Source organism: Mugil cephalus, chromosome 18 (assembly GCF_022458985.1).
Source record: "Mugil cephalus isolate CIBA_MC_2020 chromosome 18, CIBA_Mcephalus_1.1, whole genome shotgun sequence".
Classification (NCBI taxonomy): Eukaryota; Metazoa; Chordata; class Actinopteri; order Mugiliformes; family Mugilidae; genus Mugil; species Mugil cephalus.
In genome coordinates, this window is record NC_061787.1 from 23,130,906 (window position 1) to 23,275,084 (window position 144,179).

The window sequence follows — 144,179 nt, forward strand, 5'->3', positions numbered from 1 at the left end:
TAGGGGTGGCGTACCCTTAAGGCACGCCAACAGGGGGATTTGTTGGGTTTAAATGGTATAATAAGGCCTTCAGCCTGTGTATCAACTTGGGAAGAATCAAGTAGAATGTTACTTACGCTATCTCACCATATCAATCGTTGTGTTTAGCTTTGCTACAGCTTGCTCACAGACTAGGACACATTAAACCCAAATATCTCACATGCTGGAGACCAGATAAAGCCAATCGGCTACACATAGAAACTCACTGACACATGAGAGGCAGTACTCCTCCCCATTTTCATACGGGCGGGGTCTAGGTAGAATAAGATCACTGTACGTCCCTGAAGTGGGGCTTTTGGTTCTTTTTACCCCTAAGGTGAACTGACCGAAGCCTCAGCGCTGAATCAATATCTATTCTCTGTGTACCAAATAAATATCCAAAAACGTGAGAAATTGTCGCGTGATTTGTGCGTAGGTGAACTACCCTTTCCAAACGGTATAAAGATCCTGGGCTGAAGGAGAGGAAAAGATTCCTCCTTCACAAGCTGAAAGCGCCCATCCTGGGAAAACACAAGGACACAGCTCCCCCCTTGACAGGGAGGAACAACACAACAGAAAGAACTAAACTAAATGCAAATTATGACCACTACGGTAATAACAGTTGGCCAACACCTTTTTGAATGTGTTTACTGAGCCAAGCGACACCTGTATTGTGTGTCTGTTGCCGGAAGTAAAGAGTGTTCTGAAGCCATGCTCGGCCTGATTCTTGTTTCTCGCACAAAACACTACAAATGGCGATGAGGATTTTAAATGAAAAAGTGAAAAAGTCACTGTATACTGGTCATAGTTGAGGAAACTGAGTTATTTTTTCCCTCTCTGTTTTTTTTCTTTGCGGAGGAACCAGGCAGTTAGCATCGGAAAGATCCGCCATGGCTGTGCAAATCATGTAGGTGGTATGTTTGGAGCAGTGGATGTTGGCAAATGAAATCAAGGATGAAAAGAAGGTGTGCGTGTTTCTCTCTGTGATTGGGGCTGATGCTTATAAGCTGCTGAAGAATCTGGTGTCGCCGACAGTACCAAGCACTATGCAGTATCCTGATCTGGTGAGAGTACTGAGCACGCATTACAAGCCAGCACTGATCGTAATCGCAGAACGATTTCGTTTCCAGAAGCGTAACCAGAAAGAGGATGAAACTATCTCTGAGTATGTGGTCGCTTTGAGGCAGCTAGCAGCTGCCTGTGACTTTGGACAGTACCTGGATGATGCGCTGAGAGATAGCTTTGTGAGTGGACTACGCTCACATGCCGTGCAGCGCAGGTTGCTGTCAGAAAAGGATCTGACTTTTCCAAAGGCTTGTGAGGTGGCAGTAGAAATGGAACTAGCGTCAAAAAAATCAGTGGAGTTTTCTGGACACAGTGAGCCTGTCATCAGGTAAATGCCCTATCAAGCGCTAATACTTTTTCTGACAAGGAAGGAAAGTACAGTTTAGTAAAGAGAACAATAATAAAGCACAAAACAAAGGCCAAAATGGAGTAAAAAAACTACTTTGGGACACAACAGACATGCTACAGATGTGGGGGAAGAAACTCAGCATGTGACTGCAGATTTAAAAATGAAAAGTGTCATACATGCTCCAAAATTGGACACATAGCCCGTGCATGTAGAAAGGGAAAAGCCACTTCTCAAACTCAGTATACAGAGGCTGAAGGAAGTACACCCAGAAGAGATGAAGAAACTGAACTTTTTGGAGTGTATACAGTATACTCCACCTCAAGCTGTGAAAAGGGGTACACCATTGATGTCACACTGTGTGATAATAGCACAACAATGCTTCTGAACACAGGGTCAGCTGTGTCAGTGGTATCTGAGGATTATTACCAGAAAAATCTGAACAGTTTCCCTTTAAAACCAGCCCCCAAGCTAAAGCTGAAATCATATTCAGACCAAAGTATCGCTGTTCGAGGATACCTCATGATACCAGTACAGTACGAGACAGAGAAAGTCACTATACCTCTTGTCGTTGTGAAAGGAAGTAGACCAGCTCTGATTGGTCGGAACTGGCTAAAGGAACTACAACTGAACTGGAAACAGATTTTCACATGAACACAGGCAGAGTGGAACCCAAAAGTCACCAGGCAGTGTTCTCTAAGAACCAAGGCTGCATAGAGGGATTTAAAGCCGAAATCTGCATAAAACCAGGCACCACACCGATCCTCTGTAAAGCTCGCCCAGTTCCCGAAGCATTAAAGGAAGTGGTTGCAAAAGGAGCTGCACAAGTTGGAAAAAATTAAGGTGATTTCAAAGACCGAGAAAAGTGAGTGGGCCTCTCCAATAGTCACTGTGCCAAACGCAGACAAAACAATTAGGATTTGTGGCGACTACAAGGTCTGTATAAATCAGTGTATTGAAGAGCAGACACACCCATTACCTAACACAAAAGATTTGTTCGCTACCTTAGCAGGAGGAACATCATTCAGTAAGCTTGACCTCTCTCATGCCTACTAGCAGCTGCTTTTAGATGAAGAGTCAGAGAACTATTTGACGATCAACACTCACAAGGGCCTGTACAAATTTCATCGTCTCAGCTATGGGGTTTCCAGCGCACCTGCAATTTTTCAGTCTGTTGTGGACCAGATTCTACAAGGACTGGACCATGTGATATGTTTTTTGGATGATATTCTCATCACTGCATTATTGGAGGAGAAGCACTTAAAAACACTGGACAAAGTGCCCACACGCCTGGAGAAACATGGTGTCCGAGTAAAGCTGTCTAAATGTCAGTTTTTTCAGAGCAATGTGGAGTATCTGGGACATCGCATTGACCGGGATGGCCTGCATCCCACTGATGAAAAGGTTGCAGCCATAAACAAAGCGCCGGAGCCAACAAATGTCACAGAGCTGAAGTCTTTCTTAGGTCTTCTTAATTACCACAGCCGGTTCCTGCAAAACTCCTCCACCCTCCACCCTCTACGCAACCTGTAGAGAAAAGAGACTAAGTGGGTTTGGACTTCTGAGTGTGCTAAGGCATTTGAAGATGCAAAGCAGCTGTTAAGGCAGAATAAGGTGTTAGTGCATTACAACACACGGTTGCCACTCCGGATTGCATGCGATGCGTCACCTTATGGAGTAGGGGCTGTAATTTCTCATGTCATGGAAAATGGAGAGGAATGGCCTGTGGCTTTTGCATCGAGGATTTTAACTGAGGCTGAAAGAAAATACGCCCAAATCAAAAAGGAGGCACTCGCCATCATTGGAGTAAGTAAATTCCATTAGTATTTGTATGGGAGGAAATTCACACTCATCACAGATTATAAACCACTGTTAACTATCCTGGGACCAAAGTCAGCTGTTCCAACTATAGCAGCATTAAGGATGGAACACTGGGCTCTCATCCTCATGGCATACAGCTATGATATTGAGTACAGGAGATCAGCTGATCATGCAAACGTGGATGCTTTGTCTCACCTACCCAGAGCCTCAGTCGACAACCTAGGAGAAGAGGGAGGTATTTTTTACTTCTCGCACTTGGAGGAACTACCAGTGTGTGCAAAAGATATTGAGAGAGCCATGTTAAAAGACCCTATACTGAACAAAGTGTGGAGCTACACAATGAATGGATGGCCCAGTCAAGTGCGGGATGAAGCACTGCGGCCTTACTTCATATGGGGAACAAGGCTGCGTTCTTTGGGGCCAGCGAGTCATCATACCCCCAGGTTATCGACAAAGACTACTGGAAGACCTTCATCATGTGCACCCAGGTATCTGCTGCATGAAAGCTCTCACCCGCAGCTACATGTGGTGGCCTGGGTATGATGGGGACATTGTAGAGCTGGTGAAAGGTTGCTCTATCTGCCAAGCCGTCCAAAAAATGCCAGCAGTCGCACCGCTGCACCACTGGAGAAGGCCGGAAAGAGTGTGGCAGAGAATTCACATTGATTTTGCTGAGAAGGATAAACAGTATTTCCTGGTTTTTCCCATGTCTTTGACCACCTCTCACAACACCACTGAAGTGCTGCGAAGTCTGTTCTCTGTGTATGGACTGCCGGAATAGTGGTATCAGATAATGGTCTGCAGCTGGTGTCAAGAGAATTTACACAGTTCCTGGAGACCCTGTGTCAAATACACTGCTGTGCCTGCATACCATCCTGCGTCAAATGGGGCTGCAGAGAGATCAGTGCAAATTCTGAAACAAGCGCTGATGAAGGATGTGTTGGAGGCAAAGGCTTCACTCATTCACAAACTTGCAAATTTCCTGCTCATGTACCACAGTACACCCCATACCGTGACTGGACGGACACCGGCTGAGTTATTTCTGAAACGCCAGATCCGAACCCATTTCAGTTTACTTAAGCCAGAGCTTGCCAGACGGATTAAAGAGAAACAAGCCTCACAGAAACTTCATCATGACCATGGTGACTCATCGGTTCTTTCAGGAAGGAGATGCTGTCCATATCTGAAATTTCAAGGCAGGAATGGAGAGATGGATTCAGGCACTAGTACTTAAAAGACTGGGAACTGTCACATACCTGATACAAGAGGATCAGAGGCAGCGCATAATGCATTTTGACCACATATATATATTTTTTTATTTAACATTATGACATACATTCTGCATACAACTGAACATGAAATCACTTCAACCATGCATGCTAAATAACCTGCAATTTTGTGGAAAAAACTACAGATTTCTGTAATTTTATATACATTTCTATACAGTACAATTTCAATTTCAGTACAATTATTAGGAAAGATCTGTAAAATTACATCGAGTTTATGTAAAATTACATTTGAATATGAAAGAAACATGTTACATTTCCTTTAAAGACATAGTAATAATGTAAATTATATTATTGGTAATTACATGTAATTCTAAAGGTAAATATTTAAATTACTACTAGTATATGTTAATTTACAGTTATTACATTGTTTTATGGAAAATGGTGATAAACCTGTAAAAACATACAGAAAATTGTATGTAAAATTAGAGTTAAAGATGTACAAATACAAGAAATTAGCATTAAAAATATAATATTAATGTAATCTTACATTATGGTTTTTATTAACTGTAATTTTAAACATAAAACCTAAAATTACTAAACTACCTTACTACCTTTCACAAGTATCTGTAAATCTACTGGCATTTCGTTGTTTTATTGGAAAACAGGAAAAAAATGTTAAAGATTACAGAGTAATCTCCAGACTTTACTACTGCAACAGCATCCTCTATGGACTCAAACTTTAAATGAACTACAGTACATCCAAAACTCTTCTGCACATCTGTTCACCCACATCTGCACCCATGATCACATCACTCCTGTCCTCCAGAACCTCCACTGGCTCCCAGGTCCACAGCGTATTCAGTTCAAAATCCCCTTCCGTCTTCCTTACACACAAAGCCCTCTATAACCAGGCCCCTTCCTACCTCACTGACAGGCTCCATCACCACAAACCATCCCGCAGGCTCCATTCACCTGATGCAAACCTCCTTACTCCATCTCTCAGGACCAAGGACCGAACCTGGGGCACCAGAGCCGTCTCTGCAGCTGCCCCCTCTATCTGGAATTCTCTCTCCCCAAACATACACAGTCCGTGACTGTACTGACTTGCCCATCTTCAAATCTCTGACAAAAATACACTTCTTTAAAATTGCTTTTAATGTTTTGCTCAGCCTGTTGTGTTTTTAGTGTACTATTTTATATTGTCTTGTTGATTTGATGTTCTTTTTATGTAAAGTGTCTTTGAGTATTCAGAAAAGCGCTTTTAAATAAAATGTATTATTACTATTGTCCCAATTCAATAAACTAATAATAATAATAACAGGTCAGGTGAAGACTACCAGAGAGAACAAGGCTAACAGCTAGCAGCCTCTGGCAGTGCCCATACGTCCTTTTGGAGCAAGCCTCAAGTGGCCACTCTATGAACTGCAGTTTTTGCACTTCCGCATGGGCTTCATGTTCATGCAGCCCTGGAGGTTGCCGCCTGCTCAGACATGGAGGTTGCTGTTTTGTAGCAAACAAACCGTCCACGAAAGACGTGACCAGCTCAGAACCAATCAGTATAGTGGGATAGCTCCAATGGGCCATTCCTTAGTTGGCCTAACTCTCCCTCCCCAGACTATCAGCTCTGGATTCAGTCAGCGGCACTTAAGGTACACTGCAATGTTGGTGACAATGATAAAGATGATGACAATGATCATGATGAAGACACTATGCAGCATGCTGCATAAATGCTTGCACGTGTCATTATTAGAATGAGAAACGATTAATATCACAGTGAGGGGACTTTAAATACAACAATGAGCTAAGGTCACAGACAAACACATGGACCTTTAAACTATTGCAACATTTTTTTATTAGGATGACTCTAATGTTGTGTTTATATTATTTGCATAGAACATATCAATACACAAATGAGTGGGACTGCATTTCAGCCTCGTGCTTCTGTCTCGGGCATGCATAATTAAAATGTCACATTAGGCGACCGAGAAGCGTATGTGTGAGAGGTATTGCAATCATAGACATGGATACCTAGACGCCGCATTGAGCCCTGAATCATATGTCAATGTCGCCGCCACATCTTGGATGTGGCAAAGTGGAGCGATCGGAGAAGATTCTGCATTCATTTTCATGTGGAAGTGTACCAACTGGTTTAAAGTACAAACCAGATCTCACGGCATTACTTTTCACAGGTAAGAATGAAAAGGGAGTTTAATGGGTGGAACCGTTGGTAGCTGTAGTTGATGTTGTTTAAATATGCCAATTTGGGATTTTATGGGTTGTTGTTTGGACAGTTGCGCAAATCTAGCTAACGGCTCTTAATGTTGGCTGTCACTTGTTGCTAATATGTATGAATATTATCCGGGTAACTGTATATGTAAATGTGGAGTTTGTATGTGTTTTAGGGGGCTGGAATAATGCTCCTTCCGCCAGATAGTTCCAGGCCATCTTCCGCCATCTGATTGTGCAGTGTGGTGTGTCTCCAAGCACATCAGGAAATGCCTACTTTTGAGATGTCCTCTTCTCGAGGAACAGAACAAACTAAAATATAATATAATGTTCATCAATGCCACCCGTGTTGATACGTATGTATATGGGTCTTTCCTACCATTCGGTGCCAATTGAGTCCCCATGACGTACTATGGCATAGGGTATTAAAAACTTGGCTTATGTGGTTAACTGTTCTCTACCATCGAATATAATGATATGTATGCAGGACTAGTTGAAATTAAAATGATTTATTTTTTAATAATAATTTAAAAATAAATAATTAAATCAAATATAAATAATTGAATTACTATTTGTTTCCCAAATATATTAATGTGTGTGTAAATGGGTGAAAAAGAGGCATTAACTTGAAGCACTTTGTAGAAAGGCGCTTTATGAAGTTCCGTCCATTGGCTTTTATTAGTTTATGGGGCAGATTTGCCACATCCAATATGGCGGACGTGTTGACGTATCAACCAACCCGCTCAATGTGACGTCTAGGTATCCATGTCTATGATTGCAATGGCTGTTCTATTCAGCCATGATTGTAGTTCTCTCTAATGCTGCATTCACAGGATGCTCGTGGCCTCTGATGTTTACTTGTTGAGATTGTAAGAGGTTTTTGTTGTAAAGAAATATGCAAACTACACTTACCTGCCAAAGCATTGAGCTATTTAGTGAAAACAAATTTATTCTAATAAAACAGCCCTGCGCTAAATACCTGCTTATGATTTTTAAATAGAGATTATTGTTTTTCAGTTGATGTTTAAACAGTGTCAGAAAGGTGGCAATTCAAACAGAAGAACATTTTGGAGGATGCAGTTCGTTGTGCTGTTAAACTAGGTTGAATTGAACGCTGAAGTCTTTCTGTTATTTAGCTTATCCCGCTGACTACAATGTCAAAATAACAGGAACATGTGTCGGTACAATGCACACTTCAATAGTGCTACAAACTACAGCCTGCCGATGAAAACACAGTTCACTCAACAGCTCTCTCAGTTATTTGAAAATAATGTTGAATAACAGAACCATCCTGACAACAAACTACAAGTAAACTATCATATTAAGCGATGCTGCAGATGACAATTGGATTAAGATTCACATACGACATCAAATAGAACAAGGACATCGTGAACAGTTGTATATTTTATATTAATAGTGGTATAATAATTTCTTGCTTTGTTGTCTTCCTGTGGCGGATGTGACAAAATATTTCCGATAGACCCTGAAGGCAGCATGATTCAGTGGCTGCTGCTGATCTTTGTGCGAACGAAGCAGTAGATCGGTCGCAGTTAGTAACAGACAGCAACACATACAGTGACGCATAAGACGGCGGGAGAGACCGGTTTGGGATCCGAAAATTCGCCCATACACCGGCTATACAGTGACACCGACGGCCTTACAATGGTAAGAAGACAGTTCAGGATGGCTGGCGGCGCTCTTTTTCTTTACGAAAATCGGTGTAGCTAAGAGTTAGCAGGCTAATGCTAGACGGCTAGCGAACTGTTTTCCTGACTCATTATTGAGCTGCCCAACAAGCTAGGCTGCCATTTTACACCAGTCAAGTAGTCTCACGATTGGTTCGTCGAAGATAGCGTTTGTCCTAATTATATACCAAAATAACACGCCTGTATCCGAATCGTTAATAAATGTGAACCAAGTTGAAACTTTACTTAGATTTAAACCTCGTCCACCCCGCGGCTGGGCAGCAGAGCTAACGTTACCTACAAGCTAACAGGCTAATCGAGCTTGAGAATCTAATCAGGGCTAGCAGTGTTGCTAACAGTGTTGCGTAGCTCTCATTCGGAGCTCAGGAGAGGATAATCACCGCACATATTTTCAGAAGCGGGTTAACTACGTCTTGCCTTTTTGACGATTACAGCGTCCAGATTAAGATGTCTTTATTTGCCCTCAAACTGAGCGGATTGACTCCGTTATGGGTAGTGATTTGGATTTGACACCAGACTCTCTCACTCCTGGAATACTAGGAAAAGTCAAACTGTATTAAAATCGCTAATTTCAATCATTTATGATTAAAATGGTAATTTGTGTTACCTCACTTAAATGATATTAAACTGAAACATCTCAGGCATATCTGGTTGTTAAGATACATACATATTAATAATATTTCGTACTGTATTGGTGAGTATGGATTTGTGTGAATACTGAAGGGCCAATTTCTCAGTTGTAAAACCGTCCAGTATTCAACTACAGTATTATATCCTTTTTAGAGACTGAGATTGAGAAAATTACTTGTAAGTTTATTTAGCTACTATATTTTCCCCCATTTTTGTGAGTTGAAACCAAGTTGATATCGCATTTATTTTTAATATTGGCTTCTACAGATGACTAAATAGAAGATGATCTATGGAATATACCGTTTTAAATTTGGCATGTTTGAAACGGACTCATATAGTCACAGTCAGGAGTCACCTTTATTATTTGTTAGCCAAGTATGACAAAGAATTCAACTTTATTTTCACATAGACAAGTCCAATTTTTTTAAAGGTGTTATCAACATGAATTGTTCAAAGGACATAAATATCAAAAACACTCATTTGCCAGTACACTACGTACACTAGGGAATACATTGGTGTGCTTTCACATTGCCAGAAGTCGGAACTCCCGCTGTGAGAGCTGCGTACCTGTTTTTTTCCTCCGTCTCATACGTCATCGCGTTGACAACGTCATCATTACATTACATTTCAGTACACAAACAATGGACAGCGTGGTGTAATTTTTTTAACGCTTTCAGTTTGTTGATGACCTGAAGAATGGACCGGTCTAACAACCGCTCTTTCAAAAGGCTGCTAATATTTGAATAGATCGCTGTGTTCTGCACAGTGCCCGATATTTCCCGCAGAAATCTCCTCTTCTCTGCAGATGCAGAGCAGCTTGTGGATCTCACAGTCTTACCAGTGCGTTGCCTTGAGAAAGTGTGGGATATCGCTATACAAGCTGTATACAAACACAGTTGCCGTTGCAACTTCCCAAACATGATCAAGTGATCGTGTAACAACACATTTGATTTGTTTGATTGAAAATAAATGAACAAAAATCTCTGCTGTTCAGAGATTGATCTTTATGGGAGTAGACCAAAACTTAGCTCTGTTTTTGAGCTGGAGCTTCCAGAATGATACAGTCTGACAGGCCGTCCAGTGACAAAATCAGAATGCGACAGCAGATACATCGTCAGAGCGAAAAACTCGGGCTGAGACGTCATTCCTGTTCACATCGAAGCCGAGCCGATGAAATCCCGGGTCGATTGCCAGGTCAATCCTTTCACATCGAGCAAAAAACGATGACCTGGGTTTAGAAGAAGAGTGATGATGTTAATTTAGGCAGGGGGTACAGTCTATTGTTCATCCTTACAGGCTGAGGACAGAAGCTATTCAGGTTCTTGGATGTTCTACAGATGATGCTTGAGTATCTTCTCCCTGAGGGCAGTAAGGAGAAGATGGAGGGATGATGGGAGTCTCTAATGATAGACATGGCTTTATGGATTTGGCACTGCCTGTATAATTCCAACATTAGTTTCTTCACGATTTATTTGGTGTTTTATAAGCAAAGAGATTTCATATTTATAATGTACAAACTAGGGCTGGACCATTAATCAAATTTTTATTTCGAGTTGGCTTCTCACGATCATAAAAACACTGTAATTGAATAAAAATGATTAATGTGCCGCGTGGTGTGTATGCAAGTTCCTGTGCTGTAAAAGCACCATGAACGCACCTTTGTAGCGTGCAGCTGCAACAAGCGTGTGACGTGTGTGGATCGATTGTGGAATGAGCGATTGACAACATGGCAGAAAGCCAGCCTGAGCCTTTAGTTGAAAAGAAAGGTACAACTTCAGTCATTTGGAGACATTTTGGTTTCAAATTGTCGGACGTGGAGCAGAACGAGAGTGCAAAGTTTTTTGTTGTGTCTGCACCCCAAAGAAACACGACAAATTTATTTAATCATTTAAAGTTTTGCCATAAAGTGGTCTATTACCAGTATTGAAGGAGTAAAAGACCCCAAAAAGCGCGTCAACTTCAGCCACTGCCACTGCAACACAGTCCTCCATTGAGGACACACTTTACAACACCACTCCATATCCCCCCGGCTCCCGGCGACAGCAAGAGATAACGGAGGCTGGGCATTTATGCTATAAAAAGCAATATCGAAGTTGAGTTTTGGTAGTTCAATAAATACTTTTTTTGAAATCAATAAATAATTGTGTTTATTAATCGTGATTGCAATATCAATCAAAAAAATCGTGATTATTATTTTTGCTGTAATCGTCGAGCCCTAGTACAAACTTTGCATACTTGCCAAAACATCCTTTAGGTCAATCCTGCACTAAATCCTCCTTCATTACTGCTCTACTGTTCAGTTGAATACCATCAGGAAGGTTGATAACAGTATGATCATTTTGAGGGATGTACTTTGTGGTGCTTTTAAACTAGATTGAATTAAACACTAAAGGTTTTCTGTTATTTAGCCTATCCCAATTACTTAAACGAAAATGTAGGTACAATACACAATTCAGTGCACTACAAACCATAGTCTGTACAATGAAACTCAACAGCTCTTTCGGGTTATCTTAAAAACATGCTGAATACTAGAACATGAAGAGTAGATTTAGTGTAGAATCTTTTCACTACTGTATCTGGTGCACTGGCTAGTGAGTTTAACTTTACATGGAATGGAGTGAAAACATACAATGTATGCTTATATTCACAGATTTATACAGTATGTACTGTGTACTGCATTTAAGCTGTAATAATCTATAAGGGACATGAATGAAGAAATGCGCAACTAATCTGACCATTCACAGCTCTTGTGCTCTGCATCGATTCGACATGTAATTACATTTCTGGGTAGGTGAATGACATGGAACCAAGCATTTGGCTTTACTTGTTTTAAATAATCATTTGTTGATTTTCAGCATGGTGTTTGAGCTCAGTTTTGTTTAATCTTTTCATGTGACCTTTTATATTAGCAAAGTCAGAATGTGGGTGTTATGAGTAATGTTGATGTAGTCCTTTGCATATTTGTTGTTTACATGTTTCCATCCTGACAATCTACCAGTTTGAGTGGGGGGATGTGTTAGGGGTGGGCAGTATGACCAAAAATGTATATATCATGGTATTTTACAAAGAAATGGGAACAATTATGGTTTAATTTATTTTCACATATTCATATTTAAACATAACTAAACTGCTATGTCTGTAATGTCAATAGCAGTGTGACCGCCTACCGTAATACTTGTAGTCTGTGTGCAACATTTCAGCTATAGCTGTCCCCAGAAATTGGGGACGCGTGGTCGCCCTTGAAAAAAACACAAAACGACCGACACAGCACCCTTTTTTTTTGGCACAAGTCTTCTCGTTCTGCTGCTTCATGTTTCAGACCTTTCCATTTTCATCACGCCTCGCAGTGACGCAGTCGCAACATGTATGTTAAGAAGCACTACATTGAAAATCTGAAACAATGTCTCGCGGTGCAGCATTCTGAACACTGTAATCAAATACACTGCTAAACTGGTATATTAAAATTTTTTATTGTAATGGAAGAAAAATACCGGTATTCTGTACACATACATGGTTGTTCAGTGGAACATGCCTGGTGGCAAAAGGCAACAAAGGAAATACTCGTATCCTGTTTTATGTTGTAGAATCTATCAGTTTGAGGAGGAGCATATTTGTTTAGTACACCTCTTAAAGGGAACAGAAACACTAAATGTAGTTATGACAATTTAAAGGAGGTCTCTCATAAAAGGACCCTCAAAGATTATTCAAGATTTAACACTGTTTGTGGAAGGCTTATTGTTAAAACCATTACTATTATTCTTAAACTTTTGATCCGCTGACCAGCTGCCATGAATTATTGCTGACGCTCTTCTCCCTGCTGCTGAATATCCTTGAGTCTCCCAACCTTGTCATTGACTCAAATGGGTAGGCCACTGATAGATGGTTTATATAAAAATCACCCCTTCTGCCTTGTCCTCTGACATATTTTCTCCTTCTAGTATTTTTTTGACAGAATGATTAAATAATAATAAACAGGGATGGCTGGTATCAGTTTTTCCACTAGAAAAAATTGGCACCAGTCCACGTGACCAGTAGGTTTTCAATTTACTGGACAAGTGTTCCGGTCAATTATTATCTGAATTTATTGAGCTTAAAATGTTAATTGATCTGCATGGTTATAAAATAATTATATCAAAGCATGTCAATTAATAATTCTTTTTATTGAAATGTAGGTATAGGCTGTATCAAATGAAATGAATGCCGTCAATTGATATGTCAATTCTAAAATGAATATTGCAGAAGCCTGCACTCATAGCCTACATAAAAAACATAAAGAAACTGAAGGCCTTTTCTCAGATACAACAATTTGCAAACATAAAACATATCTGGACTGGCTCATTTCATTATAACGCACCGTGTTGGCAACTTAATATAATATATAAAAAGTCCGCTGTTTTGCAATAAAAACTCTACAAACTGGAAAAAATCTCTTGACACGTTCTCTTTTACTTTTTATGCATTTTCACGAGTGTGAAATGTGCTGCAGCTGTTTTAAAATCAAATGTGTGCAGTGTCTCTGCGCAGCTTGAAATGTGCATCAGTCGTGAGACTTTGCTCTCCCCAGGCAACTTCGCTGTGCTGTTTTGTTGCGATTCGGAGACATGGATCACGCAGTCTATCTTGGCCAGTTTAGCCCACTTGGGGTAGATGTCAGTAAGATCTCTGATGAGAAATTCGCAGGCTGTAGAGATGTTTAAGCCTCCGTAACTGCGGAGCACTGTCATTACAGCGATGGCGTCTAGCTGCACACCTGTGGCATCGATGAGCGGGGCAGCTGCAAGCGTCTCGTCCTCACTTGTAATTTCTCTGCCATAATGCCCAATGATGGTATGAGTGCGTATTTTTATTTTTTTTAATAAAACTCAATTGTACTCAAGACTTGGAGGGAATATTTTCACTGGACATTTTGATGGGCAGGGTTAAAAAATACTGGACTTTGGCAGATTTTACCGGTCAAAGTCTGGTAAATACCGGACAACCAAAACCCAGGATGTACTAAAGATGAGAAAATTATTTTTCAAATAACTTGCAACAGATTGTTTTAAGTTTTGGTGAAACCGAGGGTAGCAACAGCACCAAAAAGTCAGAAAAAAACATAGAATATCTCTAAATGGACTGATTTATTATAGCCCCAGCGCCCCCGGTCCGCTTTCATTTATTTAATTCTTGTAAGTGATTGACAGGTGTCATGTCATGCCCCTGTAATTCACTGATCATTTGGACTAGGCCTCAAGCCGCTGTCCATTGGTCAGAAGTGGTGCTGGTACCAGACTGAGAAGAGGGAGAAGAAGTTCAGCAATGGCGGTCCTTAGCATGAAGCGTTGGATTACTTGATTTCTGATCAATCTAATCTCCATTTTCCTCAATGTCTTAGGAGGAAATGTTGTTAGTTAAAATACTGGAATCATGCTGGCCAATTGATATTCAAATAACTCAAAGGGAAAAATGACAAAATTGTAAGTTTTATGTTTCTTGGTTTTAAAGAAATGACTGTCTTTTCTGTGCCTGCTGTTTGGATGAGATACGGCATGGACCCAACAAGGATTTGTGGATTTGAAACATTTGTCAGACAAAATTAAAAAACATGGAGGCAGCGCAGTCTCATCGGAAACTGCTTTATGCTGTCCATGTCACGAAAATGCTGATTCAACATTGTGAGACGTATGGTCGGATAGTCAGGGACATCAGGGTTCAAGTCACAGTGAAAACGGACTCAAAATGTTGTTTTTCTGAAGGGCAGTGTTGGTTATCATAGTTTCAGTAAGTGAAAATTCTCAGCTAACGCTACATAATTAAAATGATTTAATTTGTTGTTAATATTTCCCAGAAGTTGCACTTTATTTTTTCACATATTTAGTATGAAAACACAGAGTCTGTTAACAATGGCTGTTACTGAAATGTTGTGATTGTCATGTCAGCCTTATGATTAATGTTTGAATAGTTGACTGAATAGAACAATTTAGTTAAATTTTGTGTAGACGGGATTAGTTCCCTCTCTAGCATTGCCACTTGCTGGTCATTTTGGTTTATCATTAGATTTGGGTCAGGGCTTGTCATTAAGGGGTGATTAAGGGGTCCTGAAGCCAGAAGTTGAGAACCACTGATGTAGAGCACTAAAAAAGTATAGTATACTAGGGGTTGGTATTGAGTCACGATTTGATACATTATGATACACTGAGAAATTTGTAAATGCAGCTTAAAATACAAGTTGCATATTTGTACATCAGATGACAGTGATGATTCATTGGACAAACTGTGTCGAAAAAACAATATTAATTCAATTATAATATTAATATCATATATTTATTCACAGGTGTGATGTAAGAAGGGACAATATAGAATGAGCAAGTTGTTGAAATAACCCCGACAGGACAGACAGAGCATCGCAATGCATTGACTGACGTGATGAAACTAGCTGAAACCAGCACCATTCCTAGCAACGTACTGTTACACGGGAAACAAAACAGACCTTAGGCTGTGATTGATCCGCTAGAATACAGAGTTACAATAAAACTAATAACATTTAATGGTGGATCTATTTTTGTTGTAGACAATTCTTTATTCAATTTCTCAGTCTATGTTTGTCACGTTTTTAAGTATTACCAAAGACAATATTTTGAGGAGACAGTTGTAACTTGCAGTGAAACGAGAAAGTTTTCTAAAAATAGTGGTTTTGGTTTAGTAATGATCTATTTAAAGTCTTTATTTAAAGCATTATGTGTTTGGTACATTACTCGACAGGGCTCTGCCCTTCGAAGTTGGACACATGCGGCGGTGGTGTATTTGCTACAATTAAAAAACAAAAAAAAAAAAAATAGAGAAGAAATTTGAAGGAGCAGCAGCTAGGATTTAGGAATGGTGACCCGCCAATACAATACAGTCAAGCTGTCGAGTGCCAAAATCAGAATGTAACGGGCAGATACATCAACTTCAGAGCGAAAAACCTGTGTGGATGCGGCATTCCTGTTCACATCGAAGCCGAGCTGATAAAATCTTGGGTTGATTGCTGGGTCAGCACCGGGCGATTTAGAATCACCAATCAACGTCACCAGTCAACCTAACCAGCACGTCTTTGGACATTTGGAGGAAGCAGGAGTACCCAGAGAGAACCCACACAAATTTAGGGAGAACACTCCACACAGAAAGGCCACCACTGTGCATAATTATTTTATGTCCAAAAGTCTTTATTCATATTGAAGTGCACTATTTCTTTGTTACCAATTTGTAGGGTATTGTTTGTGTTTTTATTTTCAATAGAAACCACTACAGGTGAACAAGGTTGGTTAATTTCAAACTTAATTTATTTGTGAAGTGGTCTTGGGCATTTTTGAGATCAAGATATACACTAGTGTAGGTAGCGACTTTATTATGACTTTATTTTTTGAATATAAAATCTTAACAAACATCAAAGAGAGAAATTTACTTTTACCTCACACAATAGGGATAAATCAGTTGGCATACAGTTCTTCCTTTTAATCGTCTGCTCTCATAACTTTCACCGTTTTTTTGTACGTCCCCCATATTTTCCCGATCCTCTGCTACAACTATAGGTTGTGCACATTGGCTTATTTTAACCTTTAATCCAATTTTATTCTTTTTATTCTGTTATTGACATTTCTCTATGAGTGAGCCACTAGGTGGTCTAGGTGGCCTGTATGAGCCACCTAGTTCTGTCTGATTGTGCATGAGGCTGTGACAGGACACTGATTTTAAAGTCCATCTAAAGGGGCTGTGAGTCTGCTCAGATGCTTTTCCAAATGCTGCAGAAATCAAAAGCTGCTTTAGAATCACAGTCATACATATATACTAGCAGAGTTTGATGCTTTTATGTATTCAACTAGATCTCAGATTTAAGATTTAAGTTTTAATCTGTGATGTAGGAGTGGGAAAACGATGCTTCCCAGCGAGGAGGTCTGGGTTCGAGTTCAGCTCAGGTGACCCTAGTGAGAATAGGTGGTAGCAAGACGAGATGACTAACTTGCGAACTCATCTAATGAGACACCATAAGACGATCTGTCAAACTGCAGAGATCGTGGGATCGTCTAGGGCACATTCTATAAATTGCAGTTCTATGCTGATGCACCGACGCACCAGACGTATTACGTCGTCAACCTGACCGACCAATCGTAGCGAATTACAGGCAGTGACGCGCTTTCTTACCCGCCTCCTTGTTTATGTATGTAGTGGTAGCCACATGGAGAGCCATGGCTAAACGCCAAACGGAGTTGGTCACTAAAAAAAAAAAAATCCACTTCCATTATATGGAAAAGGTTTGGATCTTCCCCAACTGATGAAGCGCGGGCAAATGTTCTGTGCAAAGTTTGCACACAACAGGTTCGCACATCAGGTGGCAACACGACAAACCTGCTCAATCATTTGAAGAGGAAGCATCCCAAACAATTTGCTGAGAGCCAAACAGCGAGGGGTCCAGCGGCACTGGCACCGCAGGCGGAGGCAGCAGCTAGCATAAGACCGAAACAGTCAACATTAACACAAGCATTTAACAAAGGCACCCCGTATGACAAGTCAAGCAAGCGATGGAAAGAGGTAATAGAAGCAGTTACCTTTTAGACAGACTTGTTGTGTCTCTCACAATGTGCTCAGCAAAGCAGTAAGACGTACAGAATTTAAACTGCGAGCCTCTGTTCCCGATAAAGTAACTGTCTGCTCTCGATTCACTCCAATGCAAAGATATCAAAGTCTTCAGAAAGGTCTTACAACGTCCACGGTCTGCTTGTTTTTCTTATAGGAGCTACCGTTTTGTCACTGTAAGCCCGAATGTGAGACCAGCGAAAAGGCAGCAAATCTAGCTCTTTTCTGTGTCCCGTCTTCGCGCGCTTCCGTCGTCATTGATGACCACTGTGAGTTGCCACGAAAACCTCTGAGCCGCAGCTCTGGGCCACAGCTGAGACCAGTTCTTTAATCATGGACTCCTCAGATGTCTCTGCTGTTAATACAGCTGATCCCTGTGTCCCGCACATTTATGTTACAACAACAGACACCAACACACACACCTCCCCACCCACACAGGTAACTTTGTGATTACAGTTAGACACATATATGTGCGCCCTCCTTTACACAGGTAATTTTTTGAAAACAGTTACACATATGCGCACATGAAGCGCATACTCATCTCCCTTCCCATATCCACACACAAACACATGTAACTTTGTTATTAGAGCTACACACATGCACACACAAACACACAGGGACCTTTTTGTTATTACAATTACAGATACACTCAGGATAGGATGTACAAACATGCACGCAAAAGGCTAACTGTGCTAAACGTATGCTAAATGTGGGTTAAGTGTGCTAACTGTGAGACATGTGGGTCAAGTGTGCGACATGTGGGTTGACTGAACTAAATGTGGGCTAACTGTGCTAAATGTAGGCTAACTACGCTAACCATATGCTAACTGTGCTAAATGTGGGTTAAGTGTGCTAACTGTGCGACATGTGGGTTGACTGAACCAAATGTAGGCTAACTACGCTAACCGTACGCTAACTGTGCTAAATGTGAGTTAACTGTGCTAACATCAGGTTAACTGTGCTCACTGTAAGCTAACTGTGCTAACCATAAGGCAAAGTGTGCTTTTTCCCATGTTGACAGAGACAGAACCCACGGCATTATCTCCCGTAGCCCGTTTAAAATTTCCGAGAGGGAATTTTCTAGTCTCATTTACTCTGCTGACCTTTTTTTTCCCCATGAGCGTTGCTCTCCTTTTCTTCCTCTCTTTCTCCTCTGCATCCTTTCTTCAGCAAATCACTTCAGCAGGTACCATGTCATCACTTGGAAATCCTAATACATTTGTCTGTGACAAACTTGCCTCTGAGACATTTATTAGAAGATGATTTGATCTATCTATCTATCTATCTATCTATCTATCTATCTATCTATCTATCTATCTATCTATCTATCTATCTATCTATCTATCTATCTATCTATCTAATTTGAATTCCAGTTATCTATGTTGTCTCTTTGCAAAGCAGCACAAACACAGTTTGAGTGCAAATGCTCCACATGAAACAGACTTAGGAGGGTAATATCTGAATCGCAGGACGTCCCAGGTGAAACTAATACCACTTCACCATTTTGCTTGTTGGAGGTTGGCAGCCTGACTGACCTTGCTTACATAGTAACGGTTGCTAGGATGTATGATTGGACACTGACCACTTAGGGCGGGGTTTTGCGGAAAGTCAATTCCCCTGGTTGGGATCCTTTTTTGTTTTTGACCAAAATAAAAATGAATGGACTTCATCTTTGTAAATAACGTTCTGTCTTCTGCTGTCACATTACCATAAATGTCAGTGTCAGCACTTCATCTTCAATACTGGTGGTAATCACAACTTCCTGTATCCATTGTTTCAACTTAAAAACTCTCTAGCATTTCATATAGAACTTAACCAACTTATGGTCGTAATTTTACTCACACAACGTCAGCAGCTTGCCTTTGTCACAAGATGGCAAATTTTCATTGTGGGGATTGTTTTTGTCGGTATTCAAGATTAAAGAATCTTTAATTGTCATTCTGTGTGTACAAAATGAAATTTTAAATGGTAGCTCTTGGCTAAAGTAATACAAATATAAAAACAGTAGGAAGCACTATAAATAAAACTAAATAAAAAATAAATAGAGCTGTACAGATATATACATACAAGTCATCATTTCACATTTAAGTACACTAGGGCTGCAGCTATCGAATATTTTGTTAATCCAGTATTCTTTTGAATATTCCATCAATTAGGCGAGTAATTGGGTAAAACATACTTTTGCTTAATTATAGCACAATTTTAAATATTCAATAGAAAACAAGACAGTTCATTTAATAACAACCAATTTGTTTCTTTTTTAAGAAAAATTACATTTATTCACTATACATATTATGCAAAGTAGTAAACAGTTTCAGTCAAAATTCCCAATAAAAATAAATGGTTTCAAACTTAACATTTCCTGAGACACAAAATTAAATAAAAATAAATAAAATGACTTCAAACATAACGTTTCCTGAGACACAAAATTAAATAAAAATAAAATAGTTTCCCACTTCAAAAAAATACAGATTCCTAAACACTGCCTTTAAATTGTGCAACTTCACATTGAGAATCAGAACCAATACGTTTCAACAGAAATGCTTGGCTGTGGACTGTACCACGAGTCTTACACCCCCTTTACAGTCTCTCTTGACTTGTGTGTGCAAACCATTAGCATGTGGTTGCAGTGAGGGAAGGGGAAGGATCATATCTACATGCTCAGGGCTGAGGCTTGCCCTCTTCTTTGAAGCAATGTTACCTGCTGCTGAAAACAAATGCTCTGATGTGGTTGTGCCTGGAATACACAGCAAAGACTTTGCCAGCTTTGCCAGTGTTGGATAGTATGGTGCATTTGCTTTTTACCATGTCAGTGGATTATTCTTCTTGGTTGGGGGTTGTTCTCCAAAATACATCAAGACCTGTGGTATGGTTTGACAACAAAAAAAAAACTTTGTTAAAAAATGTGTTTTGTCTATTTATCTTTTGTAATTTGGATTTTATGTTTCAGTAATATGCTGATCCTCTGCTGTGCTGGATGCTCCATTTCCACTTGCAGCAAGTGCCATCATGGTTTGTACTGTGCTTTTGACCCGAATGCTTGGTCAGCAGGCAAGAACTTTAGTTTTCGAAACCTGGGATCCAGAGCAGCAGCAAGCAAGGTGATGTTTGGAGATTCAGGTTTGAACTCCATTAAGTCTTTAATTCTTTCTGTGACCTGTTCTTTCGCGTGAGCTTGGAATGACTTCACAGGTGGTGACTCAAAAACTGGATTCTGTAGTTTCTTCTTACTTTTGTGCACAATATGTATATGGAAATGCAGATAGTGTGACATATTGTTGTCCACCCATAAACACTGTGGCTGAGTTAAAGGGCTCAAGGACCTGGTTCAGCTCCTCAATCAGGCCAGACTGGTCAGTCTTGAGATCCAGGTAGTGTTTCTCTCTCTGGGTCACTGCTGGGTCAGACAGTGTAGCAGTCAGTGGCCATCTCTGTTCTTGCAGCCTGGAAAACATAGCATAGGTGCTGTTCCAGCGTGTGCAGACATCTGCACCAGCATGTCCTCCTTGGTACCCATTTGCTTCTGCTTGACCCTCAACTTTGTGCATGCCAATTTGCTTTTCGTAAAGTGTTCAATAAGGCTTCTTGTAGCAGCCACACGCTTAGAGATAGCCTTTTGACTTTCCAAAGAGCTTTGCACAACCAAATTGAGGGTGTGTCCTGCACATTTCAACGATGCCCATTCTTGCTTTTGCTACGACATTAGCACCGTTGTCATGTACGACAGCCTTTATTTTCTCTGGTGGAATGTTGAATTTGGCAATTACTTCCTCAGATTACCCTTCAGATAGTGGCATGGCACCCCCATATAAGCCTCTGCTCATCCAATCTGCAAAGTAACTACTAAGTTGTCAAGTAATTTTAGTGTAGTAAAAGTACAATATTTGTCTCTGAGATGTAGTGGAGTAGAAGTAAAAGTGTTAAAAATTAGAAATCCACAACTGCTTAATGTTAGTCATAATTAAAACCAACAATGTTCCTTGGACTAATGTGACGTTAGTAACTTGAGTTATTCAAGGACTCGTTGCAGCCTTAACGACAGCATATAAAAAGCCGCCATGCTGTCCTTTGTTTAAAGCTTTCAGTTTGTTGATGATCTGCTGAATGGACTGGTCTAATACTCGCTGTTTCAAAAGGCTGCTGATGTTCGAATAAATCACTGTCCTGCACCTGTGTGCTTCCATTACAAATAAAATCAAATGTGTATTAACACATACATCAACGTCATCATGTAAATTAGTGGGGCGATGCGGCATTCCTGTTTACATTGAAGCCGAGCAGCTAAAATCCTGGGTCCATTGCCGGGTCAAACCCGGGGTCGGATGCTTCAGTCTGCTGTTTGTGGTTCTGATGTTTCTGTATCTCTTCTGTGAAGGAAGAGATATGGACAGTTAATGGCCAGGGTGGATGGGATCTGCAACAATACTGCTCGCCCTGCTTCGGACCCGGTCAGTCCAAATCTAGAAGAGGTCCACCCACAATCCCCTGTGCAGTTCTTAACAACCATGCTAAGTCCTTCCTGTCCTGTGCCGTGCAGCATCCACACCATACTGTCACCGAGACAAGAAACTCTGTTGCCTTCTTCACTAGATGTGCAGAAAAGGTCAGGTCAGATGTAATGTGGATGCTGAGGAATTTGAAGTTGTTGACACGCTCTACTGCCTCCCCTTGTATGAGGACAGGAGTGTGCTCTGTCCTCTTGGACCTCCTGTAGTCCACAGTGACCTCTTTGGTCTTACTGGTGTTCAAAACAATTACCCATTACCTGTCTGTAATTGGTCTCATCATCGTCATCATCATCACAATAGAGACAGTTTGAAAATGCCCAGAAACTCCTGCCAGCTGGTCAGCACAAAGTTTCAGAATGCAACTTTCCACTTTATTAGGTCCTGCAGATTTGTTGAAGCTGCAAGACAAGAGGCTGATGTACTCCTCCATCTATGAGGGAGGCCTAGTTTCTTCAAAGCTAGTGTATCGAAGCGTAAAAAGACACTGTTCAGGGTGTTGGGGAGGGTGGGATCAAGACTGACCCGCTGTTTGCTGCACTTGAAGTCTGTTAATGTCTTGATGCCTCTCCACATGCTGTGTGTTATTATTTTCAAAGTGCTCTTCAGTGCGTTGCTTGTACCTGAGTTTAGGCAGTTCTTGATGGGGCCTGCTGTAAACCAGCCTGTCACGAGACCTGTAGGCAGTATCTTGGGCTTTGAGCAGCTGACGCACAGTGCTGTCCATGCATGACTTCTGATTTAGAAAAATCGTGATGGTAGGTAAAACAGCATCTGTGCAAAACTGCACATAATCCCGGACAGATCACGTATAAACCTCCAGGTCCAAGCTCTCTTTAAACACTCCACAGTCAGTGTGCTCAAAGGGGTCCTGTAGAGCTGAAGAAGCCTCCTCAGACCATACCTGCACTGTTCTGGTGGTTGGGTTAGTCCTGCAGATCAGAGGTTTAGAGATGAGTTCCCCAGAGATGTGGTCTGTAATGCCCATGTGTGGAGATTCCTGAGCAATCTGCCACAAACCCATACATTTTCTTTCTTGTTCTAAGTCCAAACATTCAGCATTTTGTTTTCCCATGACTGCTGATTTTTAGCTGCCATATCGCTGAAGTCACTCAGGCATCAAGTGTTCATTTGTTGTCTAGTGGTAGCGGCTAGAACAGGAAGTAAACAGAGCAGGCCTCTCTTCTTCCTCCCCACTTACACTAACAAACTATTGCAGATGTGTTATGTCCTGAGCCTCTGACCCCAATAGCTGTGAATGGCCATCGCTGCATTCCTTGTCCTTCAGCAGTGCTGTCTACATGTACACAGTAGTATCTAACCTTCTCTGTTTTCTGTTTGGCTCCACTCATTCAGAAACAAAATATTCTGGTTGGTTGTTTTTGTGACATTTATAAATCAGCCACTCTATGTAATTGTTCTAAGTAGGAAATGTTGTTCCTAAACCATCTATTAGTTTAACATTAACATTTAAGTTTTGTGTCTGAACTGTAGCTACATAAACAGAAGCAAGCGTTGGTCAGATGGAGTTGTTTTGTCCTTAAAATGTAAAGTATGTTATAAATAAAATATTATTATTATTATTATTATTATTATTATTATGTTATATATCCCTCACCAGACAAGGAAATACCATGCAATGACACAATTCATGCTAATCCTATTTTATTTGAATTTTCTTGTGTTATTTTTAGAGTGCTTACTTTTTATGTGCAACAAAGCTATAGTGACAAAGTAATTTCCCTCGTGGATCATTAAAGTCTAAGTTTAAGTCTAAGTGTTATTTAACACATACTCTTCCTGTAACTATATCGTGTTTTATTTTGATCATTATATCATAACCTCTGTTGTTGTTATTAAATATATCGCTATTTTTATTGTTTTGACAAATACCTACAAGCCTTTCAGTGGCATTGCACATTATCTGCATTTTTAATTTAACCACTCTATATTCTAAATATATGTATGGCATTTATAATAAACCAAACGGATTGAAAATCGGTTGATAATTCAGTGAGTTATTATGATTTTAATCGTTGATAGACCTCTGCCTCCGTTTACTAATACAGTAGACACGGCTTCCCCCTCCCCAAGATGGCGGCCGCGTTGATGCATCATTCCAATGGACAGAGATGACGGGGGCAGCATCTTGTCTTTATATCTATGAACTTTAGGCGTATGGTGAACGTGATGAAGCCCCGCTATCCTGTTCCTGTTGTTTGCTTGAATGTCCTTGCGCTGACTGCGTAAACATGAAGAGGAAGGCGTCTGCATGTGTGTAAAGACAGAATCTAGACGGGTAACTTGCTAGAAATGGTCTACAGCGACACTAGCGGCTGGATGACCTAATCGCTCTTCCTGCAAAGCAAACGGGGGGAAAATGGGAAGCAAGCGGAGTGCCAGGCGGAACATGGGGGATTTGAATGGGACTTAATGTATTGATACTCGCAGCTGAATAATCGATACTTTCTGGGAAAACAAAATATCGATATACAGTGGGTATGGAAAGTATACTCTTTGTTTCATTGCAGCCATTTTCTAAAATGAAAAAGTTCATTTTATTTCTCATTAATGTACACTCAGCACCCTATCTTGACAGTAAAAAAAACAGAAATGAAGACATTTTTTAGCAAAAAGAAAAACTAAAATATCACATGATCATAAGTATTCAGACCCTTTGCTCAGTATTGTGTAGAAGCACCATTTTGAGCTAGTACAGCCATGAGTCTTATTGGGAATGATGCCACAAGTTTTTCACACCTGGATTTGGGGATCCTCTGCCATTCTTCCTTGAAGATCCTCTCCAGTTCTGTCAGGTTGAATGGTGAACGTTGGTGGACATCCATTTTCATGTCTCTCCAGAGATGCTCAATTGGGTTTAGGTCAGGGCTCTGGCTAGGCCAGTCAAGAATGGTCACAGAGTTGTTCCAAAGCCACTCCTTTGTTATTTTAGCTGTGTGCTTAAGGTCATTGTCTTGTGGAAGGTTAACCTTCGGCCTAGTCTGAGGTCCTGAGCACTCTGGAAGAGGTTTTCTTCCAGGATATCTCGGTACTTGGCCACATTCATCTCTCCTTCAATTGCAACCAGTCGTCCTGTCCCTGCAGCTGAAAAACACCACCATGTTTCACTGTTGGGATTGTATTGGGCAGGTGATGAGCAGTGCCTGGTTTTCTCCACACATACCAGTTAGAATTAACGCCAGAAAGTTCAATCTTGGTCAAATCAGACCAGAGAATCCTATTTCTCATAGTCTGGTAGTTTGGTAGATATAGTTTAAATTTGTCGTAATCCTTTCTCTACCGCCACTACGGTGGCAAAGTTTGCACCCAGGCTCAGAACAATGAATTTTTCTGGGGTTTTTATAGAAGAGCTACAGAAGAACTGTAGAATGATTACTAGTGTGAACACAATTTTTTACTTGACCATTTATGAGTCAGTAAAAGGCTAATGATACCAAACCATCATCTTCATCAGGAGCCTCTTTCTTCATAGAGAAATATTTCATCTGAAAATGCAGTCAGCAGTTACATCTTGGCGTGTAGATATCAGCTTAACACTATCAATTATAGCCAACCACTTTCACGTCAAGCTTTTCAGACCTGGGTTGACTTGCCTTTGGTGCGCTTTCACATCACTAGAAGTCCCGGGTCGGACCTGCCACTGTGAGAGCTGCGTGCCTATTTTTTCCTCCCTCATACGTCATCGCGTACATTGCAGATAACATTGCAGTTTGTTGATAACCTGAAAAATGTACCGGTCAAAGCCCCGCTCTATCAAAAGACTGCTAATATTAGAATAAATCCCTGTGACCTGCACAGTGCCTGATATCTGCTGCCAAATCTCCTCTTTTTCTCGGATGCAGAACACTGCCGTGATTGTTACAAAATTGTGGAAGATCTCTATACAGGCTGTATATAAACACAGTCGGCGTTCACCTATGCACTTCCATTAATGATTGTGTAACAACACATTTGATTTGTTTGATTGAAACTAAATCCCATAAAATCCTGGGTTGGTTGCCGAGTTGCTGACCTGGGTCGACCCTTTTGAGTGAGGTTTTTCACTCGATGTAAAAGGGGCTTTAGTTTACTCACATTGGCAACATTGAACGACACTGATTTAATTACCTTAAGCTACCAATAAGTTACGTAACGTTAGCTGGCCATCAATATTTTGCGAATGTCTAGATATTTAACTCCTATTAAAATTCTGTTTAAAATCTATTACGAATTATCTTAAGCTAATACGTCTACTTTTTCCTTGGTAAGTCGCTGCCCTTTTCTTTTTTTGCAAGATCATACTCCTCTGATTTTCTGACCTGGTGCCTGGCTGCTTGACGTGATGTCACTTTCAAGGCCATGCCCTCGCTAGTAAATAAAGTGCTAATACCCCCAGACCCCACCGTGCCCTCCCAAAGAGTAGATACTGAGCAAGATAGTTATCTGTTGTTTACCTTAGTACCCGACCCAACGGGACTCTGCTGTGTAGGTGAACACATGCGGTGGTGGTGTATTTGTGACAACAACAAAAAAAAAGAAAGAAAATTTGAAGGCTTGCCACTCCTAAACAAATGTAGAGGTAACACTGTTATATCGTATATCGTTATTAAGCCTAAATATATTGGCATATGAGATATTAATAGAGCGAAAGAGCAAAAAAATAGTTTGGTTTTGGTCAGTGTTAATGCTGTAGATGGGGAGGCTGGGACCTCTGGTTTGAATGTACTGGTGGAGGAAATCAGGGAAGCATTAAAGTGGACTAATCTGTCATTATCTGTGTGATGTCAGGTCTGGTCAGCTTTGTGTCCCCATGGCTCAGGCCCTGGTGTCAGCACATATACCCATATAACCTACTAGCCTAAATACTTACACCATCATGAAAGCTGAAGCTATTCTGCTTGATTCTTGAATTTAAAATAACTAGTCCACCTTTAGATACAATGCAGCTAAATCAAAGATCATTATTTCAAAGTGTGTTTTATACTTATTTCATTTCCTTCACAGGTCATCTGAAGAGTGGGACTGCATTCCGTCTCTTGACTGACAACCAGCTTCCTAAGGCTCTGCTGCTGCTGCCAGATGGACTGCAAACTCTGAGGGTTGAGCGTGTAAGGACCAAAATCATCTGTGGAGAGCAGCTGGGGGGAGTTTGCTCATCGGAGCAGGCAAGGGAGGGCATTGGTAGGGAGAGGAGAAGACAAGGGCTGGCACAATGTCATCAAACAGGACCCAGAACCCCCATGGACTGAAACAAATAGGCCTCGACCAGATATGGGACGACCTGCGGGCTGGCATCCAGCAGGTATACACGCGACAAAGCATGGCCAAGTCGCGCTACATGGAACTCTACACGTATCCTGAGAAACCAAGGCAGATTTTATGCTCAAGGTTGTGTAGATTTTTACTCTTCTCTAGAGCCAATTAGTCCCTGAAGTATGAATCTCTTAACCATATAATCGACTAAGCTTTAAAAACAAAATATCTTTTTGCTAAATGTCTTCTAATTATATTTATAATTACTCTCCAATTTATTTCCCCAATGTCTGATTAGACCCCTCGTTGGTCTGAAATTATTGTGATTTCTCTCTAGCGACAAATTAAGTACAGTGAGGACGTACTGCTATCCAGCCTTTGTGTGTGTGTTGTATTTGTTTATGATAGGGATTAACCGATATGGATTTTTCAGGACCGATACCGATTATTAATAACCAAGCGAAACTGATAGCCAATATGTAGAACCGATATTCATTTGCAGTAAAAATTAAAATTGGTGTCAGAATTTAGAGTGACACACCTAGGATTAGAATGGATACAGTATACTGTTTGTTTGTTTTGTGTACACTGAAAAAATGGCTTTAACTTATTGGAAAATAACACAAAATCTTAATTAAAATGCCTTTAGGTTTAATTATTTTAAAACAAAAGTGCAGGGGCCTTCTGGCAGCATATTTATAATATTTAACATTTATTTTGTGTAGTTAAGTTGATCATAGTGTAGTGACGGCATGAGCGCTGAGGGAGAGGCGATTGTAAACAAACAAGCACACGTTAGTGTGTGGTGTTAAACATATAGGCTATAATCATCTCGGGTGTTGTTTATTATTAAACCGGGAGCCGCCCCACGGGCTGAGACAGGTTAGGAGATTAATTATTCCCACAAAGTAATGATAACCATAAGGGTCTATATTATTATTGTGCGTCTGGCCACAGTTATAAAGCGGTTACGGCAATTATAATGTAGTGGTGGGCCATCATGAAATAGCCTACGCCATGTTGAAGTTCTGAACAGTTTCATCTCCAGAGCCAAACAGCAGGTTTTCCTCCTTTCAACTTGCTACAGCCTACCTCTGTCATTATGTCTACTTTTTTTTTATTAAGCAAGGAGCTTCAGGTCATGTTCACTTGTTTACATCTTTATTTATTCATTTTTTGTCATGTGTGATGCTATTTATCTTGCAAAGTCGTATGCTTGATGAGATTCCACAAGTAGGTCGGTGAAATGTCGACTCTGGGCCTGCATGTTATCACTGAAATTGATCATAACGTTGTGGTGTTTTTTAAAACTTCAACCTAGAGGGTTTTGAAACTTCAACTGACTCTGCCTTACCTTCTGTGCTCGCTCACCAGAGCAGTCGTCCACTTCTCCTCCTTGTCTGTGGCAATGCATGTAGAGGCTTCAGTTTTGATTGACTGTCACTGACTCACTTGTGCCAAGTAGCTAATCAGTGAGGGCTGTGGGCGGGACATTGTTACACAGCCAAGAGAGTGGTGACTTCAGGCAGAGAGACAGCTGCATCAGAGCCAAAGGAGCGCGTTTTAAAATACATTAATCAATTTTATCGGTTATCGGTGAAAAAAAAAACGGCCGATGCCAATGATCGCAAAAATGCAGAATATCGGTCGATGTTATCGGCCAGGCCGATAATGGGCTGGTCCCTTCTTTGTGACACTGGATTATTACTTCTCTAAATCTGTTTTATAGTTGTCTCTCATGTTCTTGGGCTTGCTTTGCATTACGTTCACAATTCACATTTACTTCAGAATATTTTGCTTGTTAAAAAATTGTATCTATGGATATTTAAGATCTGGAAGATAAAGATTTAGGTATATATTGGTATGGGTTGATCAAAATGGCCACCTACAGGTATTTACATGTTCTTAATGTCCTCATAAATAAAATAAAGGTAAGGGTTTTCCCTCCCCTAGTAATTCTCCTTAAAATACACATTATGAAGGATGTGATTGTCAAGTACAAAAGTCACCTTACTTATGGCGCATTTTTCTTTTGGACAGCCTTTTTTCCTCTTACATGCTTCACTGACACTAAATATTGTCACTGTTTCCTTGAGGCACAAAATACCCCTAGCTAAATAATATCACAACTGTAACGCAACCCAGACAGAACTGCACTAACAGTATACTGGATGGACACTGTGCTGTCCTTGTCACTTTACCAGGTCCAGTACATAGGATGGAATATTTTTTTATACAGCAGAGTACATTCCTGAGGTACTTGCTCATGACATTACAAGTATCCACAACCGAGGAATGTAGAGTGTTATTACACTCTCAGTGGGCATACTGTAATCTGTGATGTATAGTGTCCCCATATTAGACCTTAACTCTTCCTTCAGACATGTATATAACTATTGTACCAGCGTCCACCAGTCCAGCCAGGGCAGGGGCTCTGTGCCTCCAGCGAAGCCCTCCAAAAAGTCCAATACTCCGGGTGGGGCTCAGTTTGTAGGCCTGGAGCTCTACAAGCGACTCAAAGAGTTTCTGAAGAACTATTTGACCAGCCTGCTTAAGGTGAGCCCTCAAAATCACATTTTGAGACCCTTACATCTCAGAACTTGTGCCACACACCCACCTTTTTATTTTTCTCCAGGATGGCGAGGATCTAATGGATGAATGTGTGTTGAAGTTTTACACCCAGCAGTGGGAGGACTATCGTTTTTCTAGCAAGGTCCTCAATGGGATCTGTGCCTACCTCAACCGTCACTGGGTCAGACGAGAGTGTGATGAGGGCCGCAAGGGTATCTATGAGATATACTCGGTAAGTCTGTATAGGCTTCTATTACGTCTTTATACGTTAGCAGTACTCAACAGATGTTTGTGTAGATGTTGATGATAAAATTGTGTTTAAATGTGTACACAGCATCTGATCTTTGTGTTTAAATCTTTTTTGTAAAGAAACAAAGCTCTATGGTTTATGTTGTTATCAAGGGAGACCGATGATTTAACAGGACACATCTGTGTTCATCATACGTTTAAGAGTCCTAATATAAACATTATGCTAAAGGATGCTCTGATCAAGCAGTGTTTTTTTTTTTTTTTTATTTAATCTTTTAGATTTTTAGATTTAGACTTAGTCTTTTGGACAAAAATTCAAATTAGTTTTAGTCGCATTTTAGTAATTTCTATATGTGATAATTTTAGTTAACATTTTAGTCGCTGAAAACTGAAAAAAAAAGTTTTACTTAGTTTAGTTTAGTAAAAACTCAAATGAATAAATTGATTTATTAATGACTTTGGAGACAAAAAAGACATTTGGGTCAAAAGGGCCCCCTTGAACAGCACTGGTAATTGGCTGCATTCACCATTCTCGCCTTTATGCAGGAAAACGCCTATTTAGTAAATTGAATGCTGCTCATGTACAATTTGGAGGTCTCGGTCTCTTTTGAAAGCTAAGACACGAAGTTTCTATCACAAAAGTCAAAATCACTCTAAAACCGGATTTCCATACATGGCCTACCTACATAAAGCCCCGCAACGCCCACTTTAAATCGCTATTTCCATTGTCAGAAGGTGGGCGGAACGAGGCCAATGGGATATTTTTCTGGGTACTTTTTAGTACCTCCTTTGTGGTCGGTCCGAAGTAGGTGAATTGGCGCCGAAAATGTGACGTAGAATGCAGCTTACTACTGATTGGTCAGAAAAAAATCAGATGATGTTTTGGTTTTGACTAGAAAGATGAGTGTTTTTGACTAGTAGTAAGCTGCTTACTTCCAACTTTCTGCTCTTGTGTTTTTACAAATTTTTAAATGATGACTGGAAAAGTCATGTCGTTCTGGACAAACCTGGAGGTGAGGACTTGTAAGGTGCTCCTAAGCAATGGAAAAGGTAGTTAAAAATAAGCTGGGGAGGTGTGGGGTGATGAGGAGTTGGGTGGTGTGGAGGTAGGGCATGTATGGAAATCCAGCTTAAGTGGTATTGTTCTTGAGGAATCAAAGTCTCACACAATTGAAAAATAAGAAGTTTTTGTGGGCTTCGCCGGAATTTTTTTTGCCATCTGATCCCTTCAGAGGAAACTGAGGACAGATCTCACCTCTATAACTCAAGATTATCAAAGCATAAAGTCTTTGTTTCTCATTTAAAAACTATGCACAGATGTCCAATACACACTGGTCTGTCTGCAAGGAAAACAAACTTTTCCGGGCATGTGGCATATCATTGTTTAGAGCAGCTCACTGGCTACACAAAACAACTGTCATCCACTGAGTTGGCTGCAATTGGCTCAGTTTTTGGATGAAAGAAGGGGGAAGTGGCTTCTTTCCAGCGCTGACTCTCATTGGCTTCTGAAGGCTCTTTACAGGACAAAATAGCTCAGAATTGGTTCAGTGAAGTGTCAATCCACAGGTCAAAGTTCATCGGCGATTTAGAAATTAAACACCGATAAAATTTACGTGTATTTTTTAATTAAATACAAAGATTGCAATGTATCTCATTCTTCATCCAAGATGTTGAAACAGCTCTTTGTGGGTCTTTATTGAACTAAAAGTAGTTTTTGGACTGAAAATACAACTGAAATGGACAGTTTAGACATACAAAAGGGGCATATTGACCTAGATAATATTGATTCTTGGATCGATATGAGACTTTTCTGGTGAGTTTATGGTTGTTTCTCGTTTTTATTGTTTTGAACAAAATGTGTTGGTCGTGTCAGCTGTGTTGGTTGATAATGGCTTATACCAATGAAATCAGAATAAAATCAGCTTTCCAACAACATATTGCATGTAGTATTTAGTCAAACACAACTTGTGTACAGAGCTCCGGTTTGTTCAGAAAGACTACTGCCATCCCATATATGACCCCCTCATTTACATGGCAGTTAGAAACAGAAACTCAATTGATTTAAGCCTTCTTAAATAGCTCCATCTAACCATAACCATCCAATGCTGTTTAATTGAGGTTAAAAAAAACATGAAAGTGATCAAGTGATAAAAAAAAAAAAAAAAAAGAAGCTGATTACTCCAAATATGGACATTGGGTCGTGGGTGTTGAAATCGACCCACCTAACTCTCCACTACTGTGTTAGCTCAGGCTCTCTAGCTATGCTAATTGCTATCTGAGGTGCTAGTAGCCGACCTACACAGTTTCTTCTGTCGCGGTTTGATGCTACTTTTCCCGCCTAAAATGTAATGATATACGCTCACAGGCCACTTAATTAGGTACACCTGCTTGTTAACACAAATAGCTAACCAGCCAATCGCATGGCTGCAGTTTAATGCAGTTAGTCATGCAGAGGTGATCAAGACAACCTGGTGAAGTTCAAACCGAGCATCAGAATGGAATTAAGAGACTTTGAACGTTGGTTGTTGGTGCCAGACGGGCTGATTTCAGAAACTGCCGATCTACTGGGATTTTCACTCACAACCATCTCAAGGGTTTACAGACAATGGTGGGAAAAAGAGAAAGTATTCAATGAGTGGCAGTTGTGTCGACGAAAATGCCTTTTTGATGTGAGAGGTCAGAGGAGAATGTGCTCTAACAACATCTAACATCTAACTGCCCCTCCTTAGCACAAAGTAAAAAAAAAAAAAGTGATTTTAGCATTGAAAACAAAAACCAGTAAGGTAAAAGTTTGCTCAGATTCGAGACTCTTACCATCTATGTTTAGAAAAGTGAGCTTTCAGAGTTTTTGAATGACCAAAGTCTTTGCCTCATTTGGATTTGGGGTGGGTATTGGCCTCCACAATATGATGCGTATCATGATACTTGAGTCACGATACGATACATTGTTGCGATATCATGATATTCTCATATTGAGATATATTGCAATATTCTATATAGTTCACTGGTACATTTTTAAATGCAGCTTAAAATACAAGTTGTATATATGTACATCAGAAGACATTGGTAATTAATTGGACACACTGAGTCAAAAAAACAAAACAATATTAATTTAAATTGTCTATTTTCTGGTTTATTGCACTTTTATAGAGAGTTAATCAAGTTTTTTGCCACTTACATGTCAAAATACAGTTCACAATTATCTTGTTTAATGAAAATGTGTGTCACTATTTGAACACTCCACTGAACAGATGTGAAGATAATATGCTTATGCATACGTATTACCTAAGTACTGTATTATCTAGTGTAGTTTGCTTCAGAACAACAGGTTTCAGCGGCTGTGGCTGCTGCTGTGCTAATACCTCGTGGTGTCTCATTAGATGAGTTCACAAGTTGGTCGTGTTCCCTGCATACTTAACTGGAGCGAAGAACAATTTGCAAACTGCCTTAGTTAATATTGACTAGGTCCTACAGAGGTTTCTAATGCTACTGTACTTACATCTTGGAAGGGAAGGGTGGAAGGGTGCTATGAATTTTATCTCTAATGCCAACAATTTTATCAGTAAAGAATCTCATGAAGTCATTACTGCTGAGGGCTGAAGGAATAGATGGCTCAACAGAGCTGTGACTCTGTCAGCCTGGCTACAGTGCTGAAAATAAATCTTGGGTTGTTCTTGTTTTCTTCTATTAATGAAGAATAATATGCTGTTCTAGTCTTACGGAGAGTTTTTTTTTTATATGAGTTGTTAAACTATCTTTCCAGGCTATGTGACATTCTTCAGAACTAGTGGAATGCCAAGTTTTTTCCAGCTTTCGAACTGCCTGCTTTGAATTACGCAACTGTGAATTATACCATGGGGTTATACCATTATACCATTGAGTTAGATTGTGGTTGCTGACATCCACATCACTAACATAAGGCGCTGAGGTAAATACCGAAGGTATTAATTCCTTATATCTAGTTATAGCATCATTGGATAAGTGTCTACCATAACGAAATGTCTTTCCGATTTCTGTGTAATTACTTGTAGTAAATTCAAATGTTACAAGAAATCAAGAAATGATCAGACAATAGAGGGTTGTGAGAATATACGGTCCAGACCTTCAGTTTCTATGCCATAAGTTAGAACAAGATCTAAGGTGTGATTGAAACAGTGAGTTGAACCATTTACATTCTGAGAAAAGCCAATTGAGTCTAGTAATGACATAAATGAAGAGCTAAGACTGTCACTGCCAACATCAACATGGATGTTAAAGTCACCTACTATAATAACTTTATCTGTTCTAAGTACTAAATCACATAGAAACTCAGAGAATTCAGCTAAAAATTCCGAGTAAGGAGCAGGTGGGCGATACACCACAACAAAGAGAATTGGTTTTTGTGTTTTCCAGTCCGGATAAGCAAGACTAAGAGTAAGGCTTTCAAACGAATTAAAGCTTTGCTTAGGTCTAGGATTAATACATAAATCAGAGTGGAAGATTGCTGCCACTCCTCCTCCTCGGCCTGTGCCTGGAGGAATGTGATAGTTAGTATGACTGGGTGGCGTGGACTCATTTAAACTGACATACTCATCATCCTGCAGCCATGTTTCAGTCAAACTAAATAGATCAATCTGATGATCAGTTATCAAATCGGTCACTAAAGGTGATTTAGATGAGAGACACCTGACATTCAAAAGACATTTAATTTTCTTATTGCTCTGTTGCACTAGTGAATTTGTGACTACAGACCAGTCACACTGACATCTGTGGTCATGAAATCCTTTGAACAACTGGTGTTGGTCCACCTGAAGGACATGACTGATCCCCTGCTAGACCCCCTGCAATTTGCCTATAGGGCAAACAGATCCGTGGATGATGCAGTCAGCATGGCTCTGCACTACATCCTGCACCACCTGGACTCTGCAGGGACCTACACACAGGTTTTGTTTGTGGACTTAAGCTCAACATTCAACACCATTGTCCCTCAGCTTCTCCACCACAAGCTGTCCCAGCTCATTGTGCCCCCTCCACCTGTCAGTGGATCACCAGCTTCCTGACTGACAGGAGGCAGCACTGGCGCACCCCAGGGGTGTGTTCTCTCCCCACTGCTGTTCTCCCTTTACGCAAATGACTGTACCTCTGGTATCCAGGACAGAGACGAGTCTGCATACAGAGGGGAAGTGGAACAGCTGGTGATCTGGTGCAGTGAGAACCACCTGGAGCTAAATCCCCTCAAGACTGTGTAGATGACAGTGGACTTTAGGAAGAGACCCCCATCTACCTCTCCTCTTACCATCCTTAATAGGACTGTCCCTACTGTGGACTCATTAAGGTTACTAGGGTCCACAATCGCACAGGACCCGAAATGGATTAATACACATCAACACTGTCAGAAAGACGGCCCAGCAGAGGTTGTACTTCCTGCGTCAGCTCAGGAGGTCAACCTGCCCCAAGAGTTGCTGATCATCTTTTAAACAGCAATAATCCAATCCGTCCTGACAGCATCCATCACGGTCTGGTTTGGATCAGCCACCAGACAGGACAGGGACAGACTGCAGAGGACCATCAGGTCTGCAGAGAGGATTAGGATTATTGGTACTGACCTTCTCTCCATCCAGAACCAGTACCAGTTCAGAGCACTGTACACCAAAACCACCTGTCTGAAGGAGTGGCTGCATGTCGACGGTGGCTCCATGAAAAATAACCTTTTTGGGTTATTCTTAGTGTGTTAATGGTTGTTTGCTTTTGGCCGTTTTTGTCTTTTTGTGCTGTTTTTATTTAGTTTTTCAGGACTTTTTGTTTTTTGGCTGTTTCGTTGGTCATTGGCTGTGGAGTTCTGTGGAGTGGTGTGTTCCTGCTATTGGCTATTAGCACAGTCCATATCCCCTGAGCTGTCCGGAGTAAGGCCGAAGTGATTTGGATGCCAGGCTGAGAATCCCGCTAAACCTCCAAAGAAGTCCTGGGGATGCCAAGCTGGAGTTGGTGGTGGAGGAGCGGAGAAGGAGCTTTGGGTCAACGGTGCCATCTGTCCTCAGGGGGATCTTGAGGTCTTCGGTAGCGGGATCGATAGACTGTGTGCGCTCGATGGGACCCACAGGGCGTGTGTCACGAGAAGTGCTTTGGAGATCTGGTTCATAGGACCACAGTACATCTGTGTGCCGATTCAGACTCTACGGGCAGACATGCTCCATTTGAATTCATATCCCTCCCTCACAAGTGCAAGAAGATGCCATTCGACGTGATGCCTCTGTTGCTATACAACTGGTAAAACGGCTGAACACCTCGGACACTGTTTTTGCCAAATTGTTTTTATTTAGTTTGATCTCATTTGTTTTATCTTTCTTGTGTTTTTTGGGTTGTTTACTTTTGTGTACAACGAAGCTATGGTGACAAAGTAATTTCCCTCGTGCATCATTAAAGTCTGTCTAAGTTAGGGATTTGGCAATATGAGGATATTAAATTGTGAGCGATTACAACATCTAGGGCACCTTCTTTAAATTGGAGCTCTATGCTGGTGCACCGACGAACCAAATGTATTACATCGTCAACCTGACCAACCAATCGTAGCAAATTACCGGCAATGACGCGCTTTCTTACCCGCCTCCTTGTTTATGTGTGTAGTGGTAGCCGCATGGAGAGACATGGCTGAAAGCCAAACGGAGTTGGTCACTAAAAAAAGTTCCACTTCCATTATATGGAATTGGTTTGGATTTTCCTCAACTAATGAAGCGCGGGCAAATGTTCTGTGCACAGAACAGGTTCACACGTCAAACCTGTTCAATCATTTGAAGAGGAAGCATCCCGAACAATATGCTGAGAGCCAAACAGCGAGGGGCCCAGCAGCACTGGTACCACAGGCGGAGGCAGCAGCTAGCATAAAAAAGCACCAAAACAGTCAACATTAACACAGGCGTGTAACAAGGGCACTCTGTATGACAAGTCAAGCAAGCGATGGAAAGAGGTAATAGAAGCAGTTACCTTTTATCTTGCAAAAGATATGGTACCCTTCAAGACGGTAGAAAACTTAGTGTTAGTACTTGCAAGAGTGCACTTTATTAGAATGTTGTTGTCGTTTAACTTAAACTTGATTGTTTGCACATGCAGGCAAAACTGCAACTACTTAAAATAAAATCTATTAAGAAAGGTTCTTTGGACTAAATTGTCTATTTTTCATTTTTCAATTTAAGATCGTGATAAAATCAAAATTGTGATTTTATTTTTTAAAAATCGTGATGTGCGGAATGTTTGGCGAAGTTTTTTCACTTTAAGCCCACATTGCGTCTGAGTCCGGGTAAAGCCTGCCTCGCACAGATTTGGCCGTAGGCGTCGCCATTTTTGTGCGTCAAGCAGCTGATATATGCCCTCCGACCATACATCGAGGAGGCAGTCAGTGCGTTTACATACATGTGAAATTATTGCCTTAATCAGGCATTATAACAGAACTTAAGTGCATGTAAACATGTTACTCCGGAGTTCTCATTATCCGATTGAGACACCCAGATAATGCGATTGGAATCTGAGTTTTCAAGTGAATAATGCGTGTACGCATGCTCCACAACCACTGCGTTGGCATGTGACCCCGGAACAAAAACGTCCAAGAAAGCCAGTCGTAGAAGAAGAAGAGGAACAGAGTCGCCAGAAGAACCGTCTGAGGGATAGCGCGGATCTTACCTGCACCAGAAGTAGCGCGAACATTACGTATGAGATTCAAAAATGTACTATTATCCGTCTGGTTGTTTGAAATGCCGGTCCGCTGCATGAACGACTCTAGTTTATTGTATCATGTAATAGGTCAACCAGAAATTGGGCCGTATTAATGTGGTATTATCCCGCAGAAAAGACACGCATCGCCACCTAGTGTGGAAGAGGAGAACAGTTATTCGGTTTTCTTGCGCTTCAAGGACTGAAGTCAGAAAGTCGAATTTTGAGCATAGCTCAATTAAGCTCTGCATGTAGACACACTGAGTGCTCTCTTCTGTGCCCCACGTTGACCCATGGCTCATTCTTGATAGCCATGGGAAACCAATGAATGAGATGACCGATAACAACATTTTTTGTAATTTTTTTGTTCCTGGTATACCAGTTTTAAATGCGGGACGCCCTACGCTCATGTCGGGCTTGTGTGTGTTGTATTGATGGTTTCAAAGGTGTAAGATATTAATTACATTAAAAGGTACTGTCTTCCTGAAAAGATCCCTCTTGTGTGTATGGTGAATTGTTACAAAGCCCGTTTAATCCAAAAAGGTGCTCAGATGTTGCATCTGGTTCGGAAAATGTTCGGATCGCATTCACTGGACAAATGAAGTGGATCAGGGTTCGTTACAGACTTTAGTGCGGACCAAACAAGTGAAGCGAGTCCCAGCTACAGAGGTGATCTCAGTTCATTTGTTTGGTCTGGACCAGAGTCCGCTGTATCTGTATCTGTATTCACACCTACTCAAAAAGTCGAGACCAGAGAAAAGGTCCTTTTCAAGTGGAGCCTGGTGTGAATACGCCCTAAGTCTCTCTGTTTCCCCAGGCTGCCGCTCTGACAAACTCTGAGCAGTCACAGAGCATGTGACCATTCCCAATAACTTACTACTACATACTACTGTTCATATTCACTGTATATAGTACAGATGTATAGATGTATATACTATTTTTATTCTGAAAGTCTTTCTTTTTTGTCGTACGCTTTTATTTTATTCTTATTCTAGTGTTGTTTTTATTTTCTTGTACCATTGCGGAAAGTGGCCGAGTCAAATTCCTCGTATGTGCACACATACCTGGCCAATGACGCTGATTCTGATTCTGAAAACTCACACTGGTCTCGTCATGTCTTAGTCATCAGAGAGCCATGTTTATCACCGTCTCGCTATCGTCATAAAAAAAACAGCGTTGTTGGCGAAATAAGTTTGTCATCGTAGTTGTTGATGGAAACCACAGATCATTACTGACTAAAATTCCACCTAAAAAATTTTATCAGCCACTATGCAATCAGGATAGTGTCAAGCCCCAGGTATGTGGTGTGCTGGACTGGACTGGTTTTGGTTTCTTCTATTTGCCTTCCGGAAAAGACTATCTGAAATCATCTCCCTAATCCCTACTCCGTATGTAAGGTTGCACTATATAATGCTCTATATAGTGAGCTCAATATCAACAGCTTTCAGACATCTAATGACATCAGACTGCGGCAGCTCCCCTGGTTATCTCATTATATTTATTTACACATTACTAAAATGTGATGATTTTCTAAACAAATATGTGCGATGTTCATGAAGTAAAAAATAAAATTGTTTTTTAAAAAAAAAAAGTTTGATATTTTTGCGATGAAACTTCAAAATGAGTTTCACTAACGGCCAATAACAGCCATTAATGGCGGTTGAGTAACCATTGGATGACCACTACTTTTTGCAATGCTTTATGGGAAATTTTGAGTGCCCTGTGTGGGGCAAAAAATGGCATAACCCCTATATAGGGCCCTATATAGTGGACACAGCCTCTCTCTTTTCGACCTTTCTGTTGGCCTACGGTAACTTATATTATGGCCATACATTTGCTTCATGTTCTGTGTACATTTTTTAATTTGATTACACAGAAAAGCAGAACAATATTTGTTCTAATTTTATGTGTTACAACTTTCTGTCAATTGTCCAGGTTCAGTATTCCTGACTATCTAATGTGGAAAAAACACATTACAGGTATTATTATTTTAACTCCAGCCTGTGCATAAAATTCTTCAAAATAAGGATTTTGGAAGCCAGTTCAGACAGTTGAATTACTGATCGGAGCACCCATGCTGTGATCTCCCCAGTGTGAAACACAGCATCATCTGCTGTTAAACATTTACTGTTTCCTATCAGACAAACAAATGTGTTGGACTTTATGACTGTATGAACATAACATGTTCATGGAACATGGATCCTCAAAATACAATTCTGTTCACTTAGTGTTTTCCAATCCCATGTGAGTGATTTCATCAGTGCTGCCTGATTTTAAAAGGGTGCATTGACATTCAACTCAAACATGCAGACTAAAAAGCTGATCTTTTGTTAACATTGCTGTTTCTTCCCAGCTGGCACTCGTGACCTGGAGGGAGTGTTTATTCCGACCTCTCAACAAACAGGTGTGTTTTGTTTCTTTGTGTAGTAGCCGTGTGACGGATGGCAACAATAGCAATAAAAAAAAAAAAAAAAACAACATATGTATGTATTCTATCCTTTGTTGAATTTTGCTTCTAAATGCAATATTATTATTATCCAGTTTACCAACTTCACTTTTGTCTCTCTAAGGTAACAAATGCTGTCTTGAAGCTGATAGAGAGAGAGAGGAATGGCGAGACCATAAACACGAGGCTGATCAGTGGTGTCGTCCAGTCTTATGGTAGGTCTTTAAGTACAATGACGATGCAAAGATAAACAAACATCTGTTGACAGACATCATGGGACTAAAGCTAGATCTATGCTTCCACACATAGCCTCCATGGCTATGCTTCTACACATAGCCATGGTTTCAAACTAAAAATATCTCTAAAATGATCTCTGAAAATCAACTCTGAAAAAAAGTGTTAGGCCATGTTTACACGGATACGATTTTTGAGTGACACCGCATAACTCTTGGATGTTTAGGTTGACCGTCATAACAGATCTGGATTTTTTGCTGCCTGGAACTGCACCTTATGTTTTTTTTTACACAGCGTGCAGGGTTGATGCATATGCCCTGCCTCTTTTTCTTGCACCACGCATAGTTTTATGATATATACTACATACTACATACATACTACATACTACATACTACATATAAGTCGATTTGGTTTTGCAATGAATCAGTGCTTCCAGAGAAATTCTCAAAACAATGCCAAGGAAAACCAGAGAAAAAAAAGATTGTTTTGGTACGTGTGAACACCAGCTGTTCAGTGGAGCTAAAATTACGATAGAACCAATAAACAATGCACAAATTAAGATACCAAAGCCTCAAATGTATGACCACACACTTGTTTATGCAGGCATCGTGTGTGTTCTTGAATGTTAAAATTTACATCATCTGTTATAAAGAAGTGTGAAGCAGTATCCAGTCATTAAATCTGATTTGTAGGTTTTAATCTATTGAACCTTATAGCTTGTCTGCTTCTACAGTCTGGTTAAACAGCTGAACATTATCTGCCAAGTACAGGTTTATACACATGGTAAGGCTTAGTTTCACAAGGTCTGTTCTGTTAAAACATTTTCCTTTCATCAAATGATTTATACTCTCACTTGACACAACAGTGGACACACTAGTGAAAATACTCAGTCTAATTTAACAGTCATACAGATCTTCCATGTCTGTCCTTCTGTTTAGCTGAGGTGGTAATTCAAGGGAATGATCAGTTTGGAGGATGTAGTTTGTGGTGCTGTTTGTACTGGCTTTATTTTTGCACTGAATTAGGGATGGGTACCAACACTTGGTCCCATAATGGTTTCGGTGCTGACGCAAATGGTAGTAACCAGACCGAAAAGCAACAGTTTCACGCTTCATTTTGGTGCCACTGAATTTTTAATCACCATCCCCTTAGCTCTATTGCTGTGCCAATGCTACTTGTGACATCCTGTCAGTTTTCCACATGCATGGATGGAAGTGAACCTTCAAAATTCCTAAGGTGAACCAATCAAAAGTTTGTACTTCACCTCAAAAGATGCAGACTCGGCAACCTGCAACAAGTGCTTGAAGGCAATATTGTGCAAGGGAGGTAACACCTTGAATTTGACTAAACGTCTGACGGCACATAGCATTCTTCTAAAAGCCATGAAATGTACCGTCTGTGATAGCCTGAGAGACAACACAACATTAATATTCTATTCAGTTTGCACATCACAAAATGTCATAAAAATAAAAAGGCACCTTATTTAGACAAAGTTTGTGCGTTTTACATTCTTTAAGCATGGGTTTGGGCACCTTTAAGTGCTGGCACCATTTCAAAAGTACCATTTTGGCACCGGTATCGGAAAAAAAATTAATGATACTACCCTACACTTAATTTCATTGTCCATGTTATAATGACAGTGAAGATATTCTATTCTATTCTATTCTATTCTATTTTACTTTAATTAAACACTAAAGGATCTCTATTTTTTAGCCCAGCCCGCTGACTAAAATGTCATAATAGGAATATGTGCCACTTCAATAGTAATACAAGTCACAGCCTCCAAAATTAAACTGTTTATTATCTCCTCTCTTCAGTTGAGCTGGGCCTGAATGAGGAGGATGCCTTTGCCAAAGGCCCTACGCTGTCTGTGTACAAAGAGTACTTTGAATGTCAGTTCCTCACTGACACAGAACGTTTCTACACACGTGAGAGCACAGAGTTCCTGCAGCAGAACCCCGTAACAGAGTACATGAAAAAGGTAGGAAACCTTTCCACTATAGCTGCATACAGGTGTTGATAAATGAAAGGAGTCAACACAGTCTTGTTGACTTGGTTGTTCATGCTTGATTCTGAAGTTCAGGAGTGGGGATACGGCCTGCTTTTCTGTATTGGAAACAGCAGTGCACTCGATAACATACTGGGTTACCTGGATATCCCTATTCTACACAAGTTACCGTCCTTGATAAATGAGCGGAGCAAGAATACATCTGGGCACTTCATTTTTTTTTTTTAGTTTGGACAGATGTACTTGGATTGGAACAGTATTTATGTTGTGGCTGATGACGTTTTACAAGAACTTATACTATGTGTTTATTTTGGCAAAATATGTTTATTTTGGTTTTCTCAGGCCGAGGCCCGTCTTCTGGAGGAGCAGCGGCGTGTGCAGGTTTACCTCCACGAATCTACCCAGGACGAACTCGCCAGGAAGTGTGAGCAAGTCCTTATTGAGAAACACCTGGAGATCTTCCACACGGAGTTTCAGAACCTCCTGGATGCAGACAAGAATGAAGGTAAGTCTGCAAGTTATCTGTGCCAATTTAGTTTTGTGAGAAGGCACAGGTGTGATAACAGAAACTTTATAGCTCCAACTTAATTTGTGAAGTGTTGGGCAGAATTTTGATGTTTTATTCTGTTTTATTTTAGCCTAATCGAGTCACATATTTAGTTAGCCCAAACTTTCAGATGTACTACTGAGATATTTAATCACTGTGTTGTAAACACATGCAACAACATTTCCTCCAACAGTGAACACACAGTTTTGATTTGACTGTTTTTAGTTGTGGTGTTTTAATTCCCTCCACAGATCTGAGTACACAGTGTTCCAACAGTAGTGTTAAATGATTTATCCTTAATTCCCTTGAATTTGGGGTCAGTAAAAATATCTGCCACTATTACATGTTGAAATGTGACATTTTTGTGGAATTATCACTGTTATCCAGTGATGCAAGAGTTCCTTTTCTGTCACAAAGGATCCTTTTCAGACAGCAGCTTGAAGACAACATATCGATATCCATGAACTACAAATGACAAAACCACTCTACATCCTCACAGCCCTAACTCATGAACTAACTAGACTTTCAAAAGAACACATAAGGTTCTTCGTAGGGGATGGCTAGTTTAAACACAAATATAATATTGTCAGAGGAAGACTTTGACTGACATCCCCAGCACCCAGCTACAAAACCATATTAAATGCATATTCAGTGATAAGTCATCACTCAGCTCTGACAGGCAGTATTAGGGTTTAGATTTCTTATTCAAAGGATTTCTGTTTTTGATTCTCATCCCTCTATTTAACACTGTAGCCACTCTGTATTTCCTCTTAGATCTGGGACGGATGTACAACCTGGTGTCACGTATCACAGACGGTCTAGGAGAATTGAAGAAACTTTTAGAGACTCACATCCACAACCAGGGCTTGGCTGCCATTGAGAAATGTGGAGAAGCTGCCCTCAACGTAGGGACCACTTTTTACCTTCTGATATCAATCCTCACTAGTCCCAATTTTCCACAGTATGTGTTGGATTCAAAAATGGACTAGTAAAAGTAATATATGATGAAGAAAAATAAAATAAAATTTGTATGTTTCTTCCAGGACCCCAAAGTCTATGTGCAGACCACCTTGGATGTCCATAAGAAGTACAACGCTTTGGTTATGTCTGCTTTCAATAATGATGCTGGCTTTGTGGCAGCTCTTGATAAGGTGAGCAACTTTCTGAAACAAATCAGAGAACCATAATGTCTATGAGTTTATCCAAATCTGTTGTTTATTACCAGACATGTGAAAATATGCAAGGATTTACGTGGTTGTTCTTGCCTTTACAGGCATGTGGTCGCTTCATCAACAATAACGCTGTTACCAGAATGGCTCAGTCATCCAGCAAGTCTCCTGAGCTGCTGGCCAGATACTGTGACTCTCTACTGAAGAAGAGGTAGCTGATGTGTTTAAAATGAAAAGTCAACCATCAATACACTCTCATGGTCCATTCACACCAACTTTATAGAGCAGTTTGAACAGTTTTACATGCTACTAATAGAAATGTCAGACATAACCATGGATTATTCATTATTCTGTATTTCAGCTCCAAAAACCCAGAGGAGGCAGAGCTGGAAGACACACTTAACCAAGTGGTAAAATGCTCATTGTTTTAGACTACATTTCTGTGAGTGCTGTGTGTGTTAACAACTGTTTAAGATCCGTTTCTTCTCCTAGATGGTTGTCTTCAAGTACATCGAAGACAAAGATGTCTTCCAAAAGTTTTACGCCAAGATGCTGGCCAAACGCCTGGTCCACCAGAACAGCGCCAGCGATGACGCAGAGGCCAGCATGATCTCCAAACTCAAGGTCTGAATCACAACAGGCTTCAAGCACTTCTATCTGCGTGTGCTCACATGAACACTAACAGTTCCTAGTTTTGACTTCTCTTGCAGCAAGCGTGTGGGTTTGAGTACACATCCAAGCTACAGCGAATGTTCCAGGACATTGGAGTTAGCAAAGACCTGAACGAACAGTTCAAGAAACACCTGACCAACTCGGAGCCCCTGGACTGTGAGTGAGCACATTGAAACTTGTATATTCATCTTTTGTTAGCATTAGCTAGCTCCATCTGAACTAAGTGCCTAACCATAACCTAATTGTAACCTCCAAGTTTTAAACCTCAAACAGCCTTTGTAAAGAAGTGAGCATCAACCAAAATGTCCACACTTTGCACAAATGTCCTCACTCCAATGGTGTAGAAAGAAAGATAGCTGTACAAGTGCACACACACAACAAAGATCAATGGATCTTATGGATTTAGACGGCAGTGCTCATCTTGCATCTGCTCATTCCTGTTAAGTTCATCCTGATGTCAGATGAAATACAGAAAGCGCTATTTTTTTAACATATTTTTTGTTTGTTTTGTTTTACAATCAAGGTTCAAACTCATTGTGAAATAAAATAAAATAATCAGATGAAGGTAATTCCGTTTTTTAATAAATAGCAGCAGGAAAACTCTGTTATACTAGAAGGTGTTGTGCTGTGATTTCACAAATGTATGTTAGAATTCAATTTTATTTATATAGCGTCAATACAAATTGTCTCAAGATGCTTTACAAAAAACGTCCTGAAACCTCCAGAGCAGCCTGAGGGCGATGGTGGCAAGGAAAAACTCTCTTTTAACAGGAAGAAACTTTGAGGAGAACCCAGCTCATATGACTTATTTTTGTGTGTGTGTTTCCAGTGGACTTCAGTATTCAGGTTCTGAGCTCTGGGTCTTGGCCTTTCCAGCAGTCCTGCACCTTCGCTTTGCCATCGGAGGTAAACTAAATTAATAACAAGTTTTCTTCTTTCTTCTAACTTACAGCAAATGAAATAAAAAATCATTTTGATGTTTTAAAAGTTGTGTATGAAAAAAAAAACGCTTTATTTTATTTCTTCAGTGGAATAAACACTAAAGTTTTGCGTGTTTTGTGTCTAGTTTGTAATTGAACTTGAATGAACAAAGAAAAGATCCAGTTAATCTTTATTTTCAATCTGTCCATGGACCACAGTTTGACCTCTGCTCATATCTCTTTCTGTGCAGCTGGAGCGAAGCTATCAGCGTTTCACAGCGTTTTATGCCAGCAGACACAGCGGCAGGAAGCTGACTTGGCTCTATCACCTGTCCAAAGGAGAGTTGGTCACCAACTGCTTTAAGAACAGGTAACACGATATCAGAGCTCACAGTCAAGGGGCACTGTTATTCTGTCTGGCTTCTTAATCTCCCTGGACATTAAACTGCTTAGAGCGTCTCTTCTGAAAACACATCAGCTGTAATTCATCACAAGATTCTTCATTTTCATCTTTTCTTTTAAAGAAATAACTGATGTGCTTGAGGTCTGTACACTTTCTCTCACAACACAACCATTTACAAAGCTATAAAAAAAAATATATTTAGGGTTAGCGTTTAAGAAAAAAATAGTGTTACAGTTCCTACTTCAGTACAGTACTTCTTGTAGTAGAAAGTAGACTTTTCAGTACAGACAAAAAAAAATAAAATGTGTATAGAAACAGATTAATTGAATATGGTTATTTTCTGCGGCGGATTAACCACATACAGTGCTCTCGTTTGGAATTAGGGTAGCAGGTGTAGGTGAAAATAAACTACAAGATGTTGTTTTAATAGTGTAACGGTGGATCTAACTTATTATACTCCAGGATATATAACATTCACCTGCCAGAGCCTAGATTTCTCACTCTGAGGTGAACTGAAAATTGTTGGCGGACCTGCAGACCCCTGCACATGCCGCCTGTATGTATTTATTTTGCGATATCAGGTCGAGCTTGTACTGAGCCTGCTACCACTGTTAACAGGTACACTCTGCAGGCTTCCACCTTCCAGATGGCCATCTTGCTGCAGTACAACACGGAGGACAGCTACACTGTCCAACAGCTCACCGACAGCACACAGATCAAAACTGTAAGCAGCACAATCCTGATATTCCTTCACAGTTTCAGTGCGGTGCAGAGATGATAGTTTATTTTCAGGTTAAACTGATCAACACTTTTCTTTGGTTTCCAGGACATTCTAGTTCAGGTTCTGCAGATCTTGTTAAAATCAAAACTGCTGGTGAGTAAAACTCTGCCGTGTTTGTGTTACATAAACTCAGGTAGGTAGGGTAAGGTACACTAGCTAGAATTTTGGAGGCTGTAGTTTGTGGTGAATAAACACTGAGAAATTGCGGCTTCTGGTGGGGGGGGGGGGGTTATGGTAATGACGCACCACTGCTGTCGGCTGCATGTTGGGGAGTGATGCAAGAAGAGAGAGCTGTTTGGAGGAATTTGTTGGTAAAAACAGAGTTAGTTATACCCTTCAGATGTCACGAAAGTCTTCAGACAAAAGCACAGCTTCCCAGTGTTCAGCCACACTTTGAATTTTGTCAATAGCTCTAACTACTGTGAGTGACAGTAATTCCAAAACCATGTGCTTTTACAGATCGCCGGCAGTGTGTTCGGCTTTAAAGGGTTAAACATGATTCAATTAAACACTAATGTGTTTCTTTGATTTGGCCTAGTCCATTGACTAAAATGTCAAAATAATAAGGGCATGTCCAAATCACAGCTGCCAAATTGAAATAGAGTTGGATCTACAGCTCTCTGGTATTTGAAACTAATGTTGAATACCAGAACCTTTGTGAAGACAAGATTTGTTGCTGGATTGTTTTTTCATTAGTGTAACTAATGAACTGGCAAGTGAGTCTATTTGAGGAGACGCATAGTACGTTTGTCTGTGTGAGGCCACTAGAGGGAGCCAAAGACTGAATAAACTCATCACAGAAAACCACTTCTTTACTAAATAATATTAGAGCAGACAAGAAGAATGACAGAGTTGATTTTTTATTTTTTTTTTATTGAGTAACTTTTCATTTGATTTCTGGAGGAACTGGCTTGATGTTTTTAAAAGGTGGAGGGTATTTCTTTGATAGAGTCTAAAAGAATATTGATACAATCTTAATTAAAACTTGTGGCACACATTAATAATCATAACCAGCTCAGGTAGACTTGTTCTGGACAGACTTCAGTGCTTCCTAGTTTTTAAATTCTATGTTTAAATGTAAAGGCAGAGATTAGTAGTTTTTTTTTTTTTTTTTTTTTGCAAACATAAACCTTGAGTGTTTCTGTTTATCAGGTTTTGGAGGACGAGAACGCCAATGTAGACGAGGTGGATTTCAAACCTGACACAATCATCAAGCTTTTCCTCGGATACAAGAAGTGAGAATTGGCTCGCTTTTCTTCAACAGACACCCACAGATCCACACTGCATACAAACACATGATGCTAAGCTATTTAATTTTCCTGCTTCTGCAGCAAGAAGCTGAGGGTGAACATCAATGTCCCAATGAAGACAGAGCAGAAACAAGAGCAGGAGACTACTCACAAGAACATCGAGGAGGACCGAAAGCTCCTCATTCAGGTGAGCATTTTAACATAAAAGGTTTGTGTCTGTGAGGAGACAATGATAAATGTGCTCATCAGCACTGTTGATGGGTATTTGTAGGCTGCCATAGTGAGGATCATGAAGATGAGGAAGGTCCTGAAGCACCAGCAACTCCTTGCTGAAGTCCTGAACCAGCTGTCATCCCGATTCAAACCCAGAGTCCCTGTCATCAAGGTAACATACTCTGTCAGATAAACGTGTTTATTAGGACCTCATCAGCTCTTATTGCATTGAATCGTTAGAGAGAAGAGCTGGACTTGACTTTTAGTCCTGTTGGAGCTTCTATCATGTTTAGCCTCTTACAAGTGGAGTAATGTTGTTGCAGAAAAAATCAAATGAGACGAGATGAGAAATTGGTGTGTGTTTGTATAGGTTTTTATTTATAAATATCAGATAATTCAAATCAAGATCAATTCTAATAGAAAAAAAATAGTTTTTTTAAACACAGCCCTCTTATATCCACATGTGTGTGATCCATCTAGTTTCTCCTCTCTGTTATACTTTTAAAGTCCAGTCAGCTTTCAGGCTTGACAATGCTCTCAGAGTTGGAACTTCAGTTATATTTGGGATCTCCCACACACGGACTAATTTCATTGTTTCACAACATCTTTTCTGAGAAACCAGTCTTTTCAGCAAGATATAACACAGGGATGCAGGAAATTGCATGTATTTAAAAAAACAAACAAAAAAACTATTCCATATGAAGATCAATTTGAATTAGAAAACCTTTATTTATAAACCCAACCTTACTCTACATTGGCCCCAATTAATGATCTTTTTCTTCTGCTGTATTTGAAGAAAAACATCTTCAAAAAAAAAAAACTACACGTTACTTCGTTACCAGGATTTTTTTTTTTATTTATTTTTTTTAAACAATTTAAACAAGCACAGTGTTGAAATCAGTGTTTCAAACAAGATCTCCACCTATAATTGGAAGAATTCATTTTGTTCCTGTAAATTGTCAGAAACTCCAGTAATGTTCCTTATAAAACCTAAACTCCCCATGAGTCATTGAGAACTTTAATCAGATGTGATAGGACCAGAGGTGGGTAGAGTAGCCAAAAATTGTACTCAAGTGAAAGTACTGTTACTTCAAAATAATATGACTCAAGTAAAAGTAAAAAGTAGTCATCCATCCTGAGTAAGAGTTAAAAAGTACTTGGTGAAAAAACTACTCAAGTACTGAGTAACTGTTGAGTAACGTCTGATTTATTTGTTAACACAAGCATTCAATCAGACAGACAAAAATACAAAATAATCATCTTAAAGCAAATTAGTTTATCCAATCAATAAAATAAATTAAAATTAATTAATCACAAAATGGCTTAAATGATCTAGGTAAAGTCAAGTACTTCAATAAAAACTAAAATCAATAAAATAATAATAAAAAAGAATAAATTAATTAAGCACATTACATTACTGCATAATGTAGCTGCTGTTTTGCACTTTTTCTAAGGCAAACATGCTTTCAGTATGAGGCCAAAGGTGTTCCTCCTTGTCTGTGTCTGCATTGCCGACTGTTGACTTTGACATTTTTCATCTGTTTCTCTTTTTTGTTTGCTACCACTGTAAACTGTAAAGCTTACCTGCAACCTGTCCCGCCACTGAGATTGAGCATGGTCATGTGACGAGACTGCATGGCTACGTTTGATTGGTGAAACACAGTCACGTGGTAGAGCCTTTGGCGGAAGTCTCGCTCTCTTTCAAAATAAAACATTAAAATGAGGCGTAAATGGGGAAAGGTAACAAACTCATTGTAGCCTAATGTAGCGGAGTAAGAGTACAGTTTCTTCTTCACAAATCTACTCAAGTAAAAGTAAAAAGTATTTATTTTATTGATTTAAAACTACTCCTAGAAGTACAATTTTTTCAAAAACTTACTCAAGTAAATGTAACTCGATACTACCCACCTCTGGATAGAACTTTATTTATACCTGTGGAGAAAATTGGGCCCTAGAGTGGCAGGGAACAACTGTGAAAAACCCCAAGAAATAGAATAAGGTAAGATGAGAGAAACTATACTATATTAAAGTAAATATGTTCAGAACACAAAAAATAGTGACATATTGTATCGGTTAAAACAGCTAACCATCTATTACTAATAATACTAATAGCTACAGTTGGTGAAAAAAACAACTAATGAAGGTTGAAGTTGTAGGAGGCTGAATACATAATGACATTCATGAATATTATAAATAAAGACAAATAAAAGGACATTAGTCTTAAAAAATGTCACAATAACGATATTATAATTATAGTAATTATAATTATAACAATATCACAATGCAAAATAACATCTAAATCCAGGAAATTTACATTTACATATTAATAATAATGGTAGATTTTATTTGTATAATGCTTTTCGAAGCTCAAAGACACTTTACAGACATAAAAGCATACACCCATAAAGAAAACTTTATACACATTAAATAAACAAGGAATAAAATAAAAGGACAGTTGAAATGAACATAATGTAGAGGCTACATGTTAAAAGCAGTCTTAAAGAGATGAGTTTTTAAAAGGAATTTGAATGTGTTGGGATCGGAGCAGTTTCTGATGGGGGTTGGCAGGGAGTTCCAGAGGGTGGGAGCAGCAGCTGAGAAGGCTCTGTACCCCCAGGCTCGGTACTTGGTTTTGGGTGGAGGTGGGCAGGAGGTGGGCAGAGGAGGATAGAAGGTTGTGGGAGGGGGCCTGGGACCGAAGCAGGTCTGTGAGGCGAGGTGGGGGGCTTGGTAATGGAGGGCTCTGTGGGTGAGTAGGAGGATCTTGAAGTTGATTCTGTGTTTAACAGGAAGCCAGTGGAGATGTTTGAGGACGGGAGTGATGTCACGGGGAACGGGTGTGGGTGAGGAGGCGAGTGGCAGAGTTTTGGATGATTTGGAGATGGTTAAGAAGTTTGGAAGGCTATTGCAGTAGTCCAGTCTGGACTACTGCAGTCTGCAGTCAGTTACATCGCGCTCAAGGATTTTGGAGGGGAAGGGAAGGTTAGAGATGGGTTGAAAGTTGAAGATGCAGTTGGGGTCGAGTCCAGGTTTTTTGAGAATAGGGGTGATGGCAGCTACTTTTTTTTTTTTTTTGGCGGCTACTTTAACGCTGTCAGGAACTGAACCAGAGCAGAGGGAGGAGTTGATGATGGCAGTGATGAGTGGAGAGAGGAAAGGAAGGCTGGTCTTGATGAGTTTTGATGGGATGGGGTCCAGAGTGCAGGTGGTTGAGTTCATGGAGGGACACAGGAGAGATGGGGGAGAACTTTGACAGAGGCTGGATTGTGTAGTGTGGGGAGCTGAGGGGGTGGTGGGGTGGTGGGGTGGGACGGGACGTGGCGGAATGGAGGCTGTTGTGGATCGAGTCTATTTTGCACTGGAAAAAATGAAAGGAAGGCCTGACAGTTTTCAGATGTGAAGGATGTGGCAGTGTCGTCATGGGGCTTCAGAAGGGAATTTATGGTGGTGAACAGTGTCTTGGGGTTGCCGGAGCAAGACTGGATGATGTGGGAGTAGTATGTTGACCAGGCGGAGTTGAGGGCATCTCTGTACTTGTGAATGTGTTCTGTGTAAAGCTGGAGATGAATTCTGAGTCCAGTTCTTCAGTAGAGGCGTTCCAGTTTGCGTTTCTGTGCTTTCATTTGGTGGAGGTTGTGTACCAGGGGGCAGAGTGTGTGAAAGAGACAGGCTGTGGGAGAGAGCAGTGGTGAGGGCTAAGGGAGAGATGGATTTTATGTTTTGGAAGTTTATGGTGCGTTCGGTTTTGGAGGGAGGGATGGGGATGATCATGTCCATTCTGAGTAGCAGGTGATTGGAAATGTGGAGGCTTTGGCCAGAGGTGCAGACTAGGTTGAGGATGTGGCCACGGTTGTGTGTGAGGAAGTGGATGTGCTGTGTGAAGTAAACGCAGTCCAGAATGTCCAGAAAGTCACCAAGGAGGAGGACGGATGGAGCAATGGCAGTGAGCTGGTTTAAGAGGTCAGAGAGGTCAGTGAGAAAATGACAGACCTCTTAGGTTAGAAAATCATACTGAACTATTTTCCACTATTTTACCGATCTATCTGGCTTCTTTAAATAAGAAAAATAATTGAAAGTCAACAAATAACAGAGAATGTGATCAAAACTGAACAAAAAATAAATAAACCATCTAGGGATGCCACAATTACAGTTTTCTTTAGTACAATTATTGTCAGAGAATTTATCACGATATTACGATAATCACGATTATTATGCGTTGATTGATTTCACAATTCTATTCATATGTAAAATCCCATGAACACTCCTTGAAGGTCTTAAAAGTTTCCTTTATTTCTATCTTTTGATGCCAACAAAAATATATAGCAACAAAGTAGTCAAGTAAACAAAATGTACAAGAAAAATGGCAATTAAACAAAAATTTAAATTATTTAAGTCATCAATTGTCATCTATACCAGATGTTTAAGTTTATTTTTAATTGTTTTAATCATTTGTCTAATTTTATGTGGCTACATATAAAACTTATCTATTATTTTGGTTAATTTACGTTTAAATTACAATGACATAAATTAGTAAAACATGAAACGGACTGGAAGCACAAGTGTACAAGCCCTGGATCAAGGTGGAAGCACAAACCCAACGTCTATGCGCAGATGGGGGAAAGCAAAAGGAGGTAATGCTAAATGTTCACCGACTGAGGGCCTTGACTACGTGGTGTTTTCTTCTACACGTCACACAGACACCGACACCGAGACTGTCCGACCACAAAAAAGCAATTGATCTCACACTGCACTGGAAGGCAAACCTGTCGTACTCATACACAATTAATTGCAAATGACATGCTAACATTTAATTTCCTACTAATTCAATGCAACGTTAGAAAAACATTGAAGTATTTTAATGTTACTGTGTATTTACCTTTATTTTGGCATACAAAGTCGGGTAGTTGTCCCGCAGGTGGTGAAACATATTAGACGCGTTTCCTCCTTTGACTGCAATTTTTTATAACATGATTTACATGCTGGCAAGTAGGGCTGAACGATATATCGATATAGTATCTATATCTAGATATGAACGTTCAAGATATCGAAAAAGCAACGATATAGACGATATAGATTTCCCCTCCCCGCGCTCGCCCACCATGTAGATCAACAGCTCTGGCAGTCACAATAAACATAATTTTTACAATTGCCATTGAATGCACCGCTAAGGCCAGCCAACCACAAACCTTATTTCATGCTTGCTGTGGATCGACAGCTGAAGCCAACCTATGACAAACATGTGAGGGATAACTCTTCTGCCATTTCCCCCACAGGTAGGCCTGTCATCTACAACCAAAACACCAAAACAAAGTAACACACGCAGGCGTTGGAACACATGGGTGCTGTGTAACATTGTTTTCGTTCCGCTTGAGTTGACCTTAACTATGGTTCTGGCATAATATTTTCTGAGGGTATTCAGGAAACGTTACGATCAATTAATCGTAGCGCTTAATACCTCAATTAATTGTGATATCGACTAATCGTGACATCCCCCAAACATCACATCATCAAATTAATATTTAGCACTCCTGCCATTAGCCATTTAATTCATTCAATTCAATTTCATTTGGTTTCATTTATATAACGTCAATAACAACACAAATTGTCTCAAGATACTTTACAAAAACTGACCTGAAACCTCCAGAGCAAGCCTGAGGGTGACGGTGTCAAGGAAATCCTCCCTTTTAACAGGAAGAAACCTTGAGCAGAACCAGGCGGCAACCTGAGCGATAAAGCCCATGCGGAAGTGCAAAACATTGCAGTTCATCGAGTGGCCGCTTGAGGCTGGTTGCAAAAGGGAGCAAATCCCCATAGACCCCCATGTTAAAAAGCCCAACTTTACAACATTATTAAACATGTTGGACGTCCGACACGTCCGACACGACCCCCTACATCCATATTTGGAGTATACACGTGTGGGTGGAGTAAAGGTCATCCAACATGATGACGGCAGCCCCGCCTACTTAGGGCTTCATTTTCGAGGTTCAAAATCCAATGATGGGTAACGTCACGATGGGTTTGTCCATAGTATAAACAGTCAATGCTCATATGGAGGGACCCAGATTCTGAGCACTGACAGTGGGGAAAAAAAATATGATATATGATCAAATTAGTTGAGTGCATGTGGATGTTGGCAATTATATTTTATCATAATTATCTTTTTTTTTTTTAGCATAAAAATATGATCCTTAAAAGGACTGTTGAAAGCATGTCAAACTAATCTTCTGGGTTTTATCTTCCTCTTGTGGACAGAAATGCATCGACATCCTAATCGAGAAGGAGTACCTAGAAAGAGTGGACGGCGAGAAGGACACTTACAGCTACCTGGCCTGAACACCTCCAATGCCAGCTCTCCTATTTTTTTTTTCTTTTCTTCTTTTTTTTATTTTATGTCTGAGTAATAAAGGATGTGGATATCTCTGAGTGATGGATATGTGAGTGTGACCGCCCCAATATGACAACCACAATCACCAACCTGCGGGTCCGAACGGTCTGTTCTGTCAGTGATGGAGATCAGAACATCCCCTCTTCCAGACACTCGCCTGTCCCATCCCATCTGTATGACTCACTCTGTTGTCATGTTGTAAATAACAACCACAGACTCTTAAGAGGAACAAACCCTGCTCCCTTCTTTACATAGCGCAGATGTACTGACTTAGCCTACAGCCAATCGGAGGAGAGCCGCATCCAAAGGTTTCTGCATGCTACTGCCTACCTGCACCACAGTGACCATGAAAAAAAAGATTAAGTAAAAATTAGAGTTGAGTCACTGGGGGGCTGATGCAGTCCACTGCACGACCACCAGACCGGAGGAGGTGAGTTTAGAGCCACCACGATGCTTCTTCCCCCACTGGAGGTCGGTTGGGTTCATGCAGGTCTGCGTCATTACTGAACGGTGGACATTTGTATAGTGTGGTTCATTTTCTAAATGTGTGATAAATAAAAACAAGGAAAGATTTCTCTAACACTTGCCTCCCTGAGACTCTGTTCACGCTTCAGAGGGGTTCACTGCTTGTCTGCATTTTAATTTGACCCTTCATCTGGATTTCATTATGAAGTGTTTCAACAGAGAGCAAATAGCTCTGCATGAAGTGGATAATCTCCTGGAGGTTCTGATTTGGTTAGGACCTAACAAACCAGAGCCATTTTGTTGTACACTACTCCACAGTTCTCAGGTGAGGTATGACCACACTAGTTTTCTTTGATCCATCACCACATAAAACCCACCCAAACTAGCTAATTGGCCTGACAGATCTGCTGGAGCCTTTGTTGGTAATGAACCATTTGTTTGTGGGAAATTATTTTGGCTTCCAAGCTAAGGCACAGATGTCATATTTTACTGCAGGAGCTGCTTAGTCTACCAGTGTTTAGGGCCCTCCCCTGAATGTGTATGAGGTGGTTAGGTGATTAATGGGAAGGTAGAGAAGACCTCTTTAGTGCAAAACTTGACTCAAATAATTACAGCAGCTCTTTGAAGCCAAAGACCATTTGCAGTAGCTTGCAAAGAAATTGACAGTTTCATTTTTTACTAAAGCCATCCAGCAGAAGACTCATCAGATTTGTTTCATCTGAAAGTTAAAAAACAGAATGTGCAGATCTTCAGTCTTTAAAAGCCATTACATAAATACTTAAGCCCAGAGCCATATACTGTATATTGTAAAATATACCACCAGCTTTTCTACATGCACCAGTAGGAACATTTTATTTTGAATTGTTCTGTGATTTGAAGGGACATGAGAAATTGCAATACTGGTCATTCCTCCAGGTTTCATCCTACATACTACTGGACCCAAATCACATTTCAAATGATTTGTCTTAATGTGGCAATTAAAATCAAGAACAAGTGACTTCAGTGATACTTAAATCTTAAATGTGTGAAACCTGCAGGGAAGAACATGACACCTCTGAAAACATTTCTGAAGACTCCTCTTGTGTGGTCTTGACAAATGAAAACCAGCACTTCAACCATAATATTTTACTCTGCATCATGTTGAACAACACAATCCCTGTAAACATTACAAAATCAGCACCTGTGTCATTGGAGGAACAAAGTGCTTCTGGTCTGAAAAGAAGCAAGCACAGGTGGATGCTAGAAACCCTAAATAACCTGTGGTGAAGAGATGGGGAGGGCCGGGGAAACACTGACACCATGAATCCTAAAGTCACCCACACTATTTCTGACCAAATCAAATTATGTCTCAACATGTCTCCAAAAACCTTCAACATCTGGTTTGTTACCCAACCCTCCTCTGATCACAGAAACACAACCTTGAACTTGCAAGAGCTTTTGGATCTGTCACATTGATACAAACTGGATATTTAGATGTCGTCAGTCCAATCAAACACACCAGAAAAAAAAGTGGGATCAGCAGTAAAACGTCTGACCTTACATAAATTGGTTCTTACATATTGCTCTTTGGAAAAATTTACACTTTCATTGTAACGTTTTTTTTTTTTTTTTTTTTTTTTTAACATCCTCCAACAACACAACATTTCCAGACACAAATAGGAACCCTGTGAGTAAAGCACCAGGTTTCAAAGCCCCTGAAGTCATGAGATATCAGCGAAGTGTGTCATAAATTACAATTGTAGAAGACCGTGGATTTACAGGGGGTGTTATTCCACAGTGGACAAAAGAGGTTGCTATTATTTAAAGTATGTCAAAACGGGCTGAGAGTCCTTGCAAGCACCAGGATCCATGTCAGGAAAGAGAACAAAGAATGGTTGCGTATCAAAAGGCTGTTTAACGAGGTGTATGCTCCAATTTTTTTGGATTGGACCTCATGTGCAGTAAGCGGAGGTTCTCCAAAGCAGACAAGAGGATCTGCAGTGGTCTTATTTTTTTTGTTGTCGTTTTAAAATGACTACGTTCTGGAGGACTCAAGGCACAGCAGACAAAGTTTTCCCATCAAAACCGCACAGTGACTTCAGTATTTGTGTCTGCCCTCCACCACACAACTGAGCTGAAATACTGTTCTATAAAAAGAGCCACAGCCTTAGGCTGAAAGCTAGAGGCTGTGAAAGGAAAAAAATCTAGTTGTTGATCAGGGCTAATTGTCACTCCTGACTCACTGAAAAAAATGCCTTTTATAGATTTGAACAACTGTATTTAATACCATTTGAGGAAATTTTAGACATTTTATTAGAAACTATTTTACTAATTCATTTATTTATTATTTGCAAGCTGTTCTGCTCATACATGGACACATATTCTAATTGTTCTTGGACCTTTTCAAAGAGAATAAATCAACTGATGGGGAAAGAAACCTATGTGTGTGTATTATATATGTTAGAAGTGTAATATAAATCTGAGTTTTATAGTAAGGCTGTTGATCTGCTAATAAAACCTGAATTATTCCATTTCTATTAGACAAGAGGTGAGATCTGCTCCCTTCTCAGACTCATCTGTTCTCTGTACCGACAGCGAGAAACTTAACATAAAATACTGTCATTTAAAGGATGACTTAACACATCTAATAACTTTCATCTTGAGCTCGGTACTCTGATGAAAAACTATGCTGGATAGCTAAACTGAGTCAGTGTGATGGCTGCTGGGAAAACCTGAAGAGAGAGACTTCAAAGAAGACAGATGGAGTGTCAGGAGAATGTGCATGAAAACCTTCATCGATAACAGTGTGGTTCTGCTTCTTAAAAAACAGCAGGAACATAAAATCATGCCCAGACCAAAGCTTTTTGACGGGTGGCTGCTGTTATTTTTTAATTTAGTTATCCACCATTTTAGCACTAGAAGCAGAGGCAGCATCACAAAGCAGAGTCATCTTCAGCTCAGAAACAGCAATGAGAACCAGGTAAATATAAATGAAACGTTGATTTACAGCAATTAATAAGCACCAGTCATCATTCACTGCCATTTTCCAGTTTGGTTTAAATATGAGGATTCTATTTTCTCTGATTTATATTATTTCTAAACAAAATTGAGCTGCTGGTGGGACAAACCCCAACCATTTTTTTTTTTTTAATTTACAAGCTTCACAGTTGATGAGAAAAAATGTCCTGAGGTCTGCTCACATAAAACCTGTCATTTAATCTCCTCTTAATCATTTAAATAAATCCCACCATGCTACGTTCGGGCGTCTCACTTTGTTAACAAAATATGGAGAAAGCCTGAAAGTTAATCCAGCAGGAGGATGAAATGAAATAGTGGCACTGCTTTGTGGAGGCTGCTCTGGCTCACAGACAGTGATGTGGCACTCTGACGAGTGACGAGCCGATTCAGTTCACACCATTTAAAACACACATGACAACTGACACGCAACCCACAAATGAGTCCAGACAGAGTCCATTGGGTGGTGTTAAAGTAGCTGGTGGAGGATTTTGGTCCCTGAAGTTTGACAGTCATGGGTTTGTCTTAAAAAGTTAAGTTTGTGGGTGGGTGAACTGCACCTTCAGCAGAGGGAAGATTTCTGAATCCCACACAAAGAAACAAGCAGAAAATGAAAAAACTGATAAGTTTTTTTTTTTTTTTTTTTTTAATTTTTTAAAAATTCGGCTTCAAATATTCCTAGTTTTCCTGAAGCTTTCTAACATTTCGACAAGTTGTCTGGATTTCCTGAAGTTAAATGTTTTTGTGTGTAAGGCCTTTGAGTTGTCGACCAGCTGGAGGTAGAAGTCCAAATCAGGCAATCTCCATCTCCCTCTCAATCCCAACGTACTTCAGAGCATCAGCCTGGCTGTACCTGATAAACACAAACAACATGTTACTTCAGCTGATTTGAGTTTCATTCATCTTGTGAAACACTTTTGCTCAGGTTCAAAAATCTGATTATTTAAAGCCTCCAGATTTTTAACAGCACCCCAACATGTAAGTTGGCATTTTTGTCTCTATCATGTCAGTTATTTATTATTTGTCTCTGAAATGTTTTTATGCTCAGAGGGGACATCATTAATTGCCCAATTCTGTCCAAACAACAGCCTAAACCCCAAATAATTAGATAAACCTCAAACATTTGGTTTGATGATGATGGTTTAAAGGCAGTGGCTTGGTGTCTAAGATACTTCAAACACTGAAATAAATTAAAGCAGTTTCCTTTAATTCCATCCATTAATTTTAATCAAAAATACATTTCAGTTGAAATCTTGAATGATTCAGAGATTCAAGAGTCTGTGACTGACGGCTATGGCTCAGTAGGTAGAGTGGGTTATCCATGAACCGAAGGTTAAGCGGTTCGATCCCCCGAGTGTGCCATATGCCGAAGTGTCCTTGAGCAAGACACTGAACCCTGAGTTGCTCCCAGTGCAACTGGCCCTGGTGTGTGAATGCTTGTGTGAGTGAATGGGTTGATGTGTCTCTGACTGTAAAAGTGCTGTGAGTACTTTTGAGTAAGTAGAAAAGCGCTGTATAAGAGCAAGACCATTTACCATTACATTCAGGCCTCAGCATTTTTCTCCTCAGTGTTAAACTCATCTCATCACTGACCTGTAGTCGAAGAAGAGCTCCTCTCCAGTCTGGATGGCTCTCTTGGCAAAGATCCCTATCCTGTGATCCCCGTTCACCATCATCACTACACAAGACGGACAACGAGTTATCAAAGACACATCACCAACTACCATAAAACCCGTGCATGTAGAACTTACCTTTTGCATAGCAGTTAGGATTGACAGAATGGTTAGCAAAGCGGATCTTGTTACCTTTCCTCGTGGCATCAACAACAAAATCTGGAGAGAAAAGAAAACTAATTTAGCATCAAGTTTAAAATCCTCCAGCAGATGAAAAAAATCAAATCAGACTCACTACAGAGCAGAACCTTCAAAGTAAAATGTTTTACCATTGTTGAGATTGAATAGGAAGCTGCACATGTATTTATCGTAAACCTTCCCTCTGCGGTCCGCTTCGTCCTGAGAAATAATCTGCAAACACAGAGGTCAAACATTTATACTTTTTTTTTTTTTTTTTTTAAATCAAAGGTAGAAACATCATTTTACAAACTACTTAATCGAAATGAGGGAGAAAAAAAAAAAGGTTGTATGGATCATTAGTTTACAGATGTCCGTACAGCTACAGTTGTAGAGAGATGTTACAGAGTGACATGTCTGGTCACACATAAATGATCTTTTGCAGTCTGCAGGATGAAGAGTGCTCACAAATCAGCAAACTAAGGTTTCAAAAAAGCCACGACCGAAACCCAATAATTAATGATCCAAGTTGGCTGTAATAAGAAGCTACACAGGTCGATACAAAACAAGCTCCTGACCTCTCCACAGTACTCAGAAATGAACTCGTTTTTCTGGACCGGCTCTTTGATGAAGATGCCCCAGCCTGCCACATCTGATGGGGCCAGCAGCAGGTGCTGAGTGAGGGACAGAGAAACAGCTTCAGCAATGCCTCACTTCAAGTGATTGAAGGTTCAGTGAAATGTGACTCGTGTGTTACCTTCTTGGCTCCTCTCTGGATGGAGCAGTTCTTGCAAGATACATTCTTGCTGTCCCAGTGGTCTGCTGCACCACAGGTCAGGCAGAGGTCAGGGTCACATTCCCTCACTGCCAGGTAGCAGGGGCACTGCTTGGTGTTACACTGGGCTTTGCACCGACAACCAGGAAAGCGGTTCTGACCTGGATCCATATAAAAGGTGCAAATAAAGTAAACCCACATGACAACTACTGCCTATATTCAGGGCACTTTATTTTAAAAGTATGTTCTTACACTCAGAGCTGCACTGGCAAAACTTCTCACAGAAGTTTTGAGCGGTGATGCAGGGACAAGAGGAGTCACAGGGCTGACGTGGGTGATCACATGGCTGGTAATTATAGACGTGATTGGACGAGCCATCTGTACGAGGAACAATGAGATGCAGGTCAGAAGGGCTGTTTCGTAATAGTAGTAGTATAAATTAGTGTCTGACCAATAGGGATTTTTTGGCCTGATAACGATAGCCGATATTAGAGGAGGTGCAATCACTGATAGCCGATATGCAACCGATATAGTGAGTTTTTGAGCTGGAATGAAAACAGGCTGATTGTGCATAGATTTTGCACCGATATGATTATGTAATAGTGATCCCGCGTCGTGTGCTAGTGCTTTCTTGGTTAAATCCTTTTAGCATATATTAAACTGTAACCCTTTGGTGCTTATTTGCAAACTGCTAACGTCACTCATGTAATGCTACTACTGAGACAAAATCTGCAATGATATAGCAAAGTTCCCTCGCAGTTATTTTACACCGGAGATTTTGGCCAGGGACACTTTTGAAAGGGGCAATGAAATGTGTCCAACAATTGTTGTTCCAATGATGTTTTCATGTTTACAATTACTTATTTCAGGAACTAACTTACCGTGACTTGTCACACTTTGTTTTTTCTATCGGCACATTTCACCGATACGATAGAACCCCCGCTAGAACTGGAGCCGTCATATCGGGCCCCGATATATTGGTGACCGATAATCGGTCGGTCACTAGTATAAATAATTATTTATTCATTGATTCTTTCTCTGCATTTGACTAATCCATTCATTCACAGTTGGAGCAGTGGGCTGCAGCCTCAGATAGGCCACGCCCGGGGGTTGAGCGCTTGCTCAGGGCACTGCAGCCTACTCCACAGCTCCTCAATCATCAGTCATCCTCCTCTCCTCTGATGTCCTGAAGTGACATCTGACCTTTCTTTAGCTGGATCTTCCTGCAGTGAGTGGCCCACAGCCTGTGTTTCCTCTTCTTCTTTCTTGGCGGCGTGTCCTCGTCTTCAGCAGGAGCCCGAGCAATGATGCTCGACTCCTTGACCCTGAACTCGTAGACCTGCAGGATGCATTAATGACAGCATGTCAGGAAACCTGTCCTCTCAGACTCCATTTTGGTTTTAGTTTTAAAAGGAAAACATTTGTATATTTTAAGGAAATGTTCAATTTCATCTAATGAAGTTTTTTCTGCAGTTTGACAGCTGACATGCACCCATAGGTTTAAATCTTAACCAACTTTTCTGTTTCCAGTATAATAAACTTCCAAAATTTGTATGACAAAGGCATGAAGGTGCTGGTGGCTCACCTGTCTGCAATTCTTGGTGCCTATGAGTCGTGCAATGGCGCAGTAGTTGTCATAGTACGTCCCAATGAGAACCCTGAACAGAGAGGCTTCGGCTCCACTCCACTCCATCACTTCAGCTTCACTGCTCAGCTTCATCTTCACTGGAGTCTGACACCGAGAGTTGCCCTCTGTACACACAAAACCCATCATGGGGATTACTCCAGGTGGAACAAACATGCTTTCCTAGTTTCCTAATCTACAAAGCTTTAGGATAAATCAAGGTGCAGCTGTTGGGTTGGTGTAACACAATGACAATGTCAATTGGACAGTGGAGATTTCTTGAAGACATTTCATCTAAGTCTTCAGTTTTTAAAAGAACATGTTGTGGGCGGTGCCCATCTCAAACTCGCATGACAAGAGTCTGTTGAAAACCACAATATTAGATCTACCATGAGCTGGATGACCAAAAACGACACAGGCATCAATGTACGTACTGTCTCTAAAAAAAAAAAAAAAAAAAAAAAAAAAAATGGCACCATCTTAATAGCTGCTTAATGCTGCAAGGACAAAATATTCAGCTTCTTCCAAAAAAATACACAGACTACTGCCACCTGCTGGCAGTAGGTGGTTGTAGTCTTACCAATACTTGGCACCATAATGGCACCTGCTTTGATGCAAACAGTAGGAACCAGACCGAATAGCAACGCAGTACAAGTGTGCTTTATTTTGGTGTGACTAAATTTTTAATTTCATTTCATTTTCACTTGCATGGATGAAACCTTAAAACCGAAATGGTCAAAAGTTTGGCTGTACTTCACCTCAAAAGACGCACTCATTAGCTTGCAACAAGTACTCAAAGGCGATATTGTGCTAGGGAATTAACACCTCGAATGTGATTAAGCATCTGATGATGCATAACATTTTTTTAAGAAATACATTTATTTTTAAGAAATAAGAAATGTAGCCTGCAAGACCCCACACCACTAATTTTATTATGAGAATTATGACAGCCGGTTGCGGATTTTATTTTATGTTGGTTCATTTCTTTCTTACTCTCAGTTGTATTTATATTGTTTAAATTAATATTCTGTTCAACTTTGACATTCCATACGCCTTAAAAATAAAAATGGATACAAAGTTTGTATGTTTTCCATTCTTTAGGCACCTGTTAGGGCACTGTTTCAGAAGTGCTGGTTTGGTACTGTTACTGGATAAAATCTTACCGATACCCATTTTGTTTTGTAGTGTGTCCAAGAGGTGACATCACACTCCCATCTTGTTGCTCATAGTTCTTTGACGTTACTTCGTTGTGTCTGTATCTTTAAAGGCTGAATGCTTCACTTTCAGGAACATTGACACATTGTATAAATTTGTAACGCAACAAAAAAGCCTCACTTTAATAGGGCCTGCAGATGCAACAACGTTATATATTCATGCCCAAACAAAAGATGCAGAGAGGGAATGAGAAAGATGGATAGTTGATGGACAGACTTGTCCTTAAATCTGATAGCAACACCTGATCATGCTACAATGAAAGTTGCAAAATGCTGTGTATTAGGGATGCACGATAACTTTGTTTTGTAACCGATAACCGATAACTTTCTGCTTCAAACGGTCAATAGCAATAACCGATAACAAACCGTATTTTCCGGACTCTATCTCGCACCGGAGTATTAGTCACATTTGTCAAAAAATACGCCATGAAGAGGAAAAAACATTTGTTTTGTGTTTTGTTTTTTCGCATTTTGTTTTTCAAACATATATATATATATATAATTAATAGCCGGGTCTCATATAAGCTAATGGCCAGGGCTTTGTTTAAACAATATAGCCTACTACAGGCCGGATAAAAAAAAAAAAAAAAAAAAAAGACAAGAAAAGAAAAACAACTCCTCGCCTGGAGCAAACTTACAAGGATATGATCAGAAACTCTTTGTGGACTGACAGACTGATGGGAGTGAAGCCGATCTCTCCTCTGCTTCAGAGAGGGACAGCCTTGCACTTCAGTCTCTGCTTCGGTCCCGACCAAGCTCCGGACACGGAGCAGAGACCGAAGACGGACCACAGAACACGCTTTTAAAATACTCTGAATTGACTTGGAGTGAAGCGCTACAGCTCAACAGAGACAGAGACCCAGGTCACAGCTCAGCGAAAGCAGCACGTGAGGAAGATGAAGATGAGCTACTGAATGAGGAGGGATTTAGAAATAAAAGCCTCCCTTCCCTCTTGTGGTCATAGCATAGGCAATATTTTTTGATATATAAGTCGCTTCTGAATATAGGTTGCATGGCCAACCAAACTACTAAAAAAAAAAACACGACTTATAGTCCGGAAAATACAGTACCTGGAGATAAGAAGGACTAATGAACAAACAGAATATCAGGTTTAAAAGTTAAGTGAAAAAGTGCATTCCACAAGTTTTAAAAAAATAAATAAATAATGCACTAACACAAGTTAGAATCAAATATTTCTATGCTAGTTCTTTGTTATTTCTCCCTCCTAAGTATTTATTGCACTCAGCCAGCAAACTGTCTTTCTTGGGAATTTCAAAAAGCTCCCGCACTACTGCCGCCATTTTATATATTTACAAACGTATGCACATTGTGATGCATTCATGTGGTGATGGAAATTCCCTTTTCCCGGTTTGTGAGTCATTTCCCCGACCTTTTAATGTTCATGTTTCTATGATTTACGTGTCACATCCAGGGCAATAAGTAAAATACTGTCAATAAGACGTTGATATCAGTCAGCTACTACCAACATTATGACAGAGTTGATGAGTTGTTTTCTGACAATAGGGAGTAATGCATTTTTTCAGTCAGAAGGCTGTTTTTCCAATGATACTGACGCCAAGTGTTACGATTTTCACTTCCTACTCCAGTTCCTCTGGTTCAACATTTACTAAAAAATATTAGTACTGTTGACAATCAGCAACTACAGTGCCTAAGGAAAAAACAATAAAACCATTAACATCTGTGTCCAAGGACCCAAAAGGGATGATAATAACCATCAGAGACTATGACTACAACTGTCGTATGACTATGACATCTTCTTTGAGACTGTACCTGAGCTGCTGGTGGTCTCATCCTTCTTGTCCTCGTCGTCTTTGTCATTATCTCGCTCGTCCTCTTTGCTGCCCTCGCGGTCACTGTCTGTATCTTTGGTTTCTGAGGAAACAGTGGGGGTGCTGGGTCGGCTTGTGCTGTTAGGCAGTCGTCCACGGCGACGGCCCACCGTGCGTTTTGAGGGTGTCTTGGCCCGCTCAGCAACCATGCCCGTGGGGTACTCTCTCCCCATTCTGTCCTGATGTATCACAGCATGAAAACAATGACAAACAAAACAACCAGCTATTAGCGGTCCAACTAATATTTTATCAGTTCTTACTTTCACATACAGTAAATATCACTCCAGTCACATCATCAGTCAACTCACCTGCGCCAGGTACCTGAAGCAGTTGATGCCACAAGGTTTACTATCCACCAAGTTCTCCAAGTTCTTACGCTTATAGGTGTTTGGAGTTGCATGGAAAGCTAAGAGAGAGAAATTAAGCAACAATTTACCAAAGAGCCTCCATAAGTGGTCTCTTAAAAACAGTGTCATAAGAAGTTTTAATGCACTGTTTTTTTGTCCTTCATATGACCTTCATATTTCTCTGCCCTTTACGGACAAGTCAATGTTTTGAGTTACTTCTCATGGGCTGAAAACTGTTCAGCAAGAAACTAACGCATTCAAAGTTTGTTCTGCCAAGAAAAATCTTTTCATGGAGACTGGTTACATTTGACCGAGCATATCAGATACAGGTCTCCTTGCAGTTCTGTTAAGTTTGCAACCTGGAAATGACGGAAACAAAGATAGTCTGTCTCTCTGTCTCATTTAAATGGGCTAATACCCCTGACAGTTTGAGTGTGTGCGAGTACTAACGGTGGAGGAAACAGTCATATTTGAAGCAGCGCCTGCAGAACAGAGTGTGGAAGGAGTGGAGGCTCTGTTCGCGCTGCACAGAGCGAGCGTTTGGACCATCAATGTTGGGTGTGCATTCAGGTGGCAGAGCACCAGGCAGCTGCTGCTCCGTCAACTCCTTGTACCTGAAAATATATAAATGAAGGAAATCTGCTTGAATTCTATGCCATAAGTTGAGAGAAACTGGCACACATCCGCTTGTGATTTCCTGAATCAATTCCGAGTCACAGGGTCCCTGTTCAACGCATTTGAGTTTCACATCTTTCGTATGTCTTTGCATTTAAAAAGTGTGGCAAAAGAGGAGCCTGACAAGAGCAATCAAACTGTCTCTGTCCTGACAGTGCTCTCAGAGTTGGAGCTTCGGTCGTGTTTGTGTCATTTGTTGTGTGAGGCTGCACCAAAAATTTCCAACAAGAGGATGTAAGAAATGGCAAGTGTGTTTAGAAAAGTAGCACAGAGAATTTTTATGAGTAATATACAGCCTTAACATTTATAATAAATGATCAATGGGATAAAAATATGTTTGTATTTTATGTTGTTGACACCAAATGAGATTGTATCGTAAAGATCTTGTTGCCATGCCTAAAAACCTTATCTGAAAGACGACGTTTTAGTTTAACAAAGTCACAAACAAACCCACTCACTTCTCTTTGAGCTCCTCAGTGGAGCCTTTGTCTGGGAACATGGAGGAAATGGCTTCAAAAATCTTGTCTGAAGGAAACTTCTTGCTGGTGTCATTGTTGGTTCGGCCTGGGGACAACAAAAACACATTTTCCGTTAGGGAATAACACCTTATTTTCTTTAAGCACCCGATGGAAAAAAGTTTTGTTGAATCATGAGGAAAACTGCATAATACTTCACATTTTTAACCCTTCTCTGGTGTAGCAGTAGCATCTTCTTAAGCTTTGAATGTTGTACAGTTTCACAATGTCCCCCTAGTTAACAATAATAATAATGCATTGGTTTTATATTGCGCTTTTCCATTGTTAGATGCTCAAAGCGCTTACAACTGTATGCATTATTCATTCGTTCACACAGTCACACCCTGGTGATGGTAAACTACTTCGGTAGTCACAGGTGCCCTGGGGCAGGCTGACAGAAACGTGGCTGCCAATATACGCCGATGGCCTCTTCGACCACCACCAACATCACTCACTCGCAATCATTTACCAGGGAGCCTACACCTGGGGGCAAGGTGGGTTAGGTATCTTGCCCAAGGACACAACGGACAGACTTTCGGTTATTGGACAACCTCTCTGCCTCCTGAGCTATTGCCGTTCCTAATTAATGATCTTATTCATACAAAAGCAGTCACCAGCAGCACAGGGCTTCCTATGAATGTGTCTGTCTGTAAATCTTGCCAGGAGGAAAAATAAAATAAACACACACACACACACTAGAGGTTACACTAGACTTTTTCATTGTCTGTCATTTTGACTGACAGTGTCATAAAAATCCCATCATAATCTATTTTTACCGGTAACTTTAATTTTTTAAATCACAATAATGAAATGTTCAACAGCATTTAATTTTAATTAATTTTTAATTAATATTTCAATCCAAACAAACTGCACAAATAATCCACACCGTGGATACACACATCAAGCAGAAGAATATGTAATCTTTTCTATGTAACAAAAACAACCAGTAGCTACATATGAACAATGAAAAATTAAATATGAACAGTTCACCTGTGGCCTAAATGCACAGTCTCACACCTTCCTCCTAGTCCGCATGGACTTGAATAACGTGCCCGCTTGCGCGAAATCAAATGTTTCAAGTGGGACTGCTGCAGAGGCTATTGTCATGAGGTTTTGGACTTTTTCCTCAGACCGACGACTTCTCATGGCTGTTTTGATGTTGTTCTGGAGACTGAATCCGCACTCTGCTGCCACACTGGCTGAAGTGCCGCTTGTAATTCCAGTTTCCAAAGTTTTGAAATCAGGGGACATTTCTCCAAGTAAAGTGATCAGAAGTAGGCAAGACTCTCTGAACGAGGGGTTTCCTGATCCTGCAAGCACCCACTTCAGCAGTAGGAAATCCCGCAGTATGCGCTCCTTCTGCACCAGTGGATCAACCAGCTGACAAAAAATTCCTGGACACAGTACTCAATGCATCTCGCTATCCAGGTGTCGCTGACAGCGCTTTAAAGAGCCATGGACAGGTGGCTGTGGAGCATGTCTGTGACCACTATGGGTCTACATGTATCAGTGTGACGCCACAGAACCTGCCGTTTTGTGAGGCCTCGTTGAATTTTTTCTCAATGGGCCTCACCTGGCCCATTCATCAAGTCTTCCAGACTGGTCAGATGCTCACGACAGGTGAGATGGACAAGATATTGATGTCTTCTTTTTGGAAGATGAGGTTCATGCAGTTCACCACGGCCAAAACGTCAGTCAGCAAGTGTACCGAATGCAGTGAACGTATGTGTTCGAAGCCGCTTTCTGGTGCCCTTCGCTACCGGGCAGTTTTTCACATCTTCCTCCTCCCTCAACTCCGACACCACAGCAGCCCAGGTGGCACGTATGCCCTTAACTGCCCTCTCCAGCGACACCCAGCGTGTAGCCGATGGTTGTTTTAGGCTCAGCAAGTCATGTCCCATCATTTCTTTTTGAAGTATATTTAGTCTGTATGTTCATATGGGTGAATTATGTTATTAAGAGTGGTGACATATGCACTGAGTTGTCGCACAGCCGTGGAGGCATCACGTGCAGCAAGCGCTGTCCTGTGCACACCACAGTGAATGTTTACAAAGAAGGGACAGTCATTCTGGCGCAACTGGTGTGCAACTCCGGCCCCACCATCACATTGGCGACATGACTTCCAAGTCCAACAACACTAGCCATAGCAACCCCATTGCCCGACAACAAATCTTTTATTTTTGCTATGATGCATTCAGCAGTGACAGAGGGAATCACATAATTGCCGATGAACACAGTTTCAGGCTCCCCTTTCTATTAAAGTGTCAGTATGAGATTAGCATTTTCTCCACTGTGATATTAGTGGTTTCATCTATTATTCCAACATACCTGCTGTTGGCGATGCGATCATTAATATCACTGGTTATGGTCTCCGCTGAGGCCTCCGCCATCCGACTGACTGTCTCATGTTGGGTGTATGTGTGTGCAGTGCAATGTTTGGACAGCCGGCTGACTGTAAGAGATTTATCAGGTCAGGATACAGGTGGCTCGGGGAGTTTGTTTTAGCCATATGTAGCACAACCTTAAGTTGTGTTTTTAATGCCTCGTTGCAGTCAACCTGTGATTTCTCGACATGCTTAATCATAGCCACACTGTGGTTGAGCACCCTCGAAGCCTCAAGGTGGCGGTGGCTACTTTTGTGGTCAGTTAATGCCGATTTCTGCATGTTCGTGCATCCTCGGACAAATCCGTTGCTCATATTGGCTTTTTTTACATATGTCGCATTTTTCCATCCACCCCTCCTCAGCCAGGAGAACACCCGCTCCCACTGAACTCTGTACTCCCGCCTTACTTGGTGTTACTACCCTTTGCCTTCAAACCAGCATCAATTCTTATTGGTACACACAAAAAGTCAGGGATTTTGTACTGTAGGTTGAAACACAGCCATTAACTGAAACAGAAACAGTTTTGTGGGATGATTAAAACTGGGTGAGGAACAGCCAAACTACCAAACCTGTTTGTCTTTTTGTGCCGTTTTTATTTTGTTTTTCTGGACTTTTTGTTTTTGGCTGTGGCGTTTGGCGGAGCAGCCGTTGTGGTGTGTTCCTGCGATCAGTTGTTACCGCTGTCCGTGTCCCCTGAGCTGCTCGGAGTGAGGCCTGAGATGCCCACTGAACTTCAGAAGATGTGCTGGGGATGCCAGGCTGGAGTTGGAGGCGGAGAAGAGGAGATGGTCGGTGGTTCTGTCTGTCCTCGTGGGGTACATGAAGTCTTTGGCAGCAGAATGGATGGACTGTGTGTGCTTGATGGGACCCAGAGGGAGTGTCATGAGAAGTGCTTGGAGACCTGGTTCATAGGACCACAGTACGTCTGTGCCCAGGTTCGGGACTCACTCCGACACGCTTTGCATTAACATCCCTCCCTCAGCTACAAGGAAACACCATGTGACATGATCCATGCCGCTGTGGCTAAACAACCACATCACCTAGGACACTGTTTTGCCAACTACTGTTGTACATTTGTTCATAATGCTAATTTGTGTTTATTTTACTAGACAATAATTATTTTTATTTTACTTTAACCAAATCTCTTTTTTATCTTTCTTGTGATTTTCATGAGTGTTTACTTTTATTTATAACAAAGCTACGGTGACAAAGTAATTTCAAGTCTAAATTTAAGTCAGTCTAATGAGTGTCTACAGGCAACAGTGAAGCATGGTAGAGGTTCCTTGCAAGTTTGGGGCTGCATTTCTGCAAATGGGGTTGAAGATTTGGTCAGGATTAATGGTATCCTCAATGCTAAGAAATACAGGCAGATACCCATCCATCATGCAACACTATTAGGGAGGCGTATGATATGGCCCCAAATTTATTCTGCAGCAGGACAATGTCACCAAACATACAGCCAAGGTCATTAAGAACTATCTTCAGCGTAAAGGAGAACAAGAAGTCCTGGAAGCGGAAGTCATGTTATCTCGGTATTAGATGAGTTTGCGAACTCCATGAGGTATTAGTGCAGCAGTGGCCGTAGCCACAAAATGTGGTTGATCCGAAGCAAACTACACACAATACTTAGGCAATACATAAGCGTAGGTATTTCATTTTCACCTCTGTTCAGTGGAGTGTTCAAACAATGACACATTTTTGTTCAAGGAGATTTCTTACTCTGCAGAATGGTTCTTCAAAGTTTGACAGTCTCTGAAATCGTTTTGCATTATGCAGTTCACTGTTTCTCTTCACATGTGCAAAAACAAAGACATTTAGCACCTTTCCACTTCCCGGTGACATGACGGCCATCTGATAAGAGAGGTAGGTAGGCAAATTTTGTTACCTCATTTCATTTACTACCTTTTAAGACCCTATGGATGTCTAAAACTGGACTTCCCTTTGTTATGCTGCTATAGGCCTAGGCTGCAGGAGGACGATGCACTGAGGACATGTCCTCTCCTCTTTCTTCTCTGGCTCCTGTCCTCTAATATCTTATCATTTTATTTTCTATCTCTTATAATTTACTAACCACTGTGTCTTACTCCCTCCCCCTCCATCTTCTTATGAGGGTCGCTGGTCTGGAGTGCTGAATATCTGACCTGTGGAGTTCTAAGCTACATCTGCTGCCGTGGCCTCATCAACCAGCCCAGTCTTCATGGTCTGGAGTGCTGTGTATCAGACCTGTGGAGCTCCATAAACTACATCTGCCCAAGTAATCCTGGCCTCCTCCAGTTGTCCACTCCTACCTAGATGAACAATTCACCAACCTGCCCATGATTCCTGTTATACTCACAAACTGTCTCACAGATCATCAGCTATGTGCTATATTACTAGACCCTACATGTTTCCTTCAGCTTAATGTATGTATCTATGACAGAAGTTTGCTTATCTTGTTTCTCCTGTTCTTCTTCTCTGTTTCTACTCAGCTGGCCTTCGGCAGATGGGTCCCTCCATATGAGCTAGGTTCTGCTCAAGGTTTCTTCCTGTTAAAAGGGAGTTTTTCCTTACCACCGTCGCCCTCAGGCTTGCTCTGGAGGTTGCAGGCTGGTTTTTGTGAAGCGTCTTGAGACGATTTGTATTGTTATTGGCGCTATATAAATAAAACTGAATTGAACTGAATTAAAACCTTTGCATAGTACTGTATTGGTGAACGCACCTGCATATGGGCTGATGTCAATAACAGTAAAAAAATAAATAAATAAAAATATTGGCCCGTAGACCTCTAGATCATGGTTATCTTTATACTGACGCTTCATTGTTTCACATGCTAAAACCTCCCTGTTTTTTTTATTACAGACTGCAATTATGTCAAATTATCTGGGAACTTCTCAGTTGCAAAACAATAGCTGATGTGGTAAGTTTGTTTTCTTGTTTAATTTGAGACACTCCATTAATGAATCCAACACGATGCTGGCAATAGAGCAGCAATCATTTGTGTGTCTTTGGTACTCTCCAACGTAAGGTTTATTTGTCAAGTTTGGTTTATAATCTTGCAACGGGCCTATGCATAAGCTACAAAAGTGAAAGTATTTATTCTTGTGCTTGTAATTAAGCCTCCAGTTAGCGACTAGTCAACTGTGTTGAGTGTCTTCTTTAAATGGTGCAGCTCAGGTTGGAGATTAATGCTGTCGAAGAGCTACTTTTACTTTAATTAAACTGCAACTGAATAAAGAGAGGCCGGCGGAGTATTTTGAATAGGTGCACTTTAGGCTATGTTGTTATCCCAAACTAAAATGTCCAACAGATGGTCTGACACACAGTTGACACTTGAAAGCCGAGGGATGTCACAATGAATGAGCTGTATATGATGAACTTACTCTCATTGTTGACCAGTCCATCCTTGCGGGCATCCTCTGGATGCTCCTTGCCATCACACATGTCCATCTTGTCCACTTTGAAGTCCTGTTCTTCCTCCTCCTCGTCATCCTCTTCATCGCTGTACTGTGCCAGAGCACTCACCAACTCCACGAAAATCTCATCATTGATAAAGCCACACTCTGCAAAGCAAAACACGTACATCAAAAAAAGATGTGCTCTTTGTACTGCATTAGTCAGTCAAATATTCCTAGTAGATTACTAAAGCGATAGAATCATTGTACCATTCAAGGGCTCCAGAGTGCGGCCAAAAGGATTGCACCTAAGGACTTTTCTAGGTTGCACCGGTGCACCTAAAAAATATAAATTTACTTCATACTTCATCAAGCACATCATCTCTCTGTGTTCTCCTGTGACTGAATTGACAATCATGGTATATCATATATTGGTCTACACCAATAAGAGAGAGTTTGGGCAGAACTTTGCCTCAGATTGGCTGTGGTCACTGCTCTACATTGTGTTTATTTAAAATTTGCAAACGGTGCAAGTGACCTGAGCACCACAGCAGCGGAAGGGAAAAACTTGTTTGAGCTAACTGCCCGTCTTATAGATCCCGGGTGACGGGTAACCCTCGGCTAGTTATCTTATCTTTAAACAGCCCCTTCCACCCCCAGTAAAAAATCTCACTCCAAACTAAATTCAAAACTTGGGTGCCCTGGTTTAAATATGAATAAATATGTAAATATAAATGAAACCGTAATTGTCCCGTTTCTTCAGTTCATCTTGATAACATTTTTTTTCCTGTATCTCCAAGCTGTAAATGTCCCCGGATTTCATCTCAGAACATGTTGTGAACTTGTAATTATTCATGAAAAAAAAATACAGTGATATATCGTGATACCATCAGATAAATGTTTGGACATACCACCCAGCCCTAGGCAGAAGTATTGAGAGTTTTTTCACTAAGCAATCTAAGCTGACAACCACCCCTGCTGCCATTCCCTCGGTTCCTGCTGAGATGTCAAGCCCCGGTCCTTCGGCGGCATCAGACTCGGAACCAGAGGAGACAACTGAGTCTGAGAAAGAGCCCGGCCCTCAAAGGAAAGAGACTCAAAGTAAAAAGCTGAAAACGTATTCTTTTGGCAGGACTGGTTGAAACGGTAATACAATGCACTGTATGTCATGAGTGCGGTCAGAGTATGGTCGGTAATAGTGCATTTGTAAGCGGGTCAACAACGTTTCGTATCGAAACTTTAAAAAAAGCACAGCATGTCAAAAAAAAAAAAAAAAAAAAAAAAAAACACATGACACGCCAGCACCCGTGTTGGGTGCACCTTAAAAAAAAAAAAAAAAAAAAAAAAATGTTAGGTGCACCAGTGCAACCAATGTAAAAAGTTAGTCTGGAGCCCTGCATTCATCTGAAAACTGTTGAGGGACAAATAAACACTAAAATGTTTTTGGATTTCTAGACTTGTAACATCTTGTCTCACATTTTACATTGTCTGATAAACGTTTAAACTATCTCCACTTTCTGAATCATAATTTATCTTTCATCAGCTCTTTTGTTCTGATGGAAATTGCCCAAAATAGCAGTACTATTTTCAATTGGAATACACACTGATATGCTAGTGCAGAAAAGTGCAGAAGACTTTTTGCGCTTTGACTATTTGAAGAATTCTTACAGTGAGAGAATCTTTATTTGTATGACAATACACATTTGTTCATTTGTTATCAGCTGTGTCAGCAGGTCATCAGCTGTGTCAAACTGACTCTCACCTCTGTCTCCATGGACTTTGCCATCGTAGTTTTTTATGAGCTCTTCTATGAAAGTACCATCCTGGTCTAGGATCTCATCTCCCATGTAGGGAATGTTATGTAGCACCGTCTCATCCTCCACCTGTAGCAAAAAGAACCATAACAAACATTAGAAATAGGCAGACATAGTCAACTGTCCCAACCACTGACAAATATGGACAGATACTGCCCATTTCCTGAATTGATTCTGAAAATCGAATAACTGGTGGGAACATGTCTCCATCTCCACAACACTAGGTAGCGCTTTGTGTCTTTTTAGTGGGTAGCGTTTTTTAATCTTGTATTTGGCTGTGTTGGTTGAATCCCATAATGACTTTTATCAATGAAAACACTAGAAAATTACACATTACAACACAACTCGTACACAGAGCTCCGATTGGTTCAAAAAGCTACTGCTGTCCCACATGCAACCCAGCAGAATGTTGGAAGTTTAAACTCTCCCTTACTGACAAATGCTGTGAAGTACTGATACTAATGCCATATTATTTTCCTACAACAAAGTTGAAAGCAAAATCTACAGTGATGTGAATAAGTGTTTGCCCCCTTTCTGATTTCTTATTTTTTTTTGCATGTTTGTCACACCTTAATATTTCAGATCACACATAATTAAATATAAGACAAGGATAACACAAGGAAACACAAAATGCAGTTTTAAAAAGGTTTTATTATTAAGGGAAAAATCCAAACCTAGATGGCCCTGTTTGTGTAAAGAAAAAAAAAAAAAAAACGAGTTCAATTTCTCTAGCCACCCCCAGGACAAATTACTGCCACAGTCCCCTGGGCCACTGCGTCTGCAGCCATACAGCTGGGGACCTAGCCCTCACTTGCCTGCCTCCTAAATTGCACTCAGATCACGCTCCACTCTACACTATGTTACTGTCACTGCTAGGTACACCAATGCACGAGTGACAAAAAGTGACAGGTGAGATTAGTCGCATCAGTTTGAATCATAGGCTTTAATAGCATCTAAATTGCAAAATGAATTAATAAAAAAAAGACAAAGAGCTGTTGTACGATTCACTGAACCAACAGATTTGAAAAGCAGTCAGAGATACATTTTGACAGGTATCTGACTGTCAAAGAACAGAGAAGTAAATGGATCGTTGCATTATGAAGAAACAACTGGAATCCAGAGACCGAAACCTGGTGTTGTGATTCACATTCGGTGAAGTCATACCTGAAGTTACGGAGGGCTGTCAGATAAGTTTGTCCATGTTGTTTTGGCGAAGTTACAGCCGACAGTAACTATTTCAGTTCTAATAATAAATAACAAAAAAATAAACTTAATATTTGCAATCACTCTTCATCGTCCTAGTGTCTGGCCAGACGCTACAGCATGGTATGGCTAAGATTACTTCTCAGTAAAGCTCTTAGCGCTGACATCTTTTATTTAGCTACATTTATCCTAACTGAAATGACCTAAAACCAACTAACTGAAACTGAAGCTAATCCACTTAGATTCGTATGATCATTGTTGAGTCCAATTTCCTTTAATTTAATCTAATAATCCACACTTTTCCTGGTCTCACTTTATTTACTGATTGACCATGTTTTTGCCACTGAGGTGGACGTGGTCGCAGACTGCAGTGACATCGATGCATACTCTCCACAAACCCAATGCAAGTTTTTAATGCATCATACCTTGGAGGACTGCCTAGGGTGGAGCAGTGGGCCCTACGTCAGGGAAGGCTGCAGGACAGTTGTGTGCAGGGTTCCTACACATTTGAAATTTCAAAATTCCATACTTTTTCCAGACACTAATTTACAGACTTGAATTGTTTGTCTTCATTATTCTGAATATATATGCGGTTATGACACCAGGTAATGCAGCTCATACAAATAGGTTAAATTTAGTGCACGTTTATTTATTTTAAGTTCCTGGACTACTCCAGTTTACACACACTTGGGCAGTCTGGGGGTGGTCGCTGTCACTTGCTCATGGGAGCCAGGGCTTCAGCATGCTCTATGACTGTGGTGGTTCTCTGGGCCACCATGTGTGGCAATGTTTTTAGTGAGCCTCAAAAGTTTTCTTTCACTTTTACTGCTACTTTTGTTACTGATGGTAACAGAATGTTATGCAGAGAACAGCATGGCCATTGCTTACACACACGACCAGCTAATAGCGCTGCATAAACCCTTACTGGCGCCCGGAGCCAGGCCTGTAATCTCGGAGCTACATAGATGACTGCATGACTGCAAAGCTGGAAAGAAAGTGAAAGTAAAGAAGAGGAGATACAAGCCTGCCGTTCCTGCAATCAACATGGGCAATGTTCATAATGCCCCTGTTTTAGCTTCTCTTCATTGGCTCCCTTTAAAATCTAGAATTGAATTTAAAATCCTCCTCCTTACATACAAGGCCCTGAAAGGCCTAGCTCCATCATATCTGAAATGTATATTCAGCTGTAAGAATATAACTTATTGCCAGGTATGTGAACACATACAAGGAATTTGACTCCGGTCACTTTGCTCAATGGTACAACAAAAATAAAGAACAACACTATAAGCATAAAAATAGAACGTACGAAGAACAGAATATACATCTATGCATCTGTATATAGTATATACAGTCAGTATGAACATGAATATGAACTGTACTATGTATCGTATATTATTGTATCTATATCTACTTATGAACTTTCAAGTCGAAAAAGCAACGATATAGATGATACAGATTTCCCATTCCTGTGCTCGCCCTGCATGTACAGCTCTGGCAGTCACAACAAACATAATTTTTACGATTGCCCTTGAATGCACCGTTCAGGCCAAAATGAGTGCGGAAGATAATGTGGCCGGTGGCAGTGCATAATCTGACTTAGTGCCAAAACATAAATCATCCTCCATTATTTGGAGGTATTTTGGATTCAAAAAGGACGATATTAACCAGAGTGAGGTGTTGTGCAGGCTGTGCTTAGCAAATATTGCAACGAAGCAAGGTAGCACAGCAAACATGTTTCATTTATGACAATGAGCGAAACACTGGGGGACTTCTCAGTCATCCCAGTAAGTAGCAGTAAAACTGCACTTTCAACATTTTTTTGTATTATGGTGTTTTTATTTTTCTGAAAAATGCTTGGTTTTCACTGAACCCGTAGTCATATCATATCGTATCGATATTGAGATATCTGGCATGAATATTGTTAAATTTTATCCAAACCGTTCAGCCCTAATCCAGAGGCTAGTTAAAGAAATATCTTTGAAATGTAATTCTACCAAGTAATACTGTTATAGCGGGTTAGATGTTTTGATACATTTACCATAGGCCTGAACCCCCACAGTCAGATCATCACAAAGAGTGGATACCAGTTCCGAAGTGGAGTAACAATCGGCTACCTGCTCTACATGGATAACATCAAGCTGTACGCCAAGAACGAGCGAAAAATCGACTCGCTGATCCACACCCCCAGAATCTACAGCAATGACATTGGGACGTCATTCGTATTGGACGAATGTGGCCGGATGGTCTCCAAGACGGGCAAGATGATCAGTCGTCCTACCAGAGGGCAGCATAGGTGACATCCAAGTTTGCTAAAACTGACTGACGTACTACGGGCGGTTGGCTCAAAGGCGCAGTACCGCCACCTGCTGCTCTGGAGTGTACACGCTTCGCCTATCAGAAAAGCATAATAAAAAAAAAGGAGCAGCTCGGGCTTATGAACCGGACCCAACACACGCGAACCGAACCGAGACAGTCGAACCGAACAGTTCCAACGTTTTCATAAACTGTTCCTAGTACAAAGTATTAAATGAATATCAGTAAGCGTGTTCAATGCTTTTTCAGTGTGTCATTTCACATTATTACACATAACTTAATTTTTGAACTTATTTGTTTTGGTTTCTTTCTATGTGTGGATTACTTGGGTTGTTAACAACACCTGAGGCCTGTATCACGAAGCGAGGGGTTACTTAACTTAGCCGGGGTTACTCCAACTTATGCAGCTGAACCTATCCACAACAATGACAATCTGGATAAGTGATATGACGATGCTGGTTATCATCTCAGTAACTTAACCCAGGTTTGTCTTGTTGTGAAACACGCAAGTATAAAGGGTGGGTTCCAAGGCAGTAGATCAATCACAATCATGAGCACTGATGTGCCAGCAAAAAGAACAACATACGTCTCCTACAAGGACCAAAGACTGATTCTCCTCAAAAAAGTAAATCTCAGTCGAAATTTCGAAAAGTCGAACACCATGGCTGCATTGAAGAGACGCCAAATGGCATGGCAAAGGATTGCAGAATGCATAAATTACACATAAATCGCGTGTATGACAATTCGTCTCATTCCCCCAGAAATAACACCTCTGGAGTAAAATGAACGTGGGAGCAGATAAAAACATCATTTCTTTTGGTGAGTTGGATTTCGTAATTCCATAATGTTACATGGGCTACAATAAAGCTGGAAGCTGATGCCCCAATTACATCATATGAATACATCAAGTTGTTGGCCTGAATTAAATGATCCTGATTTTGAGCTGAGTTTGAGCTGAACGGGGACAAGTGGCAAAAAAAATCTTGAAGGAGAATGTCCGGTCATCTGTTCATAACCTCAAGCTGAAGCGAACTTGGGTTCTGTAGCATGCCAATGATCCAAAACACATCAGCAAGTCCACTTCTGAATGGATGACAAAATACTTAAGGAAGACTTTGGAGTGGCCTAGTCAAAGGTCTGATGTGAATCCTATTGAGATGCTGTGGCATCCAGTTATTAGGTTTAGGGTCCAGATACTTTTTCACAATAGGCCATGTAGGTTTGGATTTGGTTTTCCCTTACCAATAAAAACTTTTTTGATTGGATTTTGTGTTTACTTGTGTTATCTTTGACTTATGTTTAAATTAGTTTGATGATCTAAAATATTTAAATGTGACAAACATGCAAGAAATGAGAAATATTCACACCACTGTATACCGTTTTTCACAACATGAAATTGTTACAGGTTCATACACACCATGAAGTTCTGCTGCAGCGGTGACCAAGAGTACATGACCGGCACCGATGCCACAGCATTCAGTGTCTTCAGAGGGATGACTTGTCTAGAAAACTCAGAGAAGCTGCTGTCAACCGTGCACTGCAAAAGACAGAAAGAGAAATCATAATCAGAACATTTCTCTTCATCTTTTTTATTTTATTTATTTGGATCCCCATTAGTCACTACCAAAGGTAACAACTACTCTTCCTGGGGTCCACACAAGTCAACATTACAAAGACAAACTAAACAAAATACACAAAAACAAAATGACCAAACAATAATAATAAAATAACCATCAACAATCAATAATAATAATAATAATGATAAAATTAAACAATAATTTAATCTACCAATAACATTCATAACAACAGGTATTTACAATATATCTAAAAAAAGCCTGTAAACCATTCACTACAGCTCAGAAGTGATGGTAAATAGTGGTGAATCAACTAAAACTGCAGAGACGTGTCCGAGAAAAATTTCCCATTGATGATCAAGTTATCAGAAATTATTCGGATTAAGGGTTTTTCTGTGACATAAGGTATTTCTTCAAACTCTTTTTAAAAACAATTTACTTGTTAAATGTTTAATGGCTGGTGGCAAACTGTTCCATATGCTCATTCCTCAGTACATAGCAGTGTTTCCTCTACATTCATTTAGGAGTGGCGGGCCGGCATTCCAAAAATCCAAGCCGCAACTACTTCAAATTTCTCTATTTTTTATTGTCGCAAATACACCACCGCCGCATGTGTCCACCTTCGCAGCAGAGTCCTGTTGGGTCAGGTACTTGCAAGTACTAAGGTAAACAACAGATAACTATCTTGCTCAGACTCTTTGGGAGGGCAGGATAGAGAGTGGGGGTATTACGACGTTAATTACTCGTGAGAACGTGGCACCCAGGCACCAGGTCAGAAAGTCAGAGGAGTGTGATCTTGGAAAAAAGGGCAGTGATTTACCATAGACTTATGAACTTAAGATAATTCATAGCTAGACATTCGCAAAATATCAATGGCCAGCTAACGTTACAAAACATATTGGTAACTTAAGTTAATTAAGCCAGTGTCGCTCAGTCAGTGCGTTTACATGCACGTGAAAAAAACTAATTATTGCCTTAATCGGACTACAACAAGAGAACTTAAGTGCATGTAAACATGTTACACTGATTAAAATCGGAGTTCTCGTTATCCGATTGAGACACCCAGATAATGCGATTGGAATTCGATTTTCTCTGACATGTATACAGTAACTGCAGTTTTCCAGTTATCCAATCGGATAATGCATAGGCGCATGCTCCACAACCACTGCGCTGGAGTGTGACCCCTGAACAAAAACATCCAAGACAGCCAGTCGCAGAAGAACAAGCAGCTATATGGAGCCACTAGAAGAACTGTCTGAAGGATATTGGGACCCTAAATGGGTGTAAAAAAAAAAAAAAAAAAAAAAAAATAGCGCCACATGGCTCTACCACACTGATAATGGTGAGTGTTGATGAACCTTTTTTTTTTTATTGATTTATTTATTTTTACTTAAAAAGCCATTTTCAACTGGCCATCCACTAAATAGGTTGTAAAAGTAAAATCTACAGTAAAGTGTCATTTGTTTACGCCACAACGGCTCCCTGGAGAGCCTGCCCCACTGCTGAAAAAAATCCTAGAGGAAACACTGAGTGTGTTGTATTAGTTTTTGCGGCAGTAAGTGAAAAACAACCTCGTGTTGCATGTAGGGATGCACCGATCCGATATTTGTATTAGTATCAGTACCGATATTGTAAAAAATTCTAGATCGGGTATCGGTGACAATGAGCCAATCCATATCGGTAATGGATGTTTAATTCCCATTTGCACTAAACTATATTAAGAGCTGATTTCTATTTATTTTGAAAGTCTTCCAACCAAGCCAGTGAAGCTATTGTTTTTGGTCAACTGTTTGCACCACTAAAACCCTCTGTTGCATTTTTCTTTAGAGGAACAACCTTTTCCTATATCCACGGTGTAGTCAAGATATTTTTTTCTATGCTGGTGTTAAAATGTGGCAAAAAGGTCCAGCCAGACAGCCAGCCACCAATTTCAAAAGCTTTCCATCTAGATTATCCATCCCTCCTGGTTGATCAGTGCTTATATTTGATAAATGCTGGTGTACGTGTTTTAAATTAACTTTAATTCAAATTTCAGAGATAAATCCAGCCTCGCTGCTCAGCTTCTGATGCCATCTTTGCATACCTAGCTCTCTTGTGGTCATTAGTCTACTCAACTCTGTCTTTACACGGGAGAGTAAGGTCCACACAGTACACTACCTTCTCTATTTCCAACCAGGACAGCAGGTCTGGTCTCTGGCGAGTGTTCACCATCTGGGCTGGGACAGTTAGATGACTGTTTAAGTTGGACCTCAACTCCCAGGCTCCGCCCACCCATGGCTACCTTGCACTATGCCTGATCCTTCCCGGTCTGGCCTTTTCTCTTTCCCGAACAAACATAATATACCTACTCTCCTTTGTAGTCGATGAGGAATTTCCTTCAACACGTTTTTCCTCAGTTGCAGCTGCTACGCATTTCAGAACCTGGTTATGACGCCAGGTATAAAGCCCTGGGAGAGACTAACCCCGCAACCTGTCAGAATGTCGCTAAGTGTACATACAGAAGAACACAGTGGGCAGGCAGCATCCTCCCCTAACCATTGGTTTAGGTTCTGGGGAGATGACAGTATATAACTTCCTTTTCTCTACAATCTCCCAGTTCACCCACTGTCCTTGCTTAGCCTGCGACACTGCCTTAGTACATCTTACTGCTTCCTCTTGCCTATAAATTTCCTCCACTACCATCTTTCTCTTTTCTGTTACCGATGCCTTGCTCCACCAAGGTTTCCCTGCACACAGCCCCAGGCCTATGATATCCTTTACATCGAAAATCCACCGGGTTTGTCCGCGCCGCGCCTCGCAAGCGTCACGTATTTGGTCTGTCCTCCACTCAGCGTCATAACTCACTGGGTGCGACACGGGCGCGGAACGGCAGCGTAGCGCTGGCTTGCGAGCCGGCCATATTCATTTCATATCACGAGATCACGTGATAATCCTGGACGTACACGAGACCGTGGGATTACATTCCAGGCTTTGTCCTTTCTAGTATTGTCCTTATAAAAAGATTTTTTTGAATCATAAATGATTTTATGCTGCTCCACTTCAATTCGGCCATGACGTAATGTTGATGTGAAGTTGTGAGGCTTCGTGAACGGCGTATTGTGCTTTATTTTGAAAGGGGGCGGAAGTGTTTTACGTTGATTCTGTGTCAGATTTCCTGTCCTGATGCAATCTGCTCTGTTCAGCTTAGCGCAGATTAGCAACGGCTCTGTCAAAACTAGAACTGCTACGGAATGATAGTGTAATGTTGATCTAGCAACAGGAAATACGCCCCGGAAGTCTGCTCATATTCGCTCTGCAATTTCTGTCAGACTTCCTGTCCGAACGATCCACTCTCTGTCAAGCTTGACGCGTGTGGCTCGTATCGAGCATCAAAAATAGAACAGAGGCGTAATGCCCGCGTGGCCGAGCGTAGAGACACTTCTGGGACGCATCTAAAACGGAGCACTACGGAGCCTGTGGAGGTTGATACATAGACTTTAATGGGCGCGTATTACTCGCGATGACGCGACGCTTACAATACGCGACGCGGACGGACCCGGTGGATTTTAGGTGTTAGCCTGATAGCAGTCTGTGCTTCCTGTTCCTGCCTGTTTCAACGGTGGGGGCTATACACCTAACTACTGTCTTTCACAAGTTTTTTTAATCCTGCACTCATGTGATGGTCTATGCATTCATAAATGACAATTCTTGTTTAAATTAGTCCACCTCATTAATAAAAAAAACTCATCAATTGCAGTTCCATGTGGTTTTGTCAGAAATGAATCACCTGCATCAATGAATACCTGTATTTCCCTGAATTGATTTTAGGAACTTGATTTCTCATTAGGTTTCCCAATCATCTTTACTCCACATCTCTATCTGCCATAATGCTTCGCAGCTCAGCATCAATCCATGGTGCTCTGACATTTTTTACCCTGTATTTTTTAACAGGTGCATGTAAAATATGTTTTCAAAAGTCTTAATGGCCACATCAGGATGATCTTTCTTCTCTGAATGTTATCTGGTGGGGGAGCAGTGGAGGGGGATGAACAACGTGCTAACGAGCTGAACTTATTTTTCAATAGGTTCAACTCCAACCTCAACACCTCTGTTGACCTGTTGAGTACTTGGGGGTCTCACTGAACAATAAACTGGACTGGTCCACTAATGCAGAGGCCGTCTACAAGAAGGGCCTGAGCCGGCTTTACTTCCTGAGGAGGCTCAGGTCCTTCAATGTCTGCAACAAGATGCTGCAGATGTTCTATCAGTCTGTTGTGGCGAGCACCATCTTCTTTGCTGTGATGTCCTGGGGTGCAGGCATCAAGGCAAAGGACACCAACAGACTGAACAAACTCATCAGAAAGGCAGAGTCTGTTGTTGGCTCTAAGCTTGTCACCCTGGAGGAGGTGGTGGAGGACAGGATGCTGGCAAAGCTGCTGGCAATCATGGACAATCCCTCTCACCCCCTCTACAAAACACTGGACAAGCTGAAGAGCAGCTTCAGCAATAGACTCATTCAACCCCGCTGCTCTAAGGAACGATACAGTACATCGTTCCTTCCAGCTGCAATAATATACAATATATATTGTATATTATATCCTCGTGTGTGTGTGTGTGTATATATATATGTACATGCATTAATACATGTTTACATATTATATATTGCAATTATGTATGGCCACCTTGCACATGACACATTTGTATATATTTGTGTATATTATTATTATTATTATTATTATTATTAAACAATGTTTATATCATACTGATGCTGCTGCCATTATTAGTACATACTTTTATTACCATCATATACTCTATTATATATTATATCATATTATATACTATACTACTATTATATTACATACTATACTACTACTATATACTGTTTATTTACAATAACACTACCATCATATCATCAGGACTACTGCCCTCATCCTGCCACTGCACCTTATCCACCTATGTATCTTGTGTTTTCCAAGTGTCCTTGTCCTATTCTGTGTTTTTACCTTTGCCTTTATTTTTATACCTCAGTATTTTATTCTATTGTATTTTATTGTAGCCAAATACCGGACTGCTGTGACAACCTAATTTCCCTTCGGGGATGAATAAAGCAATCTATCTATCTATCTATCTATCTATCTATCTTGTTGGTCGATTAAGTAATTGTGTTAAATGACATGCATTAGCTACATTAAACTAACTTTATTCTTTAGTGCACAATGTTGAGACATCCAATTAATGTTATCAAAGAAGATTTATTTTTTTTCTTTTGAGAACAATGCTATTCCGCTCACCTCTCGGGTCCCTCTCAAAGAGCTGCCAGACGTCATGATGTGAATAGGCTGGATTCGCCTGGTCTTCCACTCCTGGTTCAAAATATCAGTTCGCTCCATGATTTTCTGGCGGTTGGTGTTGAACATGCTCTGGAAGAATTACATGAAAATGTACCAACAGTGACTGAAAGCAAAACTGAAATTATGGGTGTATTCACACCAGCAAAATCCAAAAGTTCACGTGCTTTGGTCCGGACCTTTTTTAAAAAAAATAAATAAATAAAAGAAAAAATGTGTTTGTATTCACACTGCATTTTTTGACAAGTTGACCAACATTGTAAACAGACGTGTGTCCATAGCTGCTCAATCACTGGATAAAAATTATTGGTGGGATCTTTGGCGAAGTTTTTTCACTTGAAGCCAACACTGCTTACCCAGACTTTACCCACACTTGGAGTCTGGGTAAAGACTGACTCGCATATTCTCTCGCCGATTTGGCCGTAGACGTCGCCGTAGACGTGCATTTTTGCGCTTCAAACAGCTAAATGGTCTCCTCCAACTATATATCAAGTAGGCAGTGCTCTCTTCTGTGCCCCACGTTGACCTACAGGTCATTCTTGGTATAAAATAGAAACGAATGAATGAATGAATGAAACGACCAATGACTGAACACAACTTTTTTGTTCCTGGTATGCCAGTTAGTGATCGATCGCACATTTGTTTTTTTTCTTGTTTTTGTGGACGAAACTGTCACTTATTTTTCCTGCGGCGAATGAACTATATTAAGATCGTTTAACTTCATGGCATTGGCGGCCATGAAGTTACACAAACTTAATATATTTTAAACATTAAACATTTAAGAGTGGGTGGTGGTTTCAAAGGCAGTAACAGTTTTTCTGTAAGATATTAATTACATTAAAAGGTACTGTTGTATTCACACGACAAACGAGGCGGACTAGGGTTCGTTACAGACTCTGGTGCGGACCAAACAAGTGAACCAAGTCCCAGCTGCAGAGGTGGTCTTGGTTCACTTGTTTGCTCCGCACCAGAGTCCGCTGAACTAACCAAAAGGTCCACACCAGAGAAAAGGTCCTTTTCAAGCGAACTAAACGAGCTTGGTGTGAATATGCCCTATAACTTTACTGTCATGTTTGTCATTATGGATGTATTTCAACACAAGGGCCAGCTTCCAGGAAGACAGAAGATAACAATCTCTGGACAATAACACACTCTTTCATGGACTTTTATACAGTCATCATAAATCTGACACACCTAATCAAAACTGCCATCCGCATGTGCACTTGGACACACACAATTTTCTTCACCAAATATAAATGAAAAAGGATGTTAGGATACATGTAATGTTTGCATGCAGCATTTTTAATTGCTCATAACCTTTGGATCTCACTTTGACGCCAATGTGGAGGAGAAGGCCGAAAATGATGTACACAGTGTGAAGCTTCTGTGTGTGAACAAACCTTGACCTCATCAGCCCGTCTAAAGCGTTTCAATTGTCGAAGCCTCATGTACTCAGATTTTACCCTCCTCTTCCAGCAGGCAGGACCCTTCTCTGATCGCTTCCCCGTTAGCACCATGATCAACCTGCAGACAAAACGACTGATGAGGAGTTCACATTTTATATTTTTACTCTTTGTCTGGACCAGAAGTTGTTGACTGGAAGGTGAGTTTGAAACATGTGAAAACATCACAACCACATTTAGATTTGTTTCAGTTCCACCAAATTTTTAAATATGCATCACTTTAACATTTTTGACTTTTTAGTGGCTGATGACAGTTACCTCTGCACAATTTGCCCTTCAACGACCACATATAAGATATGTCTAGAAGACTTGAAGATGAAGGGAATCAACTTCATTTCAAAAACCACCACAACTTATCAAACATAGGTAAAGCAAAATGAATCCCAGCAGTGTATACATCTGTGAAAAATGACGTCCAAATGAAAATGCAGTTAGCCGTGACAGTCGCCATAACCTGTGACACCTGGACATCCAGGGCAACGGAGTCGTACATGACAGTGACCTCCCACTATGTTGATGAGGAGTGGAGCATCATGTCTCATGCGCTACAAACAACTGATGTTCAAACAAGCCATACCGCTAATATTGTTGCAGTAAATGTTGACAGGAGCAATACAGGAGTGGGGGGGCTGACCAATGAAGACCAGCAATCATCACAGACATCGCCCTGAATATGATCCGTGCTGTGGAAATGATGCGGGCAGTGCACACTGGCTTTTTTTGCACACACACTAAATTTAGCATCACACGCAGGTCTTAAGCTTCCAACTGTTGCACATCTGCTTGGCTGAGTGAGGCGCACGGTAACGTTCTTTCGATGTAGAACTGTGGCAAACCACATACTTAAAGAAACACAGAAGCTGTTTCAGCTGCCAGTGCACAAGCTAAAGCTCAGTGGAAGATGCAACAGTGGCCGAGGATTTGGTGAGGGCCCTAAAGCCAATGAAAGAAGCTACACAGGTCATGTCAGAGCATAAGTCACCAACTCTGTCCATCATCATTGATTTGACTGGTTATAGTAGTTTTATTCACAATTATAAGCCCTGCACTTTATGTGTTTGAGATTATTTGTATGCATAGTATGTGTATCCGCCTACTGTGATCACTGATTGAAATGATTGAAATCATTGATTTTAAAGTGTGAAACATTTTGCAGATACAGGATAGGGCAGGACGACTGTGGAAAATATAATAATCACGATTATTTTGATTGATACTGATATCGCGATTAATAAAAACAATTATTCATTGATTTCAAATAAAAGTATTTACTGAACCACCAAAACTCAACTTTAAATATAACTTTTTATAGCATACATGTCACAGCCTCCGTTATCTCTTGCTGTCGCCGGGAGCCGGTGGGATATGGAGTGGCATTGTAAAGTGTGTCCTAAATGGAGGACCGTGTGGCGGTGGTGGTGGCTGAAGCTGACACACTTTTTTGGGTCTTTTGCTCCTTCAAACTTTGTCATAGACCACTTTATGGCAGAACTTTAAATGGTTAAATAAATTTGTCATGTTGCTTTGGGGTGCAGACATGACAGCGCGACAAACTTTGCAGACGATCTCCTTCTGCTCAACGTCTGACAATTTGAACTCAAATGTCTCCAACTGACCAAAGTTCTCCTACCTTTCTTTTCAACTAAAGGCTCAAGCTGGCTTTCTGCCATGTTGTCAATCGCTCGTTCCACAATTGATCCACACACATCACAAGCTTTCTGCAGCTGCACGCAACAGAGGTGCGTTCACGGTGCTTTTACACTGCAGGAACTTGCATACACGCTGCACGGCACATTAATCATTTTCCTTTGATTACAGTGTTTTTATGATCATGAGAAGTCAAAATCGAAATCATGATCAAAAATCGATCAATTGTCCAGCCCTAATACAGGGCCCAACAGAAAATGCTGCATCAACAGTGGATCCTGACTTCCTTATCTGACGAGGAAAGAAACACCACCTTCTCCAGAGTGCAAACAGAAGCTGCCACTGTGGTGTGTGAGGTGATGAGCGTACCTGATTTTTCTTTATCTTGCAACAGCTTGATGGTGATAAATCTGATGAAGGAGCTGAAGAAAAAGGGGGCCCCTCCACCCAAGAAGTCCAAGGAATCCAGTGCTTTGGAGTTTCTTCCTGGGGCAGCAGACAAAGCTGCAGAGGAAATCAGAAGGTACAGGGCGGTGAAACCTTCTGGACTTAAGGCCTCTCCCCTGGTGGAAGTCGCATGAAAGGGAGTATCCCCTTTTGGCTCCTCTAGCAAAGAGATATCTTGGTACCCTAAGGATCAGTGTTGCAGCTGAGAGAGTTTTTTTTAACTGCTGGTGATATTGTCACCGCAAAAAGAAGTCGCCTCACTCTGGGTCACTTCAATGACCTCCTTTTCCTGAACAAGAATCTCACAAAAAGCCAGGGCCAGTGGGTAGAGCGGGTTGTCCATGAACCGAAGGGCAGTTCGATCTCCAGAGTGTGCCATATGCTGAAGTGTCCTTCAGCAAGACGCCGAACCCCTAGTAGCTCCCACTGCAACTGGCACTGGTGTGTGAATGGGTGGATGTGTCTCTAACTGTAAAAGTAGGTTTGAGTATGTAGAAAAGCGCTATATAAAAGCAAGACCATTTACCATTTACAATTCCCAATTAGAACTTAAAGTGGTTGGTTGCTTCCAGCACTAATTTAAGTTTAGCTTTGTTACCGCTTTGCTGCAATGCCTGTAATTGAATTTATAATAGAAAGGTGTTTAACTTTAGACAGTTGAGTTTATTCCTCAAGTTTAAGCTCGTGTTTGGATTTCATAATTTTGCACTTAAAGATGATTTAATACCTCTGTGTTTCCTCAGGGATCTTTGTATGAATACAAGTAAAAGCTATATTACTTAAAACACCAGTACTGCAGTTTACCATGCTGTTTATGTTGAACATTGGCTGAATCTTCGTTTTCTTTTTTCTTGGATTGTTTGTGGACCAATCATCAAGACAAGGGGTTGATTCATACATAAACTAACCAAAACAGACACTTTAACAACTATGCAAATTGATAATTTCCCATCTGAAAGGGGATATTAATAATAATAATGATAATTAAAAAAGAAGTCAAGAGGGCCATTAAGATTGCCAAGCTCAACTACAAGAACAAGGTGGAAGAAACGTTTCCTCATGGAAACATCCACTCAGTTTGGCAGGGCCTGAAGAGAATGGCGGCTGTTAACCTTCCAATCAGTGACAACCCTGTTGACATCCCCGGCAGCACCCCAGCATCTCTCCCCAATGACCTAAATTGTTTCTTCTCCAGATTTGAGACCAACAACTCCACCCAGCTAGAGGACATCAGATCCACCCTCATACCTGACGACCGCAATGTCTCCGGCATCTCTTTCCTCACCACGGACATAGTGAGGGCCCTAAAGAGATCCAAGGCTAACAGTGGACCTGGAGCCGATAACATCAGTGGCCGGGTCCTCAGACACTGTGCGGACCAGTTAGGGAGTGTCTTCCAGGAACTGTTCCAGACCTCCATCAACTCAGGAATTGTCCCCAAATGTTGGACACACTCAACCATTATCCCCATTCCCAAGAGAAGCCCCCCCAGGGCCCTGAATGACCAGCGCCCAGTGGCCCTCTCCTCCCAGTTGATGAAGGCTATGGAGAGGCTAGTCAAGCAACACATTCTCACTCTGACTAACTCACAACTCGACCCGCTCCAATTTGCATATCAAAGTCGCAAAGGTGTGAACGATGCCAAAGCCTTCATCATCGACACCATCCACAGACACCTGGAGCTTCCCCACAGCTCCGCCAGATTCCTGTTTGCTGACTTCTCCTCGGCCTTTAACACCCTACAACCGCACATCCTGGCAGAGAGACTCCAGCGGAACTTCAACCTGAGCAGCCAGCTCATCCTCTGGATCCTGGACTTTCTCACCAACCGAACCCAGCGAGTCCGGATTAACAATAACCTGTCTGATCTCCTCACCACCTCCACTGGCTCCCCACAAGGCTGTGTGCTTTCTCCACTGCTCTTCATTCTTTACACTGACGAGTGCAGATCAACGCACTCCAACTGTCACCTGGTGAAGTTTGCTGATGACACAGTTCTCCTGTCCCTCCTGTCTGGTCCCTCCCTCCACCATGGACCCGCTCTGCAGCAGTTCGTAGAGTGGTGTGACTCTTCCTGCCTGGAGCTGAATGTCAGCAAAACGAAGGAGATGGTGGTGACCTTCTCAAGCAGCCAAAGGGAACTGCTGGCAGCTGTCACCACTATGATCATCGGTTCTCTGGTCCAGATAGTTGGGGAATACAGATACCTGGGAACCATTCTGGACTGCCAACTGAGGTTCTCTTCCAACACTGAAGGGATCCTGAGGAAGTGCCACTAGAGGATGTACCTACTAAGGAAACTGAACTCTTTTTCTGTTAGTAAGAACATCTTGCTGACATTCTATTACACATTCATTGAAAGTGTTTTAACTTTCTCCATGTGCTGCTGGTATCACTCTGTAACTGTTCAGGATAGGAACCGCCTGCATAATATTGTCAAGGTGTGTTCTAAGATTATTGGACTCCCTGCACACCACTGAGCACTGTGTATGAGCAGCAGGCTAGCGGCCCTGCTCTTCAAATTCTCAAATACTCAACCCATGCACTGTTTCCAGCATTTGAGTTGATGCCGTCTGGTCGCAGGTTCCGATGTCCGGCCTGTAAGACCCAGAGGAGGAGAGCAACCTTTGTTCCCAATGTTATTCTCCTCCTGAACTCTAAGAACTATACAACGGTCACAGTAACTTGAGTGTAACACAATATCACATGTGCAATACTACCTCTTGTGCAATACTACTTTGACACTTTAACTACGATGTCACTTTAAAATTTTATTGTTTTTTTGTTTTTTGTTTTTTTTAACCAGACCTCACTTTATTTATTTAATTTTATTTATTTCTTTGTCATACCTTATCTGCTGTTTTACAGTTTTATTTTATGTACCGCTCTTTGCCCTCCTAATTGCCCTTTGGGGATAAATAAAGTTTTTTCTGATTCTGATTCTGATAATTCAACTGGATGATCATTTTGGGAGATATAGTTTGTGGTGCCCTTAAACCCGACTGAACCGAACACTCAAGTCGTTCTGTTATTTGGCCTAGCCCACTGACTACAAAGGGGTTGTCAAAATAACAGGAACGTGTGTTAATAAAACACAATAAATTCACTATTACAAACCACAGCTTCCAAATCCAAAAGTTTTTTTAAAAAGGCAACTGGACTTGTAGAGTTACCCACAGAGTTTTCTATTTAACCCTCAAATTCCCACCAGTCTTTTAGAACTTTAGAAGCTACCCATATGACCAACAAAACGTCTTCTCAAAACTTTGCACGTCCAGTTTGCCTTTTCTAAAAACTCCTTTTAGATTACCATGACCTGGATGACTGAGAATCTTCACAGACAGCTACCAGCTCTTTCCACTATTTGAAACTAATGTCAACTACCAGAACCTTCATAAAAAGTACATTTCGTGCAGGAAGGTCCCAATAAACTATCAAGGTAGTCTATCTGACTTGTAATATTAATTCTGCTTCAATTAATTTCACACTCCTATGTAAATGCAGAAAGGTTGAATAATTAAAGAAAAGAAAACACTGGGTAACATCATTTACAGGCACTCTTTGATAAATCTGCTCATCGAGTTGATCAGAAAATCCATGCATTCACATTTTTCACCTATTCAAGACAGTAATGTTTAAAACTCTGATTCATGTGCCAGTCAGCCTGATTCAAATCACACACTTTAGATTAGACGTGTCAGACTGTTGGCATGGCACACCAAGCTGTCTGACATGACTTCTCTCCAACGAGTGAAACTAAAGCTTCCTGTGTCACATGTCAGCAACACAAACCATCCTTTTCTTCCTGTCCATAACATCTGAGGCATGTGGTTAAATGTCGCCCCCGTAAGGCATGTAGACAAACGAATATTGCTTTTTATTTACAAAAAAAAAAAAAAGAGAGAGAGAGGGATGAGAAAATAGCTTTTCCTTTTACTAAACCCTTATGTGACCGACATATCATACTGATCCTGAGACTAGCGTCAATCACTTTTTTGAGTTCAAAGATCACCCTGGTTTCAAAAATACTTTTCATGCAGTTTATATAAACACGTTATACGCGTAGAAACAACTACTAATATCTATAACAACACAGAGAAAATAGAATTGCACGAAAACAAAAACGAGAGTGCTTATCAAACTTGCAGCTTCATAAGACTGATAAGCCTCAAACAGTAAGCAAGCTTCAAGCTAACGATAGCCTGCTGAGGTCGTGTCAGGTTTGTATTCCTTAAAAATGTGCTTCCCTTAGCATACAAAACGGTTCGCCGGGGTTCAAAGTATATGTTAGGATGGCTCTTGGGATAGCGACATTAGCATGTATCATTTCATAAACATATTCTCACCAGGAACTATGCCGAAAAGTTTCCACCTTTACAAGGGTATACATCCTGACATAAGACACAAAATTTGGCATGACACCCCCGGTGAGCTAGCTAACAGTTGTTTAGTTGACAAAGATTGAGGCTCTCAATCAAGAACGAACCCGGGTCATTTGAATCGCGACAAAAACTCCCCGAACAAAAACAGCGACAGCTTCCCTCACCTGTACGGGAAGATCAGTCCTCATTCAATGGGGCGATTCGGGGTTGATATAACAAACACCGGAGAAGTTGTCCTTTGTGTTGGGGATTAGCTCGTTCCGTTTTACGGCTAGCTGTAATGTTAGCGCGGCGGCTAGCTAGCGGTTAGCTCAGGAGGAGGGAGCGATTCACTTTGCTCGACACCCGGCTTTACGTCTTCGGAGTCAGCAAACAAGAAAACTACCGCTTCTCCACTTCGGCCCAGGCTTTGTCACGGAAATAATAAGTATGTGGATGGGAGCTGGACCGTTAAGTTCCAACTTGCATATAAACAAATTGTTCAAATTCAACGTTTCCGCCTCAGTACATACACGGTTCAAACTGCTCAGCGTCTCGCACTCACCGCCCACTACGACTGTAGTAGACTCAAGAAGCGCCAAACGTTTGGGCCAATCACAGAAAACGATGTTCGGACTTTTCAGTGTGGTGTTGCATGATTGGTCGGGTGGGTTAACAATTTTAGCCAATGGCGCTCGGGCCTCTGCAACGAGGACATGTGGACAGGTTCCCTTTGTTCTTTCGTATGTTATCAGAATAAAAATCAAAACACAGAATATATGTTTTGCCAGCTAAACCAGCAACTTCCATGCCAAATATTTAATTTTCAAGTAGTGCTCTTGAAGAGCGTCAGTAGTCATGTTCATGTCAATGAGCTAAAATGTTTCGAACGACTGGTAATACGTCAAAACTGACGGTTTGCGACGGTGTATTTAATTCATTATGGCCACCGAGTATTTCAGTCAGGATGCTGCCTTCTCCTCAACTAACAGCTCAGGTGGAGAACGAGCGGACCACTTCCATGTCTGTACAACACCCATATTAACGGCTGGGTAAAGTTAGCAACTAAGAAACACAGTCAGGTTGTCCTCAAAATAAAATGAAGCCCGAGAAGGTTTGCTAAATGAGTTAGATTCTATCAGACCGCAAGGGAAAGGGTCGACCAGTTTATTAAACCCCGCCCCTCTAAGCACTGATTGGTTCTTCTTATTTTTGTTTACAGTTTTTCCTCAATCGCTAAAACACAATTTCTGAAACCTTTCTCCGTTTTCTGAAAACATTAAACACATAACCTCACCTTCAACCACTATTTACAAAACAGTTTTATTTGTGCTCAAAATGAAACGTTCACCTCAAAACATTTTTACTTGTCGACACCTTCTTAAAATAATTGCTCAAGTCATTTTTTATCTCCTCATGATGCTTGCCACCTCTGGTAAAATTGCCTACATCCTCAGTTAAACAGACTGTGCCATTTAGTATAACTGCCCATGTCAAGAGTGTGACTTAGGCAGTTTTATTTTGCCTAAGTCACAAGACAATGTGATGCAATTTAACAAGCTTTTCAAGATGGCGGATGATTCAAGAAGAAGAAAATTCTACACAGATGCTGACATTATTTCCAATGATTCAGGGCTCCTCCCATATTGGCAAGTGAAGATGTTTACTATAATATACACTAGGCTATAAATATTGCACAATATTTCATCTTTTTATTCAGTCTTTTTAGTTAAAATTTCAGTTTAGGAATTTAGCTAAAAATCACAAAAAGTGGAAAGGCTCCGGAATCTATGACTTTTACAAGTGATAAGCTTTCTGTTAACTCTTTTATGTCTTATCAAACAATATTTGAACAAACTGTATTGTTCTTTTTCTAATTTTCTCCACAGTACATCATCTAAGAAAGATTTCAATACTGTAATCTACAATCTAGAAAAAACACAAAGGACCCTGTTTACTTTTGTGCTTTTAACTAATGAAAATTTCAGTTAAACATAATATGAGTAATCATAACATGATTTGACTGGTATTATAGTATGCCTGTTCTGCTGTGTCTAGAGGCAACTTGCAAACCATTTTGGGAATACTAGATGTAGCTTAATACAATTGACTAAAAGGGAATTCATGTTTCTCAGAATGATCACACATTTTTGAAGGGTTTAATTTTTTTTCTATTTTGGTAGGAGATGCACTTGACAATGATGACACCAGTCCGTCCTCATCTACTGAGGATGACAATGAGACCGTTATTAAAGAGATGATGCAGCATGTTGATAATGATGCAGCATCAGCTCCCATGGATGATGTTAAAGATGCCAAGCAGACACATCCACACCATGAAGAGGAGATATCAAATGATGATGGTGATGATGTCATTCAAGATCCGGACTATACCCCAACCTGTGATGAATCCTCTGCCCCTGAAAATGAAGACAGCCTAACTATGGTGGCAACAACTTAAGAACAGCAGGATGAGGGTGTTGATTTAAACAATGCAGGAAAAAAGAAAAGAAACACAGTAAACGCCTTAGTCCAAGAACATGCAAGCAAAATGAATCCAAGCAGAAACGTCTCAAAGGAATGTCATAAAAGAGCAAAGGTGACAAAGAAATAAGTGCAAAGGCTATGGGTCCTCCCTGCAACTCCAAGTTCTGTTAGCGAATCTCAACTCGAGACGTCCAAGTCCTTACAGAAGAGTAGCGGGAGTGGGTTTTGACAAGATTTGAGCAACGAACATCCGGGAAAAACATTGCTTATAGATCACCACTTTGGTCACAAAAGTTAACATAAAGTGTTATCGAGTGTCATCACTTCTTTGACAATTTGCCACACTAATAGGAATCAGTCAAGAACCCAGCAAAGAAGAGGTGGAAGGAGAAGTGAAAAAATGCACGTCTCCTTAGCATTATGTTTAGTTAGTTGCTTTATTCCGTGACAGAGTAGAAAGTTTAGAATTGCCTAAGTCACAAAGGCATGTTCGAAAATTTGCCTAAGTCATTTAATTCTCCCATGTTGCATGTTTGACTGACCTAGTTGTTTGTATGTCAATAGGCATCTGTTGTTATAACTGTTTTGATTAAAATTGTGAGTAAATATCATATATTCAACAAATGGTTCAGTTTTTTGTGTTTCCTGAAAAATCTGAAAAAATTTACTTTATTTAAATTATTTAAAGAAGGCGTTACTGTGCTCAAAACCAAACATTGCTCTCAAATCATAAACAAAGTGATCAAAATTATATACACTATCAAGCAGCCAGTAAACAACACACCAAAAATACACATTGTTCAAAACATATAGTTCTCAGGGAGAAGTAAATTTTTAATTTCAAAACAATTTTCATATTTTTTCCGTCATTGACTTTTAATGAACGGAAAACATGTACCATCATAGTAGCTCAAAATTGATCAGAAATTACTACTCTGCCTGCTTGCTTGTACCCCTGTTTTTACAGTACTGTACCCTGCATCTCACAAACTTGTCCTTTGTATCTGTAATACTGTAATTCTTGTTCTTTGTGGATATGAACCTGCAACCAGTCAAAATATATTGAGCAGTCAGTACTGTAAACAAATGGAGAGCACAATACTCAGTGCCCTACAATTTGTTTATTGTACAGTGTATTGTATTGATCAATGTGCCTCTTCCTGTCTTTGGGCTGGGTCAGGCCAGAGCACTTCGTCAACATCACAAACAATATTTTCCCTCCTGAGGCAAAGAGGGAAGAAGTTTCTTGTGTGCCGTATCCAGCCCTGACATGGTTCCTCACATATATCACCACAGGCTTAAGCCATGGCTTGCAGCAGATTTACTCAGGTGTAGTGTTGTCTATCACATACTTTCCATCCAAAACTGCATATAGCATTGTCAAAATCAAACTTTTGCACCAAATGGCACACACATCATGCATATTACCAGATTTGTCTATGCAACTACAGTATATACTGTTGAGCATAATGTAAAGCACTCTCATCTTTAGTACGCTTGCCATAATATTAAAATAGTTCAACTTGTAGAAAATGCTTCAGATTGTTCACATGCACAGAAATATTTGCAGATGCACATGCAGATGAAACATTTTATTTTTCCCGTCCCAAACAGGACAGTGTAACATATGCACAGCAGATATTTATATTGGAATTAACAAAAATATGATCACAAAAACAGTAACCTGAAAAATAGTTTCAGAAAAAAAATATAGGCAACAAAAATAATTAGGCAGCATCTTGCCACACAGCTGGATCTGGCCACAACGCCTCATCCACATCACAGGCAATATCTTCCCTTGCCAGACATCGAGGGAAGAAGTGCCTTGAGTACCTTATCCATCCCTGAATTGCACCCACATCAATTTCATAGCCTTCACTAAAGGAATGCGCACATAGGGCTGCCGGTCCTTCCACCGCCATGCTGAAAAGAACTCTTCTATGGAGTTCAGAAATGGTGAGTATGGTGAGAGGTATAGCACAAGAAACGGTGGGTGGTCAGCAAACCGATTTTGGAATGGGGCTGCATGATGAAAGCTCACGTTGTCCCATACTACAACGCACCGGTTTCTTTGAAGGTCTGCATCATTCTTATGCTCTGGTTGTATGAGAATGTTGCGGAGTGTGTCCAGAAATGTGAGAATATAGATTGTGTTGTATGGTTCAAGGTTGGCATGAAGGTGGAGATGCGTATTGGAGATGGCAGCACACATTGTGATGTTCCCACCCCATTGGCCAGGAACATCTATAATGGCTCTGTGGCCAATGATGTTTCTTCCCCTTCTTCTGGTCTTTGCTAGGTTGAAGCCAGCCTCATCTATGAAGATGAACTTATGTGGGATTGCATGAGCATCCAATTCCCTGTACACCCTGAAAACAAAGAACAAAAAGTCAATGTGGTGTTATCCAGTACACTGGAAAACATGTTTCGTGTAGTGTACTGCAGTCAATATTGTACTTACATCCACATATGCACATCTGAGCTCTTTTTTGTTTTTTTGAGTTTGAGTTTCTCAAAAGGCATCTTATAAAGTTGTTTCAGTCTGATTTGGTTTCACTTGAGAATGTGAGCCAATGTGGACAGACTGACTTGTTGAATGTTGATTATGGTGTTGTCTTGGATGATGTGGCTTTGAATTTCACGTTTCACACCTCCGGGTCATCCATTTATTTCAGACAATTGACACCTCGAAGGCATTTAACCTGCTTATACCATGGTCACTTACGAAATTATTAGGTCAACTATTAATACGAGTCTGACTAATAACTGGAACACAGTCACGCCAGTACACTCCTATATGTAATGGAACCTAGTTCAACACTACAACAAATAATCCGAACCTTAGTAATGACCTAGCAACAGAAATGATTTTCTAGTCCCAGATGAGTGAACTATGAGCTGACGTTCAAGTTTTAACGCGGTCTTGGACTTTACCAAACTGAATCAATAATGCTTAAATGAGGAAAAAATGCTTTTTATTGAATAAGTTATCACAAATATGCATTTTTTTTTTCTATTATACTTTTTAAAAAAAGTTCATCACGGTCGGAGCAATATTTTTTAGTGATGAGTTTTTTTTTGTTGTTTTTTACCTTTAAATCATACTTTTTTTACAAGAAGCGGCTGAGCGGACTATTTACTGTTACATTAAGTGAAGCCAGTCCACTTATTACCGCGTGTGTCCAGAGGATCATGCGAAATTCCCACAGAGTCCACAGATTGTTTCCTAAATTGTTTTTATTGCAAGAAAGATGAATTTGTGATTCCTTCAAGTTGCGACTCAGGGATATGAGGGTGGTGGAAGCTGAAAGCTCTTCCTGTAGCGCTTCGGCATCGCCTTGAAAACAGCATCACTTGTCCTGAACACCATGTCGCTAATGATGTCTACGTCTCTTAAGTGGCGATTTATGCCGGCTCTCAGACTCCCAAAACTGCCAACACTGTATTCTCATCCTTCCATGGTCGACTGGACAGAGTCTGTGTCTGTTTCTGTTGCCACGGTTACCAAAGCGTTTGAGCCAGCGCAATGATTTAGAACTGTCATCAGGCAATTTGACCGGAACGTCTTTATGGGACATAAGACATGATCAACTAAGGTTGCTCTGATTTCATTTTAAAGATGTTGCCTTCTTTGACCATGTTCTACCCCTACCTTTCACTCTTCCTCTCCCTCTCATTCTCACCCTTCCTCTTCCTCTCTAGGTAACATCTTCCATTGTTGTAAAAGAAAGAGGTGCTAACCTGTGGTCTTTTTAGTACTCATTTCCTGATTGAAGTGTTAATAGTTAAGCATTCAGGTGTTTGGCCACGGGGAACATATACTGACCAATTAGTTCATGTAGTGTCATTTTGAATGGCAGTGTTTTGAAATTGCAAAAATGTGACCTTATGTCAGATTGTTGTGTCTTATCAGATAACCCTGTTCAGTTCATTTAAAAAGTGCCATTTTGAATTGCAAAATGTGTGTAAAGCAGAAAATGTGTTTAGACTTTTGGAGACCTGGGGGGAGGTTCTGCTCTGTGTGTCAGTTAAAATAATTGTGCTATGGATGTCATTCTAGTGTGTTAGCAATTGGAAAAAACTGTAAACTATTACCATACCTGAGCAGAAATCTAAGAAGGTGCTGGGTGTTATATGACCCGAGTGTAACGTGGTGATGAAGAACACCATGGTTGCTGATAGCAGCACAGATTGTGACATTGCAACCTCATTGACCAGGGACATCAACAATGGCCCAGTGTCCAATCATGTTTCAGCCTCTCCTTCTCCCCTTTGTTAGACTGAAGCCTGCTTCATCGACAAAGATTCCAAGTCAAATATTATCTGTGTAGAAATACCATGAGAATTTTGTAAGACGTACAGAGACAGTGCTATACTGTAGAGTACAATTAGGCCTACTGTATGCACTTTTGATTCACATACATTGCATGTACTGAAGAGTAATGTCATTCACATAGTATGTGGCAGCTCTGTAGACAATCTGGATTACAGTAAATGTGTTTGAATGTACACTTACTTGCTCATACTAAGCTTGCCGTTCTTTCACCACTGGTGAGTTGCGTTCAAAAGGTACTGTATACTTGTTTCATCCGCATCCTGTTACGTTGGAGGGTATGGTCAATTGTGGAAATGCTCACACTGTCGATTCCCTGGAAGCGTGTGTTGTCTCGTATCACTTGTTCCTGGATTTCTGAGTCTTATTAGATTATCTTGAAGGACCATGCCAACTATGTTGTCTTGCTCGCAAGTGAATATAGCTGTCCTTCCACCTGCATATGGCAGCCTTGCAATTCTAAAAACAGTTTATGTGCAGTTACAAAACATATCCACGCAGTGCAATACATACAGTGATGAACTTTACAAAGGTCTATTGAAACAGCTTTATATAGTGTAGTACAGTAAATTTGCAATTACAAAAATACAGTAGTATACTCATCTCTGTTCTCATCTCTGAATGTCCTTACCATGATGGGCACAGAGAATTGGCTCAAATTAGGTTGCAATCTAAGTCCTGCTTGCTTCATTGTCAGTCCATGGACAAGAACATGATCAATTATTGTTGCTCAAATTTCATCGGATATTTCCACTCTTTGTTTTCCCCTTTCTCTTCGTCCTCCTCTTTCTCCTTGTCACCCACCTGGCATACGCACTCATCCTCATCCTCTCACATTGTTTCTTCTGTCCATTCTAAGACTTTCTTCTCCCCACCTTTAACAACCTGTTTGCTCTCTGACCTGGCTTATATTGGTTGTGTCACATGATTTGAAACAAGTGAAATCAATTTTGAGTGGTTGTGTTTAATCAATGCCATGTGTTCTCTATTTGCATTTGATTGTTGCCACTTGTGTTTACCAGTATGGATGACATGTGCATTAGAGTGAAGAATGTGTTTTGAGAATGAGAATGTGTTTAGAGTTCTGCTGAAAAGTCTAAGTGAGATCTGCAGATTGTGTTTTACCATGTGAAATGGTTTAAGGTATTGACAACAGACTGCACTGTAAATTGTTCAGCCAGTCTCTTTTAGTGTTTTAGCAATTGAGAAAAACTCAATGTGCTTTACATAAAGACAAAGCATTTAAAAAGAGCAGCATAAAACAGAACAATTTAGCAAAGAAAAAGAAAAAAGTACAAGAAATAAAAATGTGTATATATATAAATACACACACACACACACACACACAGACACACACACACATATACACAAATACATACATACCTTAAAGCAATTAAGAGGATTTCAGTGCAGTTCCAAGATTACGATTTAAAATTATTTAAAACAGCTCAGCCATAAGCACATGAAAATAGAAATGTTTTTAACCTGGATTTAAAGGTGCTTACAGTTTGGGCTGATTTGAGTTCTCCTGGTAGTTTGTTCCAGTTGTGTGCAGCATAACACCTCATGCTGCTTCACCATGTCTGGTTTGAACTCTGTGCTCCACTACCTGACCTGAGTCAGTAGATCTCAGAGCTCTACTGGGTTTATGCTTTGGTCCCTCTATTCCATTGTTCCTGCCATTTCTCAGCATATTTATCTGACAGTTCATTCCCTTCTTTATCTACACTTAAAAATTTCCCCTTTTGATACTTTAACAGTTTCAAATCAACATTCACTTCTCCCACTGTCCATGGTGGTAGTAAAGAGAAAGGAACAGTTTGGCTTATAGTTTTACCAGCTATCCTGACTTCCTTAACCTGGTTTTCAGTTGTCCATCTAAAACTCTTTCTCTGTCCTTTCTCTTGACATGGTTTGAGTATATTCTGACCTGGATGATTTCCCTCACATAATAGATTGAATTAGTTGCTGGGTTAGGTTTTAGTTTGCCAACACCTTTTTGAATGTGTTTACCAAGCGGCATCTGTAGTGTGTCTGTTACACCTCATGTCCTCTTAGGTTTGCCCAATGATTCAATGAAATCCATCTTCTTCTTTATTACAGGTGTATTTAATCTATCTTAACTTGAAGAGCTACTACGCAGCATGTGAAATTCAAATAAATCGTTACAGAGAAAACGGAGGAAAACAGGTGTCTTTTAGCATAATCTGAATTGTGACTGGATTGTAATGGCAAATAGGTTTCACAAGCCAGTTACACAGAGTAGAATTGTATAGACACGTAGTTACACAGAACTTTTAATATTTATTGCAGCTCAGACCCCTACTGGTAGACATACCGCTTTCACATCGGCAAAAGTCCTCCCGCTGTGAGAGCTGCGTGCCTGTTTTTTCCTTCCTCATACGTCATTGCGTACATTGCAGATAAGGTTGCAGTTTGTTGATGACCTGAAGATCGGATCGCTCAAACCCCAGCTCTTTCAAAAGGCTGCTGATATTAGAATAAATCACGTTGTATTGCACAGAGCCCGATATCTGCCGCGAAATCCCCCCTTTTCATGATCGTTAAAGTGTGGGAGCTCGCTATACGAGCTGGATATAAACACAGTCGCACAGTCGCCGCTCACCTATGCGCTTCCATTAACGATCGTGTAACCACACATGCGATTTGTCTGATATAAAAAAAAAGGAACAACAATCTCTGCCCTTCAGAGATCAGTCTTTATGGGAGAAGATCAAAACTTGTTTGTGAGAAACAAGTGGGAAAACCCCGGGTCGACTCACCTCGGCTAGTTGGGTGTGATTTGTGTATAAACTAAACACTGCCTGAGATTGCCTTATCGTGAAAGCCTACTCCACCTTAGCGAATCAATATCCCCTGCGCGGTTGTTTCGCTCCTCTCCTCGACAAAAAAAGAAAAGAAAAAAAGAAAGAAAAACCGCTTCGCAGCTCCCGTGGCTGAGAATCAAGTAACGTGCCCCATTTCATTTTCAGTTACGTAAACGGCGTCATAAAGGTGGAAACAGTAATTAATTAGATTACCCCGTTACTGAAAAACACCGTTGGTAACGCCGTTTATTTTAACGCCGTTATTATCACTGGATATAACGCATTGGAATTTTGCAAACTTTGTCCTCTTTGGAAAGCTTTGGTGGGCCAAGGAGGGACCATGTAGCATGAATTATTTTCTGTATCTCAATAAGTCCAGGGTATGCTATATGTTATAATGTTACTTTTCCAGAGTGAGTGATCACTCGCCTCTTCTGCTGCGCCTGTTATGTCCGTGTCCGCTGCTCCTCCTCAGTACAATCTTGCTGATGATGACTTGGCAGAGAAAATTGGGTTGATGCCGGCCGCTCGCTTGAGGAATTCAGAGGAAGTGAGTGACTTTGTTCCATCTGTCAAACCCGGCCCGTACGGATATTATAGAGTTGATTCAGGATAACTTGTTGCTTTTCTCTGACCATCCTAGTCAAACGTCTGTTCTGTATCATGACAGTGATGTGGAGGGCCACAAATCAACCAAGCAACATGCATACAGAGTAAATCCGACAAAAAGGTCCATAATGCAGCAGGAGGTGAGTTATCTGGTTGACCATGGCTTAGCTGTTCCCATCTCGAGTGCGTAAAGTTCGCCCTGTGTATTGGTTCCGAAACCCGACAACACCCCTCGTTTCTGTAATGATTACAGAAAAGTAAAATCAGTCACCAAACCCGACTCTTTTCCTCTCTCTGGGATGGAGAGTACACCGTTATGCCATTCGGGCTGCGAAATGCTCCCGCTACTTTCCAACGCCTAATGCATACCGTGTTGTCTGGTGTCAAAAAGACTATTTAGATGATGTAGTTGCCTACTCCTCCACTTGGTCTAACCATCTCCACACATTGTCAATCCCGGTTCCCCAGTCCAAGAAAGCGCTGCGCCGTTTTCTTGGCATGTGTGGCTGTCGAAATTTCTCCGATGTGGTAGCTCCTAGTGTTGGGTCGTTCACGAATGATTCGTTCGAAAGAATCTTTTGAGTGAACGAACTGTATCGAATCACGATGAACTGTTTCGTTCTTTTCTCAGTTCAGTTGAACAGAACTCAGCCGCGAACTCTTCGTGAATTATCGGGGGTGGTATCTCACCAGTTGTCGCGGTGGTTGTCCTTGTTATTCCGTCCTTATCTTCCTGCTTTTCTCCGGTCTGGACTGCTTGCATTGGAATGTTATTGTGGCTATAAAAGCAACTGCTAAAATGCCTGCTTGTAAATTTTAAATGATCTTCAATCTTTACCTTTTCTTTTTCTTTCTTTCCCTTTGATAACCTTCCCGATTTTTCAAATTGTGCCATCAGTTGAATCAATTGTTTTTGTTTGTTTTTTATATCTTAGAGAGTTCCCGTATAGAGTGGTTGTCGGTGGGGGGGCCCGTAAGCCTCTGCACCATTTTTCAAAATCTGTTTGTTTTTATATTTTTAGGCTATTTATTTTCTTTTTTATTGCATATTTAAGCCTATTTAAGTTTATGTTGTCCTCTTATATTTTTAATGCAGGTTCCATATCTTTAATTTTTTATGGCATTTTCTTGCAATAAGGGGCCACGCCCGAGCCGCAGCAAGCTGTAGACTGTAGGCTCCACTTCACTGGCTTTGACGCTTAATTTGGCCATTTCCTCATTTAATTCATTCAATGTACTTTTCATTTCTTTTATCTGCTCCTCTCTTCCCTCTTCTTTATATGCTTGCTTAACAGCCTCCCCTGGTGTTGGTTTTAATTCACACGTAAGCATGCCTTTGGTTACAACTACTTGTGGCATCTGTACGAACAGGCTATTTGGGCTATACTGTTCATTAGAATTCTCTTGTTGTGCTCTCTCCATCATTGGCCTAGCCTCCGTATATAGGTGTTCTGATGCTGGTGTATTAGCCTGCGCTTTCTGTTTTGTGTATGGAGGTGGTATCTCACCAGTTGTCGCGGTGGTTGTCCTTGTTATTCCGTCCTTATCTTCCTGCTTTTCTCCGGTCTGGACTGCTTGCATTGGAATGTTATTGTGGCTATAAAAGCAACTGCTAAAATGCCTGCTTGTAAATTTTAAATGATCTTCAATCTTTACCTTTTCTTTTTCTTTCTTTCCCTTTGATAACCTTCCCGATTTTTCAAATTGTGCCATCAGTTGAATCAATTGTTTTTGTTTGTTTTTTATATTTTAGAGAGTTCCCGTATAGAGTGGTTGTCGGTGGGGGGGCCCCGTAAGCCTCTGCACCATTTTTCAAAATCTTTAGCCTCTTTTTTTTTGTTCTCTTCTCCAGGAAGGATCGTTTTATACTGTCCCTCCTTTCCTTTATATGGGCTCCTAATGTCCCTGGTTCTGTTGTCTCTGAATCACACATACTGTGTACTCATTCACACGATCTGGCCAGCTAAGAGGTATGGCACGCTATGTTCCGAGTTCTCAGCCCAAGTGACTGTTCACATAAGGACCCGGTCACGACACCAGAACTTATTTAGACCCTTGAACAGCCTACTTCAACAGACAGTGGACTTATGCTATCACCGTTAGGTTTCCGTCCACCCGCTGCTTCGGCGTGCTCTGAAGATCTCACTCACAACAGTAAAAACACAAGACACCTTATTAATACCTACATAAACTCATAGCCTCTTTTTATCTTTCTCGATTTCTGCTATTTTATAATGATTTCTTATTTTTATTTTACCTCAGAGGGTGTCTTTTACATTCAGACAATCAGGCAATATCGGACCTGAATTGTCTGATCGAGAGACCTCTAAACTCTTCTCTACTTGTGGAAATTAAACAAGTTTAATTTTAAGTTAAATTTTATTAAAACACACATTGTTTTACGTTTATAATATGCATTGCCTGCGTTATACTTTTAATCACTGTTACAATTTTTTGTGGGGTGTGGGTGGGGCACGCATAATTTTTATTTTAATAAACAATTTTTTTATTAAACACAATTTATTTAACACTATACCCAACACATGATGTATATTGATGTATTTTTTTTTCCAACCCGGTGTGTGTATATGTGTGTGTGTGTGACTGACTTTTGATGAACCAATCAATTGAACAAATCATTTTAATGAACTGATTCGAGTGATTCGGTACAGTAAAAAGAATGATGGTTCCCATCATTTGTAGCTCCTCTCACCAGTCTTGTAAGTCCTTTGAAAACCTTTGTTTGGTCCCCCACTTGCCAGGCTGCCTTCGAGTCTGCCAAGGCTACTGTGTAGCGCACCTGTCCTCGTAGCGCCATGCTTTACTCGACCCTTTAAATTAGAGGTTGATACTAGCACGTGCGGCGTCGGTGCAGTGCTTTTGCAGGAGGATGGTCAGGCTATTGACCACCCTGTGTGTTACTTTTCAAAAAAGTTCAATAAACACCAGTTTAATCACAGCACTATTGAAAAAGAAGCTCTCGCACTCCTATTCACCTTGCAGCATTATAAAGTTTACATCTGGTCTAGTTCAGAGGCACACATGCGTAGCTCCAACCAGCGGCTCATACACTGGTTGGATTTCAATCTGCAGATTTGCCATAAAAAAGTTTCTAAAAACATGATAGCAGATGCTTTGTCAAGGTGTACTTCCAATTCTCAGGTATTAAACATGTAGGGGTATGTTTATTGGTGGGGTGGGGATGTTATGAATGTGGTCATTTTTAGAGGGCTGTGTGTGCTGCATGTGTCCTATGTTTTTTCCTAATCCCATATGCAAATAGGGCTGTGCCATAGCGGAGAGGTGATTGGGAGAACGGGCCACACCTAACATGCAATTGGTTTCAACTGGATGCTTTCCCGCCTTTTAAGAAACCAAGATGGCAGCTGTTCAGAGGCAGTAGGCTCCATCCTCCGCATCTCCCAACCAGTCACAACCTCACGCCAAAGCATAATGACATTATTTCAGGTACCATTGAATACTAGGGGTGGACTGCCATTTTGTTTTGATCGTTTTCTCCTGTGTATTTTAGTTAGGAAGGTACGCCTTTGTTGTTTTGTTTTTGGAGGTTTCTTTATTTTCCAGATAGAGTTGTATTGTTTGTTGTCTTGGCCTTGGTCCACCCCGAAATCCTTAGTTACTTTATTAGAAGATTAATGGTGTCGATAAATTTGTTTCTCTCATTGTAAATAAATCTTTTTTTTTTTTTTTTTTTGGAATTAAACCCAAAATCTACTGGTGGCTGCTTGGGACTTGGGGAAGATGGTCACATTTCATGTTGTGCTCTAGGCAAGAATTGGAAATCTCTTGTGAAGGAGGGACACATGGCAGATCCTTCCCAAATGAGAGACCTCAACACCACATGACTAATATCCACAGTGTTTCAATAGATGTAAAACAACCCTATGAAGACTTGTGTCTTCCGTCGGGTAGACATGTGTGATGCTCTCACAAGAAAGATCATCCAGTGGGATCTGAGTGAAGCTATAGATAAAGTATGACATGCTAATAACGATCAAGCACATTGGGTTGAAACTGAGTCAGTATTTTTATCAACAGTATCCCGGAAATCCAATGTGTGCACTCAAGATACAAGGAGTTTAAGCTTATGCTCAAGATGTTCAAGTCTGTCCTCTGCAAAGATACAAGATTTAACACTGATTTGTTGTTGTTAATGATGTTAAAGATTCAAATGGTCTGACGTATATCAGGAAAATAATGTGAATATTGCTCTGAAAATCTTCATGGATAGATTCGTGAAGCTTGTGGACCAGCATGCTCCACTTAGAAAGAGGTCTGTGAAGGGAAGTGGTGCATCATGGATCGATGAGGACTTGAGATCTCTGATGCATCAGAGGGACAGAGCTAAGGAAGTAGCACTTAAATCAGGGAACTTTGTAGACAGAAGTTTTTATTGAAAATTGAGAAATAAAGTTACTAAGTTAAACTACTTTAAGAAGAATGCATACTTTAAACATAAAATCTGTAACTCTATGAATGACAGTAAAAAAAAAAAAAAAATATGGAAAATTTTGAATGAAATTATGTGCAAGAAGTCATGCAATTCTCCAATGTATGCTGAATGTGCAGGTCAGTTCATTACCAAGCCATATGATATAGCTAATTTACTTTAATAATTTCTTCATCAATAAGGTTGACAGCCTGAGAGCTGGCATGCAGTCACATGATGTCAGTTTTTCAGAAAAATTAATTACCAGCATTATGAGGGATAAAACATGTTCTTTTGCTTATGAAATGGTTAACCCAAACATTGTGGAGAAAATGTTGCTCTCCCTTTCAGATGACACGTCCCTGGGTGTAGATAACTTGGATGGAAAAGTTTTTAAAGTTGTAGCTAGGCTGCTTTGTAAGCCAATATGTCACTTTTTTAATAGATGCATACTGGGTGCATTTTGTCCACAGAAGCCATGGAAGGTGTCTAAAATTATACCCTTACCTAAAGATAGTAAGAAAGGTTTTTCTGGTTCCAACTATAGACCTAACAGCCTATTACCTGTGCTTAGTAAAATGTTTGAGAAAATTATTTTTAATCAAATGTTTAATTATTTTTAATAAAAAATGGAATATTTACAATTGCTCACAATGCATATTGACCAGGGACAGCATTGCTTTAGTGCATATGACTGATAAATGGTTGAAATTCATACTCCTACTCCAACTCCTATACAAGTTGGCAAAAACAGTGTCCGAGGTGTTCGGACAACTGGTCAACTGTTTTTGACCAGTTGCATTGCAACAGCAGCATCGATCGTGTCGTATGGTATCTCCTTGTACTTGCACTTGTGAGGGAGGGATGTAAATTCAAACGGAGCATGTCCGCCTGTAGACTTGTGGTGCAATGAACCAGATCTCCAAAGCACTTTTCATGACACACTCTCTGTGGCTCCCATCAAGCGCACACAGTTCATCAATCCTGCTGCTGAAGGCCTCACAATCCCCTTGAGGACAAACGGCACCGCTGACCTGAAGCTTCTCTGCTCCTCAACCGCCAACTCCAGCCTGGCATTCACAGCACTTCTTGGGAGGTTTAGCGGGAATCTCAGCCTGGCATCCAAAGCACTTAGGCCTCAGTCCGGGCTGCTCAGGGGACATGGACAACGCTAGCAGTTGATAGCAGGAACACACCACCGGACACAACGGCCGCTCGTGATGGTAAATGGCGCTTTTCTACCTACTCAAAGTCACTTAAAGCGCTTCTACAGTCAGAGACACATCCACCCATTCGCTCACACGAGCACACAACATTCACACACCAGTGCCAGTTGCACTGGGATCAACTGGGGCTTCAGTGTCTTGCTCAAGGACACTTCGGCATATGGCACACTACCGCTAACCCACACACACTAAGGACAACCCGCTCTACCTACTGAGTGCCCCTGATCTAAATTCTACGCAAAAAAATTGTCATTCACATTTTTTCCAGAATCGTGCAGCCCTACTCTGGATACACACAAAGAGCCTGTGCATTTGAAACTCTCAATGCTGGCATCCAGAAGTACAGTCATTCCGAGTCAGAAGCTAACTGGGTTCCAAGTTGCAAGCTTTTATTACTCAAAGAAAATCCCCCTCACAGTAAGTTACAAAAGAGAGTTTATTCCTGTCAATATAAGTCATATTCCTACACCTAAGAAGTCAGATACATATGTCGAACACAAGTAAAATAAGTTATCACACTAACAGATGTTGGGGTGGACTGTGTTTTACATCAACAACTACTGGTGTAAAAATGTCAGGCCTGTTGCCAGCTACTGCTCTCCAGAGCTTTTGACTGTTGACTACAGACCATTCTACCTTCCCAGGGTGTTTACTGTTGTTAGCACCACTGCTGTGTATGTGCCCCCCAGTGCTAACACTAAAGTGAATGTTCCCTACCGGACCATCAGTGAGTTGCAATCCACACGGTGTTTTCATAATTTCTGGGGATTTTAACCAGGCCAATATGAAGACTGCTCTCCCTCATTTCAACCAATATGTGGATTTCCCAACTAGGGGAGAGAATACTCTCGACTTGGCCTACACCAACATCAAAGACGCATTCAGAGCAGCCCCCTGCCTCCACCTCGGCCCTTCAGACCACTTATTTGTCATGCTAATTCCTGCATACAAACCCCTGCTGATCAGAGTGAAACCTACAGTGAGGCAGGTGAGGGTGTGGACTGAGGGGGCCATGGAGGCACTCCGGGACTGTTTTGAGGGCTCTGACTGGGACATGTTCAAGGCAGCAGCCACATATAACAACCTTTATAACAACATTTAAGGGAGGCAGGCCAAATTTGCCAGACAATAGGAAATGTGCAGAGCATCGGCTAAAATGTTTGAAAAGGAGATTTGAAAAACTAATTGTGAGGAGACACTGAGAAGGTTTCAAGGAAAGATCCCGACAAAAGCCCTGCTTGGTATATCCTGCACCATAGGGTGTACCACCCACAGAAACCAGGGAAAATACAAGTAGTGTTCGACTGTTCAGCAAAGTTTGACGGTGCGTCATTGAACAACTATCTGCCTACCAGGCCAAAACTGGCAAATAATGTGATAGGTGTTCTCTGCCAAAGGTCCTGTAGCAGTGTGTGACATCTAACGCATGTTTCATGTCAGAAAGGAAGATGAGGACTGTTTGAGATTTCTCTGTTGGGACGATGGAAACGTTCATTCCCAGCCATTAGTCTACCGCATGCCTCATCGCCCGGCTGTGCAAACTATGGCCTCAAGCACATAACAGCCCATGGTCAAAGTTGTTTCAGTGAAGCAACCATCCGCTTTGTTGAAAGTAACTTCTACGTGGATGATGGCCTGATAAGTGTGTCATCAGATGATGAAGCGATACAGCTGGTCAGTGAGGCAAGGCAGTTCATATCCAATTGAGGTACTTGTGTCACTTCCCAGGGAAGAGTGTGCAGAAACAGCAAGACTTAGCCTTGGGTGAGTCACTGATTGAGAGGGCTCTAGGTGTTAAATGGTGCATCTGTTCAGATCAGTTCCTCTTCAGAGTAGTTGTGAATGAATGTCCGCTTTCATAAAGAGGCATCTTGTGTATCAACGGTAGCATCCATTTATGACCTACTCGGCTTTGTACCGCCTTTCATTCTAGTGGCGAGGGAAATTCTGCACCAGCTGTGCCGAGAGGAGAGGAGTAGGAGTCATGGCTCTTGGACCTACAGACTCTAGCTGATGTTAAGATCCAGCCATGTTACCTTCTAGTAAGCTTTGGTCAAGTCTTGAGACACAAACTCCACCTTTTTTCGGATGTGAGTTTCACAGGGTATGGAGAATGCACTTACCTGAGAGCAGTCAGTATAACAGGACAAATGTACTGTTCACTGGTCATGGGTAAGGCCAGAGTGGCCCCCACAAAGGTCACTACAGTACCAAGACTTGAGCTTTCGGCAGCTGTTGTTGCTATTCACACCAGTGACTTGCTTCGAAAGGAATTGGAACTAGATGGAGCCCATGAAATCTTCTGGATGGACTCAAGAGTGGACTCAACAACAAGGCCAGAAGATTCCACATATTTGATGCCAACCATATTCAGCGGATCAAGGAAAGTACCAATCCAAGTCAACAGTTGAAGTTGAAGACCCAGAAGTGCATAAGTATGAAAGTAGATTTGTTTTTTTCATTGTTCAATCAAAAAATATTTCACTCCAATCAAAGAAAACATTTTCAATCAAAAAAAAAAAAAAAAAAACTTCACTTACATCAAAATAAACATTTTCAATCAAAGAAAAAAGGTGTTTGTGTCAGATAGGAAGGAGGTGTTGTGTTGAGGACCCAGATGCAGGACAACAGATGAAGCCGGGATCAAACAAAAAAGGTATTTAATAATTAACAAAAAGCGCTGCGCGAAGCAGGAAAATCCAAAATACAAAAATAAAAAAAAATCATCAACATGGCATGGGAACTTGTAACAAGATGTGGAGACATGGAACAAGGCGTTGAGACATTAACAGCGCGAAAAGGTACAAAGGGAAAGTGTACAGCAGCAATGGCGGTTGTGGAAGCATCGCAGAATACACACAGCTCCTTACTGTGCGCCTGACTGAGAGAGATGGAGGTGTATTGGCGTGGTATCTTAACCTGTTCAAGTTCTTTCAGAGAGTCCCTTCATAGCTTCCATTCTCTGTACTTTTCCTCTGGGAGAGGGGCGTCCCAGTCACAGGCCTCTGTGGTGAGCTCCCTGAATAAGGACCTTCCTTGAATGCTTACAGGGGCAGCGAACCCCAGCGATCAAACAAGCTGTTTACAGTGGACAGGACCCCATGCCTTGTGTGGGGCTTCTCTGCATCTGATACTTGGAAGGTGAACACATCTTCTGAAATGTCCTAGCTCACTCCTAAACTTCTCTGCATGGGAAGGAGGTCTGTGTTGAGATCCAGGTCCTTCAGACCCTTAGCCAGGTCCTCAGGAGGGAAAGCTCTCATAACAACCACCCTGTTGGATAATATCTTGTGAAGCCACAGGTTGAGACGGCTAATATGTCTTGAGTGTTGCGAAGAAGAGTGATGGCTTCTCCTTCTGTGGGAAGCGACACCAGGCCATCGTCGACTTAAAAGTTCCTCTCAACAAACAGCATTGCCTCTAGTCCATATTCAAGCAGACTGTTACTCCATGATGTTCGGCACTGTAGTCGAATACCACCCTTACTTGTCCAGGTTTCTGAGGATGATACACCCGAAAGTAAGGTAGATACCAGCACTCTTCATCTGTAAGGATGGAGCCACACCGGCATGTCCTTTCTCGAAGAGCTTGTTCATGAACTCAATGAAATGGTCCTTCCTCTCTGGGTGTTTCCTGAGCGTACGGGTTACTGCAGTGAGACGGTTCCTCGCCTGTTCGCGGTTATTAGGGAGGCGCTGGCGTGGACTGTGGAAGGGGAGTGGAGCAACCCATCTGTTGTCTTCATCCTGCTGAAGCTCATTTCCCATAATCCTCAGGAAGGCAAGATCTTCCATAAATGGACCTGTCTTCTCATCATCCTTTGTGTAGTAAAAAACAGACTCTCCCATGAGACTTGTTTTTCCACTTGGCAAGGACCGTGGCTCCTGGTTCGAGGCCGAAGGATTCTGAGGCTGGTAGGTGTGGCTGAAGCTCTCCTTGATTTCCATCTTGTTGAGGCAAGGACACATAAGACTGGAGCGTCCGTTCTCGAGTATGTAGGTTCTGAAGGCGTTCACAGGCGAGGGTCTGTGTACACCATTGATGCAGACATCTCCTACTATCACCCAGCCAAGGGCTAATCGTTGTGCAAACGGAGCGTGTGGGGGTCCATTATGCTGCTCCAGGACCTTGTGCACTTGGATAATGTACCTTCCTAAAAGAAGCAAGATCTCGGCCTTGGGGTCAAGAGGAGGTATCTTGGAGGCAAGGGACTTCAGGTGCGAATGGTACTTCACAGCTGCCGGTGTAGGGATCTCTGCCCTATTATCAGGAAGTTGGTCACACTCAATAAGTGTAGGGAGAGCCAGACTGGTCCTCTCGTCAACCGATTCCACAACAAACACCCTCGCCCTACGGCCTGCAGTCTCTGACACACCTGCACATGTTCTGAGTGTGTAAGGGGAGGTGTCATCAGCTATATCAAACATCTCAAAGAAAGATGACCTGGCCAAAGACCTGTTACTCTGGTCATCTAGGATGGCATATGCTGTTGTTCGCTTTCCTGGTTGGGCTTTGGGATATACGTACACGAGACAGATTTTGGCACATGATTTCCCTGTAGTGCTGTCTCCACAGACCTCTGTGCATGTTGAGGTGGCGATTGAAGAAGGAGGAAATCCCTCTTCCTCCCCGCCATGCTCTTCTGAGAGGCTGATAGCTCGTCTTGTCATCCAGGGTGCTGGGCCACCATGAAGGGCCGCGAGGTGCTTATCACTGTTGCATTCTGAACACTGAACGACAGCTTTGCAGTCCTTAGCTTGGTGGGAGGTCGAGGAACAGCAACAAAAGCATATACCATTCTCCCTAAGGAAGGCCTTGCGTTCCTCCAGGAGCTTCTCTCTGAAAGCTCTGCACTTTTGCAGGGGGTGTGGCTTTTTATGAATAGGCCACTGCCTCTTAGGGTTATCTAATTCTTTGACCTCATCCCTCTGTTCAGTATTGCCCACCTCAGTTCTATACACTGTTATAGGGGTTCTCACTGTTTTCATTGAGAATTTCTCTCCTTTAGGTGGCTAATGCTAGAGGCTGCAGCGGCGTAGCTTGGGTCATTTCTCATCCTTGCTTCTTCGCGAATGAAACTGGAGAACACAGAAGGGTGGGAAGTTGACGTGATATTGTTGTTTAAATCTTATCCCATGCACCATCCATTTCTCCTGTAGGCTGAATGGCATTTTCTCCAAAACAGGGTTAATGCCTCGTGCAGTGTCCAAGTAGGCCAGAGCACGTAAGTAACCCTCCTCCTTGGCTGCCTCCAGTTCGAGGAGAAGATCACCCAACTCCCGCAGTCGTTCGGGGTCTGTATTCAAGACCTTGGGGAAACGTTCGAGCCTGTTAAAGAGAGCAGTCTCCATTGCCTCTGCAGATCCGTAGCACTCCTCTAACCTTCCCCAGACCATACTGAGGGCCTCGGCAGGGTGTCTGATATGAACTGACCTCACTCTCCGCGCATGCTCAGTGGATTCTGGTCCAAGCCACTTAATTAGCAGGTCGGGTTACTAGGTTTCAAATCTAGGCCTTCGGTGGCATTGGAGAATGTGGACTTCCAAGCCCAGTAGTTTTCTGGTTTGTCATTGAATTTCGTCAGACCAGCTGTAAGTAGATCACGACGAGCAAGGAACTTTGCCAAGTCTGATACATTTTGACTGGGTTCTCCAGACACATGTTGTCTGACTCTGCGCGGACGGTTGTCATCCTCTGTATTATCTCTGGGCGACCATGAGCTCTTAAGTTGAGAGGCCAACTGTGGTGCGATCCATTCACTTTCTCTTTTAGGTGTGAAATGAACCAGGGGGCGTTTTGCAGAGGAAACTGCTTCAATAGGAGTTGTTGCTTGTAGTGTTAAACACTGCCTCTCACGTTGGTTACGTGGCTTGTGATGTAGTGGAGAATCACCAGATGGTTAAGGTTAACAGCTGCTGAGGGAGTCGAATCAACCTTAGTTTCCGGCTGTGGATCGTTTGACGGCTGATTGGCGTTCACATAGGCATACTGCTCTTGAAAATATTTCTCAGTTCTCTCAACTAAATGATTCGATGAGCCTTGGTCAATATCATGGTCTCCGGCCAGCTCCGTCATGCCTGCCAAATCCATGGCTGCTTCAAAGACAGTGGCTTCAGCAAATGCAGCCTCTGCCTCTTTCTCCTGCTGTATGGCCTCCAAAGTGGCCTCAAGACATGTCTCCTCTACTTTCAGCTGAGCCTTCTTTACTTTTACATCAATCTCCATTTGTGCGAAAGATGCCCTGGCACGTGACACGTAATGCAACCAAGCTAGCTGCTGATTTGCAGGAGTGCTTTGACGATTTTGATATCTTTGATGAGCGTGAGCACTGTGACCTAGTCTCATAGCTCTTTTCCTCTGCAGCTGACATCTTGGCTGTGGTAGTTGAGCAGGCTGATATCTCACACACCGTGGTAGAAATCACTGTTGAGTCTGTCTTTTTACTGTTCTGCCCTCATCAAAGAGCCCCCTTCCTTAACTAGACAGATAACTCCTTCCACACACTGAAGTCAATTTTATGATGGATTTATTGGGCACCACCGCTTCCATTGACAGTATGAGAATAGGGTAAAACTGAAAAGAAATAACGTAAAATATACAATTAGTGTGATAAACATCATTAATATACATTTCCAATATGTATACATGCCTCACAAAGCCTTCCTGAAACATATGGCTTACGAACATGGCTATCTGAGCTTAACAGCCTAGCTCAACATAATAGGTTATATAGTGAGCAATCAATAACACTTAATACAAACCATGGCTGAACCTAGCCATTCACACAAAACATATAAACACAAATATAAGCATCTTATTCAAACAGTACTTACAGACAATGCGTCTATTAGTGATTCCAAAAGAAGATGAATGTGGATGCTTTAACCGCTCAGTTCACAATGTGCCTCCTATCAAAGAGTGAAAAGAGATTTCCAAGATAGCTGCCTGCAGGGGTCAAATGGCAAGCCATGAGGCCCACATAATGCAAACTAGAATAAGTGCCACCTAGTGGCTGTAGAATGAACTAAGTACTGTGGCTTTCCCCAGACCATAACAGAAGGGCAGGGCTGTATATAAATAAGAGGACTCAGGGAAGACAAGGTAAAGGTGAGACACATGAGGGCAATCAACCAGTTGAAATCAATTAACAATCAAGGGACACACAAGGAAGCACAAGACAGTAAATCCTTAACTTAACAAAATAAAACAGGAAACACAAAACATGACATGGACAGACATGACAAAACCAAGGAAGCACGACAGACAGGACACTAGGAAACTTGACAAAATAAAACAGGAAACTTCAAAACATGACTCACAAAATAAAAGACAGATACAGACAATGACAGAATACCCCCTCTCAAGGGACGAATCCCAGACGTCGCTATAAAATCCAAAACAAGATATTCCAAACCAGGTCAGGCAGAGGGGGCAAGGAAAAAGGCATCAACAAGACAAGAAAGACTAGAGAGTCTCGAAAGTTCTACATGGCGGGCCACTCCGAAGAGCTACTGGGAAGCCAGGAAGACACGGCAGGCCGCTCCGGAGGACAGCCGGGAGGCCGACAGGATGTGGTGGACTGCTCGGGATCCGGGGCGTTGATTGGCTCAGGTTTGGGGACGTGGATTGCCAGCGCCCCGATCGGCTTCTCAGGGTCGTGAACATAGGCATGGGCTGCAGATGCGGTGAATGGCTCATGAACGTAGGCGTGGGCTGCTGGTGCAGCGACCGGATCAGGAACATGTTCGGCCAGGGCAAACGGCTCTCAGAATCGGGAACGTGGGGCACTGTGGGCGGCTGGATCTGAGGTGCAGGCACTGGGGACGCTGCGGGCAGGGGCAGGAGCGGCGATTTCCCTCACAGCGGGGAAAGAGGTTGGAGAGGCATCCGGGAGGTAGACAGACTGGCCCTTCAGAAGATGCCTGCCCCTAGATCTGCCTCCCTGGCAGACAAGAGGGCCATGGCTCCCAGTCGAAGCCCTCCTGGCCAGGCAAGTTCCCTTAGGCAGGGGCTGGAACTCAGGCATCAGTCAGGGCTTGCTCCCGAGCATACGTTCTTTGTAGTATGCAATTACTCACCTCATATGCTCTGCCTCATGAAAAAAAAAAAAAAAAAAAAAAAGTCTGCTGGGTCCATGGTGGTCACGTCATTCTGTCAGGCAGGATGTGAAAGGATGTGAGATGTGAAAAGGGAAGGGCAGGGTTATATATACATAAGAGGACTCAGGGAAGACAAGGTACAGGTGAGACACATGAGGGCAGTAAATCGAGAACTTAACAAAATAAAACTGGAAACACACAACATGACACGGACAGACATGACAAAACCAAGGAAGCACGATAGACAGGAAACTAAAAAACTTCACAAAATAAAACAGGAAACTTCAAAACATGACTCATAAAATAAAAGGCATGACAGTTTTTGAATGCAAAAATAAGTGCCCCCCACCCCACACACACACACAAAAAACAACAACATTTGAACACTTTCTTTCTTTGATTTAATTTTTTTAATTTATTTATTTATTTGATTGGATTGAGTAATTATTTTATTGGAAAATCTTTTTTGCGTTTGGCCCACACATCTATCCTTCCAACTTTCCAAATGACGGCGGCGGATGGAAGAGTGTACAACGGTGAGTTGTAATTACCGGCACATTCGCCTACTGATGTTTGAATGTAGTTTCAAGTGGGTCCATTCATAGTTTAAACTCCAAACCCGTGGGCGACATGTGAATACTTGAATGTAAGGTCTCAAACCTATGAAATTTGTCGCTGAACATTAGGCTACATAGCCTATGTCTGTAGTGATTAGATATGAAATGTAATTCGTTTGTGTTACATCGAATGCAGTGGTGTGGGTATCAAAACGTGTTAGCAGCATCAACAGGTGCTACTAGCGGGTGAAACAGAGCCCTGAGCTAAGCTTTGGAAATATCGCCCTGACTTTCAGCAATATGGATGGATTACTGACGGTTATTTTGGACTATTTCTGCGCAGCCGACGAGCCGACATACTGATACAAAAATACATTATTGCATCACAAATAGACCTGTAGGCGAATGTGCAGGTGTGTGGGTGCTGATGCTGCTGCTGGAAACACCTGTCCAGAGCCCTGTCTTTCTCGTCCTGTCTTTCTCATCCGCTCCGCTGCACGCAATATATTTAAGCTAGTCGAATCGTTGTTTTCAGCTCATTCTCATAAATATTATGACAAACCATTATAACACAGTGTAATCATTTTTTTTATTTGTGATATTTTGTAGCCTATGTGTGCGCACTGATCCATGTGTGTCTACGCAGGGGGAATGGGACAACCTAGCCTTCCTCGGTCACCATTTCCTTTCCTGCAACTCCACCTCATGGCTCAATCAATGGGGCTTCTCTCTTGACAGCATCTGTATGAGCATGTTAATGCTCTCCCTGCAGAGCTTCAAGGCTGGCTTCAGCTCAGCCCTGGAGAAGGTGGCAAAGAAGGGTAGCATACTGGTTTGACATGCGTTCAAGACAACTATGATCAAAAAGGACTTTGATTTTGAACTTCTCCCTTTCCGACACCAGTGAATCTGTCCCGTGAATCTGTCCCGTGAGCCACTGCATCATTTGAGGAACGGAGAGAGGAACCCCATTGTCTTCTTCATCAGGTGATGTCCCCATCTTTACACATAGTTAAATTGATGACAGAAACACTGGTGCAGCTCAGTTGATTTGAGGAAAAGCGGGGGTATAGCTACATTAGTAGAACAAACACAAAATTGTGCAGATTGACATAACAGTCTGGTACACCTGTGGGCCACTCATGTAGTGTCCCCATAATGGCTGGATTGCTAGTCTCTTATTTTATACTGCTAACTCCTAGCTCCATGCTTCAACCGTAAGTCTTTCAAGGTCCTTCATCTTTAAGGCTGTCTCATGTCTCTTATTTCTGCCAGTGAGAAGTGAGGAGTTGGGAGGAATCTGTAAGGAGCGAAGAATGAGGAAACACGAGAGCTTCGTACCTGGAAAACTTTTACTAGCCGACATGCCCCAGAGTTGGATATCAGTGTTATTGATTGGATTCTGCAGTTGAACTGACTGATCTGATACACATCCTCATTCAGTTGTGTGTATTGCTGCATGGGACTTTGCCCCTGTTTTAATAAAATAAAGACACTGACACACTCTTAGAAATGGTTTAACATTGTTAATTATTGTTCATTTGTATTCTTTTGGTTATTGTGTTTAACCATTCAATATTAATTGCATTTAATATTTTATTTTATTATTAATTTGTATTAATTCATTGCTGGGTTTGACCTGCACTTTGCTGTATTACAGTTGTATTATACAACTATTGTATTTTGCATTGAGTCAGCATTATTATATACGAATACAAATTTACTGATCCCCAAAGGGAAATTAGCTCATCTAGCATTTGCAGAATAATTAAAGTATCTGGTGGCTGTGGGTATAAAAAATCTACTGTATCTCTCTGTCCTGTAACAAAGAGAGAGGAACCGTCCACCACCACTGCTTCTTGGATCCATCAAGGTGTTATGAAGCAGATGATATGTGTTGTTCAGGATGGCCTCCATCATCCTCATTGTGCATCTCTCCACCACTTCCCCCAGAGAGTCCATCTTTACTCCAATCACAGAGCCAGCCTTCTTGACAAGCTTGTCCAATGCCTTTGCCTGCTGTGTTCTTAAACTTCCTCCCCAGCAGACTGCAGCAGAAAATAAAACACTTGCCACCACAGACTGACAGAATGATAGATGTTTAAAGATCTCAGCTTTGTTAGGAGAAAGAAGGCGGCTCTGCCCTTTTTTGTAAAGTGCAGCGTTAAGTCCAACTTGTTACCCAGGTGAACACTTATATGATATTTATAGGTATACAGATATATATAGATAGATATAGATATCCACTCCACAAGTGTTCACTGGCTGAAGAGCTGGACCTGGAGCTCTCTTCAGCCAAATACAGTTTACAGGTGTATATTCAAAAAGCAAGTATGACTTATCTGTTATGAGTTGTATACCTGATGTCTGATGTGTGGCTGAATTTAATTTTCCTCCAATATTTGGAAAGTCGGAAAGATAGAATATGAATTCTCATGGCATACCTCCATTGCAAATGTCTACTTGCTTGCTCTAGAAAGAGATTCCTGTTTTAACTGTCACTGGGATAGACACTTGTCACTCAAACATGTCTGACCAATGTGGAAGCACCTGTCCACCACGGGTTTGTGTCAAAATGATTTAAATAATAAAAAAAAAGACAAAAAATTATTGTAGAAATGTCATTCCTTAGTCCATGACCCCTGACCTCTGACCCCACCCACCTCCCTCCTCAGCTCCTCCTACTGTCGGAAAGCATTGACTAGTCAGAAAGCGTTTTTTCTGCCCTTTCTCCGCTGAGCCCTCTCTAGGACAGGTAGGATGTGTCTCTGTCCTGTTAGTGTTTTGTGAGCTAATGCCTTACCTTGCTTACATGAAGCACATGGTTTACATATTAAAGAAATGATTTCGAATGGTTTCAATCATTAAACGCAAGAATATGAAAACGATCTAATTTGAGAGTTAAAACTAGCCATGTCTTGTAACTTTCGTCTAGCTAGCTTTAGTCACCTATGGGTAATCTGCTGTGCCTGCATGATATGCGGTAACATAATGTCTCATTAGGGTGCTTTAAACAAAAAAACGTGATCTGTTTATATGTTTTCAATCAAACCTTTCTGCATAAAAACAAATCCAGCTAGAGCACTAAAGATTTTCCTCTGTTATTCTTGTAGTTGCTGTCAAACCATCCCCTGACCTTTGACCCTGAATCACCTCACCAAGCCAAAGGCACTTTTCAGAGCCACATCTCTAGGACCACGCCGTGCCACTTTTGTGGCCTGTTTCACAGGTTTAATGTGTTTGTATAATGTGCTCAGAGCATTGATAATCATTCTGATTATGTGTGTTGGTTTAAATGAAAATAAAGTGAACTAAATGCATTCCTTTTGTCTTTACTGTCCTGGGTCTCATTTCATTGTGCCTCATATTTGTTTATAATCTTATATCTACAACACCTCATTTACACTACTTACCTAAAGCTGACAAATAACACCTATGATATTAACATAGTCATTTATAATATTGTGCATATGGGGTAAAGATGCCAGACTCAGTACTTAGTTCATTGCACCTTTTGATTACTCATAGTAACTTATATCTGTTAATAATAGTGTCATATTCTTGTCACTTTACTTAGAGCTGACAAATAGCACTTATGATATTGCATAGCTGTTTATAACTGTATGCTGTAGGGAGATGTATACATTACTATAACTTTATTACATATACTTATAACTACAGATATAAAGGATTATTGTAGAAGTCAAAACTCATTATGCATCACTATGCATATTTAGCAAAGCAAAGTAGTTATGGTGCATCATAAAATTAACAAGTCACTAGGCAGATATTGACATATTTATAATGCACTATTCAGATTAAAATTATAATCATTCATAACCAGTTGTCATAATGCATCATGAAGTTGATTATGACAACTTGTGAATATGTATAGATGTAACAATGACCATTATAATGCTTTATAGACACCTTATGAAATATTATGAGTGCATTCATAGGGCATTATAAATACAACCTTCATAGAAAGTGTTACCAAGTTTTCAAAGAGTTTTGTGTCTCAATTTTATTTTTGCATTCAAACACCTTTTTTCTTTGATTGGAAATATATTACCTGATTGAAGTCAATGAGTTTTTGGTTGAAAATATTTTTTTGGATTGAAGTGATATCTTTTGAGATTGAATAATAAGACACAAACGTCCTACCGACAATATGGCCCAAACACACAAAAAAAACATTACTTCAATTAAAATAATTATTTCCAATCAAATAATAATTCAATCAAAAAAATTAAATCAAAGAAAAAAGTGTTCAAATGTTTGTTTTTTTATTTTTGATTTTTTATTTTTGCATACAAACACCTTTTTTTCTTTGATTGAAAATATTTATTTTGATTGAGGTGAAGTTTTCTTTGAAAATGTTTTCTTTGAAGTGAAATATTTTTTATAAAAATAAAGAAACAAATCTGCCTTCACACTTAAGTCCTTTGCATACAAGATCATAGCAACACAAGATTCACTGCTTGATCACTTTATCACTCTAAGTTCTCCAGTTGGACAAGGCTAATCCATCCCCAGGCTTGGGCGCTGGGTCAAAGAGCATAAGGTTTGGTATCCAGAACCAATGAAGCCACAAGTCTCTAAGAGAGAAAGGAGGCAGAACTTACCATCATCAGCGTTGTCCAATAGGGAAATTTCTCAGAGGAAATCCAAAATCTTCAATCCAAGCAGGAGATCATAGTTAAATATAAGGCCTGCAAGCTGCACCGATCGAATCCTTTCTTGGACGAACAAGGGTTTCTCAGGGTGGGAGGTCGATTAGAGTGTGTTGCTTTACATCCTCACATCAAGCATCCAGCAGTTTTGCCAAAGACTAGCCATATGTCAACCTTACTGATCAAACACTATCATCAACAAGTGCAACACGAAGGGCATGGCAAAAACATAAAACAACACCATCTGTCACTTTTTAATCGATTGAATTCGATGGATCAAAGTGGGCGTGACCGATCAAGTGTGTGTCACCAATTTTCAAAGTGGGCGTGACTGAAGAAGTGGGCGTGACTGAGGAAGTGTGTGTCACCAACTTTCAAGGTGGGCGTGACTGAGGAAGTGGGCGTGGCTGAGGAAGTGTGTGTCAGCAACTTTCAAGGTGGGCGTAACCAACGTTGATTGGATGTTGTGGCATTTCACTTTCCTTGGGGGTAGGAAGTCGGGGTCTGTGTGAGAATCTTTTTAGGTTGAGTCAGCGGGGTCACGACCCCCGAGGTAGGAAGTCGGGGGGTATGTGAAAGTATTTTTATTAGGTGAAACAGCGGTGTCACGACCCCCGAGGTAGGAAGTCGGGGATTATGTGAGAATCTTTTTATTAGGTGGAAAAGCAGTGTCACGACCCCCTAGGTAGGAAGTCGTTGATTATGTGAAAGTATTTTGATCAGGTAAAAACAGCGGTGTCATGACCCCCGAGGTAGGAAGTCGGGGGGTATGTGAAAGTATTTTTATTAGGTGAAACAGCGGTGTCGCGTATAATACCGCTGGTCAGTCGATGTCATACGCGCATTTCATCACGGCCTGCCGCTGAAGACATCACATCAGTCCTGCCTGAGAGTCTCCAAAGAAGCTAATTATTTTTTTTCTGGGGAGAGTAAGTAATCTCTGTACCTTAATTAGCGGGTGATTCCTTATACTACACCTAACATAGTTTTTCCGAACCTGTTTTTCAGAATAAAGATATCTTTTCGTGAAAGCATCAAAAATGGATTCTTGTATGTAACATTATAAGACTTACATGATTTTATACATGTTTCATTGTTACGGTATAAGGATAACACATGGCCTTTCTTCCAGACACTGAGAAAGCGGCCTTCTTTTGCCGTGCATATGATGAGGACAGCCAGGGCATCTTATGTAAGGCAGTTATTTCATTCAAATTAAGCTATAAATTTTACAGAAATTTACAAGAATTACTCTTGTATTTTTTTGTAGGCACCCCTGAAGTAGTCCCATCCACCGCATCTGTATCAGTTCAGAATGGTTAGTTACTTTCCTTTAAAAAAAAAAAAAAAAAAAAACTGCATGTGTGAATATATTTATATGTGTGTGTGTGTGTGTGTGTGTGTGTTTTCACTAAAGTAAATAGATTGTTTTCTGGTTATAGTATATCCTTCTCAGACCGTAATCTGGCCAGGGAGCGGACTGTTTGAAGGTAGAAGCACTAACACTCTTCCGTTTTCCTTTGACTGTGTATCCCAGAATGTATGTGATAGATTCTATTGACTTGTATTATACTTTAGCAGGTGACGAAGCAATACTAGACAGCGTTTTGGATTACGAGAACGAGAGTGGACTTCTATCTCTATCTGAAATTAATACAACAGACAGGCCCGAGACACCTCCGACTAATGGTAAGAAGAAGAAGAAAAGAAAAGAAAAAGTATAAATTTTAAATAAATAAGTAAAATAAATCTAAACCCGTCTCTCTCCATTTTGTAGAGTGCAGACCAGAACCCGCTCACAAGGTGGACAAGGCTACTTGTACCAGCGAAGACGGTGTCTACCCACTACTCGTCATACCCGACACGCCAGAAAAGCAAGGCAGACAACCGGCTAACAGTAAGAATTATTATTATTATTTTTTTTAAGAAACTAAATGATTATGGGTAAGCCATGTCACTCATTGTGATATTTTAACATGATTCTGATAGCTAAAGAAGCTGACACTGACGGAGGACCATCTGGATCCAAAATTAGCATACCAGAAGCACCAGAGAAAGCAGTGACTGACGGTAAGAATAAAATACAAATTTTATACAAACTTAAAATAAATAATAGCTAATCAGCTAAATAAAATAAATACTTCTTTATCTATTCTGTAGACTCCAGGCCATACCCCAGACTGAAGCATTCCACTAGAAGAAGCGGCAGGAGGAATACGAGGAGATCAGCTTCAGGACGTCGGGGTCTATCGAGAGGGAAGGTTGTGAAAACTTTTTGGAAAATACTGACTTCTGTTTGTGAATTGACCTCAGCTTTGACTAGGTAGAGTCGTGTCTGTTGTAATGATGAATGATCAAGGGGAAAATTCGGTCTCGCAGTCAGCTCTGCTATCTTTACAGTCTATGGTTGAAGTGTTAAGCAATATCCCTCACCCGCAAACTTTACCTCCACTGGTTGAAATACAACAACAATTAGAGATTTCAAACGAGCCTCAGGCTCGGATTTACAGAATTTGGAAAGTATCGATGTAGCCCTTCAGCATTTAAGAGAAGCTCCGTCCAGTCCTCCATCCCCCGAGCTTTTACCTCCGCCGCTTGAATTACAGCCTTTAGAGATTTCAAACGAGCCTCAGGCTCGCCACGAACCTTCTGATTTTCAAAATTTGGAAAGTATAGATGTAGCCCTTCAATGTTTAAGAGAAGCTTTGTCCAGTCCTCCACTCCCGGAGCTCTTACCTCCTCCCTCCCAACCCCGCGTCGTTTGTCCGTCTAATGTACCATTACCTCGGCCGACCCAGGTTCCCTCTGTTCGTCCAACCGAAGATTCCGTGCCTGGCCCATCTAACCATTTACCCGTAAACGATCCGTTACCCGGTCCGTCCTCGTACTTCCCACCTGCAACACCAGCCGCTCAGAGGGGTGCGGGTCAAAATCCTGAATCCCCCGGGAGGGTCTCCAGAGACAGGTTTAATAACATTGAAATAAGACAGATGCTAAATTTCAACTTTCCCAATCCTGTGAGTAATTACGCAGAGTTTTATCTTAATGTGATGGAGACTCTCCAAGCAGCGGTTGAACGGGCTGTGTCCTATGCCAGACAGGGGGATGTGCTGCAACTAGAATTAAGGGGGGAAAGATCAAACAGCGCCTCTGCCATAGTCACACACAACGGCAGTCTACCTCTTAACCATATTCAAGAGGCTCTTGACCGCCTTGTGCAATCCAACATGGCCATTATGCCGGAAGATGAGATGGAGTTACTTGTGCAGGTGGTACGTAGTCCTAGAGGGGGTGTTAAAAGAAAACTGCAAACCATTTTTGACGATGAAATCTGCAGGAAAAAAGCCCATTGCCTGAACATTGTCATCAATCCTGGCAACCAGCTCTGCTTTGCCATTAACCTCGCTCAGCTTTTAAACCGTGAATTAACCACGCGTCAGGCCACTGAGCACGCTAAAGTGCTACAGAATCATGCGGGGTTAGCGGACGACACGCCTGTGACTTTTAATGATATTATCAAATTTGAACAGGCTTTAGATTGCAAAATCGTCGTCTTCTTCAGAGCAGACGGTGAGCGGGCCCTGTCTAAATTCCAAACATCTGAAGGAATGCATCCTAAAACCCTCTATCTCTTCCTCCATCAGAACCATTACTATGGTATCACCAACCTGAAAACATTTCTAGGTGCACGGTACGTCTGCGGTTACTGCCACACAGGTTTTACTAACTTATGGCAGCATCAGTGCCCGGGCCGTTGTTCTGTATGCTTCACCTCAGACTGCACAAAAACCGAGACTAAACTGATTAAATGCCCCGATTGTAATATGACGTGTCGATCCGACACATAAAATACCTCGTCACCGCCCCACCGCCAGTACAGCCGCCAGCAACTGCGGTACAATTAAAAAGTGCAATACCTGCAAAGTGGTGTATTACTCAGCCATCAGCGGCAGCACCCAGCACAAATGTCGAGCTAAGACATGTCCGGTCTGTTCCGTAAAGGACCCGGGCGAGGATCATCTGTGTTACATGACTCCTTTGAAGGTTGAGACTGATTATTCGAACCGCATAGTGTTTTATGATTTTGAAACATTTGTAGATGGAACAGGCAGACACATCCCATTTTACATCAGTACACAGTCTATGCTTGGAAAGAAGTGGGGTTCCTGGGGCATTAGTTGAACAGCTAGCTTCTTTAAACACTTCAGAAAACAGAAATACAGAGGCTGCATCTTCATAGCTCACAACGCTAAGGGTTTCGACAGTTACCTGCTTCTCAATCATATAATTCAGCAAGGTATGGCACCCCGTATAATCATGCAGGGCAGCAAGGTGTTGCAGATGGTGGATGAGGCGTTCCGTCAAACATACATCGACTCGCTTTCCTTCTTAACCATGCGCCTAGCAGAAATGCCCGCAGCCATGGGCCTCGATGCTGTGAATGCTCCACGCGACCAGGAACTAAGCAAAGGTTTCTTCCCCCACCTTTCAGTTCAGAGGCTCACTTAAATTATGTAGGCCCTTACCCTCCCCCAGACACTTACGGCATAGACAGGATGCCTTCGGACACGCTGAAAAAGTTCAATGCCTGGTACGCCACCAAAGCTGGTTGTACATTTGATTTCAGAAAAGAGGCAGTGCTTTACTGCAATCTCGATACTGAAATCCTGGCAGCATCATGCTTAAAGTTTCGCAAAGAATTCATTCGAGAGACACGCGTTGACCCCTTTACATGCATTACAATCGCTTCCGCCTGCATGAAAGTCTTTAAGACAAATTTCCTCCCTCCAAACACTCTGGCTCTACTGCCCGCCAATAACTACAACCGGCAATTCAAAAACTACTCCGACTCTGGCATCCAGTGGTTAGAGTGGTTCTCGCAGAACGAAAACGTTGCTATTCGACACACTCTGAACGGAGGAGAGAAAAAACTGGGCAAATACTTTGTGGACGGCTATGCAGAGACTGACGGTGTTAAAAAAGCATGGGAGTTTCTCGGGTGTTTTTTTCACGGCTGTCCAAAGTGTTACTCGCCTACTGAAGTGAATCGTTTGTTGCAGACTCCCTTTGAGCAGCTCCACTCAGCCTGGCAGGCCAAGCTGCTGACCCTGATATCGGAGCTACACGTCTCGGTACAGTTCATATGGGAGCATGACTGGATCCGAATGAAAAAATCTCATGACGGAGTGAAACAGTTCCTCCTTCAGTATAGTGCACCGCAGCCCTTAAAACCTCGCGATGCGCTGTTTGGAGGTAGAACTTGTCCCATCCGTCTGAGGTACACGACAAGTGACACCGAGCAGGTTCGTTACGTCGATGTTACATCCTTGTATCCGTACGTTAACTCGCACTTTCACTACCCCCTTGGCCACCCCGAAATTATCCGTCAGGGTTTTAAAGATCCGCGTGAGTACTTCGGCCTGATTAAAGCTGTCGTGTATCCCCCTCGGAAGCTATTTCTACCTGTTCTACCGCATAAAACTGAGCGAGGCAGACTGGTGTTTACTCTCTGCCGCGTGTGTGCTGAGATCAACCATCAACCGGTTCGTTCATGCATAGTGACGAAGAAAGAGCTCTATCCGGTACCTGCTCGACGCCTGAATTCACGAAAGCCCTAGACAGTGGATACCGTGTAGCCCAGATAACAGAAGTCTGGCATTTCAAGCAAAAGAGCGACTCCATTTTTAGGGGCTACATCAACACCTTTCTGAAGGGTAAACAGGAGGCTTCTGGTTTCCCCCCTGAAGCATCGGATGAGGCTAGCAGAGATAATTACATCAGAGACTACGCAGCCAATCAAGGTATTGAATTAGACCCCAGTAAAATCGCACCTAATCCTGCAAAAAGACAGATTGCCAAACTTTGTCTCAACAGCTTTTGGGGAAAGTTTGCCCAGAGAACCAACTTAGGTCAGACCACCCTCGTCAGAAAACCTGAAGAGTTTTTCAAGTTTCTGTTTTCAGAGCAGTACGATGTAAAGTATTTTGGCTTTCTGAATGATGAGGTGGCTATGGTGCAGTGGCAGTACGGTAACGGGTACATCCTCCCTCCCGGGAAAAGCAATAACATCTTTATCGCAGCGTTTACCACATCCTACGCTCGACTGACTCTTTACAGGTATATGGAGATGGTACATGATCCCGAAAGGATTCTGTACTATGACACTGACAGCTTGATTTATGTCGTCAGAGAGGGGGAGACACCTCTTCCCACAGGTAACTACCTGGGGCAGCTGACGGACGAGCTGGGCGGGGACTACATTCAAGAGTTTGCAGCAGCAGGTCCTAAAAGTTATGCATATCAGACCAGAGGGGGTAAAGTGTCACTGCGCGTGAAGGGTATCACACTGAACCGTCAGAGTGGTGAAGAAATTAACTTCAACAGTATTAAACAGTTGGTAGAGGGTTACATTGAGAATCCTCTCAGCGACGCCGTCATTACAGTGCCTCAGCAGACCATCGTGCGAGATAAAAAAGGCTTCACCCTGAAAAATTCTTCATTCCAAAAGAGGTTCAGGGTGGTGTATGACAAAAGGCGTCTTTTAGCTGGCGGGCGAACTGAACCCTTTAGTTAATAATCAGAAAATGTCACACTCTCTAGGAGAAGAGATTGAGTTTGACCCCAGATTGCGGCTTCCTTTTTCGTGTCTGGTGGTGGGTCCGAGTGGATGTGGAAAAACTGTTTTTGTACAAAATGTTCTGGAAAACTGTGAACATGTCATGAATGATGTACCTAATAATATTGTATAGATTTATACTTCTTTTCAACCTTTGTATACTGAACTGCAAAAGAAAAATAAAAAGATAAGATTTATTAAAGGATTACCGGATTCTTTTGAAGACGAGTCTCCTTTTCCAGCCGACCAAACACACTTGGTTATTTTGGATGATGTCATCTTTCAAGCGTCTGATCACCCAGAGGTGGTAAGGATTTTTACCCACTACCGGCATCACCGAAATATGAGCGTCATAATGCTCACTCAGAATGTGTTTCATCAAGGGAAATTCAGTCGAACCATCGGTCTAAACACCAATTATCTGGTGCTGTTCAAAAATCCCAGAGACAAACTGCAGATGAATATACTAGCTCAACAGATGTTTCCCTCCAGAAAAAAATATTTTTTAGAAAGTCTCGAAGATGCCACTAGTCAACCGCACTCCTATTTATTACTGGATTTTATTCACCGTTGTCCAGACAGGTTCAGACTGAGAACGGGGCTACTACCCTATGAGTGGCCTGTTGTGTACATTCAGAAGGAATCATGACCAGCCCTCGTCTGAAAATAAATGCACCCTTGCTTAAAGTTCTGGCCAAGGCCACACCAAAGAGACGGAAGGATATATTAAGGGGGTGCTCCCCAGATCTTCTCCAGACGTTGTGTGAGATCGCACTGAATCTTTTGAAGGGGAATATACCCCTTTCACCGCAACAATATCAGAAGTTAAAAAGATATAAGAAAAATATCAGACTCATTGCCGATAAGAAAGCCAGCGTGAAGAGTAAACGCAGGCTTCCTTTTCCCTCTGCTTACAGCGGCCATTCCTATTATCGGGGAATTAATAGGAGGACTCGCTAGACAATAATCCTCCCTCCTACTCCCATGGCTCTGAAGACGACGCAGAAAATGTTTTTGGTGTCCCCGCATCAGTTAAACCGCCTGAGTCAACCCACGGTTGCTACAGGTAGCACCATCAGGCAAACAGCCCAGCAAGATTTGGATGTAAAGATGCGTGAGATATTAGAGGAGAGAGGTTTAAATCCTTATGAAAAAATTAAAAAGTACAACGCTTTGCTCCAACGCTATCTCAGCCTCAGCAGACAAGGGGAGAATGAACTTCAACCCATAACTCTGAGTCTACCGCAAGAAGACGTACATCAGGCAGAGAACGCAGAGGTGAAAGGTCAGGAAGTGGGGGAGGAGGAAGATGTTTTAAAAAGTCTTCCGACACGCAGTCGAAAAAACGCAGAGTACGTGATGAAAAAACTATCCAAGAGCAATGTTCCCTCTAAGCTGCGCGCTTGCGCAATCGCGCACTGCTTGCACATTCTCAGCGCACAAGAAAATCTATGCAGCGCATAAAATAAAATTCAACATAAACGTATTAATTAATATCTAATATTAGACCTAATCTAATCTAATTAATTAGACCAATAATATTGTTTTCTGTACCATTTTGCAACGTAACTCAGTGAGTGACAGGTGTCCATTCAATGGTACGATACAGTTCTCTTACGCTACGCAGCCAATCATAGCCGCATACGGCCCTTTGGGCATTCCCGTCCGGCCCGCGGTACGTCAGTCATGAGCACAGATGAACTGTGCATGCATCACGACTGTGTTGCTTTTATTTTGAGCCATGATGTGTTATTTATGTCATGGCACTGTTAGTTCGTCAACAACAAAAAAAGTAAGATTGAAACAGCTTCTTGCCATCTATTAACCCTCAAAAGCCTGAACGGATCGCTGGCATCCGTCAAAGCGGCCGATTTTGAATTACCGTAAGTCAAAGTGGTTTGCGCTATTGACAATATTCATTGTGAGTGAACACTGGTTAGTTGTGCTTTTGCCTGGAAGACCTTCGTGACATCTCAAGGGTATAACTAACTTTGTTTTTACCAAAAAATTCCTCCAAACAAGTCTCTCTTACTGGGGCTCCGCGATTGTTGCTCTTCAACCTGCAGCCGACAGCAGCGGTGCGTCATCATTACCGTAATGGCAGCATTTTTTCTAGAAAGCGCAACTTGAATATTGTCCATCTGGGATTACGGTAATTGAAATACAGCAAGCTTCTCTTTGTGGGCAGACGGACATTCAGGTCTTAAAGGGTTAAACATTTATTGAGATTTATTGAGATACAGAAAATAATTCATGTAGCTACATGATCCACTGAAGTTTTCCAAAGAGGACAAAGTTTCCAACATTCCAATGCGTTATATCCAAAACTACAGATCGATTGTGTTTCATTTTCCTCTTCAACCTACACCAAAACTCTATTTACAGAATATTCTTATGTTTCTTATTACCAGTAGCAGCTTATCAACATATATCATTTACTGCTTTTTACAATGGGAGAAAATTAATATTGAGTAGAATAACGTTCAAGTTATCGTTTGGTTTGGCCCTCCAACACAGTTCAGATTTTTCATGCGGCCCCCTGTAGAAATTAATTGCCCAGCCCTGAAATAGAAGAACAAGCAGTGAAACTGGGTGAGATTTTTTCTTTTTCGAGTGAGAAAGGTCTACTCTGTAAATGTTGCTCACAGTGGTCCTTGGTGTGCTCAGGGAGCTTGTGTGTATGCCCAGACACATGAAAAATTAGAGGGAACATTGTCCAAGAGCCCCAGTAGCTGGACGCCGAGAGGTGAATTTACATCTGACCTCTTCCTATAAGAAAGTGAATGATCAGCCACCGGAAGGATGGATAGAATTTCTAAGTACTCTGTCAGAGCTCAATATTCCCGATAGCTCTGTGACTAACCCCCAGGCCCGTGAGCAGTTCGGGAGACTCAAAAACTCTGGCCCCCTGCAGACACACGCTGCTGCTGCTGCTGCTGTTGCAGAGTCCCCCTCTGTTCATCGAATGAGGGGGAGAAAAAAGAAAAAACTCCTTAAGATCACCAAAAAATAAATAAATGATTGCGATAATTGTACGACAATAAAGACTCTGTAAATCAGTCATTGAATAATAAAGCTTTATTGAATACGTTCAACGTCGCAGACTTTTTTCCTTTCACAAACGGTAACAATCTTTAAACATTTGCAGAGAACAGGCTAGCTGGTTAGAATTCCCGCTGCAGGGGTATGCTAGACATTTTTGATATTTTTTAACAAATTCAGATACCATGGCATCGTTGCGGACAGGATCGTCTTTATAGTGAGATAGCACGTCGGCGTACGATAGGCCGCTTCCTCTCAGACACAAATAATATGCACAGTGCTGACCACAGACATCCGATAATTCATGCTGGAGCTGACGATTGTGATGCAGGATCTGTTTTATTCCACGTTGACGTTCCAGGAAACGCAGGATGCTTGTAGGATAATATTCAAATTCAGGGCTGAGTCCGAAAGAGTCAAAGAATGTGGCCTTTCCATGTTTTTCCACAGTGAGCGCTAGCCAGTGCTCTCCTGGCAGATGACGAGGGTGGGTGTTCACAATATAGTATGCGGGCAGCGAGGGTTGTAGGGAGGGTTATTCATCCGAAGCCCAGACACCACGGAATACGTTACCCAGTAGTCCGCTCAGGAGTGTTTCCAGCTCAGTAGAATTCATTGTTTCAATAATAATCCACCAGCACCTGTCGTTTTGAATTGATCTCCAGAATGGAGTCGTAGCAGGCGTAGACAACCAGGGTCAGAGTCTGAGGTAAGGGGACTCGAAATCTCATTTCCAGCCTCAAACTCCCGCTGGATACTGGGGAAAGAGCCGCCACATCTTCGTCGGGGCTCAGGTTGAAAACAAATAAAGTATATCCTCTTTCGAAATCTTCGCGGTCGATGGTCAGAGGTAAATCTTTCAAATGTCTCCCAGTGGCGGTAAACATGTTATAATATTCTCTCACGGAAATGCCGTTATTAAATTGGGGCTGGAAAGCTTTGGCCGGTACTTGTCGACCGTTATGACACAGAGCCAGGTACTCCACGTCATTGTGAGTAAAGTTGAAAGGCGAGAGATCTCTTCTTCCCGTGAAAGCGTGATGGTTCACCATCCCCAGAACAACGTATTTAGGCATGACACCCAGAAACAGGTTCTCCTGATTGCATAGTCTGGAGTTTTGAGGAATGGAATAGGTTTTCACATTAATTCTCGACATGGGGTAGAGGGCGTTGCCTTTCATCAGAGCTGCTGAATGACCTAATCGTACTGCGGGGGACACGGTTACTTTTTTCATAAACAGAGAAGCTCCCAGTATTTTGAGGCGGAAGTTGGCGTCGGCCTGACCCATCAGACAGAAAGCGTCACTCGCCCGAGTTAGTTTAATCCGCAAGTCGACGCTGTTCAAAAGAAGTCTCTCGCTAAAGAAGATGTCCCCGTGCAGGGGGCCCATCACGTGAAACTCGCTCGAGGCAGCACTAAACTGAGCTCTTTTAACCAGACCCCGATTCGGACCGTCAGCCGCCACCACGGTTGAATCCATAAATCCAGCTGTGTCTTTATAAAACAGACCGGCTGAACACTGACTAGCAAGTGTTTCATGACTGTAGTTCAATAAAAGCTCTATCAAAGCTCTGTAGGGGTGTGTAGCGCTGGACTGAGAGATTAATCTATCTCCCAGGGTCACGTCGACCTGTGAGAAAATGGTGTTGAGGGGATAGTTGATCAGGCCCACACGAGCGTCCTGTGCCAAGTTTGTCCCATCCTCGTTAGTAATTTGTCCCAGGGTCACGTCGACCTGTGAGAAAATGGTGTTGAGGGGATAGTTGATCAGGCCCACACGAGCGTCCTGTGCCAAGTTTGTCCCATCCTCGTTAGTAATTTGTAGACGCAGGAATAGCAGAGTGTTGGCTGGATCCAGATATTTCTCTCCATCGCCCGGGATAAAAAATTCTATGGGACCGGTGTCCGTGAGAGCCGATAAAGGGGAAATCTCTGTATACTGACTCTGCTCGATAGACATCTGCGTCACCGGAGCAGCAAATAAGTCCAGTTCCGTCATGCTGCATTCTGGTGATTTGTGATGTAATAGAGCCATTTTCAGGAGAAAATATCTTCGGCCTTCCTTCCTCTGGACCTTCTTCTCTGCACTGAATTACTATTAGCGGTTGACTTGCGCTTTTTATGAGCTGCTACTCGACGCCCGGGGGGTCTCTTCCCGGCTCGTCGAGCGAGAAGCATAAGTCCTGATCCTTCTTGGTTCTCTTCCTCTGAACCTCTCACGCGCCGAACAACCCTGCTGACCACGTCAAGATGAGGTTTTGCGATGGTAAAACCTTTTTTAACCATCGGCATCACAAACCTAAATAGTTTTGAAAATATGGATCCCAGCCCCCTACCGTACATCATGGGGGCTCCATGAAATCCTGGCAGGCCACTTCCCACTTGATCTTCATAATAACTTACAAATCGATAAAGATCAGGGTGAGGCTCCACCACCATCATTTTCAGCTCACTGTTTTACACGGTTTAAAATGTAACGCCGCAACCACTTTCCCGAACTTGAAATCTACCGGCCGGTTCTGATCGGTCTTGAGCTCGACACTGATGTTTTCAATATGTCTTTTTGCTACCGGTAAGTAGTAGGCGGGGCTGAAGGTGTGTGAAATAACATCTCCAAATTTACCCTCAATTTGAACCGTTCTTAAGCGTCGCCCACCGCCTGATGCTGAACCACGTCGCTATAACAGAACATATGATAAAACCCTGCTTTTATATCAGCGGTTCGAGGAGACTGTCTGAGTAACCCGCTCGTAAACCACTCACCGGGTTTTAATCCTAACATATAGGCCATGGGAGGGAAAAAACGTAGTCTATAACGGCCGCTACCTAGCCACTGAAACTTATGTTTACATTCGTGACATAGTAGAGTAACATCGCTGTTAATTTCCCTCATACAGGCGTTTATCTGTTTCATGATCTGCTCTTTGTCATCATAATATCCGCTTTCAAAACGTTTGACGTGCAGGGTAAATCTTTTATCGTCCAATTCGATAACGGGGTGAATCGCCTCGGGGCGCCATGTTCCCACGCGTCAATCCAATGAAAGAAAGTTGTCTTTAGGAGTATTATACCATGTGTGTGGATAGGAAATTTCCGTCAGTGCCACCTGCCATGGGCCCTCCAGGTGGAGATGTTGTGCTAAATCCACTCGGTAGCTGGCTATAGTGTTTTCAGTAAACACATTGAGACTGGCGTTAGAGGGTAAAGTCACGTAAAAACCCTCTTCTGTTCTCATGTCCATGACTGTTTGTGATACGGAGACTGTGGCGAGCAATGACTTTATACATCAATCAGCTGACCTGCGGCTACCCAGCTATTAAATTTCTCAGGCCAGTTTTTCCAACGCACCAGAACCTGTTTTCTACCACGACTAGTTCGCTCATCCAGAACGGCTTCCACTTGGTACGGTTTATCCTCGGTGACGGTTACTTTTTGTAGTTCGGCGTGTGTTTCTGGCCGTAAAGTATCGCCACATTCTAGTCTTTAGCGTACGGTTGAACCGCTCGACGACGCAAGCTTTGAGGTCGCTAGCGGTGGAGAAGTGAGTAATACCGTGCTTCTTCATCAGAGCATTAAAAGTCTTGTTATAGAATTCTTTACCCGTGTCCGTCTGTAACTTTTCAGGCACCTTGCTCTCCTTTAACACCGAGGCAAAAGCCCTGCTCACTTCACTTCCCGTTTTTGTCTTCAGTGCTCTAGCGTATGCCTTCTTTGAAAAAATATCGATGATCGTTAATAAATACTTATACCCATCATTGAACTCTGCTAAAGCTTGCATATCACATAGATCCGCTTGAAACTGGTTCAGGGGTCGTGATACAAATACTCTGTTTCTAGCAAAATGTATCCTGGCTGGTTTGTGTAAAGTGTAGGCATCCTGCTTCGATAAAAAATCTTTTACTCGATCAATTTTTACTTTAGCCCCGCCTTCGTCCTGTACAGCTCTCTGAAGCCGTTCTACCCCTCCAAAACTTCCCGGATGTGAAGGTGTATAATATAGCTTTTTAATCAGGCGTTCTTCCTTTTTCTCCATCTTTCACCCTCGTACGTTAAAGAATGACGAGACCTCTTTACTGTTTTCGACTTTATAGTTTATTAACAAAAGGCAGAAAAGAAATCATTATTATTATTTCAACATTTTCCAGGTTTGGATGAGAACAGCGGCTGTGAATTTCCGATGTATAATAACATGCAATGTTTGCAGCATTTGTAAGATATCATCGCTCGGCCGATCTTGAACGTAATGGGACAATGCATCGACGATCAGGGCGTAAAGTGCCAACAGGTGAAACACATTCATTTCAACAGTTTCATCATCATTGATTATACCACAGAATGTATCCATCACAGAGCTTTCAAAGAATGATGTTACAGCCTTTTGCACAAACACTTCCCATTCAACATTTGTAGCCCGAGCACGTACTAAATCCAAAAACATTTCTAATTTTTTAACTTTGTCAGGTTTCGGGCTACCGCTGATTTTAAATTTTTTATCATCGTTCACTTTGTTGGCAACAGCTTGCTCTAGTATAGCAGATAGCTCCCACACGATGTACCTCAGCCTCACAGCCCTGAACACTATTCTCAAACAATTCCCCATGGTAAAGAACAAAAAACAACAACGACAAAGATGTAGATAAATGCACATACAAACTCAAAAAAGTAATCTAAAGATAAATGTGTTCTAAATAAGAAATTTATTCTGGCGGTTTTCAGGCTCCTCTCCAGGTATCGGCGACCATACGAAGTAGAGCTATTTTCATGATGTCCTCTCCAACCAGCGAATCGTACAGCTCACCGATTGTCTCAAAGATATTCTCACAGGACCTCAGGTCATGTAGCATGGCTTCAGCCGCACCTTGAATTCTGGATTTATCGACAGAGATACGAAGGGTAGTCAGCAGCTGCTGCAGGGCCGGTATAAACTTTGGTGTCCAGAGTCTCCTCATCAGCCGGTGAAAGTGACTCCTGTAGAAGAAGCTGGGGACCTCAAAGAGGCACTCATGGTTCGTCTGGCTAGGGTGGTCTACCTGACAACCGAAGCAGATCTCACGACGAAACTCCTGCAGGACAATGTTCAGCAGATGGATGATCCCGGCTTTAATATTTTCTTGGAGGGTGTAAGACAGCACCCCAGCATCCAGCTGGTCTTCAGTAGTAGGCTTGGGGAGGCACGCCGCAGAGGTCTCCTCTTCTTCTACGCCTGACCCAGGAGATGAAGGCGGAGTGGATGGTGGAGTCTCCTCTTCCTCTTCCTCTACGAAAGGAGATGAAGGAGGAGTGGGTGGTAGAGTCACCTCTTCCTCTATGAGAGGAGACGGAGGTGGAGTTGAGTCAAAGGCGAGAGACATGATGCTCAAAGTTGAAGTTGGTGTCTTCTTCGGACCTGGGGCTCAGATGTTCAAATTTATGCTGTGGTCAGGGAAGTGGGCGGGTTGGGGGGAGTGGCCTTGCAGTCCTAAAACAGATGAGAAATGTCTTTTCTCACCAGCGTCACATCTTTCCAGAGGCGACTGTTTTGGAATAGAGCGGTGATGCGATCGGCCGATTCATCCAGCATCTTCATCCACTCAACAACCAGCACACTCAGGCACCTGAGAAATACCCCATTTTCAGAGCTGAAACGGTCCAGCACCAGGTGGCCGCCTGGACTTTTCTTCCCGTGCATCTCCGATTTTACTCGGTAAAACCATTTACTGGAGCTGTCAGATTTGGTCTCCCATATTATCTTGATGAATTTTTTGATTTCTTCTTCTCCCTCATGGAACTCAAAGGGATCCCCCTCCTCCTTCAAATGGGCTTCTCCCTCTTCGTTTAGCATGACACAAGATGGAATGCTCTCGCCTCTCATGCATCTGGCCACCAAGCCGTTCAGTACTCCCCAGTCATTGGAAGTGATTATGGCATTCGGTGTGTCAGGACTGAAGATTTGTCCCGGATAGAGATGATACATACACACTTCAGCGGTGTGATAGTTGAAAGAATAGCCAAATTTCTCACCCGTCTCCAAACGCCACTCTTCCTGGAGAGGGCCCATTGGCGGCTGCTGGAATCTGCACTTAAACACCATCAGTTTTCTCGGCGCCATCCCTGGCAAGGCTTCCTGAATGACGCTTACAGGCGTCTCACTAATGATACCGGATGTGTAAGTTCTCTTGCTCATTTTTATTTTTCAAGTCAGGCGCGGACTGGAGAATGGACTGCAACGATCTTGGGTTATCATTAGCTTTTCACTTGGCCGGAAGCATGGGCGGGGTCGGGTGGCATCACGTGACTTTCATAGAAACATGTCTGTGTGTCTGTGTGTGTGTGTGTGTGTGTGTGTGTGACTGGGGGTCTGCGCGCGTGTGTATCTGCCTGTGTGTGTGTGACTGGGGGGTCGTGACCCCGCTGACTCATCTTAAAAAGATTCTCACACAGACCCCGACTTCCTACCCCCAAGGAAAGTGAAATGCCACAACATCTAATCAACGTTGGTTACGCCCACCTTGAAAGTTGCCGACACACACTTCCTCAGTCACGCCCACTTCCTCAGTCACGCCCACTTTGAAAATTGGTGACACACACTTGATCGGTCACGCCCACTTTGATCCATCAAATTCAATCGATTAAAAAGTGACAGATGGTGTTGTTTTATGTTTTTCGTGGCATAACAATGAATGAGCTATGATCAGTATCTGGACAATTGGATGTAATCATGCTGTGTCGTCCTACATTTACAAGTGCACTGTAAAAAAATTATTAATAATAATGCTTAAATTTAGAGAAATGTGCTGTTATTAATCGGTTTTAATGACAATTTATAGGAAGAGTGCGCTCTATAGTCCGGAAAATACGACAGTTTTGCAACAGTTTTTTGACGTGTTTTGAAAGATGATATAAGCCGCACCGGGCTATAAGCTGCTGATATCTACTGAAGTGATTGGTTTAACTGAACATAACTGATCAGTTTCCGAACGGTGCCTGCAACATAAAAGTGCTGATCAAACAAAACAGAAAAGTTATTGGTTTATTCATCCTCCTCCTGCGCACTGAAACCACTGAAGTCATCTTCTTCAGTGTCACAGTTGAACAGCCTCAGAAGAGCTTTGTCACATACCTTTTCTGTGTCTATGTCAGTGTTGCTCTCCGTGTCGCTGTCATCCCGGTGTAAAGCTGCCTGAAAATGATGATGCTTTTTGCAAGTGGCCAGTTTTTGTGAAGGATTTACCGCAAAAAACAAAAAACAAAAAAAAAAGCATAAGCGGCATGGTTCAAAGCGTGGGAAAAAAGTAGCAGCTTATAGTTCGGAAAATACGGTAGATATTTGGTTAGATTGCAAGAATTTAAGGTTAGTTTTAGAAAACATCAAATGGATTTTTAATTGTTTTATGTTGTTTTTAACGTTTTATTACAAACATTTTACATTTTAAAATAATGAAATTACCCATGAAGATGACAAATCAACATTGTAATATAAATAATAATGCTTAAAGTTACAGAAATGTGCTCTTATTAGTTGGTTTTAATGGCATTTTTTATTTAAAAAGGCTGTATATGACTATATTGGATGTTATATAACAGTATACAACAATAATTTGATCTTTTCAAAACATGTCCATAAAAAAAAAAAAGGACTGAGGACTACTACAATTTCCCATTCTCTGTATTTTTATTCATCTGTAACAGGTAACCATTATTACAGCAATATTCAAAAATCAATTCAATTAAAATGACTGTTCTGGAAAAAAAATAAATAAATAAATAAAATTCAACTGAACTGGTTATGAAAGAAAAAAGTAAAAAAAAAAATAAATTAAAAAAAAAAAAAATTGAGTTACCAATTAACATACAAGGCATCCATAACCTGGTCAAGTCGCCATACATCCACAACACTGATTCCAAACTTTGTCAAACCCCACTGGAAATGAATCCATACTCTATACAGTTGACGAGGTGTGGTATCCATACTTGAACAACTTGTTGACCGTGGTGAAGTTGCAGTTTCTGAGCTGTAACCAGGCAGGACCAGGATAAGGGTGCATGAAGATCCAGCCTTTTCCAACACCACAGCAGTCACACGAGTCCCACTATAGACGACACCGTTGCTTTGGGACAGACAAGCTTGCGAGATCTCAACACAACACACTACAAAGAAAATACACACCAGACTGACTATAAATGGGAACTAAATGAACAACATATTCTTGTTGGGAGAACTATTGCTACTGCTTTTACTGTCACATTTTGATCTTTCATACTCCAGATTACTCTGAGTCAACAATGCTATGCTTACGTGAAATAACTCTTGTCCCAAAACGCTTGTACACAGGCAAAGGGTAATAATCTAGGTTCCGCGCAGGCTTTCAACATTTCATGCTCTGCCTTACTTGTTTCACTTCATACAATGCAAATGCTGGCATATAGGACACGTCATGAGGTGTAACAATAAAGTATACATGCTGGTCCTGCATCACAAACATGAGCTCAATCTGTCTGAATTCAAGTGCCTCACCTTGGTTTAAACACAGAAAGAGTACCTTTTCGTACTGAGTGCCTTTCCACTGCATCTCAGTAGCTGCTCAACATTGGGTTCTTTGACTAAGGTTTCTCCTACTGTGGAGCGCACTGCTTCACTGTACAGTTCAGCATGGAAAGGAGTGGGGTTCTTAACCACCAGTTTATGCCATGAAATCAACTCTCACCACTTATTTGCAGAGAGAAAGAAAAAACAATGATGAACAATGAAATTTGCCAAAATCAAAATAAATGCTATTGGTTGTGAAATAGTCAACCTAAACTGTATTAGCAGATCTCCCCTCAATAAACTAAAAGATTATCGTTAGTTCATCTTTTCCATATTTTTCAGTATTGTTTTGAATTTCATGTTGACCACTGACTAGTGTTGCACCAAAATTCAAATTTGAAAAACCTTGAAAAAGGCAGAGTAGGTCACTCCTCCTATATTTATGAGAAGCAAGAGGAAGATGAAAATATTAGTTTTAAAAAAGAGTAACTAGTTGAAAATAACTATCAAATCTCAGTATCATTTATAAAACATTTGCTCTCTCTTCTTTGGAAGAAAATCCACTTAAAATGTCTCAGTAGCGACACCTGTAAGTGGAGGAGTAGGAGCAGTCTGCATGGAAAGAAGACTTTGACATTTTGACACGTTCCATAAAATCCAACTTCCCATCCTAGCCAGAAATCATGCCATTTCAAGTCACGCAGTAAAAGTTATGGCCAAAAAAATAGTGCAAATGTAGAAGAGGGTTAATAATCGATTATTGTTCATTGTTGCAGCTGTAAACAAATGTTTTTCCTCTTTCTCTCCGCCTGTGTCAGTCAACTCACAAAAGTAAATGTAATGACTGACTGTTAAGTGATAAGCTACCGTTAGTGTAAATAAAATAAAAAGTGTGTGGTCTGGCTGACTACTAATAGCCATAGATATATATCTATGACTAACACTGGCAGACACCACGCGAAGACAACAACGCCGCCGGCCATACTTTTGTTATCATAGTTAGCTAACATTTCAATTGACGACATGCAAGCGGATTGCTTTTGTCGACTGAGTAAAGTCAGAGGCATGGTGGTAAATGAATTTAATACTACTCAGCTTCAGTTTGATACTTGCCTTCTGCATTCGTCCTTCCTCCAGCCTCAACATTAGCTGCTGTTTGCTCCAAGTTTCTGTGACCAAACGGGAACAGCCGCGTGGTGGTTGTTGACCTTGTTAAGCGTAACGTCAAAGACGGATGTTCAGTGTCCCAACAGCCAATGGCATGTCTTCTTCTTCTTCTTCTTCTTCGTCTCCAACCGTTTCTGTCGACCAATCCAAACGGGACCCACGCTTTTCAAAGCACGCGTTAACGACATGCCGCGTTAACGTTTTTGTCTTCTGTGTTTGTGCAGGGAGACTTTGCAGCAGTAAAATGTCTCCTGATTACACGTGTTTTGTTCAGATATGCTGTGAAATAATTCAAGACGTTGTGATTTACATTGTATTGTATATATACACACACAATAGCCTACAGTGTTAAATAGTTATTTTACTATTAATGTCTCAGTAATTTTGTTTACCGTGAACGCATGGAGATAACTTCCTTTTACTTATTGTGGGATGGACTATTTTGGTCCATTCTATGTCAAGGAGGGAGCTGAAGCACTACGGTTTGCTGTTCACGTGTATGTGCTCCCGTGCTGTGCATATTGGACTACTTGATGACATGACAAGTAACACCTTTATTAATACACTTCGAACCTTCATTGCTGTACGTGGAAAAATGCGACAATTTCAGTTTGACCAAGGAACCAATGTTATTGGTGCAAAATGTGAGTTTCTAGAAGCTAATAAGGAGATGGACAAAGAGTGCTTAAAGCAACTAGGCTGCAAGTTTGTCATGAACCCTCCATCTGCCAGACATATGGAGTGAGCCTGGGAAAGAAAAATTAGGACAATACGAAGTGTGTTAACATCCATTCTGGATCAGTCATTCTAAAGGCTTGACAGTTCATCTTTGAGAACTTATCTGTATGAAGTCATGGCAATCATAAATAGCAGACTTTTAACAGTGCATTTGCTCAATGATCCAACTGGGTCACAGCCTCTCACGGCCAATCATATCCTGACAATGATGTCTTCCATAGTCTTGCCACCACCGTGAGAATTTGTGAAAAAAGACATTTATCTTTACAAAAGATCGAGGTGGACACAAAAGATGGAGGAGAGTGCAATATTTGGCCAATGAGTTCTGGTCTAGATGGAGTAAAGAGTACCTGTTAAACCTGCAACAGAGACAAAAGTGGCACAAGACACATCGAAATGCAAGAGTCTCTTCTCACATCAAGTATCATAAACATTATTTAAATTATTATTTTAATATTTGTCTTTAGTACACTAGAGAAATCACCAGTGATTTGGTGGGAGTGTAGCTGTCAGAGTCAGTTATACAATTTTAAGTTAATTTAAATTGATTATTAATAATTTGAGTTAAAAATGCAAATAATTTATGTTTAAATAAGGAAATATATTTTATTTTTTAATGTGAATATAATATGTTTAAAGGGAACTGTATTTCATTTACATAGCGGAACAAATGTTTGCCAGTTTCGGTCACAGGTTTTGTTTTTTGATGCACCTTACCTGCACCATGCTTGAGATAGAGCGGTGATCAGTAAACATTAAGTTTGATATGAAAGAAGCAGATGACAGAAGAAGAGTCAAATTTCCTTACTTTCGTCCTTTCCTCCATTTAGTTAAGAAGGCCATTGAGTTCTTATGACATTCTCCTCAAATTGCAAGGAAAATAAATGCCTGTGACTGGAAAAACAACTTGTGTCGTGATTGACTGAACAGGAGTTATAAGTTGCTTGTCCCTGTGTTAGCCCTGAAATAGGCTTGCGTGCTGTTCAGGGTGTACCCCACCTCTCGCCTGATGACAGCTGGGATAGGCTCCAGCAACCCCCACGACTCCCGTGAGGATTATTCAGTGAAGATGAGATGAGATATATTGCCATGTGCACGCGTGTTTGTTTTCCTCGTCTCTCACCCACCTCTGTGCTCAGTCACACCTGGGCGTGTTTGTTCCATAGCGGAATGAACGGAGTGAACCCTCTTCAGAGAAGATAGCAGAGATAACAGAGAACATAAATGTGACCAGACATAGACATAAGAGTATGAGCCATGGAGAAAAAATAGAATAAGATAAAAGTGACAGTCCCCACAGAGTCCAGACTCCTCCCCAAAGGGGCGGGGGTTGAACTTGGCCCTGTGGAAATCGATGACCACTTCGTTGGTCTTGGTGGTGTTCAGCTGCAAGTGTTCCTGGAACTCCACTTGCTGAAGACCCCAATCAGTTCCCTGTACTCGCTTTCTCCTCCACTCTGAATACAGGCCATGATGCCACTGGAAATCAGACGTGTACAGGGTGAAGAGGAATGGTGCCAGCACCATCCGTTGGGGGCCCCCTGTGCTTCTCATGACAGTCTCCGAGACCCAATTCTGCAATCTCACAAACTGCGGCCGCTCCTTCAGGCAGTCCATAATTCCAGGAGGTGAGGAAGTAGTTCACCCCCATCCCCTCCAGTTTTTTTCCCAGGATGTCAGGTCTAATTGTGTTAAAGGCACTAGAGAAGTCAAAGAACATAACTCTAACATAACCACCGGGCTCGTCCAGGTGTGAGTGAGCCCTGTGGAGC

The 144,179-nt window shown here is 41.4% G+C and overlaps 2 protein-coding genes and 2 long non-coding RNA genes across 5 annotated transcripts; 2 read left to right on the forward strand and 2 right to left on the reverse strand.

The window, feature by feature from the left end:
* The first annotated feature begins 8,207 nt into the window (after positions 1-8,207).
* LOC125024463 (cullin-1) lies at positions 8,208-55,502 on the forward strand. The gene is made up of 22 exons (XM_047612272.1): positions 8,208-8,370; positions 27,143-27,490; positions 29,773-29,947; positions 30,027-30,194; positions 40,248-40,298; positions 40,465-40,555; positions 42,392-42,555; positions 42,925-43,087; positions 43,904-44,034; positions 44,173-44,280; positions 44,403-44,509; positions 44,660-44,708; positions 44,791-44,922; positions 45,009-45,126; positions 45,800-45,876; positions 46,142-46,260; positions 46,912-47,017; positions 47,120-47,167; positions 48,227-48,309; positions 48,406-48,511; positions 48,596-48,709; positions 54,790-55,502. Exons 2-22 carry the CDS (start codon positions 27,351-27,353, stop codon positions 54,868-54,870), a joined length of 2,331 nt encoding a protein of 776 aa, XP_047468228.1. The 5' UTR covers positions 8,208-8,370; positions 27,143-27,350; the 3' UTR covers positions 54,871-55,502.
* On the reverse strand, positions 54,895-93,663 carry ezh2 (enhancer of zeste 2 polycomb repressive complex 2 subunit). Of its 2 annotated transcripts, XM_047612274.1 has the most exons (20): positions 93,261-93,663; positions 88,637-88,771; positions 86,558-86,681; positions 85,101-85,229; positions 79,674-79,793; positions 74,689-74,809; positions 72,915-73,094; positions 67,115-67,220; positions 66,432-66,595; positions 65,943-66,040; positions 65,576-65,813; positions 62,532-62,698; positions 62,150-62,285; positions 61,199-61,324; positions 60,929-61,107; positions 60,750-60,845; positions 60,324-60,405; positions 60,133-60,213; positions 59,975-60,059; positions 54,895-59,234 (listed from the first exon to the last, which is right to left on the reverse strand). In XM_047612274.1, exons 3-20 carry the CDS (start codon positions 86,672-86,674, stop codon positions 59,174-59,176), a joined length of 2,286 nt encoding a protein of 761 aa, XP_047468230.1. In that variant the 5' UTR covers positions 86,675-86,681; positions 88,637-88,771; positions 93,261-93,663; the 3' UTR covers positions 54,895-59,173. The 2 variants fall into 2 exon arrangements, with proteins under 2 accessions (XP_047468230.1, XP_047468229.1); XM_047612273.1 differs by lacking the exon at positions 88,637-88,771.
* Positions 92,502-95,867, forward strand: LOC124995397. Its single transcript, XR_007110701.1, has 2 exons — positions 92,502-92,934; positions 95,259-95,867. It is a non-coding gene; the product is annotated as an uncharacterized LOC124995397 (long non-coding RNA).
* A 131-nt stretch (positions 95,868-95,998) lies between these two features.
* On the reverse strand, positions 95,999-105,502 carry LOC124995394. Its single transcript, XR_007110698.1, has 3 exons — positions 100,079-105,502; positions 99,663-99,885; positions 95,999-97,931 (listed from the first exon to the last, which is right to left on the reverse strand). It is a non-coding gene; the product is annotated as an uncharacterized LOC124995394 (long non-coding RNA).
* Between the last annotated feature and the right edge of the window lie 38,677 nt (positions 105,503-144,179).

Coding starts and splice junctions, on each gene's coding strand:
- ezh2 (XM_047612273.1), bottom strand. CDS start 86,674: ATGGTGCTAACGGGGAAGCGATCAGAGAAGGGTCCTGCCTGCTGGAAG. Junction 74,810..79,673: donor CGCTGCAGCAGAACTTCATG/GTGTGTATGAAC, acceptor TTTTTGCTACAG/GTGGAGGATGAGACGGTGCT. Junction 65,814..65,942: donor GCTTCAGGTACCTGGCGCAG/GTGAGTTGACTG, acceptor GTGATACATCAG/GACAGAATGGGGAGAGAGTA.
- LOC125024463 (XM_047612272.1), top strand. CDS start 27,351: ATGTCATCAAACAGGACCCAGAACCCCCATGGACTGAAACAAATAGGC. Junction 48,512..48,595: donor ACCGAAAGCTCCTCATTCAG/GTGAGCATTTTA, acceptor GGGTATTTGTAG/GCTGCCATAGTGAGGATCAT. Junction 48,710..54,789: donor CCAGAGTCCCTGTCATCAAG/GTAACATACTCT, acceptor TCTTGTGGACAG/AAATGCATCGACATCCTAAT.